General features: G+C 35.6%; 3 protein-coding genes and 7 pseudogenes across 6 annotated transcripts; 1 reads left to right on the top strand and 9 right to left on the bottom strand.

Annotated features, from left to right (window-relative positions):
- Nucleotides 1-4,312: 4,312 nt before the first annotated feature.
- Nucleotides 4,313-8,596, bottom strand: LOC143592813 (cytochrome P450 704C1-like; annotated as a pseudogene). Its single transcript, XR_013145992.1, has 6 exons — nucleotides 8,231-8,596; nucleotides 7,048-7,510; nucleotides 6,697-6,734; nucleotides 6,013-6,342; nucleotides 4,777-4,964; nucleotides 4,313-4,687 (listed from the first exon to the last, which is right to left on the bottom strand). The product of XR_013145992.1 is annotated as a cytochrome P450 704C1-like (transcript).
- A 5,821-nt stretch (nucleotides 8,597-14,417) lies between these two features.
- LOC143591018 (xyloglucan galactosyltransferase XLT2 pseudogene) lies at nucleotides 14,418-16,197 on the bottom strand (annotated as a pseudogene).
- A 7,012-nt stretch (nucleotides 16,198-23,209) lies between these two features.
- On the bottom strand, nucleotides 23,210-24,715 carry LOC143591007 (CDGSH iron-sulfur domain-containing protein NEET-like). The gene is made up of 2 exons (XM_077071337.1): nucleotides 24,482-24,715; nucleotides 23,210-23,412 (listed from the first exon to the last, which is right to left on the bottom strand). Exons 1-2 carry the CDS (start codon nucleotides 24,679-24,681, stop codon nucleotides 23,310-23,312), a joined length of 303 nt encoding a protein of 100 aa, XP_076927452.1. The 5' UTR covers nucleotides 24,682-24,715; the 3' UTR covers nucleotides 23,210-23,309.
- Nucleotides 24,716-26,125: 1,410 nt separating this feature from the next.
- LOC143590996 (protein PSK SIMULATOR 1-like) lies at nucleotides 26,126-28,008 on the bottom strand. The gene has a single exon (XM_077071329.1). It carries the CDS (start codon nucleotides 27,894-27,896, stop codon nucleotides 26,667-26,669), a length of 1,230 nt encoding a protein of 409 aa, XP_076927444.1. The 5' UTR covers nucleotides 27,897-28,008; the 3' UTR covers nucleotides 26,126-26,666.
- A 24,526-nt stretch (nucleotides 28,009-52,534) lies between these two features.
- On the bottom strand, nucleotides 52,535-53,215 carry LOC143592020 (secreted RxLR effector protein 161 pseudogene; annotated as a pseudogene).
- Nucleotides 53,216-71,802: 18,587 nt separating this feature from the next.
- Nucleotides 71,803-84,023, bottom strand: LOC143591998 (pectinesterase 2-like; annotated as a pseudogene).
- A 10,984-nt stretch (nucleotides 84,024-95,007) lies between these two features.
- On the top strand, nucleotides 95,008-100,668 carry LOC143591987 (putative serine/threonine protein kinase IRE). The gene is made up of 16 exons (XM_077072023.1): nucleotides 95,008-95,179; nucleotides 95,370-95,443; nucleotides 96,116-96,247; nucleotides 96,330-97,490; nucleotides 97,559-97,731; nucleotides 97,824-98,046; nucleotides 98,158-98,250; nucleotides 98,336-98,476; nucleotides 98,562-98,654; nucleotides 98,795-99,002; nucleotides 99,094-99,179; nucleotides 99,271-99,411; nucleotides 99,743-99,799; nucleotides 99,872-100,042; nucleotides 100,136-100,216; nucleotides 100,300-100,668. Exons 1-16 carry the CDS (start codon nucleotides 95,008-95,010, stop codon nucleotides 100,417-100,419), a joined length of 3,126 nt encoding a protein of 1,041 aa, XP_076928138.1. The 3' UTR covers nucleotides 100,420-100,668.
- Nucleotides 100,669-101,418: 750 nt separating this feature from the next.
- Nucleotides 101,419-105,259, bottom strand: LOC143590985 (actin-related protein 2/3 complex subunit 5A-like; annotated as a pseudogene). The gene is made up of 5 exons (XR_013145590.1): nucleotides 105,213-105,259; nucleotides 103,598-103,767; nucleotides 103,451-103,523; nucleotides 101,800-101,899; nucleotides 101,419-101,723 (listed from the first exon to the last, which is right to left on the bottom strand). The product of XR_013145590.1 is annotated as an actin-related protein 2/3 complex subunit 5A-like (transcript).
- Nucleotides 105,260-107,518: 2,259 nt separating this feature from the next.
- On the bottom strand, nucleotides 107,519-108,070 carry LOC143591977 (pectinesterase 2 pseudogene; annotated as a pseudogene).
- Nucleotides 108,071-111,100: 3,030 nt separating this feature from the next.
- LOC143592754 (pectinesterase 2-like) lies at nucleotides 111,101-113,665 on the bottom strand (annotated as a pseudogene). Its single transcript, XR_013145979.1, has 2 exons — nucleotides 112,553-113,665; nucleotides 111,101-111,917 (listed from the first exon to the last, which is right to left on the bottom strand). The product of XR_013145979.1 is annotated as a pectinesterase 2-like (transcript).
- Nucleotides 113,666-119,894: the final 6,229 nt, after the last annotated feature.

Below are 119,894 nucleotides of genomic sequence, written 5' to 3'. Positions count from 1 at the left end.
AAAGATTTGGTCATTAAACAATCGTTTACACGCTCACCCAACCCAACCCTCTTTTGTCATTGAATTATCCAATCCATAGTGTTTGAAATATCGGGTGTGTTTGTGTTAGTCGCTTAGGGGTTCCCTTCTCAACACCTAGATTTATGTTTGTCGGTATGTTCTATCAACATTTTGTTAGGGTTTATTCAACACAAATCCCTAAAATTGTGTCTCTGGGTCTTCGATGCTTTTATTCATACAAGTATTTAATGCGGTGGTGAGTTGAGATTGAAGGCGCTCTAACAGTTAATAAACGTAAAGTTATGCTAATATATGTTTTATAGGGTTATTAGTTAAGTTGTTGTTTGCTGGCATTTTAGGATTTCTTAACTTTAAAGGGTTTATAATGCTTAAATGTATGCTAATTGCTTTATTAAAATTATACCCATATAAATATATAAAGTGCATAGATGTTAGAGTTGGAGTAGCAGGGGTGACAGAAATTCCAATTTTACACTCGAAATGATATGAAAACCTTTAAAAAGATGATAATTACTATAACATTATATAATTTAAGAAGCTTGAAAGGCAAAAATAAAAAAAAAATGGTTTTTTAATGTAGAATAGAACATACAAAATTAAAATTTAGATTAGATGGTTTATATATAACTTTGAAATATTTTTTTTTATTCAAAATATTATAGGATTTCTTATTTATTTTACAAGGTTTTTTTTAATAACGCAAAAAAAACTTTATGAACAACAATGTCTTTTTTATGTTCTTGTTTATTTTGTGCTACACAATTTTTGATTAATGTTTTTTTTTCTTTTTATGGTTCCGAATGATGCTGGATATATATTTGGGATGCCCATAAGATTTTTCGGAATACCTTTACTTAGGGCGCTCAAATGTAAGACTATTCATTCCTTTTTATAATTTACATTCCTTTTTATATTTATATCATCGAAAGTTTACTAAAATAAAATGCATTCTGAAGTAAAATGCCACATATGTGGAATTGTTTTAATCTCATTGTTAGTGTTCTTGTTTATTGTTATTAATAGTTTATTTTTAATACCAAAAAATGTTTAAAACTTTATATGAGGTATTTATGAGTTCTAAACTTTGGAATTGAATATAAGAAATGTTCATCCCCATGTAATTTTTATCTTTTTTTTAGTTAACAAATAACTTAGGTAACACAAATAATTTGTAGAGTAACAAATACTGTAAAGTAATAAACTAAAACTTCATTAGATAAAGACAACACATGTTGGTTTTCAAGTTAACATAAGCAAACTAACAAAGTAATAAAGTCTAACATGACAAACCATACTTAAGGCTAAGAAAAAGAAAAAAACAAACTTAGAAGATCTAAGAGGTAACACGAGTAACTCAGTTGCGTTTTGGACAGAGACGCAAGGTATATTGAGGTTAGACTGTAGATTTAAACCCGAGTCAGCTGTATCTTCCACCTCATCATCATGACAATGAACATCAATAACGTCACTCCAACACCATTTTGAAAGGTTTTTCATTCTTTTCGCTTTTTTCTCAAACTCTCGATCCTGCAATTTCAACAACTTTTATAATTAGCAAATGGAGACAGAAATAATATTACATATATAGATACCTCAAGGCTAAATTCTTGTTGCAAATGAAACTTGTAGGGGCTGAAATTAAGGCCAAAGAAATGATTTCAACGTCATCTGAGTTAGACTGCACAAAAATTGGTTATACAAATGTTATATTCAATAATAACAAAAACCTTATAAAACTAAAAGTCTTATGCTTACAGCAGGTGAAACCGGCCTGTTTTGATTTCCTTCTGTAATTTGCTTCGTGTAGTTTTGTTTTTCATACTTTGTAGAAGTGTTAATTGGCTTCCGCTAATATACAACATAAACAAAAAACATTAGTTGACTGCATGTGCAATATGTAAAATTAAGTAAGCAAATCTTAAGTTGGATAGAGTATTACTGTAGGATCTGCTTGTGTGTTTTTTTAGGATAATCTTCATTGTTGTAGATTCCAACATATCATGTATTTGTTTATGACGTATGATAAATTTGAATCATATTTAGGAGTGGTAACGGTTTATTTGCGCCATTTTTATATGGAGGCAAATGAAAATATTTAAAATTTAAAATAGTAATAACTCTTTATATAATTGGTTTTATAAATAATTAAGTCTTTAATTTTTGGCAATTGATTTTCTGGAAAAATAAAAACATGGCCTACATTGCTTTGAATTTTCAGTGTATTTTTAAATTAATTCTCTAAATGATACATTAAAGATATTGATTAAAATGTTATTTGTATGGTGGCTTCCATTGCAGGTGAAGTCTTTTGCTGATATGGTAATTAACTCCACAATTCAATAGTTACAGGTAATAGTTTTTTTTTTTTGGTTATATGATGTAATATTAATTATCAATGTTTTTGTAAGATAATTTGGTATGATACGAAAGTTGATATATATGTTTGTTCGTGGCTTAAAATGCCGATGAATAGGTTGCTAAATATGTGGAGTTGGAAGTTTTATTTGCTGAATTTGTGGAGCTGAAGAGAGATACAATGGAACTTCCCTCAACTGCCCCTTCTAGAAGCTTTTTAGGAGGTTTGAAGGGCTGAGATTTAATCTTGTGAACTTTGATTGGTCAAGATGAAGCTAAAAGTTAGTTTTGAATAGGAGGAACAATATATTATATAATTTATTAAAGACTTTACGGTTAGTAATTTTTTATAACTTTTGTTTCATCATATAAGTTATATTTTGTTATATATATTAACCATCTTAAACCTATCAAGTCTATTGGAGTGGTTATGTGTTAATCATGTTAAACCTATCACGTCTTATGTTTATTAATCATGTTAAACTTGTGTTAAATAAAAGTGCACTATTGTACTCTTCATTACACCAAAACTGCTAGAGGCTCTTGCCATTTCCTATAACCACCACGACCACCACCTCAACTCTAGAAAACCTATATATCGTTATGTCTATCTCCACTTGAAAATCCACCGCCACCGCCTCCCAGTCTTTTACCACTTCTATACTTACAACCGTAGCATTCTCCTAACCTACATATACCATTCACCCGTTTATAAATATATATATCTAACTATCTATATAATTTTCTACAATGAAATCCTATGTGTCACTCTCAGGTTGCTTCCCCCATTCTCTAAAGCCACCATATTGTTTGATTTATAAATAGAGGTTTCTCATGTATTTGACCCAAATTCATGGGTATGGGTCTTACCAAAACCCGGATAGTTTTTAAATGGGTTATAACATCTCATATATTTATGAAATTATTTCATAATCAAACAATAATTTTTGCGGATCATGGGTCTCACCAAACCTGGATAACTCCTAAACGGGTTATAACATCTCATTTATTTGTGAAATAACTCATTAATCATCAAAGAATAATTTACACGGATTATGGGTTTTACCAAACCCTAATAGCCCTCAAATGGGTTATAAGATCTCATTTATTGGTAAACACTATAATTAAACCCTAATTTAGTTTATCTCCTTACATGTTCTCTGCTGCTGGTCTATCATCTTCATCACCGGTTAACTTCCGATATTACCCACCATTGTCAAATACATTAACACCCCCTTTTTCATTAGACAAATATTTGTGTTCATGTTTGTTCATTTAAAAAAAATCAACATGCTCGTGTACGTTTATGTTTGTTCGTTAAAAATCTAAAAAACCTACATATCTCAATTGAAAAAACTCAAACACTAAAAAATATAATAACAAACTAATATATATGTATTAAATTAAAACTAAACTATGCTAAAAAATAAAATAAATCATCATAAAATAGCAAACAATTAAAACAAAAACTTGAATAAACTCCCGTAACACGGGAGGATCAAACTAGTGTGTGTGTGTGTGTATATATATATATAATATAGGGTTTGGATCAAATACAAATGAAATTAACGTGCAAAACGTGAGAAATCAAATAGAGTAATTATGCATACAAGTAGAGTAATTACATAATTACTCTGATAATTACTCTACTTGATTCTCACGTTTAGTACGTTAATTTCATTTGTACGTTAACCGTCCCCATATTATCTTACACGTACCGAGAGCCACCTATCACGCTAGGTGATGGTCACAGAGGGAAAATCTCTCACTGTTGTTTACACTAACGCGATTAGTTTGCAATTAATTGATCGGTTCAAATTACTTGATCAAGCCCCATTTCTTTGAAGTGAAATTTGCTTTTTCACCTAACATCATAAAGGGCTCTCAAAAGCTAGGGAAAAACAAGTCCCAAGTTATTAATCAAGAGACTAGGGAACGTTATAAAATCAAGCTTGCTTTATTACTTTCATTGTTTTGATTATACAAATACAATTGGCATCATATTTTAAAAGTGAGTGCTTGTGTATAACTATTGTCTTATGTGACACACGAAGTATCAATTATAACTAAAGTATTATTTAGATTCAACCAAACAAAAGCTGAAATCAGTAACCTTCCATTGTCGCTTTTAGAAACGAGGAAAAGCATACAAATGAAGTCCTTGATCCATATGAAGAGTGAACATGGTTATATACCTAACTTGTTTACTTTCATCCACTAGTTTGAACTTGAAGAAGTAAACAAGAGATGCAGCTAGTATCTTCATTTGCCTGTAAGCAAACTCCTTCCCTAAGCATATCCTTGGCCCACCCTACTAAACATATACATAAAAAAACAAACATTGTCTCAATATCCCAATATAAACCACAACAATTTTCAAACTGGTCACCAATTACATACCTGAAAAGCAGTGAACTTGAAAGGACTTTGAGATTGAAAAACACCATTGTCGAGCCATCTTTCTGGTCTAAAAACCTCTGCATCTTGTCCCCAAATGTATGTCATCCGTCCCATTGGATATGCCATATCCCTTTCTTGATCTTGAATCCATCAGGAAGAATATCATCTTTTTGTGCACTCTTCCCATCCTGATAGAATGCTTCGTGGTGATTAATAAAAGAAAACTGAAGAAACACTAAGTGACCCCGGCAGATTACGGATAATCTTAGGGTTAAATAGATGTTTCCCACGAGGGTTAGGTCCGGCAAAGATGGTTATTCTTCTGATGACCTGCAAAACAGACACCGTGAGCTCGTCACTGAGAAGGGGGGGTACCTCCTTGTGACCACCCTCCGGCGTGAGAATCAGACTAGATTGCTCTGAATATAAGTGTATATTAAGAGAAATAGCTAGAGAAGGTAAGATATGTGATAATGATACTGTTCCAAGGTGTTGGAGTATTTATAGCCGAAGGTAGGTTTCCAAGCAGGTACAGCCAGCTGTATAATATTCCTTTTCTACCAACTGTGGGCTACGCACGTGCCATGCTGGTGGTTGGTGGGTAGGCAGCGGCTGATAGTGACATGGCCGGCTGTGTACTATTCCTTTTCCACCAACTGCAGGCTATGTACGTGCCACGATGAGGGTTGGTGAGTAGGCAGCGGCTGATAGTGACATTTTGTACTAGAGCGTGCTCATCCTCGTACTGTTGTTAGTGAGCTGTCACCCTGTGATTGGTTCATGGGCTGCTTTGGTCAGATCTTGTCTATTTTGTCCATACCTTGGCAGGTATAGTACAAAAGATCCTCCAGAAGCGTACGGACTGGCTCATTTGGGCGGGAGTATTCCCGCCTTGCTCATTCCTTCTTCAGGTGACATTACTGAATTATTGAGAGTTAGTGCCTTGTGCGTGTAGCCTTACTATTAGTGCGGGTAGCCTTCCCTGATGGCTTGTATCCGCAGCTGCGGGAACAGGAGGGGTACTTCACCATTGGGAGGCTTTTCCTGCGGGAACAGCTGGCGTACTGCGCGTAAGGTCTTCATCTCTCTGAGCATGGTGGGTCCTGCGGAACCAGTTGGTCTTTGCGCAGACGTCCCTCTTCAAGGTGAGTCTTGCGGGTCCAACTGGGCTCTGCTGAGACCTACCTCTTCAAAAACATATGTAAGTTTTTTAATCATGTAAAGAGCAAAACTTACTAAAGGGACTGCAGGATAGAGCCTGAGAGTCTCGGACAGTGATGCATGAAGATAATGCATATTTTGAAGCACGGATTCGGTCAACTTGAGTGCAAGGTCGTCAATAGATGTATCCTTATTAGCTTCAGTGACTGATATAACTTCTTGTGCAATCTTTTCTTGAATTAATGGATGTTTGATGTAAAAGAACCATGCGAGAGTGCTTGCAGATGTATCCTTTCCTACGATCACAAAACTTAGTGATATATCTCTCAAATACTCATCGTTCATATTCTCTCGATTGTTTTCACTTTCCATTAAAAACCTCAACAAAATATCTTCTTTATCTCTCTGTCACCGTAAAAATGAAAAAAAAAAGTCAAACCAACGTAACCAGTAAAAGCCCACTTATAGCATGAACATAGGCAACAAATAACTTTTAACCATTCGAAAAATAAACGTATCAATAGGCAACCAATAAAGGATTGCCTCTTAGGCGAAGCCAACTAAGAAAGTTGCAATTTAGCCGCCAAATTGTTTTGTTAGTTTTGGGTTTTCTAGTAAGCCCATTTTAGAATTGTTAAAAGTCAAAGCTATACTTTTGCAAAATATAATGTCAAAAGGCCTCCTTTGGTGGCCAAATCACCCATGAAAAAAGTCTAAAAACATTAAAATTAAATGATTTAAATGGGAAAAGATACTCACATAAAGATTTTCGTTTTTCATCTGCTCCCTCTTATGTCCCGAGGTTAATTAAATGATTTAAATGGCGGAAGGTTAATCAGGCATCATGTGGTGGCGTTGATAGCCGAAAGACAAGGGCACATGCACCAATCAGCCGGTGTCCCGAGGATTGAGTGTTATGTGTCTTATGTCCAAGGCTTGATTCAAAACTACTATCGAGCCGGGGGTCTCACCGGAAACAGCCTCTCTATCCCTATGGGATAGAGGTAAGGCTGTCTACATCTTACCCTCCTCAGACCCTACCATAGCATTGCTATTGGTGGGATATACTGAGTACGATGATGATGATGATGATCTGCTCCCTCTTACTGTTTATCAACTCATACACAAAATTGTCAATGATCTTGATGTTATCCTTAAGAGCGGCTTCAGAACCAATATTAAGAAACCTTTTCACCTTCCACAAAAGATCTCCAAATCACCAATACACTAAAGCATTTGAATCGTCAAACGCTTTCATAAACCGGTTGCTAACCTCATCTGACCCTGAAAGAGTATCAAGATCAAACCCAAATCCCACCTTAAATATCGAGTCCATAGTCGATTTCATAAGCAAATCCTGCAAATTCATGGCTTTCTTTGCGGCTGCTAGTGACTCAATCTTGTTCACTAGTTTAGCACTGTTTGACTTGAAGATAACAGTACTAAAATCTCATAAAACTTTGGTTGAGAACTCAAAGCTTGCAGGCTTCCGTTGATGGCGCCATTTTGCTCCATCCACCGTGAAAATCCCGTTTCCCAAAAGATCTTTCATTATACCTATATTGTACTCACCCTGTCAACAAAAACCATCAAGTTAAATAGGCAACAAAAAAACCCAAGCCCAATGGGAATACCGAAAACGCAAAACCATATACCTGGCAGGATTACCCGACACCATATTCTATTTACCCGAATCATATATCCGAAATTTTTTCTTTAATATTTCTTTAAGCGTTGTCTATTAATCCTTCATTCTATTCTAGACTTCTGGTTTCATAATGTTGAAAATGAACTTATATTTTGGAAAATGTAATTTGATAATATTGTTTGTATTTGTTTTATATCTGTATGGTACAAAGTGCTCGTAATTATCTTTTGAGATTTGTATCATCTTAAAATTTATGCATTCTAGATATTTCAAACATTTTATAATAATAATGATATATGTTTAAATTTTCATATTTTAGTATTGTAGTTGATAAAAACATAAAATTATGTTAAGGATTCAAGGAAAAGGAGAAGAATTTCCTCCGTATCTCAACTATCATACGGGTTTCATGTTTATAGGAATTGATCGACCCTGCTCGTGCTACGACATTTGCAAATGAAAGGGGAAATAAAAAAATATATATACTTGAAAATCACAACAGGTGTTACTAGCAAACTAGTAGATAACCCACTACTTGTCGAGTAATTACCCATCAAATATGTGACAAGTATTGAACCAGGTATGGGACATAGTTTAATAATCAGATATAATAGTGGATTACCAATGGCTTGATGTTATGAATACCTTGGTGTAATTTGTGAAATTGGTCTTGAGGATGTACTCAACGTTCACAGGATCAGCAGTATAGACTTCACTATGTGTGGGTGTGACGAAACGAAAAGTGGGATACCTTCTAGCAAGAGATGTCATGTGATCGTATAGCGATCGAAAGTGCATGACTTGAGCATGTATTGGCCCGACAGCAGGTGGTCGGTGATCACTAAACATCAGTTCTGTGAAGTAAGGTACAAACACCACGGCCAAGAGTACAAGCACAAGGGAAGTAAGAAGCCCACTCAGTGCAAGCATGAAAGATGGTGAAACACAATATCCAGTAATTAGGAAGATGGTGGTAACAAAGAAGGGAGCCTTCATGATGGTATTTGTGAATGAGCAACTTTTGTTTTTTCATAATGCTGGAGAGTCGACCTTTATATAAGGTAAAGAATAGAGTATATTGTCACTTGTTTGCTCTTTCATTTTTTGTTTGGCTTTGCATAAAAACAAAAGATCATAGATATTTCTATTTGTGGATTAGACTTTTGTTCAGCAGGCGCCTAATCCAATCAATGCAAGAATAATACGTTTAACTAATCTTGCACAGACTTGTACAAATCATGTTAAATGGATATACATGTTAACATGTTGAAGGTTTATAACCTAATTTTTATAAAAGAGGATAAGCATGCTAACAAACACGATTAAACTCCCTCCCCTAACCAACCGGCTAACGTAGCTCATTAATATGACTTAATAACTTTTGATAACTTTTATTTCATCATATCGGTTATGTTTAATTATATATATATTAACCATGTTAAACACTTAAACCTATCACGTACATTGTCCATTGAATTGGTTATGTGTAATCATGTTAAGCAATGCAGTGGTTATGTTTAATTATGTTAATGAACTTGTTATCAATTAATGACTTGTTATAATTATTAATGAGCCATAAAACTCACAAATTATATTTTGTGTCACGAGTCGCCTTTTGTGTGGATTTGTTCGACTTCAAGGATCTGGCTCTCTCTTCTCGTCCTCTCACCCTCAAACAATCATTCACAAACAGGTTAAGGATTTCTCCTCCTCTCTCCTCATCATACAATTTCGCAACAAACGTTTAAAAGTGGTTTTTTAGAGTAAAGTTTGTTGTCTTCTTAAGTTGCAAGATTTTTTTATGGTTTCATTCACTTCGCATGTTTAGTAGGTTTAAGACTGTTTGTATTTTATCCAAACTCAATATATTTTTATGTAAATGAATGTATATATGTAAATAATGATAATTTTAAAAGTTTAGTAGCTCTATTAAATAGATTTATGCTAAAGGATTATCTATGATGTTTTGAAAATAAATAATGTAATTTTTCCAATGAGTCATTTATGGAATTAGATATTAGGACTTGAAAGTTGAAACTAACAAATTGAGTAGGTTCTTTTGTAACAGGATAACTAAGTCCATGATTGCTTAATTATGGGCCTAACAATCATGAGTGAGTTTACATGCACTTGGGACTGGACTGGGAGAAGAATTGATGGGCCAATCGATTTGATGAGTGAAACAAATATAAACATTGTTAACACATACAAAAAAAACAAAAAACAAAAAACAAAAAACAAAACAAAAACAAAACACGCAACTACACAAGTAACGGTAAAAATTAAGGCAAATGAAAGTATGAAACAGTACTAAGGGTTTGGCTATTGTTTGGTTTCACACTCTAGGCTTACGAGACTATGAAAACTACATAAAACACATATAAATAAATAAAAGATAAAAACTGTTAAGAATGTCTATTGTTCATTATTGTTAGGCTAAGGTTAACGTGGCTTGGTTGAGCCCCAAGTGAGCCAAGCAAAATCTTACACATAGGCGTTGATGTGGAACAGGATCAAGCCCCTCAACCAAGCCCCAGAGGGTGTAGTGGTCCAGGTGATCAGGGGCTTGGTCAGGGGCTTGATTGATTTTGTTATTTATTATTTTTTTTTGTTATATACACAAATATAAATTAAAATACTTCATTAAAAAATAAATAAAAATGAAAATAAAAAGGAAAATAAAAAGAAAAATGAAAAGGAAAATAAAAAAATACATATAGATAGCGCTTTTATTTTTGTGTTGCCAATTCCTTCCGAGTACCTTCTTTTTCTTCATCCATTAGCGCTTGGTCGTATGCCGGTAGGTGGCTAAAGTCTTTGGCTAGAAAAGCCAAACTCTTGAAACTGTTTCTTTTGTGTCGAGCTTCACCAATCGAGTGGATGTCACTTGACAATTCCTTAATTTCTTTTTTATAGTTGCCATCAACAACCGTTTTTTCCCCACGATCCCTACCCGGAGGGCGACTACAACCTTGGTCTTTCAAATGACCTTCGGACAAGTTTAGGTCGAAGTCAATATGATTCCCCGACCCGCTCGAAAAGACGTTACGCACTAGTTTTTGTACGTTTTGCCCCATCGCCCATGTCCTCCGCACATAGTTCAATCCATTTCGAGCACTTTCTTAACACCTCTCACAAGTAGCCATCGTCAAACGTCTTCACCACCCCATACCTCCGCAACACCTCTTGTTTCCATTTATCACAAGTGAATTGGTAAACCGCGAGATCATCGGACCCACTCGGCCACATTCGGTTACCATTGCGGTTATGTATGTTGGTAAACAATCCTACATATTTACGAGTATCGGTCCACCGACCCGATATCATATTATCGGTACGAGCCCTACTCCCCACTTGTTCATAAAAACATTCCAGAACCTTGGCCCAAAAAACTCGAGCCTTTTGAAAGTCGGCTACAAAATAAATAACAAAAAAATGTAATAAGTACACATAAAACTTAAAAGATATATTAAACAATAAAATTCACGAAATAATTTACCTGCGTTCCGATCTTGGGATATTTCAGTCCAAGCTTTCGCCAACGCAAGCTTCTCTTCTTTAGACCACAGAGTAGTCTTCACTTTCTCCGGTGCCGAAGGATCATCCGCTTCGCCGGTCTTCTTTCCCTTCTTTTTGTGGGATCGTTTTGCCGGCTCCAGTTGTGTTTCCGGGACCGAAAAATCAGGTTGTGACATCCCAATGAACTCTTGAAACGAATCGTCGTCCATGTAGTTACATTCCTCGGGAAATTGAGTGTCGTTGATGTTGCCCCAACCCGACATGGTTTGTAACTTGATAATTTCTAAAATTATTAGAGAGAAATGTAGTGAGAATGGTGTGTTATTGTTATAAAATGGGGTAATTAGTTATAATGTGTTATTTATTAAAAGGAAAAAGAAAAGAAATTAACTAGCCAACGGCTAGTTTTTTGAAACCCACAACTCAACGGCTAGTTTCTGTCCCGCGACCACAGCCACGCCGCCCAACCGCGCCCGCCTTCACCTGAGGGGTGTAATGGTGTTCGCGAGCCACGTAGGCGGCCGCGCCCACCGCTCACCCCCCACTACCCTCAGTCTAATGCAAAACCCGATCATGTGTATAGTTCATCATAACATCAGTATATTTCCAAGAAAGATACAAGAAGTTATACAACTCAAAATCCTTGTTTTTAGTAAGGTCATTTTCAACCATTTTCTAGATAAGCTGTATATTAAACTGTTTGGTATGGTTTAAAAATTTTGACGGAATAAATTCTAATGCTCAGCATGAAATAAGCACCCCAAACCAAATGTATATATATGTCAATTTTTGTTTCAAAAAGGTAAATCATGGTTATTTTGTTATATTCAAAACCAATATATACATTTACATAAATAATTGGGTAAAAAATATTTCTTAATCTATAAATAATTTGATAGAATTGTTGAATTTATGTAATTTTGTTTTTATGCAGTTTTGTTGGTCGGTGGCTCTCCACCGGGTTGCACTCTTGTGGAAGGAGTTGGTTCGGTGTTTGGCGGTTATTTACAAAAGTATTTTGTTCGAAAAAATGTATAATAATAATAAAAATAATAATAATAAAGTAACGGAGAGGGAATAAAATAAATTAACGCATGAAACAAAATCAATGCAAAACATTCAATTAAATTGTGTAAAATTAAGTAATTGTATAAAATTTTGATCTTGTAAAACCAAAGATAATTTTCATTTGTTTTTTCTTTTCTTTTTTGAACGGCAATTTTTTGTTGTCTTCTGTGAAGTTTTTGATAAAAAATTGATAAAATAAATAATGTTTTTGAAAACACACACACATCATTATTATTTTCATAATAATTTAATAGTTTTGGCCATGAAATAAGAGCATGTGTCCTTCACGTGTCACATAGACCGAGACTGGCGCAGAATATTACTTGGTTACCACTAATTCACAGTTTTCCAGTCTTTCTTCATATTTACGGTCAGGGCCTCGCCCTTCTATCGCCATGAATAACCAATAACATAACAACCAAATCCAAAAACAAAACACAAAAGGTAATGTGTAAATAAAATATATTTTCAAAGAAACTACTAATTCATTATAAAAGATTTGATTTGATATCGTTTAAATTATATACTGCCTTTGCATATACTAGGTAATCTTATTTGTAAATAATCATTTCTTAAATAAATCACAAGTATTTTGTAAACAGAAGAGATCATGAGATTATAAAAATTGCCCAACCTCAAAAGCACCATCACATTTTGGATTTGGACATGTTAACTTTGGAATGAAAACTTATAGCTAAGCATGTTTGATTGGAATCTTAAAATGGATGTCCATCCTTTTGTACGTTTCTTGTTTTTTTTTTCCTTTTGTACGTCTTGGGCTACTAGCTACTTGTTTGGAGTTTCTGGTTTTGTTTTAATATATTCGGCCTTTTAAAAAAATGTGTGTTTGTGTGTATGTGCTCCGCGGGTAAAATGAACAATATTGGTTAGTATGAGAGATCCGATATTTTAAATGATATCAAATCAACTTATGTGACATCCGGGTATTTGAGAATATATTTATCGCTATATTATTCATATTTAAAAGATATGTAATTCCATATTTATAAATATGGAATTACATATCTTTTAACTATGAATAATATAATGATAAACATACTATCTGATACACTAATACCGTGATGGTAGAACAAACTTCATTGAGGGTGATGAGTCCCATGAGTTTTTAGGGCACCTTTACATTAATCTTGTGTCCTTGATTTTTGTGGTGTGGCAAACCTCACTGACAACTATGAGCTCAAAAGAGGGTGATTGTGATGCCTATAAGAAATTGCACACTGGGAACAAACGAGAGAGGTCATAAGTTCATAAACAATCTCAGACCTTAAATACTACCAATTCATTTTGTGCTCACAGAATTCCATAGTTAAATGTGCTTAGGTGATGGTAACATCAATATTGGTGACACGTGAAGTCTTTACCTAGGCACCCTTAGATACTTGAGCTCCTCACGTGTAAACTAAACAATATTTGTTGGTATGATGGATCGAAAGTACATAATAAGATTTATTAAATATTACATTTGACCAATAGCACTTTAGGTTTGGTTCGGTTCAGTTCAATTCAAGGACACGGGTTTGGTAGTTTTGAGCACACCATTTGGTAGCCTTACTTTCAAGTTAGGATGGGCCCTTCATGTTTGAGTATTATCCAAATATCACAAATCGAGCGTCATTTCTGTTTGAGCATATCACAAATCGAATATACATAGTTATTAACGAAATATCGTTAGTCGCAAATCAAATGATAATTATAAGGTATTGCTAAAATTTGATTTCACAAATCAAATGATAATTATAAGGTATTGCTAAAATTTGATTTTTCATGAGACCTGTAAAATATGAATATGTTTTCTCAAAGTCAACAAATTCATAATGATCTAGCAGAACACAAGTATATAAGTATATTGCCTAATACTATAACAACGCAAATATATAATGCACAATTTGTTTTAATTTCAAGGGATCATCACAATTTTCTTTTTCATGAACAACAAAATATCACCTTTACTTTGCCTAACATTATGGGACCCTATAAACTATTTAATGGTGTTTTGTGCCAATTTGCCATAAGTAGGCCACTTGGTTCATCATTATTTATCGCTTTAGACTTTTAAGAAAGAAAAATTTTTTTTACCCATTCACATATATACAAATGTAAACTCGTTAAAACAAATTAAAATCCAAAATTCAACAATACTTACAACTAATAATTTTAGGTTTTAAGGAACACATATGGTATATCCATTGCATTTATTCTGATTTAAACAACATTCAAAATTAAGAAATTGTAAATAAAACAAAATAGAACACATGCATCTTTATGTAGCAGGGTCCACTGCTCTCAATGCGCTATCTACTTGTTGTACCAAATCAATAATATAAATTGTACACATTTTACATCACCAACACTCAAATCTTGTATAAACTATAAACTAATTTAACTATCCCCTCAACATGAACATGTATGATCATGATCACACCCACAAGAAATGTTTCACAAATCATTACAAAATAAATAAAAAAATTGAACCCTTATATATCAAATTTTCACCAAAAATAATTACCATTTAAACCCTTCTTGTTCTTGATCCTTGATTCTATTCAAAACCCCCTCAATAGCCACATCAAATGCATCTTTCACACCTTCAATACCTTCATGTGGTTTTGCATACACAATTCTTGGAATATATTCTATCACTTTGTCCCTCATTCTCCTAACTTCATTTGCCCCAAATTTCTCAAGAACTTGTTTTATTGATTTCCCATTTAAAACCTCCTTTTTATCAATAAAAACAGAATAACTTTCGGGTTGACCCGGCAAGAACCATTCGTACTGCGAATAAGCGGTTCGGTTCCAGAAGAAAACCGGAATCGAACCCGCAATCATGCAATCGAAAATCGACCTCCTAGTGAAACTATCACCTCGAGGTTGTAGACAAAAGTCCGACCCGAGGAAAGACTCGAGTATCAACGACGTCCCGTTCGAGCATTTCGACCCGCCACAGTCCACTACCCGACACGAACCCGACGAGTTATAACATTGGTTTAATAAAATCCCTCGAAAATCATTCTTAATAAGGCCACGTGTCGCACCCGCAAAACAAAACAACGTTTTGCGTGTACGTGTAAGAACGAAATCCTGCCACGTGGTGACATCTGATTTCGAGGTAGGGTGGAACCCTGTAGGATAGGGTACCCCTACATCGAAATAGTCCCACGAGTTTCGTTCGATTAAAAGACGCGTTATGTTTCTCATACCGGGAAAATATATACACCCGGAGCCCCAGTCTTCGGTTTTCGACCGACGAAAATCCCATGTGATGCGGCCCATGGTAAGGAAATGATCCCAACCGTCCGATTTATTCCAATACGGTTGATCATGTACCCACTTTAACATCGTACGACAATGTAGATCACGGTCCTCAGCCGTGTAATTATTACTCCATAAATATTTACCTACTGCCAGCCCGGCGTAGAATGGGATGTAGAACGCTGAAGCGGACTCCGCATCCCGCGTTCTACACCGATAGTTCAGCATCCGGTTACGATAAATAATCTCGGATGCGAACTGATCTGTCCAAAACCACGCGCCGGCTAGACTCGCTGGGACAACTCCAGCGAGTGTAGCCGGTCGTCCAAGTCCGTGGTTTGAATACGTGTCGCAGCGAGAGCCCCATGGGTTTAACTCATGGCAGTTTTCTAACAATTCTGTGTTGAAATATGGCGGGAGGTTGTAGACGTATACCTTGCCGGACGGGCAGTCGGCGTCGGTGTCGCCGGCGTGTACGGCGGAAATAACGGGTGGTTGAGGGAGGGGTTGGTGGGTTGTGAGGACGGTGGATTTTCGGTAGTTTCTGGCGATTAATAAGAGGAAGATCTGGAGGAAGAAAACGGAGAAGATGATGGAAGTGCGAGGGAGATAGCGTTTGAGAGAATGTTTGCTGCGATCTACTTCTGGTTTATTAGGGGAAAGAGAAAGCATGATATTGATGAACCTGGAAGGTTTCATGTGGGATAGATTGGATGGGTTTAGAGGATGACGGCGGTGAGTGGTGGTTGTGGTGGTGGCGGGTTTAGAGAGAATGGGAAAGTTTCGTAATTATTTGTTGAGAAGATATAGGGTACAGTTTTGTTTTGTTTTGTTTTTCTTAAAGTTGAACACGTATACCAATTATTTTGTTTTTTTATGAGCAAAATAAATAAATTATTAAATGTGTAAAAGTATGTCTTTTTTAAAATGCAAATAACATGTTTAATAAGTGAATAAAAGTTTCTAGCCATTTATAAATTAAAAGTGAGGAAATATGTAATTTATTTAAATAAGTGAAAATAAATAAGTTAACTGAAGTACTGAACCCAGTAACAAATTCAAAGCTTATAACATATCAAGGGTATGGAGGTCTTGAGTTCAATCTCTTTTTTTTTTTTGAATGATCAACAAAGTAACGTTGAATATTTTGTATGCGGTCTTCATTGGCTAATGGTAGCCCGAGCCGGCCACGAGTCCGGAAGGACGGAACACCTAGCGGTCCACCTATTGAGAGATTCCCCAGATAAAACCCGACCCTCACACCCGCCAAACGGCACGACAGTAAGGAGCCAATAAAACCCAGTGAGATCAGGACTCGAACCCTGACAAGTCAGGGTCATCCTTCATATCTCTTATGTAAATTGGTGATAGTAAGTTTTGAATTTCTACCTCTCACTGATAAAGTGAATGCTTTACCGTTGAGTCATATCCAATTTATTAAGTTCAATCTCCTAAGTGATAGAAATTTGCCATTCAAGAATAAAGTAAAATAAAGCTATAGATTTTTGGAAAAAAATAATAAGCTGGTTAACTAATTAATAAAATTTTAGTTAAATTTATAAATAAAATTGATAAACAATAATAAAATAAAAGGAAACAATATAAATGAAGAAACTTACCATTTATAGTGTTACGACTTACGAGTCATATCGCCCACAGAATAACAATATAGCTAAGAATTTCATTTTCAGTCGAAATGGTTATGAGATGTAAATCGGAGGGGCAAAATAGCAATTTATGTTTTTTTGTTTCTTTTAGTTGTTATACAATTAACCTCCATATTTTACAAAATGATAAATCTATGCACTATTACTTTTAAAAGTTAATTGCACATTTAAACAGATGTTGTCCATCACTAGAATTTAAACACACGGTCTTCACTGTTCACTGACGGTTAGAATGAATTGCTTTTGAAATTCTTGAATGTTAAGATTTATGTTCGTTTGTAAAAAACGAACAAAATATCCATATGTTAAAATAAAGAAAAAATATATATGTAATGTAAAATCCAATTAATAGAAAGATTAATGATAATAACTAAGCAACTAATACGGTTTTGTTTTTTTAAGTTGAACACGTTAATCATGATTTTTTATATAAAATTACATATTAAGCTCCATCTTCTACAAAGTGACAAAACTATGGTGATAAAATAACATTTGATACCTTATCTTACTTTTTAAAGTTGATTAAATTATATGGATGTTGTATAGTTGTATACTGTCATAAGAAATGGCAAAAATGAATGGTTTCTGAAGAAGGTGTACGTTAATTTCTGTTCAGCTTACTAAAAGGCCATGGTTATTTATGCACCATTTTTTATTATTCACACACCCTTTTAACACACATTTAAACCTTATATACACCCTATTAAGGGTGTATGAATAACACAGTTTGATATTTATTAATTATAAGTTTAAACTCCTTAATTAAATCACCGTTTTGTCGTTTGGAATATGATCATGATACTTATTTAATAACTACAACATTATAAATTTTAGAATCCATTTATATGAAGAACATTTTAATCAAAGTATTAAACTCATGGCTTAATGGGGTTACCTTCAGGTTAGTAGCCGATTGGCAAAGACAAAGTCTATTAAATACCAAATTGAATCCTAGGAAGTACATCAAATTTGCCTTTCAGACAAATGAAGAAAATAAACTCATGGCTTGTTATATGTTTATGGTTTATAATATAGTTGGTATGTTCATACGTTTAAAAAGACTAATTTTAGCAACCTATTGATCTTTCAATTCTTACCATAATAATATAATTTGCATAGTAAAATCTATATATTAGGGATGAGCAAATTTGGTACCGATTTGGTATCGTCGGTTTCGAATCGGTACTAAACTTTCAGTTCGGTATCGGTACGGTACCAGTATTTCCCGATTTTTTACATTCGGTACCGGTACTTTCCCGGTAGCGTACCAGTACCAAGAATTCAAGAATTCGGGATTGGTATTTTTGATACCGGTACCGGTTCTGGTACGGTACCGAGCTCGTCCCTACTATATATATATTTTTATCCTTTACGATCAAAGTAAAAAAATTAAAAACACCACATTAAATAAATATCCTTCACTCAACAATTTCAACTTTCTCTGCTACGAAAACAGTATTGGGTTACAAAATATAACTTAGAAGGAAAACGACAGTAATTAAACAGTAGAGGCTGGTATTGAGTAGTGTTTTAACTTTTAATGTGCTAAACGTATATGGCAGGGGTATGGTTACTAATGTTACTAAAAAATAACCATAAAGAAAGTGAGGGTGTCTACTTGGTTTGAGCCCTTTTTACCTTTTGCAATGAGGGTCATGTTATTAAAACGTAAGAGATTACAGATTATATATCTGTGACGTGAGTATCCAGCTAAGAATAATTTCAATTTTATTTAATAAATGCCATTCGGTTCAATTTTCATTTGTTAAATGAGATTCATCTGTAACTTTTAGAAAAACATTGATTAAGATTAAGTATAAAGCGAATTATCATTAGAATATGGCATCTGCAAACTTTTAGAAAAACACCGCTGCAACCATGCATCTCGTTTTCGGAATTCAGCTTCTGAAACCGGTTTGGTGAAACCAAACTAAATTGGAAGACGTTGGATGATAAGCTTGTTCGGCTTACGCCCCTAGCATATTCGGGGTTCTCGGTGTACGCCCGTAGCACCAAAAGTTTTATGTAAGTCACCAGTTTTATATTAGATACATTACTAAACAAGTAAACGACAATACATAAGATTCTCTTTAATATCATTGTTGATTTATTTCCATTTAACTTGTGAATATTTCAACAAGGGGCAATTAAGTCACTAGCATAAAAGAAGGGCCAACTCTGTAACAAATAGCATCTAAAATTTATGACATGTCGTGTCCAATGGGTTATACCGGTTCCAAAGAGCAACCGACATAGCTACAATCTTTCATTTTTACTGACAGATGTCAGTTTTAGAACGTTCCCAACCGGCAATGTCTTTATGGTGACATTAACGTGACATTAATGAGATGACACGTTGAAAGTGTCATTTACGAGAGCGAAACTACTGATCACGTGACCCTCACGTGGCTATAGGTGATGCAATTCAGCTTTGGTGGCGAACCTCACGGGAATGTGCGAGCCTCTTGGCTCTCATGGGATCGGTGCGTTTCTTTGCCGTCAAATAATCGTTTAATTGAGTTAAAATGAATAAAGCATGTACAAATGACAAGATTTGGCCCGTTTTCAAGATTTCAGATGGCCATAATTTTAATAAGAACTAAGAATGGTATTTATATATAATTTTTATTCTTTAAAGATCAATTATAATTGTAATAGTAATAAACAAAACAAAGTTGAATGGGACCAGGATAATGGTTATATTGAGCTAAAATAAATAAAACATGTACAAATGACGGAATACAATTAATGTTTAATATGAGGAACTTTTTATAATGATCATTTATTACAAAAATGAGCCATGAAACTATGAAAGATACAAGAAAACCAAATCGAATAACTGAACCAAATATTAAAATTGTTGTAACATGTTTTTGAAACGGAAACCGAAATAGTAGAATCAAATAGGCTGCTACGGAAAGCCTGGAATAAAGCAGTTGTTCTCCGACAAAGATATCTCGGCTTTTAAGGTGATAGAGGATATAAAGAGTTGGATTTTCTTTGGATTAAAAATAAATTTAAATTTGAAACTAGATTAGTGTAGCTTTTCATTTTAGCTTGATGTTATTTTTTTTAGTCTAATTCGGCTGCGTTTTTAATGAAAATTTCCGTTTGAATAAAAAGAAAAAAAGAAGAAAAGTATATGCTGCTACAGGTGTCGTTAACTCGTTAGGGCTTAGGCTGTATTGATGGGATGGATGGAGGAACCTGGTCGTAGTCTCATTCACATGCAACTGGACCCTCCCTGGTGGGCCCAATCGGCCCATCACATTCTCATTTTTCACCAAAGAATGCAAAGATGGTCACACCGACAATATAAAGAATGACTCTGGTTATCAAATGATTGAACAACCGGGAGCAATTTACTTTCTGGTGTCTTCCAGTACTACAACTGTCATTCTTTTACATATACAACTAATGAGATTTAGAATTAACCACTAAGGCTAAGGGTAATGGGACTTGGTTGAGCACAAGTAATCCAATCAAAACCTGATACGTAGGCGATCAAGCCTCTAACAAAACAGGCCCGGGTCTGAGAACGGTTAAAATATTTTGGGCCGAAGGCCACAGGGGCCGTCCCCGCCCCTGTTCACTTGGGTGGTGTAGTGGTGTGCGCGAGCCACCTAGGCTGCCACATGTATTGCATGCCCCGTCCACCCCCACTACCCTCAGCCTAACGATAAAGACGTAAAAACAAGTTGATGTTGCGTTATAATATTATATTCAACTTTAGCAACATAAATCATGTAGGTTTCTACACCCATTTTTCAATCATAATTATTTTTTCTGATAAAATAACAAAGTATGTCACATCCAAATTCATAAACCTTGGAATACTTAAAAATAGCAACAACCATTATTCTTTATGATAAAGAATATTTTTGTTAATCTGATTATCAGTTAAACACAGGTCACTTTTTTTCTTTTCTGTAGATTTTCGTTTTCAGATTTTTTTGTTAGTAATTATAAAAATAAATTATTAGAAAATAAGACTAAACAGAAAAAAGGTAAATTGACCAGCAATTTGCGGATTTGATCAAAAATTAAAAAGTACTCATGTTCATCGTGTTACATTTAAAAAATATAAGGGTCGGTATATGAGAACTTGTGGGGGAAGTCCTGAACATATATAAAAACTAAAAAGCATAATGTATAAAGGGGCCTGATCCAATTTATGACACGCTCGAAACCGACATAACAAATATATGAATTAATTTAATTAAGATATGCACTGCTAAATATATTGGTAGATTTATTTTTATTTCTTTTTTTTTGAATTCAATTAAAAGGTTATTTATTTAAGTGTTTGTGCTTCATGGTTAATTAGTTTTATATCCTGTCGCGGTCTGGATTTTTCAAAACGAATGAAACTTAAACTTAACAAAAACGTTGACAATGTTTTACTACCTCCGTCTCATTATAAGTGTCCATGTTTGAAAAACACAAAGTTTAAGGTGGATTGAATAATTATTTTTTTCTTACCAAAAGACAATAATACCCTTGAAAAATGGGTTAATCAATATTGTTTATTAGTGTTAGTTGCGTGTGTATAAGGATAAACTTGGAAATTAATACATTTTAAAAGTGGAAACTTTTAATGGAACAAATAAAAATGAAATGTGGACACGTATAATGTGATGGGGGAGTACTAAATTAGTAGAAATTAACAAACTCAATGTAAACTTTGTAAAATTTATTAAGGCATTTATAACTTGATTAATTAGCGTAATAGTTAATAATTTTATAACAACGTTGTATATTTTAAAAGTAATTTGTGTTTGAATTATAGCAGGCACTCAGTTAAATAAAGTATTTTTCTATTAACATATTTGTAACTCAATTAATTAACGCAATATATAATAATTTTTATTAGAAAAGTTATAATAATACAAAAAAAACATGATTTCATACACCTCGTATAGCATTTCATATTTGCAAAGTCTTGCTAAGGAAAATGTTTAAATGGGTATACGTTGCATGTAGATCTATTTCAGGCGTCCAAGCCATAGAACACAAAAAGACAAGATGCGACTCCTAGATTTGATCTGTATCTCTTATAAGGTAATCTAGGGCGAATAAAATCACCTTTTTTAAGTATCTTTGTGATTTTCTTTAACAAATACTCAAAGGTATCTTAAACGTTTTTGGATTCGTATTTTTCCGTTTTTGAAGATTATCAAACTTAAACTATTTGTTTCATGGTATAAGCAAACAGTCAAACACTCGAAACGTCATTAGAAAAACGCATCATAGAACATAAAAAATAGAGAAAACAAAAGGTGGGCAATAGTTGTGATACATTAAACAACAGTACGATTCTAGTGTTGTAGTTAGAGGCGTTCATTGGATTGGTTAACGAATTAATCGGTTCAAATTATTTTTTTTTTGGATCTTATCCGAAATCAGATCCAATCCGAATTAGGGGTGCTCCTATTTGATTTGAATTGATTTTGGATGCATGAAGGTGAAAGAATCTCTAATTGTGTGCAGTTTGTCAACGGGTTAAGACCGGATGCATGAATGATGAAACCTCCATGCTTGTTGCATGTTGGCACAAATCTACCCACACAAACAGTGTCTAAGCTTGGATGAAATTGTGAGTGGGAGTGGAGGGTTGGTTGACTCAATACGTTAAAAATTTTCAAACGAAAACATGTACATTTACACTGCTGAGCGAAAAAATAGGGTGTTCCCGGGGGAGGGGGGGGGGGTGTTAAAGAAGCTTCGTTCTTGCACACAAACATGTTTCGATGGATACAAACAAGAACAGTTCGGTTGTGGCAAACACGATAACTTTCTTTAAAATTCAATACATAAAACAAACAACACTAGACCTTAATTTATATAGACCAAACATAGCCTGATTCAAATACTATTTCTACCTAGCTATTAGATAAACCAATTATCGTAATAAACTAAAATATGAAAGGGTCCTGTTGGAGTGGTGGGTATTTAGTGTAAAGAGTACTCATAAAACATGTTTGTATGAATCCATCTCACGATACCATTACCTGTGCAGATCTTAAATCCAAAATTTGATATAGTTGATAGACTAATAGATGAAATCAGCAAACTATAATGTCCTTGAAACAGAGTTATGGAATTAAAATATATCCGCTCTATATGAAAAGATCAACATACAAAAGACGAAAACACATTTCATTCGATCATAGGTTCATAAATACCACAATTAGCTTCTATTGCTTTTTCAATAACAAGGGGCCAACATTATCTCCAGTAGCTTTATTGTGCTTCACATGACTACCATCACATAGTGGGAAAGTACCAGACCTCCAACACCTACACAATCATATGTCAAAAATCAAAATAGTCAACTTTCTAAAATTCTATGTTTTTTGCACAATTAGATAATGTGGAGCGGTTACCAGTACCAGGACTCAAATGATATGTTTTTGGTATCGATATCATTCGGGTTCGGTTTTGGTATTTCTTTTTATATTTTAAATACTGAACCGAAATCAGTACGATATTCATAAACTGGTCTGATACTCATCTCATCCCTAAAGAAACTAGGCTGTCAATTCCTGACATGACCCGAAATCCAACATGAAAAAATATAGGTTCTGGGTCGGCTGACAAGACCCGTTTTCTTAAACAGGTCAACCCGAACCCGACCCGTCTAACAATGGGTCAACCCAAACCCAACCTGTTAAAAAGTGAGTTGATCTGTTAACCCATTTAAGTGTTAACATTTAAGAATTTTAGAGAAGTTAATATTTTGATTTAGAAATAAAAAATGTTAAATTTTAAAGGTAAATATTTGATTTATAATTTTTTATATATTTATTAACTTTTAAAATTAATCTAATTACTATTTAAAATATTTTTACCCACTCTTCACTTCCAATATTTTTATTTTATTATTCCTTGCATTTATTTGTTAATCAGGAAGAACACATAAATACACAAAAACAATTAAATCTATCACAAAATTAGTAAAATGTTTTATATAAATAAGATTAATTGATTGTCTAGGTTATTATTAAGTCACTAGATATTATTCACATTGAATGGGTCGACACGACACAAATGGGTTTACCCAAAACACGACCCGAATTTAAATGGGTCTCACGACACAAATAAATATATGGGTTGGGTTAGGGTTAAAGAATCTCAACACGCCAACCCGCCAACGCGAAACCTATTAACCTGCGCACCAACCTGACATGATTGACACCCCTAATTCCCTAAACCAAAGGTACCGTACTGAACACGTACCATCGCGACTCGATTTTCATGTCTTCAGTATCGAAACCATTCGGTTTTCGTATATTTCTTTTACTTTTATTTTAAATGGTACCTATACAGACTGAGGTATTTGTATATGGTTTTACTCTGGGTACGTTACCTGCAATAAGCAGTGAGTGGTTTGGCGAGTTCGGTAACGACGACGGAATCAACGACTTTGTCTTCGGTCTTTCTGATTTCAGGGTTTATAGCACCGGCTTCTGCTCTCACCGTCACCATCCGCCGTGTGTTGGACGGTTTGAGGGACTTGGGTGGTGATGATAAGCCGAAAGGAAGCCCAATTGAAAGCATGCTAGCCATTGATCGACTTGGGTGTTCTGTATCTGCAATTGGTTGGTTTGTTTTATCGGTGAAGTGGATAGTGAACGTGTGGCGAGCACGGTCGGCCTATGTATGGAAGATTTACATGTGGATCTTTCCTCCACCACATGATTTCATATGGGCCTTTGTAATATCATTTATAAAAGGGAGGCTTTAAATATACCAAAAGTTTTTATTTGGTATACCAAGTCAACCCTATTAATCAACTACTAATCATTCAATCAACTAGTAATCATATCAATCATCATTTTTATTCTATTTTATTTAAATATAACTACTAATCATTACATAATAATTATTTAAACTACTAATATCTATTTTTTAATTAGGTTTTTTAAAGACTATTGTAATTAGTTTTTTGCAATACTAGTATTAATAATAGTATATTAAATATTTTATTATACAATTATGAATTATTACTAGTCTTCTATTGAATATTTCCCTTCTAATTCGAATGGGCAGTCAGTTTTTTTTTGTGCCAGAAACTTTACTTGAATCCTTAAATTTATATTTTCCGCCACGATCACACATGATTACAACTTTATACACGAACCCATTAGGATATTTGTTCGATCTTTTAGTGACGACGACAACACCAAGAGAGCGTGCCAAGTTTTGTACCCAATTCATCAATTCTTCATGGGACCCGAACACCTAAAAATTAATAAAAAGTTAATAAAAAAAATAGATAATACACTTAATAATAAAAAGTTAATAAAAAATGTGTATATATAAGTTAATAAAAAAGAATAAATGATACACCTAATAATAAAAAAGTTAATAAAAACATGTATATATAAGTTAATAATAAAAAGTTAATAAAAACATGTGTACATAAGTTAATAATAATAAGAATAAATTATGCACCTAATAATAAAAAGTTAATAAAAAACTTAATAATAAAAAGTTAATAATATATTAGTTAATAAAAAAATAAATAATACACTTAATAATTAAAAGTTGAATTTTTGGGAGATGTGTTCATGATTGGTTCACCAAAGTTATGTCATTGAATTTTGTGAAATTTGGAAATTGAGCAAAAAAGCTTCTTGGAATCAAACATCATTAATGACTTTGGTATACTTTTGGTATATTTAACAGAACCCTTATAAAACTGGAAATAAAAAGTTATTGGGCTTTCGAGTTATAGCAACTGGTTTATGCATTTACATTCTCACTCACAACACCACACGATTTTCATTCTCATTCAAAATTTATGTAAGTAAACACTAAATAGTAGTGACGGATATGTAAGAAAAGTTGAAAACATGACTGATTAAAATGTATTATAAGACATATTGCATGACAAGAAAATTAATATTATTTCTTGGTTAGGTATTTGTGCTTCCGCTTTGGGTCACTTGAGTTCAACCGGCTCCTAACCCAACATACTCGAAGCAATTCCAAGCCAACGGTTCGTCTCCAAATCTTTTGGTTTCAAAAATGGTTTCAGTACGGGTTCAAGACCGGTTTCACTATTTACGTTGCACCTCTACCGATGGTTTGACAATTCATGCTCAAATTTCTCTCTCCATGCATATTCTAGAACGACTGGTGCATTGATGTAAATTCAAGGGCATGACATATATCGGTATTCCAGTTCATTTCTCCCTCTAAGTTAGAATATATATGTTTTCGAAACTTCTCTTCCATATTCATTTTCATACACATGTTCCCTTGGGTCATTTTATCTTTAGTTTCATAAAGATCAACTTTTTGACAAAACACTCAAATAATTAATTTTCTAACTATTATAACTTACTAAGACCAAATTACAGTATCTCTAACTATTCATTAATCACAACTTATTATTTATTTAACATCACAAAATCATCTCCAGAACACACCTGCACACACTTCTTTAAATCTTTCAACCTCAATTAATATACATACCATTTTATATCATCATTCATGAACACCACTCACCTATCCAAGAAGAATAAAACTGAAAATAGGGATACAAATCATTTGGTACAATTTACTAAAGCTTTAGCATTATCAAACCTCCAAATATAATTCAAACCAACTAATAACTCAGTTATAGCATTCTCAGTCTTCTGTTGATCAGCAAAGAACAATGTTTGCAAAAGAAGAACACCCGTTTTCGGCATCAAATTCTGATGTTCATAGCTTCTTTCATTCTGCCATTTCAACATATTATGAGCCAGTGGTGACAGCCACCCCAATATCTTCCCCAAAGCCTCCCTCCACTCACCCGCAAGAACCGGATCACTCGCGCTAAACCCGATCCCTCTCAACCGTCCCCTTAACGAAGCCCGTATGCTATTCGGTAACATGTTATAAACATCATCCCGAGCATCAACTCCGACCAGTTGAGGGGACCGTATCATTTTCTCGGTTACAATAATCAAATTGGCATAATGTAAAGCGAGAGCAGCGGATCCTAAACATGTCGATGACGGTTTTAGTATCTTTGAACTCGTCTCGAAAAACCCGTGTGAAAGATTGTTACTTTCTTCATGTTTTGAGATTCGGGTGGTGCGAGTTAGCTGCCCCGATACAAAGTTTAAAGAACCCGAGTCTTGATCGGATGGATAGACCATCGCGGACGCAGAAAGGCTTCTCGGGAGAGGCGGATAACCATGGTTGATGTTGAAAACAAGTTTGATTCTTGAAAGAATTGTGAACATTGATCTTGCTAGCAATGAAGTTACTGCATCAAAACTTTTGTTCCATAAAGATTTGTTCTTTAGAAACTTAATCTTTTGCTTCTGCCATTGAAGCTTTTGTTGCAAATCATGAATATGATGATCTTTTCTTTGACTATCACATTTTGTATATTTCTTTAAACTTTTTTCTATAGCAGTTAGCTCATCAATCTCTTTATGCAGTGTACCAGTGGCTGCAACATATTGTTCCATCTTTTTATTATTAGCCCCCATTTCTTTCCTGCTCAAAATCCAAGAACACGGATCACGGCTCGTATTCGCAAACCCGTCAAACAACGTCTCGAATCCCCTAAGCTTCGAGTCTTCGCACCTTTTACTCAGTCTCGACACCGATTTGGATATTATCATCACATTCTCAACGATCTCCGCACACGCTAAGCTCAAAAGAAACGCGTCGTTCGTTGAGACAACTTTACAAACTCCTTGTATGCATATTGTCTCATTTCGAAGACGGGTCATGTTTTCGTCTGAGAGAATGTGCCACAAGTGATTGAGTTTCGGCATAATTGTCGCGATCTCAAAGGCCAAAACTCCAACCTTTGATTTCTTGATCACGGGTTTGTTTGGGCGGGTTACATGGACCGAATCGAAGGTGTGTGATATGGATTTGTTAACCTTGATTAGCCATGTTTCAATACCCATAATGATATTTGAATTTAGGCTAGGTGAATACACAAAAAATGATTTATATCAAAGATTTAAGCAGTGTATGGTGAGTTTTTGGTTGAGACGTATTGGATTTACTATTTAGATCAAATATTTGAGTAGTGTAAGGTGGGGTTTATAATTGGTTGAAGAAATTAATGCAATGACAAGTTGAATGTTTTAGATTTTGATGTGAGTGGATGCATTATATATATTTGCTTGTGTTTGTATGTGTTACATAGACCAAAGGGCACATGCAATCTAATTTATTTTCAAGTGGAATCATTTTTTATTTTTTATCTTTATCTTATGCATCAACTCCCTCGTGTCTTCTGGACTCCTGGTTGTCATTTTTTTTGACTTCGACCTAAAAATTAGATTAAGCAAAACTATAATGATAATTTGATACTTAATTTAATAATAATAATAATAACAACAAAGCTTGACGGTGTTTTTATTAATTATGTTCATGCGATTTGTTGTATATTCGGTGTAAAATTTGTTTTAGTATTGTTATCGAATCCGCGAGGGTAGAACAGGGATTGGAGTAATAACAGGATACTTGTGGCTACTTCTAAAATGAAGATGTTCATGCAACACAAAAAATGAAGATGTTTGATGATTTTAAAATAATAATAATAATAATAATAATAATAATAATACTCTATCAGGCCCGGCTCCGAGAAAGCAAAAAAAAGTTTTGGGTTAAAGGCCAAATTTTTTTGGGTCTTAGTTTAAAAGGCGCATTTTGTTGGTTTAAACAATTAATTTTTTTATGGGTTTACTTGGTTATAATTTGGGTTGTGTAAAATTTTTTTATATAAAATAGGATTAAAAATATCTCAAATGAGACTAGAACCCATAACCTTTTGGTAGAAATTAATACCCCTTTACCACTATATCAAGCTAGTTGTCATGTAATTATTTTAAATATTAAATATACATACTGTTTTTAATAAAAACAAATATAATTTTTTTCAAAAATAATTCGGGCCTAACGGGGTGTCGGGTCTGTGGCCGTCGACCACCCCTTCACCCCTATGGGCCGGCCCTGTACTCTATTGCATTTGTATGTAACAAATAGAAAACTTTAGCGCATATAAGTCATTGACAATTTTTCTAATCGTATCAGGTCGATCTATTATTGTTCTTGTTATCACGCTTTGTTTGTAAATTTGTTAAAAAGGTTAAAATGTGGGCATGGGTGATGAGGTAGGGATGGTTGTTGTAACATTCGTCATTTTCGGTCTTTTTTTTGTATTTGTATTTTTATCAAAACCTGACCCGATTTGTAAACAAAATCTTTCACTAATATAAAATATTGGATTTTTATGTTTCATAATTATCTCTTACTTTTTGGATTTGTTACTAGTTTGTATTGTTTGACTTGTTTAAAACTTTTTTTTTTTAAAAAACACATTCAAGTATTGATAACTCCTTCCCTATATAAACAACCACATCCCCTTCATTTCTTCTTGCTCATTCATCTTCTTTCTCTCTCAAACTAAGAACACTATCTCTAACCTTCAAGGTTCATAATTATCAAACAACAACCTTCTTTAATTTTTGTTTTGTTACTTACTAATTCATATCTTGTGGTACAACATATATATAATATGCACCCATTGTTTCCTTCGGCTTTCATCTTCTTCGGGAGGTGATATGCTACAAGGCAAGGCTTCATGGAGGACTCTTTGTAGTTCTTGATTATACCATTTCCCTTTAATGCTTTACTAGTCTTGTTTATATTGTAAGTAGTTTAGTGTTTTCTAATTCATGTTTAAAGAGTTCCATGGTCTTAGGTATGAAGTCACTAGTCTTGGTTTCATCCCGAGATTAGACCCGAATCAAGACCGAACCAAGACCGAACTCTTGTTTACCAGCTTTTGTTATAAATAGTTTTGTTTACTAGTTTTGTTTAAAATAGTTAAATAAACATGTTTATGAAAGATTTGAACCTTGTAACTTCTATAACCATTTTGATAGTTCTATGGTATTTGGGTATGTGGCAACCATCCTCGGTATCATTCCGAGTCAAGGACCGAACCAAAACCGAACTAAACCGAGTTCACTTGCCTAAGACACACAAGTGTGTTTTTGGCCATCGAAACTCATATTTTCTTCAAGAATGTATTTTAAACTAATTTTAAGTATTTTATCAACTTACTTGGTGTGTCGGAATCCAACTTGATCTTATAACAAGCTTGGACCGGTGAAACCAAATACTCACTTAACGGACGTTAAGGTTCTTCATAATAGAACTATATGCTTGGTTAAGTCTTTTTGATTTTATTGAGTTATCTCAAAACATTTTGGAGAGTTAACTTTGAGCTTAGTTAATTATCTAGACCCAAATTAACAAATCCGAACACTCGATTAAAACCTTGTTTTGGTATTTATATAACCAAGGGTCTTGCATTAGTGCATTATAACCCACATAAGTTACTTAACATAGGTTGAGTAATATTTATGAATGAAATACCAAGACCCGGTTTCGAGTAAACTTACTTTTTAGAACATGTCTTTAATTTCCCAAATATTTACATTTTTAAACCATAAACTTCATTTATTTACTTTACTTGTCATATTTTACTTTAAACCCTTTCAAGACTACCTACTAACTCAAGACCCGTTTAATCTAGGTCTTGCTCGTTAACCCGATCTCCGATTATTCACGAATTAATCTTTCAAGTTACTTAGTTAACGTGAGTACATTTCATCCCCCGTTTTCACTTTTATATTTTGGGGGTAACATGCATACTTATTCAAACAAAAATGATTTATTATACTCATTTCTCAAACCACAAACTTTAGGGTGTATGATGCTATAATACTTGCTCTATTGTGTGTTATATGCCTCATATGCTTTATGTGCGCGAGTGTTTATTTTCTTGTGTTGTTGTTGAGCCTCATTAAGTATGATCATACGCTCCCCTAACTACTTAGCCTTGTGCTAGTAGAATAAGGCCTCATTATCCAAGTATGTTGGTTGTTACCGATTAGAAAGGATCCTCATTTACATATGTTTTATATGCCACGATTGATGCTTTTATTTATAGTCTCATATATGTTTGTGGATTTCGCTCATAGTATATATACTCAAAACTATGAAATTGCTCACCAACATACGTGTTGACAAATGTTATTTTATGCATTGTTACAGGTTTGATTATTACTTGAGTTGGAGTTCGAAGACGTCATTCTATTTGATACCCGCTAGGTTATTAGAAGAATGAACAATATCTATCTTTTATATTTTGGTGTTTATTTGTATGAACAATATGTGTTACTTTGATGATTGAATGAAATTAATGAGTTGATTAAATATTGTCAATTTAACAGTGTCTTGTGTTCTTGGTCAATCCGTTTCACCCCTGCATGTTCCGCCGCCTTTGGTCGGGGTGTTACAGTTGTGGCTTGACGAAGGTTATAGAGGTGAAGATTTTTTTTCTAATTAAACATATATTTCTAATCATATAATTAAGCATATTGATTAGAAGATTTTTTTTCTTTGATCTATTATATAACTATAAACATATATTTATAATCATATAATTAAACATATTGATTAGAATGTTTTTCTTTTATCTATATATCAAGTATATATACCAACTTATATCTATGCCTTCTTATTTCCATTCTCTTTCTCAAATATCAACTACATGCCCCCGAAAATATTTACAAAAGAACATTGAGATTCTAAAAATACGCAAAATAAGTTCATCAAGTGATGAAACCTCAAAGATTAGATCTCCCTCGAAATGTGGGAGGGGCTTGCAATTTGATCAACCAATTGGCAACAAAGTTTGACTTTTAACCTATGATCTTCCAAGTAGATCAACTATCATGATTCATCAACATCCGTGGCCTTAAAAACCAACACCTAATTTGTCCGTGTAAAACTTTATTTTTTAAATAAGGATGAGCTCGATGCACTCGTTTAACTTCAACATGGAGAAAGCTTCTAAAATGTTAGGTTACTATGTTTATAGGGCTTTATTGTTTCCATTTTATGGTGTGTTTTCTTGGTTTAATTCATCCACCCAATGGGAGTTCACATTGGGTGGGTAAGTGTTAATTCAATATTTGAATCTCTCTTATACTGATTACGGAATAGTTTAACCTTTATATTATCTTTATATTGTTCTTTGATCTTATGATTTCCCACGCCAGTCTCGATCAATTTTCAAGAGCAAATCCTTTTGTTTGATAGATCCGGTTTTAGGAAACCTACAGTACCGATTTGGTACTGATACCCACTATCATTTATCCATCCCTATTTTATAGTGGTTAATTTCTCTAATGGTCAAAAATCTAGGGTTACATACTAAACGATTGTAAACCTTAACAATAGTAAAGTAATGACCTGAAAGTGTAGTCGACTTCAATTAAAGTGTCCAAGTTACTTAACATGTTAAAGATAATCTATAGGCACTAAGTTTTGTTAGATATTTTAGTTATATAGTTATGTGTATTAAACATTCATTAAAAATGAATTTTCAGATTTTGTCACACATTAAATTCAAAGCGAATATGAGCGCATTTTGATGAAATTGAAATTTCAAAAAATGAACCCTAATATGCGAATACCAATTGCCCATCATTTTGGACATTTCATTTGGTTCTCGAATTCTCATAACCATCATACTAATTTCTTTTTTCGTCTTGATTATATCCGATTATTATTTTGGACTAACTAAATAACTTGTTTTGAAAGTGTATAACATGTCTCTCAAGTTTTCTAAGGTTATTATCATGAATCACGCAAACCCACAACCCCCCCCCCCCCCCACCCACCCCACCTAGGGAACAAGTTTTGAGTAATATATTTGTTTAATGAATCATCAAAAGTGTATAACTAAAATATCAAGGTTACAAAAGTCGTTAGTCTGCCGACTAAAGAGTTGGGTATGCTCAGAGAGTATTCGGACATGGTAAATATAAAGAAAATTAATTTTTGGATGTTATATATGTCAAATATCATAAGTTTATTAATAATTATAACATAATAGACAAATATTAATATAAATAAGAGAAATACACTTTCAAATAATAAATTATTTTAAAAATTGCTACTCATTAATTAAAAAAAAGGATATTTGTTCTTTAATATTATAGAAACATGAATAATGTTTTATTTCGTATGAAGTCAAATCGGCCCAAGTTCATCGACTATATGTAGAGGTGGCAAATGAGTTGGGTTGGGTCGAACGAGTCATGGGTTGAAATGAGTCATGAGTCAAAACGAGTATGAGTCAAAATGAGTTTAGGTCAAAACGAGACAATTAAAAAAAGGGTTGTTTTGGTTTGGGTCAAAATTGTAACACCCCGACCAAAGGCGGATTATACATCGGGGCGCCACATATTGTTTCATTACTCGTGACACTATTGGGTGTCAATATTTAATAAATATATTCATTCGCGCACGCGCAGAGATAACACAAGATAACATAAATTATCATAAATCAATATATTATAAATCATAAAAATAAAACAGCAATAACTTGTCTTGATACATTTTAATCTAGGTCCAAAATAAAGAAAACTTCCTACGTGTCCACAAGCTCCAAAACAGCTACTGCAAACCTGAACATGTGTTAAAATAAACGTCAAACACTTGCGTGTTGGTGAGAAATCAAGTTTAATACAATACATAGATAACAATAAATCTGCGCGCAACACGTGTATGTCTGGTGTTTAACAAGGGTGTAATCAGATTGTGATCAAGCCTAAATAGATCATAGCTCATAGTTCATAGTTCAATCCGTGCTCCCAATTGAGCACAAAAACGAGAAAACATCTGTGCAAGTGTAAACAAAGAAAACCGTAAACGATAGGTCTCCCGTGTTCATCTAATGGATCCATGAAAACTTCGGAATAGGCCGAACAAAGCGGTTAATGATACACACATACAAATAAACAGCCAAGTAAACGTCCTCAACACATGGGATACTGCGCGACTAAAGTTTATAAACAAGTTTAAGACTCTAAGTTTGTATGAACACATGAACATCCCAAAACATTAAAAATAAAAAGGGATTAGGTACGAGATTACTCACTTGATAAACGGTGTGGTGTAAGATAAAGCAAGAACCAACTTTAAACAAGCACAAGTTAACCTATAAATAAGATTATTGTTTTAATGATTTGTTTTAATGTCTTGATTATAAGTTAGCATAAGTAAATTATTATATATATTATATATTATATATATTACCGGAAAAGCAGGGCAGAACAGGGAGGAAGACGGAGGCAGAGAGGAAGACGGCAGAGAGAGCAAAGGGGAGAAAGATAATAAGTGTTTGTGTGTGTAGTGTTAAGAAAATAGCATTATTATTTATAGAAAAACCCTAGGGGACATGAATCCAGAAAAAGGGGAAAAGATTCCAAGACAAACAGAACAAGACAAAACAAAAGATAACAAAAGATATCAAAAGCAAGTTCAGAAAAGTAAAAGATATCAAAAGATATGGCAGCAGGGAAAAAGAGAAAAAGGCTGACAGGGAACAGTAAAAAGGCATGGGCGGTTCAGGTAAAGGTACTGGTCAAGGCATGGAAAAGCAGATCTCAAAAGATAATGTCAGTCACTTTTTCTGCCAACCAATGGGGTTGGTGCGCATGCTGCGCCGAAAGTAACTTTTCAGACATAAGACAGGTTAGGTCAACAGCACGGAGATAAGACATCACAAAAGTAAACAGCAAGATAAAACAGAAAGGACACAAGACAGCGCGAGAAAGCTTCGAGCGCTCGCGCGAGAAGATCCGAGCGCACGCGCGAGGGCGAAGGCAGACACAACCAACCTTTGCGCGCCGCGGAAAGAACTATATTTCTAAGCGCGCCGCGGGAAGAACTTCAATTCTAATCGCGCCGCGGGAAGAACTTCAATTCTAAGCGCGTCGCGAGAACTATATTCCTTAGCGCGTCGCGGGAAGAACGGTATCCATAGCGCGCTGCGGGGACAGTTCGTCTCGCGTATCGCAGCAGCAGGTGGTCTTCACGCAGGCTTCCTTGTAAGGGGTCTGGCGCGTGGAGCTGCGCAGACAACCTTAGGCGGGAAGAAACAAAGGACAGCAAAGAGGGAAACAAGGCTTAAGGCGGGACGGCGGCAAGAGGGAAAAAAAGGCGGAAAGAGAGAAGGAAGAGGGACGGGACGGCGGAAAGAAAGAGAGAGAAGGAGGCGGGAAGGAAAATATATTATTATTATTAAAAGTAAAATATAAGTATAAATAAATATTAAATCATAAAAGAAAGAGATCGAATCAGAGAAACGGGTACCTGGGTCGGGTCGGATCGGGGCAGATGTCACAAAAATAGGTTAGGGTCAAACCGGGTTTTATGTTTTTTTTTGAACGAGAATAACGGCGGAAACATTTTAGTTTTTTTAGATTTTTCGTTTTTTACTTATATTTTAAGTTATATTTTAAGCTTATGGTGACGATTGATTCTTGTTCTTCTAGCCATCTCATAGCGGCTATACCATTCGAGTCTCCATGAAATTCTTTAGGATTGTAAACTTTAAAGTTCTTAAAGTTACATCCTTTTTGAATCTTACGTTTCTTTCGTTTCTTGTTCCTTGGGTTATTATTAGTTGTAGAGCTATCACAAGTTTCTTCCTTTCTTGAAGAAACAGGTTTACTTCGACTCCTCTTGTTAGATTTTAGTCGACTTTGACTCGTAGAAAAGTCTTTCATAGCTTCCATAATCATCTTTTGAATTCCCTCTTTATATTGTGCGGGAATTTCATTATCTTTATTATTAATGTTTTCTTCTTTTCCCGATTTCTTGGGAGGACTGTTGTGAGAGTTTGCACTTTCTTCTCTTAACATACTACAATAAAATTTTAAAAGATAAGTCTAATATTCGAAGAACTCAAAACATATCTTTTATTCATCTTATTATAGTTACAAGAGTGCATATTATTTTTGTTACAATTATACTCTCTACAATTACTAAGGTTCTATTTCTTCCAGCGGATGACAAATTTCTTAATCTTGCTATCTTTCTTGCAAGTCTCATTTTCTTTTTCTTCCACCTCTATTTCCTTCATTGTTTCTTCATTTTGAATGCGAATCTTGAGTTTCCGGAAAATATTCATGCTCTCGAATATATTCTTCCGGATAAGTCATTACTTCTTTTTCCTTTGGCATCATTGGTTTCCTGGATCTACTTGATACGTCTCCATACGTATTTTGATTTTGAATAATCCGAGCTAGTGGAATGTTAGAATCAAATGAATCTGAATCTTCCTCCATTTTTGTTTGGCATGTACTTTCATCACTAGATATAGGAATTGGGAGAAAAGACGTTCCCATAAATCCTTTTCCTTTGCCAAATCGAGGCTGACATGATCCTTGGCTAGATTGACAATCTGACATCTGCGCGAGGTTAGATTTTAGGGATAGGAAGACGCTCCTATCTTATTTGTTATATCTTATCCGTATTAGTTATGAATGATTTCTTGATACTTTTCAACTAAGTATCTTGTTTGCTTGATTCGTATAATAAGTTTTCAAAACTTATCCTTAATCAAAGCCTAGGTATAATTAAATATCTGATTCGCTAAGATTGATGGCTCTGATACCAACCTGTCACACCCCACTTTAGGGCCTAGGCGTGTGACTAGAGGTGCACAAACCGGTTTTTTTAAAAAAACCGGTTCGGTTATTAACCGGACCGGTTTTTTTTGGCCCGGAAAAAAACCGGTTCGGTTAATAACCGGACCGGTTAATAACCGGTTTTTTGCTGTCAAAACCCTAACCGGTCTAACCGGTTAGGACCGGTTTAGAAACCGGTTAGAACCGGTTAATAAACCGGTTTTTTTTATTAACCGGTTTTTTTTTTTTTAAATTTCGCGGTTTCAAATACGAATATTTGTTTTTTATATTTTGTACTTAATGAAGACCATTATTTTTTCACAGTATAAACAAACCGGTAACTACAAGGCAAAACGGACTGACCGAAAACTAATAATAACGAAATAATTAAAACACCAAATCAAGTGTAAAACGAGCACCAACGGCTCAGATACCACTTGTTGGACCCCGTATCAATAATCACGAACAATAACAAATCTCAGATCTATGAATATCCGATTAGTACTATTAAGGATCTCGCTCATAATTAACCGATTCAGTGTTATAAGTACGTGTATATATTATCAATATATTAGATGAATAATGTTAAGGTGAAGCTTCAGAGAGAGCAATTGGTTAATTAACACTCAAAAGCTCTTTTTCAAAGACTTACATTAAAGTGAACAGGTATTCACTCTATATTGAAGGGGATCTGGTTCGCAAACATCCCCTAGCGAACCAGCTTCCCCTTCGTTACATAAATTAACATAACGAACCATCCCCTGATTCGTTAACATCCCCAAACGAATCAGGAGGGAATACATTATAATGTCTTAGTTCGCTAACATCCCTAGCGAACTAGACTTAACCTTAACGAACTAGTTAATGATAAACATTAATTATTACATTAAGTAATAAATAAAACATTAACGATAAATACAAAGACTTTAGACGCAAAACCGTGCACTAACAAATGAGAATATTGAAAGTAGCTCAAACGATCCGATTCTCCTTATTACATACATACTAAGTAAACAATGAAATAACCAACTATATACACCACTAACTTTTTTTTCACTCAATACATAATAATTAGAACATTGAATCTCTAACTTTTTTTTACATTGAAAATAAACATAATACTTAATACTTCCTATTGATTAGTACTAAAACAATTACATGAACAATGCTTAGACACGATTAGTACTAAAACCCTAAACCCTAAACTATATATAGATGTTTGTGGGGGTAAAATGGTAAAAAAAAAAAAAGGTCCAAAAACAAAAAAAACGGGCATATAGCCGTTATACAACGTTCAAAAACCGGTTTTTAACCGGTTAACCGGTTATGGAGAAACCGGTTAACCGGTTTTTTCACAACGGTCAAAAACCGGTTTTTTATAAACCGGTTAACCGGTTTTTCCATAACCGGTTAATAAAAAAAACCGGTTTTTCCATTAACCGGTTCGTTAACCGGTTTTGGATCTAGAACTTGTAACCGAAAGACGAACCGGCGGTTTGTAAACCGGTCAAACCGGTTTTTAAAAAACCGGTTTTCGTAAAAACCGGTTTCCGGTTTAAACCGGTAAACCGGTTCCCCAACCGGTTTTTTTGGCCATCTCTACATGTGACCACAAGTTGGTACTGTTTTGTAAAAACATCAGAGTTGCGGTTTATAGCGGATGTCTTTAAAATATTTATATTGAAAACTTATTAGAATCTCGGGTTTAAATACCCGTTCAATGTTTCAAATACATTTCTTTCAGAAACATAACTCTTTGTAATATTTGAAATAAAATATCTGAGCCATCAGATAGCATCTAATGACTATAACTCCAATATTCTATTCCTCTTTGCTTGTATAGTCTAACCTTTCTTGTTTCCCTGTAACATGGGGGAAAAATACGTCAGCACAAAGCTGGTGAATAACGCTGACTCTAAAATCTCATTTCAATACCTTTGTGAAACCAACATAATACCTTTGTGACTACTCATTAGGCACCCAACTATATTGGGATCAAATTACCGTAAGTACCATGTACAATTAATTATATACACAATATCATTTCTCTGAACAGTCCCGTAGACCTTCAGAGGCATGTTGATGATATGCATGGCCTCGGGGAAATGCCGAGTCACTATGTATGTTTGGATCCAGACACATGTATACTCTTAATCAGAGTGTCCGTTTCTTATTATTGTACACAAAGTTTTAAGGATTCGTAAATCCTATGCAAACATTCTAACTCAGTATAAAAGGTTTAGGGCGTATTCACATGTTCTGTTTATAATCAGTTTCTTTTACTGATTCCTGTTTTCTGATTCTTCTTTCTTGTTTTGTTACTTCGGACCTATAGTACGAGAATAACATTTTGTATAAATAACTAGATCAGCGATCTAGCTTTAGACCTTCAGTCTATTTCGTATAGCTTTAACCTTTATAAAAACATTTGGACCTTTAGTCCTTTTCTTTATTTACCATTTATATGCTACGTTTCTTCTTCAAGAAGAAACGTCTATACTGAGTTTCTTCTTCAAGAAGAAACATTAATTATAATCTCTTGTATTATATTTCTTAATCATAAAGAAATACTATTTTAACTATAACCTTCGTTTAAAAAAAGTTATATAATACTAAATTGTAATCAAGGTTCGGCTATACCTCCGACTATGGTCTAAGCCATTTATAATAATATAATAATAACTTAGACAGAACCCCTTACCTCGCACGGGTATTCGGAGTTAGATATTCCTAAGTTTATACGGGCAACACTTCTACTCTATATGCACGTTTATCGAGACGTTCTTGATCCACCTTTCTTGGCACCCAAATCGAGGCAATGTTCGGTCGTCACCGGGTCGTGCACGTACTTCAAGACGGAATGTCGGGTTTCTTGAGTGGCACATACTTCGAGGAAACACCGGGTATTTGACGGATTACGAGGTGATGATTGTCGGGTCGGTGGCACGCAAAACGGTTTTTGGCACGCAAACCGAGGTAGAGAGAGAAAGTTGTTTTAGAGAGAGAGAGTGGTTGTGATGTGTGTGAAATGAGCCGGATCCCTCCCCTTTTATAGCCATTTTTGTGTCCCATCGCGTACCGCGATGGGCACCTTTTCAACACCGTCGCGTACCGCGACGGGTACCAATCTGACACGTGGTCTGACACATTCTGCCACGTGTCCCGTCGTGTTGCCACGTGTCACCAGAGTGTGACACGTGTTCGTGAGTCATCACAGCCCATCGCATACCGCGATGACCGTCCTATTGGACTCATCGCGTACCGCGATGGGTCCTTAGATATTATTTTTCGTTTTCAGTCATTTATCTTTTGTAGCTTGTCATTTCTGGTCTAGTTCTCGTTGTCCAAAAATACTAAGGCGGCTCTTAAAGCGGCTCGCGGCGATGCGAGCGTGCGAAGTGCACCATCAAAGCGCCACATTGTGCCAACGCCATCGCCATCGCCATCGCCATCGCCCGAGCCCGTGCGCGTGCGCGTCGGGTGCTACGCACCCTCCGCTAGGACCACTTGGTGCATGATATTCATAAAAGAATATTACTATGGAAATTCTATCTCTTATAAAGAGCTTCCATTTTCGTGACCACTTCCAATGTGGGATGAATTCCATTTCCCTTATTTATACCTTGGTGGAATGCTTCCACTTTCTTACATCTTCCAATGTGGGATGAAATTTCTTTCATGTAAATAAACTTAACTTAGAAAACATTTTTATTTTCTTATTTTCCTTAAATTTCCTTATTTAATATTTTCTCATTACTTATCTTGAGATTATTTTAGATCCCTCAACTTTCCTAAGTTGTCAAATTTGGATCGAAATTTTGGGGATGTTACAAAAATGAAACAAAGAAACAAAAAGCCAAAACCGGACCACATCAATCGAAATCAAAAAAATCATCAAAACGAAACTAAAAGAATTCAAACCGAACAAAAACAAAACTGAAAAAAAAAACAAAAACGAGTCCGGAATCGACTAGAAAGAAACAAAAGAAACCAAAACCCAACACGTCACGGGTGAAAACTCGTGTTGACTTGAAACCTGAACCGAACCCGTTCCGATCTGAAACCCGTTTCGTTCCGAAACCTGTTTTGTACGAAAACCCGTTCCGATCCGAAATCTGTCACATTTCCTTGGGACACTAACCCATATCAACCCCTTTCTTTGAACCTTTCGACCCATTTTGACCCGAAAATAAAAGGATGAAGTTTCAAATGACTCATTTTGACCAATTTATTTAAAACCTTTTACCCAAACCAACTCATTTAACTTTTAAAATAACTCAACTTGACTCATTTGAAAGAGTTTGGGTCAAGATTGCCACCCTTAACTATATGCGATTTTGACAGAGGTTGACCGTCTTTGATCAATTCTTAGTAAGTATGCGGAGTTAAAGAAACTCATCTCGGTGACATATATTGTAGCGAGTATTCGGGGTGTATTCGACCTTGTAAACCTACTTTTAAAACATTGATCAAAAAACATTTAATGTTGAAATTTCAAGTGTGATTTGTTGGGTCGTTACTCTTTAACAAAGGATTGTGTTTTACATTTTCTAACGCACGCATAAAAACAATTAGAAAAGTAGAAGGAGGTAAACTGTAATTGTGCTTAGGGATTATCATTTATCAACGGGATCAAAGAGAAAAATAATATAACCTTAAACCTTTGCATTAATCTTTTACCACAATACCACTTGCCAAAATTGCCCCCATAATGCATAGACAACATGTCGATAAATGAAAGGGCAATAGAAGAAGTTTTTGCTGTATCATGATTTAAATATTTGGGTTTTATGTTTGTTGTAACTCGATGTAAAGTTTATCATGACATATGTGCTGTGTAAAAGCTTATTTTTGACTTTCATATAGAAGTTATGGCATATATTTTTGAATTTAAATACAAACCATTGGCAGTGGGATTTTGTAGGATCTCAAATAGAATCAATCCACAAATAGGAGTTTCAAGAACTCTTGGAGACTCAAATTTGCCTCCTTTTCTTGATTTCACAACTACATAAAAAATCATTTAAAATAAAAAGATAGTTGACTTTTACAAAATAAAAAAGGCTCTTATCAAGAATAAGTAATTAAGTAGTGTTTTCAAGATTAAATTTTGGTTTTGCTTATATAAAAGTTGTTTTAAGTAGCTTTAAAAATTAGAACTTTGTGTGTTTTTTAGTAAGCTTTGAAAAGAAAAGAAAAGAAAAAACGGTTTTTCTTGATTTTGTGTCATTCAGAAGATGCAGATGAAAATTATGATTTACAAGAAAAAAATATTTTTTAATGGTATAAAATTTTAAAATATACCGACTATGACACTCTTTTTTCTAAATTACAAAGTTAATCAAACTTAGAGTTGTTTACTTGTACATATAATTCATTTTATCGTAAAAGATATATTAGCTGTATGCGGGTTTTTGAATAGATGGGTTTCTAGACAGACAACTTCTCTTAATTCGGTTGCCCAAGAATAAGTTCTTTATCCATTAATATTAACTTTGTGTCCGCTAGTATTTGCTTTTATATGTGTTAATCATAATTATTGCTATTAACTTAGTTGTTGATTACACAGTTCAAGCTTATAAAGCTTATCTATTAGTTCTACTGATGGATCACTTCTTACAGACGGATCGTCAATCAACCATGCAGATCCATACAGATGGATCACTTCACTAGTTGTGGACGTCACTCCGTTGCTAGGTAGAAGACGCCCTGTCAGGGGCTCGACCATTTGAACCTCGCTAGGGGCACCACATGCTAGACCTCACCAATGTGACGCAACCCGTTGAACCTCATGGTTCCTTGTTACTGGAAATCATAATAGCATTGAATAAACACGCACTATACAACTTCTAATTACTCGTATTAATATTTATTAATGTGCTCCTTTAATCTCAAATCAAATGAAAATATTAAAATATAATCTGATGACACTAAAATCATCGTTCACTTTTAACAAACAAAATAGGTGAAAGATTTTTCAAACTGACTTTTTGTAGATTCAAAAGTTGTTTGGAAACATACTTTTAATTTGTATAAAACTTTTAAAAAGAAGTATATATGGGATGCATAAATATCGTCTATCATTCATGAGCATTCATCATAAATATAACATTATGAGAAACGTCACGATTGCTATCTATTTAGACCAATTGAGCCCACCAATGGACAAAATGGGTGCAACCAAATAAAATCCAATTGCCTGTCTCATACAATACATATATTTACTCATGGTACTGGAATTATGTCATCATCCCATATTCCCATTACCGTAGTGTCATTATCGTAAAAGATATACCCATCATTTTCTAGATTCTTCATTGATAATTTGATATAATTAGTTATGAGTCTTATGACTGCTATGCTGAAAGAAGTTAAAAATAGGTATGCATCATCATTGCTCAATATATGAGACCAAAGTTTTTTAAATCTAAACATTATTTGAAGAAGATATTTTCACGAGTTTAAACTATTTATTAAACACTTATAAATGGTTGGTGAAAAGTTGCATAACATGGACACTGATGTTATAGAACCAAAGAATTGAGTTCGAACATTTTGGTGTTGTAACCTTAGTTGATGGTTGGCATGGATCTAAACATATAAAACAAACATACACCTACATACCCGGCCCAAAGATTGTATTGTCATGTTTATAATGTTCAAGGTAATAAAAAATCTTTTAACGTAGTTTTATGAAGAAATTTTCTGGTAAATACAATAAGAAACTTAGCATTTGTGATGGATCATGATTGAAGAGGTTCATCAAATTTAACCATATGTGACATCAGGCTTAAACTCTTTAAGCTTAACTGCTCAATCATATTAAAGAAAAAAAAAACAAAATATCGAACCAATTGATTGAAGCAAATACCATATCAAAATCAATAGCAAGATGTTAGTTTGTAACGAGTCATAAGACATGTTACAAACAAATAAGACACAAATAAAACAACAAATTCATAGTATAAAGCACTAAAGCATAACATTATTGAAGAAGATATTTTCACAAGTTTAAACTAGTTATTAAACACCCTTAATTGGTGGCTATACCCATATTTAATCCTACTATGACTCAAACCTTTTAAATAATAAAGGCATTCTAATTTAAACTCAAATTAAATAACTAATTAAACTAAACTTGCACTTTATCCATTTAACTTCTCTTTTAAAACCCGTTTGAAGATTCTTTCAACATTGTAACCTTAGTTTGGATGGATCTAGCCTATAGAGTGCATGCGCCTACATACCCTAGCTAGAAGAATATATTGCTGTGTTAAATGTGTTTATAGTGTGTAAGGTAGTTTAAAAATTGATAAATAACTTTATCCAATACTTTTATATGATTAAAACAACAATAAACTTAACATTTACGGTAAATCGTGGTTGAAGACTTTTATCGAATTTAAATATACATGAATTAAACTTGAAATTAGAGTTAAAACTCTATAAGCTTAACCGTTTGATAAATCTATAATAGGTATTAGTAAGGGCGTGGAGTGGTTTAACCACTCACCCAAGTACTCACTCAATAATTAACCAATAGGATAATGCTACTCATCAATCGAGTAAGCGAGCCCGTCCACGCTAAGTAGATGCTAGAACTCTTGTCATATTCATCTTGATTTTGACATTAACCTGTATAAGAGAAAGAAGAAAAGGATAAGATGTAACACCCCAACCCGGAGCAGGCTAACGTGTTACTATTACAGATATCAAATCAACGCCACAATCCAAAATACAACAAAAATTAATGCAACCTACGTCATATTATTAAACAAAATGAATTAACTTTTAGAAGCTTGAACTTCATTTTTTATCTCTCATCACTAAATTCCCAGAATCCCGGATTACCTGAAAAAAAAATAAGAAAAACAAAACAAGAAAACACGGCTGAGCCAAAAATTGCCCAGTAACGGAAAGAACAATAGTATAGGTAAGGACAGACGTAAGAGAATAAATATACGAACTTCAATTCAAACTCGAAACCAACCTTTTTTACCTAAACGTATACTTAATAAAATTCGGATGTATGATCCGACACTTGGCCAGAACATGGTCAAACGCATGCGGAAATATATCAGAACTATAACAAAAACACCCAGAGCCAGATACATATAACTTGTAACATATAATGTGTGACGTGTAACATATAACGTGTAACATTTAACTGAACTATAATTAAATGCGAAACATAATCCGATACACGATCGGGACGAGATCTGAATATACTCAAATTTAATCAAATGCATATACACATATCAAAACGGACCAGAAATATAGCGAAACAAAATATAATTACTAAAGTACACGACGATGATGTTAAAATAAATAGGTCGTGTGATACGGAAGCACCCAGAGCCTAAACAGAGGGGTACACAGCTAGCTAGTCCATGCACCAAGGAGACGGTGTGGGTGGCGTGCACACATTGTTCCATCTCAAACAGAAGTCAGGAGTCAGGAGTCAGGAGTCGGAGCTAAGATCGATCTATACGCCTCTAAGTGGCCAAGGTACTACATGAGTACTTTCAGAGACGCCGTGAACTTTGACTACGCACTGTCACGATAAGTGCCATGTCAGGAGTCAGGAGTCGGAGCTAAGATCGATCTATACGCCTCTAAGTGGCCAAGGTACTACATGAGTACTTTCAGAGACGCCGTGAACTTTGATTACGCACTGTCACGATAAGTGCCATGTCGTTGACGCCCCAACGACAAGTCAGAAATGCGCGGGTAACAGAGTACTGAACTAAAGTCGTATAACTAAAATATATTATATAAAATAACTGAACTCAAAATATAACCGACGCGTAACGAAAATCCGTACTACAAAGTAACGGAATAGAGTCAATACTAAAAGTGAACAAAAACAGAAACCGTACTACAAAGTAACAAAATAAAATTTATACTATGAGTGACAGAAACCAGAATCCGTACTACCAAGTAACAGAATATAATTAATACTAAGAGTAACAAAAACAGAAACCGTACTATGAAGTAACAAGAAACAGAATCCGTACCTTATCAGCGAATAGCAAAAACTGTAAGAAGACTTAAACTTGATTAAATGTCGTGTGATCCTACAATAATGTTATAATTTAGAGTTTGCTTTGGTATTCATGATTATGTTTTGGTATTGATGCACTATTTAAATTAATTATTTTACCAATTATTAACAGCTTATATTATACAATGATTTAATTTATTATTTGAACAACCTTCTGATCAAGTTTCAAAGTTTATGGCTAATAATACCAATATAGAGTTTTATCCAATCTATAAATAAACTGACAACAAAAGCTTATGTTCAGAACGTTGAGAATAATAACATGTTTGATATAAAGTTTAACTATTTAATATAAAACTTTTATTTTCGATGATCAGGCTGTAGGAACAATTTTATAGAAATTAGCTACAGTGGACTAAACTCCATTTGTTTGTTTTGTTTTGAAAACATCACACGAACTCCCTAAAAACATAAACTATTTGTTTCCGTTTATTGGATCAGTTGTTCAAACAGAAACAAAACTTCAAGCATGCATCGATCTTGGGTTACCTTCAATGGTGGCTACGGCGGCGGCGTGACAACAGTTAATGGAATATGAACAAAAGACGGAACGGCGAGGAGTCCTCGATTCCGGCAGCAGTATCGCTTAATCAGAGAGCTTCGGCGGCTAGCTTCGGCTTCGGCGAATAGGGCGGCTTTCTTCAAACAACCATCCGCGCTGGTGGTGGTTTCCGGCAACAAAGATAGCAGTGGCAGCGGTTGTCGGCTACTAGTAGCGTCGGCGCAAACTCGCGTAGCGGTGGCTGCGGTGCCAGCGGTTTCTCCGGCGAGTTGCAGGGCGGCGGCGGTGGTGTATACGGCAGAGAGATACAGAGATTTAAGGTTTTGTTATGTTGGAGTCTTATCGCGTTTGTGTATATATATATTAAACGAGTTATAAGCGTGATCAAATTCCTAAATAAGTTAGTTGTTTGTTGCTCAAGTTTTCGCTGGAATGTTACAAGTTGTAAACTTGCTCAAACTCAAATTCTTAAATTTCATATTTTATTCAAAACACTCATCCGTTGATGTTATTATTATTATTATTATTAATTATACCATTTACAGTTTAAAATAATATTTATATTAAAATTATGGTTATTCGTTTGTTATCTAATACAAAAGTTTGGGTTATTATAATTATACTCCCATAAAAAAAAATTTTCGTCCTCGAAATTGTAAGACGGTGACACGTACTTTCGGATATCACGGAAACGAAACAAACTTAAAACTTTCATAAATTCAGACATGACAATTGCAAAGTCTTGGAAACAAATATTAGGACATATAAAACAGAATTCATATGAAATCAAAACCATCCAAACTGAAATAGCTGACTCGTTGCCATGATGATATTGAACGAAACTATGGGTAACCTAAAACTTGTATCGGATAATACTAGTTCTTATAAACGGAAATCAAAAATTTCATTTGAACACAGAATTACATATAACATAGTGGATAACTAATAACTAAAATAAATAAATTTTGATGAGCTAAAGCCTATGACTAAATTGTGTAACTAATAACCAAAACGAAAGACAGATAACTGAAACATGTGACTTATAAGTGGAAAAAAAAAAGTGATAACTAATGGAATACTAAAAAAAAATCAAGACTTAAAACGTAAATTTTCAAAAACATATTTTGAATATTAACATGCATTTCTACACTGATATAAAAAATAAATAAATATATAATAAAAGACACGTAACACTAGCAGATAATAGCGAAAACTTAAGACAATGTCGTATCTAAATATTAGAGGAACATTAAGCTGCAAAATGGATTTTAGTAGCACACATACATACCTGTAAATTCATGGTTACGTTCGCGACCATAATCATCAATTTACCTTACGAGTGTGTCCTAACGGTCCTTCCATTACACATCTTAAAGACTAAACTTATAATAAAAAAAAAATAAAATGACGTGTTGATATACTAAAAAAATGATGTCAAAGTCTTGACATAAATGATACGAAACACGACCCAAATATGCTAAACTTCAAACATACCAAACATAAGAGTCTTCTAACATGACAGATAAACAGAGTGTGAAACTTAACAAAATCCAAATTCGCACGAAATCAAACCCAAATAAACTGAAATACGGGGTACTAAAACGAAAACAAATATGGATAATCAAAACGGTTCATGGCTTCAATTTCCCCAGAACTAATCTTTTTTTGCGCAGGTCTAGCGTTTTCTCCATTATTAGCTCTAGGGTCCCGCTGAGGGCAGTCTCTGATCATGTGTCCTGCATCTCCGCATCTAAAACAACGACCTTCAGCTCGACGACAAGCACCTCCATGACGTTTCCCACACGTGCCACACAGAGGAGTATTTCGGTTTTGTTGATTAAGTGGTTGAGCTCTGGTGGGGTTATGATGTTGTTGCAAATTATTCTGTGCGGTCCTATGATTCTGATTTTGATTTCCCCCATTTCGTGGCTGATTGTTGAAATTCCCATCAGTACGCTGTCTACGATCTCGGGGTACAAGGGACTGTTCGGTTCCAACCTGAGAAGAAGATTGACCCTGATTATTTTCTCTTGGCCGCTTACGACTTTCATCAAAAGACTTCTGGCGGTGTTTCTTATCATTATCAAGGTTCTTAACCGCATCAACTATCTCATTTATGTCATTAAAACGGAGGTTCAAGATAAACTTCCTATCTCGGTCACAAATGGCCCACTTGAAATGGTTGGTCTGTTGTTCTTGCGTGCCTACAGTTGGGCCAAGAAAACTAACCAATCGACTGAAACGATTTTTAAACTCAACGATGGGCTCATCATTAGCCTGAATAATTGAAGAATATTCTCTCAAATATTCACTGCGATCAGCATCAGTGAAATACTGTTGGTAAAACAAAGTACGGAATTCATTCCAAGGAAGTGTAGCAGCATAATTGTCTCCACCACGTGCAGCTTTCAGTGTCTTCCACCATCTGTGAGCGTCATCTTCGAGCTTGTAAGTAGCTAACCGAACCTTAAACACATCTTCAACACCCAGCACTTCAAACAGTTTCTCGATGTGCGCGATCCAGTTTTCAGCTTCTACTGGAGAACTAGCAGTACTAAAGGATTTTGGCTTTTGCTTTTGAAAACGCTCAAGCCAGACATGAATACCAACAGGGGGATTGTTGCCTCCAGCGTTGTTGCCACCGGCGTTGTTCCCACCGGCATTGTTGCCACCGGCATTATTTTGCTGCAACTGTTGTATGATGTTAGGGACTATTTCCGCAATAGCTGCATTGACGGCGTTAGTAACAAGGGTCGCAAGAGGAGGGTCGTTTCCAGCATCATTCTCGTTTTGGCGATTCACACGTCTTCTAGGAGGCATCTGGAAGTAAGGTAGCGTATGAGCTGAAAGATAAAGATTTACGGAATACGCGGAGAACGAAAAGAGGAATCCTAACCCGACGTCTACCCATTAACTCACATGATTAATTATTTATTGTATAAGTTTTCTACAGGAAAGAGCCTGAGCTCTGATACCATAACTGTAACACCCCAACCCGGAGCAGGCTAACGTGTTACTATTACAGATATCAAATCAACGCCACAATCCAAAATACAACAAAAATTAATGCAACCTACGTCATATTATTAAACAAAATGAATTAACTTTTAGAAGCTTGAACTTCATTTTTTATCTCTCATCACTAAATTCCCAGAATCCCGGATTACCTGAAAACAAAATAAGAAAAACAAAACAAGAAAACACGGCTGAGCCAAAAATTGCCCAGTAACGGAAAGAACAATAGTATAGGTAAGGACAGACGTAAGAGAATAAATATACGAACTTCAATTCAAACTCGAAACCAACCTTTTTTACCTAAACGTATACTTAATAAAATTCGGATGTATGATCCGACACTTGGCCAGAACATGGTCAAACGCATGCGGAAATATATCAGAACTATAACAAAAACACCCAGAGCGAGAAACATATAACTTGTAACATATAATGTGTGACGTGTAACATATAACGTGTAACATTTAACTGAACTATAATTAAATGCGAAACATAATCCGATACACGATCGGGACGAGATCTGAATATACTCAAATTTAATCAAATGCATATACACATATCAAATCGGACCAGAAATATAGCGAAACAAAATATAATTACTAAAGTACACGACGATGATGTTAAAATAAATAGGTCGTGTGATACGGAAGCACCCAGAGCCTAAACAGAGGGGTACACAGCTAGCTAGTCCATGCACCAAGGAGACGGTGTGGGTGGCGTGCACACATTGTTCCATCTCAAACAGAAGTCAGGAGTCAGGAGTCAGGAGTCGGAGCTAAGATCGATCTATACGCCTCTAAGTGGCCAAGGTACTACATGAGTACTTTCAGAGACGCCGTGAACTTTGACTACGCACTGTCACGATAAGTGCCATGTCAGGAGTCAGGAGTCGGAGCTAAGATCGATCTATACGCCTCTAAGTGGCCAAGGTACTACATGAGTACTTTCAGAGACGCCGTAAACTTTGATTACGCACTGTCACGATAAGTGCCATGTCGTTGACGCCCCAACGACAAGTCAGAAATGCGCGGGTAACAGAGTACTGAACTAAAGTCGTATAACTAAAATATATTATATAAAATAACTGAACTCAAAATATAACCGACGCGTAACGAAAATCCGTACTACAAAGTAACGGAATAGAGTCAATACTAAAAGTGAACAAAAACAGAAACCGTACTACAAAGTAACAAAATAAAATTTATACTATGAGTGACAGAAACCAGAATCCGTACTACCAAGTAACAGAATATAATTAATACTAAGAGTAACAAAAACAGAAACCGTACTATGAAGTAACAAGAAACAGAATCCGTACCTTATCAGCGAATAGCAAAAACTGTAAGAAGACTTAAACTTGATTAAAAGTCGTGTGATCTTGGGTTACCTTCAATGGTGGCTACGGCGGCGGCGTGACAACAGTTAATGGAATATGAACAAAAGACGGAACGGCGAGGAGTCCTCGATTCCGGCAGCAGTATCGCTTAATCAGAGAGCTTCGGCGGCTAGCTTCGGCTTCGGCGAATAGGGCGGCTTTCTTCAAACAACCAACCGCGCTGGTGGTGGTTTCCGGCAACAAAGATAGCAGTGGCAGCGGCTGTCGGCTACTAGTAGCGTCGGCGCAAACTCGCGTAGCGGTGGCTGCGGTGCCAGCGGTTTCTCCGGCGAGTTGCAGGGCGGCGGCGGCGGTGTATACGGCACAGAGATACAGAGATTTAAGGTTTTGTTATGTTGGAGTCTTATCGCGTTTGTGTATATATATATTAAACGAGTTATAAGCGTGATCAAATTCCTAAATAAGTTAGTTGTTTGTTGCTCAAGTTTTCGCTGGAATGTTACAAGTTGTAAACTTGCTCAAACTCAAATTCTTAAATTTCATATTTTATTCAAAACACTCATCCGTTGATGTTATTATTATTATTAATTATACCATTTACAGTTTAAAATAATATTTATATTAAAATTATGGTTATTCGTTTGTTATCTAATACAAAAGTTTGGGTTATTATATAAGATGTCTTAAATTTTTGGTGGGGCAATTGATTAGAAGATGAGATGCCAATTAACACCGGTTTGGTCCCATATATGCTTTTAGGTAAACTAAGGTGTCAAATATACGTTTCTTCAATGAATTTAATTTTATTTTTATTATTATTCTTTAACTCCTATATATATATATATATAATTTTGGTATATGAATCACCCAATATATAGAGTTGATTTAATTCAGCGAAATATACTAGTACGGAAACATGTTTTTAGGTGTGATCCACAAAAATACTCAAGTTCTATCGGTAATATCTGAGATAACGATGATAATATAACAATTAATAATATAAACGTTTTCGATCATTTCATCTCCATATTCTGCTTTTCATTTCTCTTTCTTTCACACATTTCTGTAAACTCTTTTTTAATCTTGTTCCCACTCGGTAACTATAAATATCAAGCATTCAAATTTTATCTCGACTTAATTCTAGTTTGACACCTTTTAAAACAGGTTGCACGCGCATGCGTATGTTTCAACAGAAAAATGACGAAGTTAACTATATGCAATGCAAGACGGTAAATAAAACAACTTCAAAAGGTAGTTTATTGGATACCCTCATTTGATCATATTATCCCATAAACAAAAAAGAAACACTTGAATATAAACCATCACTACTTATGAGTTCATGAAGCAAATGAGTCTAGCCATGACTCGGCTATGTTTGGCGGGTTAACTCACTCGTTTAGCTTGAATTATGTTTTTGTTTAGACACACACACACCAATCACATGTTAAACGAGAGAGCGTTTTCACAAGTGACAAACTGATAATCAAACCGAAAAACTAGAACACGCAACCGACTGCAATTGTTCAACTTCTTCAAAACGAACAGGAAGAAAATAAACAAATAAATTGACTGCAAGCTATTGGTTAATGAACCAAATTAATAAACCAACAGATGGCACTTTCTTCTATACGATAAATAAGAATTTAACAAATTGCTTTGGCTGCAAGCAATTATATTTGACACACCAGGTTGCTATTTGACAAACAAATACTTCGAACTATATTTTTATTAAGAAAAGACACACTGAAAAACTTAATAAAACAAACAAATAACCAAGGGTTTATATAACATCCTAGTCCTAGTCCTACTAGTATTCAAATACATAATTTGAACCAAAATCAAATAGAACTATGAAGATAAGACTAACTTATCAGATAAGACTAACTTACCTATAATAATAAACGAATTATTATTATATAAAATCTCCTTCAAGCCACCCCACGAGATTTTACCGAACCGCCCTTAATGAAATAATATCGCAACGTTTAATACTCCCTCTCGATATTAGCTTCCACCATGCCAATATCGCTGCAAAATTTCATAACTTTTTCTTGAGACAAACTCTTCGTGAACATGTCCGCAACTTGTTCCAAAGTATTAACATACTTAAAATCAATTTCTCCTTTCAAAACCTTTTCACGAATGAAGTGGTAATGAACTTCAATATGCTTCGTTCGAGCATGAAAAGTAGGATTTTCAGCTAGCATTATTGAAGATAAATTGTCCCCGAACAACTTTACCTTATTACTCACCTTTTGATTCAACTCCTTCATCAATTGTACCAACCAAGTGCTTTCTTGAGCTGCCATTGCAGCTGCTCGGTACTCGGCTTCGGTGGTAGACAACGAGACGGTTGGTTGCCTCTTGCTACACCAAGCTACCGCTCCTCCACCCATGACGAACACATACCCGGTCGTCGAACGTCGGGTAGACACGCCTCTAGCATAGTCGGCATCACAATAGCCAATTATATCTAAACTTGACTCCCTCTTAAACTTGACACCATAAGTCGGAGTAGATTTAATGTACCTTACTACCCTTTGAATTGCATCCAAATGGGGTTTCAAAGGTTTCTGCATAAACCGACTAAGAACACTTACCGCATAGGTAATATCGGGCCTCGTTAATGTAAGGTAGATAAGACTACCAATAAGTCTTCGGTACATTGTAACATCTTCTAACTCTCTCCCTTTATCAACACATAATTGAAGGTTTACTTCCGTTGGAGTTACTGCGGGTTTCGAACATTCCAACCCATATTTAGTGATAACATCTACTGCATATTTATGTTGATGCAGTATTATCCCATCTGGTTCATACTTCAGTTCTAAACCCAGAAATGACTAAGCCTCCCCAAATCTTTCATACTGAACCGTGTTTTTAAATTTACTTTTAACTGATCCAACACGTGTACCAAATCACCGGTAATAATTAGATCGTCTACGTACACTAATACTACCGCCACTTGATTCCCTTCCGTTCGAACAAACAAACTAGTATCGGCTAAGGTAGGGACAAACCCGTTTGCTTCCAAGAACTCACCGATCTTCCGAACCAAGCACGTGGTGATTGTTTCAAACCATATAAAGCCTTTTTCAATTTGCACACGTGACTCGGAAACTCTTTGTTTACGAACCCATCCGGTTGCTCCATATAAATAACTCAATCAAGGTCACCGTATAAAAACGCATTGCTAACGTCCATTTGCCATAAATCCCATTGCTTACTTGCGGCTATGGCTAGAACAACTCGAACGGACGCGAGCTTCGCTACGGGACTAAACGTCTCCTCATAATCGATTCTGAACTCCTGAGAAAACCCACGAGCTACTAACCGGGCTTTGTACCGCTCTATTGACCCATCTGCTTTTCGCTTAATCTTGAAAACCCACTTGCATGAGATTGGTTTTACACCCTCTGGTTTCTGTATTAGTTCCCATGTCTGGTTTTCGTGTAGTGCTGCCAACTCATTGTCTATTGCATGTACCCAGTTCGGGTCTGCTAATGCTTGTTTAACAGATTCCGGCTCCTTCTCAACATTTTCGATGAGAGCAACATTTGCGTATTTTGGGTTTGGTCGACGAACCCTTTCTGATCGCCGAACCGAGGATTGACTTGGTTCACAACCTTCTGTTTCAGCTGACTCACTTTGCTGATTTTGAGCCACACCGGTTTGCCAGGATGTTCGTCTTGGTGTTTGAGTTGAGTTGATTCGGTTAACTCTTCTTGCGTCTCAGTTCCATATTCTGTTTCATCTAATTTTAATGAAACTCTATCACTCAGATCTTGACTTAATTTTGTTGTATCAGGTAGCTGCTCATACTTTGTTGACCACCACGACGACGCTTCGTCGAAAATCACATTCCGGGATATGTAGCACTTCCCGGTTACCGGTTCACAGCAACGCCAACCTTTCTTTTCGTTGTCATAACCAACAAATATACACCGAACCGCTTTCTTTTCTAGTTTATGCCTGAGGTGACTCAGAATGAATATGTAACAAACGCATCCAAAAACTCTAAAATGACCGACATTCGGTTTACTTTTGAACAATCTTTCGAACGGTGACTCAAACATCAAACCCTGTTGAGGTAAACGGTTACTAACGTACGTAGCTGTCCTCATGCCTTCTGCCCAAAATCTTCCGGGCACGTTCTTGGCGTGTAACATACTTCCACGCAACTCGCTTAAATGTCTATTCTTTCTTTCAGAAACTCTGTTTTGTTGAGGAGTGTTAGAACATGTAAGTTGACGTTTAATTCTATGTTCTTTCAGAAAGTTGGAGAACTCCTTAGACGTGTATTCTCCACCGTTGTCTGATATAAGACAAATGACCGAACACTTTCTCTCCCGCTCCGCCTCTAGTTTGAATTCTTTAAAACATTTAAAGGCTTCCAACTTCTCCTTCATAAAATTAGCCCACAAATATTTTGAATAATCATCAATGAATGTTATCATGTACCGGTTACCTTTGATTGATGGTTGTTTTACAGGTCCGAACACATCAGTGTGGACAAGCTCGAGAGGCGAAGTAGCATGATGTTGCGAGATTTCATACGGCTGCTCATGTGCTTTTCCATATTGGCACCTGCTACACACTACATCCAAATTAACATCGAGATTCGGTAACCCGATCGCTAATTGCTTATTCATCATGAGTTTTATCTTGTCATAGCCCACATGACTTAGCCTTTGATGCCAAAGGTCTGAATTATGATTGTTTTTCGTCTTTTCTACAAAGGCGGTTCCAGCCGACAATATGTATACAGACTAATTATTTTTCCCGCACACCACCGGTTTTGATTTCGTTTCGAACTCATCAAAAATCATCACTTCTTCCGGTCCGAACAGAACGTACCTTCCGGTGTCCGTAATTTGGGGAACTGAAAGCAAATTCTTTTTCATTCCCAGAACATGGAACACATCCTTTACAGGTAACTCTGTAACAACGTGAAAATTTCGAGTTCAAAGTATCAACTTTCCAAAGTCTATGGACTAAAATTGCCAAATTCTAAAGCTGAGGGTTTAAATTAAAAATTCTGATTTCCTGACCAATCGCGCTATGCGATGAGTCAGAGGAGAGCCCCATCGCGTATCGCGATGGGGTACCTGACACAACGTGACACGTGTGCCACGTGGCACACGGTGGCACTAGTTATCGCCACGTGTCACCACGTGGCAACACTGCTGCCATGTGTAGCGGTGCCTGCCACGTGTCAACACGTGGCAGGTCTACGCTGTGAGTCAGCAGACCTATATCGCGATACGCGATAGGTCTGCTGAGGCACCCATCGCATAGCGCGATGGGAGCCAAATTTTCGTCTATAAATAGCAGCCATGGGCTGTTCATTTCCACATCCCAAAACCTGCTCTCACATCTCTCTACTCTCTTTCTAACTATACCTCGATAAGCGTGCCATAATATCTCGTTAAGCGTACCCCGATCCCTCGATTGTGTAACGACGTTTCCTCGAAGTTGTGCCACCCTCCACCCACATACCAAGAAGGTGTTGTTAATGGCAAGGAGTCTTGAAAGTCGTGTCAACGAGTGTTGAAGATTTGGCATTGCTCGATTTGCGTGCCGAGAAGATTAAAGCGGAGTTTGAGTGCTGCTCGTGTCCCTAGGGTTTCTATACGCCATTAAGGTTAGGCGTAATGATGAATTCAATATAATTTAATATTATATTCAAGGCTTAAGCCTTAAGTCGAGGTTATACTCGATACCTCGATAAAAGTAAAGAATGATAACATAACAAAGATATGAATAAAAGAATGAATATTTAATGTTGTGATAACATATATATGTGTGTAAGTATATATGTAAATATTCTTTGTTATGAAATTTTATTTAATGAATAAAGAGTATTCTTAAATAATAAAAGAAAAGATTACGTTTCTTGGAGAAGAAGAAACGTCGGGTTTTTATTATAAACTAAAGGTTTATAAACTTACTTCTAAACTAAAGGTTTTCAAGTAAACAAGAATTGAACTAAAGGTTCAATCGAGGATTGAGATATAAGACTAAAGGTCTTAAGCCAGATCGTGTATCCGACTAACAAATATTTATACTCGTACTATTGGTGCGAGATAAAGAAAGGGAAAGACCCTTGGACGGTGAGTGAAGCCGATCCTAAAGAGACAAGGTGAATACGCCCCCAAACTTTTACTTATTTAAAATGAGTCAAACTTGTTATTTGAAATTGTTTACAAGGAACTATGTGTTCCTAAAACCGTTATGAGTAAGGGTATAAACCAAGCCCTCAGGCTGTGGTATACGTATGTCTGGATCCTTTCATAGGTGGTACTATGCGATGTATGGACATGATCGCACCACCCTTGGTCGTAGGATGCTCTCCTGCAGGGAGTACGACCTTATGTGTATATTTACGGGTACTTAACTAAGTCGAACGCTGTGGAGTTTGCTGAGGTGATCTAGCGTAGAGGCTCATATTTATAATGTGTTATTTGACTTTGTTATTCCTAAGCCACGTTGGGCCGAGGCAGGCGTAGTCTCGAGGGGTAATAAAGTAAAAGAAATATTTTTGCGTCAGCGTGTTCACCAGCATTCGTTGATGACGTATTTTATTACATTTTGCAGGTGAACAAAGTTAGAGCTTGGAAATGACGAAGTACTATGATATCCGATGGCTCGGATTCTTTTTGTCAACTTAATATTTTAAATGGTGGGTTGTAATTATAAACAAATAATCTTTTGATAACTTAAACGGGTGTATATAATCCCGTCTTATGAATATGTATAAATATTACACTTTTGATCCTTAAAGTTTTATAAGTCTTCCGCAAACTAATGCAACTCTGATTTATTTACAAACACGATACCAACTTACGAGTCGCACTCCTAGGCCCTAGAAAGATGTGTGACAAACTCGTTGCCTCCGACTCCCCGGAACAGTTCCGCTTCTCCGATGTGCTCAATTTTGTGTCGAGAGTTGTCGGCTATTACGACAACTTGGTCATGATTGGTGCGTTGACAAGCTTGTCTTTCAGTGTATTGAATGACTCAACACATTCCTCAGAGAAGATGAATGGTGCGTCTTTCTCTAGAAGTTTGGTCATAGGTCTTGAAATTTTTGAAAAGTCTTTTATGAAGCGGCGGTAAAAACCGGCGTGACATAGAAAACTTCTAATTGCTTTGACTGAAGTCGGTGGTGGGAGTTTGGATATGGTTTCTATTTTGGCCCTATCGACTTCTAGTCCGTTTTGAGAAATCTTGTGACCTAGGACAATGCCTTCCTTTACCATAAAGTGGCATTTTTCCTAGTTGAGCACTAGATTTACTTCTTTACACCTAGCTAGCATTTTGTCTAGGTTTTTCAGACAATGATCGAAGGAGTCTCCAAAGACTGAGAAGTCGTCCATGAAAACTTCCATAGAGTTTTTGATCATTTCATGAAAGATGGCCACTATGCAGCGTTGGAAGGTGGCTGGAGCATTACATAATCCAAATGGCATTCTTCGGTAGGTGAAGGTTTCGTATGGACATGTAAAAGTAGTTTTCTCCTGGTCTTCAGGGGAAATGAGAATCTGAAAGTATCCGGAAAATCCATCAAGAAAACAGTAGAACATCTTTTCAGATAATCGTTCGAGCATTTGATCTATGAAAGGAAGTGGAAAATGATCTTTTCTTGTGGCATCATTAAGTTTCCGGTAATCGATGCAAACTCGCCAGCCTGTGATGGTCCTCATTGGTATTAGTTCGTCCTTTTCGTTCATTACGACTGTCATTTCTCCCTTCTTGGGTACTACTTGAACGGGACTTACCCAAGGTGAATCTGAGATCGGGTAGATTAATCCGGCGTCAAGCAGTTTGATTACTTCCTTCTTCACCACATCTTGCATGTTGGGGTTGAGACGTCTTTGATGTTGGACCACGGGTTTGTATTCTTCTTCCTTGAGGATTTTGTGAGTACAAAAGGAGGGACTAATTTTCTTGATATCCATGATCTTCCATGCGATAGCCTTCTTATGGTTTTTGAGAACCTTAAGGAGTTCGTCTTTTTCTTCTTTAGAAATGTGAGATGAAATAATTACTGGGACTTGAGAATCTTTCTCTAGAAAGGCATATTTGAGATGTTTTGGTAGTTCTTTTAATTCCAAGGCTGGTGGATCTTCGATTGATGTTTTTGATTTTTCATCGTTTTCAATGACTTTGTATATCGTTTCTGATTCTTCGTGGTAGTTGTTATTGAAATTTTCATTTTCTAAAATGGGTTTGTTTAGTGTTTTGTCTAAGACTTGTGTTTCTAGGGGAGTATTGATGGAGGAATCTCGCATATAGCAACTTACGATGGAATTTATGATGTCAACACAGTATAAAGTGTCATCGTATTGTTGCGGATATTGCATAGATTTTCCTATATCAAAATTGATTGCCTCGTCATTGACCCTAAGAGTGAGTTTGTCGGTGCAAACATCAATGATAGCCTTTGCAGTGGCTAAAAAGGGTCTTCTTAAAATTAGATGTACGCTTTTGTCTTCCTCCATGTCTAGAATCACAAAATCTACTGGGAAAACGAACTTGTCAATTTTGACAAGCATATTTTCAACAATGCCCCGAGGATATTTAATGGATCGGTCAGCTAACTGAATGCTCATGCGGGTGGGTTTTGGTTCTCCTATCCCTAGTTTTGCAAAAACCGCATAAGACATTAAATTAATACTAGCTCCTAGGTCAGCTAGGGCATTGCTAACAGATAAATTTCCTATGAGACAATGGATAGTAAAGCTCCCTGGATCGGTCATTTTTGTTGGTAGCTTGCTTTGGAGAACAGCTGAACATTCTTCACTCAAGGTGACATGCGAGAGCTCCTCCAGCTTCCTCTTGTTGGTCAGTACTTCTTTGACAAACTTGGCGTATTTAGGCATTTGAGCGATAGCTTCGACAAAAGGGATGTTGATATGGAGTTGCTTAAAGAGTTCTAGAAACTTCCCATACTGGGCTTCCAATCGTTCCTGCTTCAGTCTTCCAGGGTATGGAATAGGTGGAACATAGGTTCGAACTGGCTCCTTAGGCAGTACTGTGCTTGTTGGGGTCAGCCTTTCCTACGTTTCATCAGGAGACTTTTTCTCCAAAGTTGGTGAAACAATAGTGGTTGTACCACTCCTGAGTGTAACGGCGTTAGCTGTTGCATTCGGATTGGTGATTGTATTGCTTGGAAGAGTGCCAGGTGGTCTTTCGGATAGTTGTCGAGCAATTTGCCCGATTTGGGTTTCTAGGTTCTGAAGTGATACTTGTTGACTTTTGAGATCGGCCTCATGCTTCAGTAATACTCTGCTGATATCAACAGCTCTTGAGTCGGCTTTCTTCTCGCCTTCATTTGTTTTGGTCATTAATTGGATTAACATTTCTTCAATCTTCGAGTAGTTTGGGTTTTGATGGCTATTAGAACTTTGATCTTGAAATTGAGGTTTAGGTTGGAAGGGTTGATTCATTGGTCTTTTCTCAAACCCGGATAAAGGTTGAGTGTTACCTCCATCTTTCCAGCTGAAATTCGGGTGGTTTCTCCATCCTGGATTGTAGTTATTGCTGAAAGCGTTGTTCTGTCGAGCGATGAAATCGACTTCTTCCATGGCCATAATGACTTGTTTACAGTCACTCGTCTTGTGACTTCCTCCACAAGTGTCACAGGTAAGTCTGGTTTTTGATAGTTCGGCTTGAAGTTATTCGATTTGTTTAGAAAGGGCTTCCAGCTGGGCTGTGACAAGAGTGCTGGAGTAAACGTGGTGTATTCCCTTATGGGTAGGTGTAGATCTTGGTGGGTTGTAAGCGAAACTCTTCTTTGCGGCCTTCTCCAGGATTTCAAATGCTTCGTTAGGTGATTTGGATCCCAGGTCTCTACCAGCGATCTGGTCGATGGCCTGTTTGTTTTGACTGGATTGTGCATCAAAGAAAGTTTGTACTTGTAACCATACGCTCAGTCCATGATGTGGGCACCTTCTTAGAAGACTTTTGTATCTTTCCCATGCTGCGTGTAACGATTCATCATCTTCGGTCCGGAATCCGGTAATGCTGGCTCGATATTTGGCAGTTTTATCGGGCGGAAAATATTTGAGGAGAAACTGTTCAACCATCTGGTCCCAAGTGGTGATGGAACCAGAGGAAAGAGATTCTATTCATTCTAGGGCTTGGCCCCTTAGAGAGAAAGGAAAGAGTTTAAGCTTGATTTGATCTTCTGAATAGTTTTGAATTTTAAAGGTTCCGCAAATTCGTAGAAATCGAGATATGTGAGAAAGAGGATGAAATTGAACTGAATTTTCTACCATATGAATGGTGCTAGATTTGATTTCGAAATTTTCGGTGATTTCGGGAGGAGCCACTCCATTGCCATAGCCTTCGAGAGTCGGCTTGGCATACTGGCTCATGTTCGGCTCATTGTTCTGGGCCGCCATCATTTATTCGGTTTGATTTTCTCCTGATGTGATGGCGTCTACTGATTCGTCTTTGATTGCTTCTGCGGTTTCTGTAGCCCGTTTACGAGTTCGTCGACGAAAGAGTCGTTCCGGTTCATAAATTGGAGAAACAAGCTCACGCTCAAAAGTAGAGGACATACATGAGGCTAAATCAAAATTACGCTAAAGTAAAAGTCAGTTAAAGTTAGTCTAGGTTGAACTATAAGTTAAGCTATTTTAAACTAAACTAATGTCTAAGTTAGTTAAACTATTTCAAAAGTAAGGTAAAGGTTAAAAATTAGGCTAGCCGTAAAATTATATAGTTTAATATTTAGTAAAAATTAAAGATAAAATAAAATAGAAGTAAAAAAATTTGTACAATTATATACAATGATTAAATTAAAACTTGGATCGTTCTTAGAAACGTACAGTGTATCCCTGGCAACGGCGCCAAAAACTTTGATGCATGCGTGCTAGTGGTATAAAATATGAAATGATGGAATGATTTGCTTTTGCACAAGATCGTGTTTTAAATTTATAAAAATGATTTCTACAAAGACTAAACACACACAAAATAGGCAAGTGTAACTATCGTATATGTAGAATAGTAATGGTAAGAACCAAGTATCGATCCGTGGACACACAGGTTTCTAATAATAAATCGTTGTTTTACTTCAATCGGAGGTTTTAATCATTTTGGGGTTGATTTTTAAACTTTTTATAAAATATAAATACTTATATATATAGTATATAGGTGACCGAGATAAGAGATTCTAAACGAGTTGTTCAATTATGCGAAGGTTATCATCTAAGATCAAGAATCCATTCCATTTTTAGCGTTGATAATTAATATGTAGACATGTGATAGACTTGTCGTAGCAATATATGATAGATGGCTCCTTAAACCTTAAGTGAGCATCTTCGGCACTAAGGAGATGGTATGCGCATTTTAAAGTCCACCCTTTCCTAATGTCATACCATCTCAATGATGTCGATTTGAGTTTACAAGTAGTTTCGTAAAGTAGAAAGATTAGGATTGACTTCGATTTCTCAAATACCAATTCTAACAACTTCGGGTGGTTGTAGTTCATCACACAACCTCCCCTTGGTTGATTTATGTAGGTTATAATTACACATTCCGTTAACATATGGTTTCTTTAACTAATTCGATATCCTAAGCAAAGCCATTTTCGGATTACTAAGGTTTAGAAAAATACACCATAACTTATATCTCATCATTTCTAAGTACAATATAAGGATCCATGTTTCGATAATGTATCAAAGTATTTCTATCTTTCAAGAACATGAATCGATCATGAACGATTGCCAATGATATTGACAACCACCAACTTTGATTTAGTGATTTAAGATGGTGAAACATTTATCATCAAAAGATAATTGTAATATAACCATGTACTTTACTAGACTACATCACATGTCTTGATTAATTATCAAGTAAAACAAAGCTTCTTCATAGATTTTAGATGGTAAAAAGAGTTTAGCTCATAATGAGCATAATGATGAACATTAAGATGATTGATAACAAAAAATACATGATTAAACTTAGAACAATCTAACCAAGTATAGATGAATCCTCCTTCTTAATGATGGTAATGATGATTGATGATGATGATTAGTGGTGATGACCTCCAAGCCTTCAAACTCTTCACTAGATCTTCAAAGTGAGTGTTAGTGTGTGTTTTTATAAGTGAAAACCGGAGATAACTCTTTTCAAGGTACACTTGATGAATGCAACATGAGCCACTATTTATAGGCAATCTGGACAATGAGGCACGGCCCCGTGCATGATGAGCACGGCCCCGTGTATTTTATGACATGTTCTAGATTTGTTTTGTCTTTTGTGTGAAGTGGCAACGGCCCCGTGGTTAGCAGGCACGACCCCGTGTTGTTTAGTGACATGTGCTCAATTCTTCTCTGTCTTTTCTGCATTCCCGTCCACGGCCCCGTGCATGCTGAGCACGGCCCCGTGCTTTTGCTTCCAGATTTTGTCTTTTCTTGTTTCAGAAGCATGGAGGCGTGTTTCTTGAGGCATGGGGGCGTGTTTCTTTGTTTTCTTGTGTTTTCTTCTGTTTTTCTTCGTATTTTTGCTTGTTTCTTCGTTTGAGGCTTGGTTTCTCCTGAAATTATGTTTTATTATGATAAGTAGTCTTTTATGCTATGCTATTAGATAGAAATTGCAGTTTTTAGAGATTATCTGATGCCGAAAAGATGTATATTTCTATGTACATCAAGACACATCACTAGTCATATGATTACTACACCTGGAATCGACAATCCAATCTTGGATTCGATTATTCGTTGTCTCAGTCGTTGCTACCATGGCTTGCACCAGTTCGACACTTTCAGTTTGCACGAAGTTGGCTTCGGCGTCCCAGGTTGGTTCGACCATAGGCTCTACTTTTGCTACGTTACCTTCCTCCGGTGGTTTCGATGTGCATTGTTTTGCAACATGCCCGCGTTCTCCACAATTATAACATTTAAATGTAGGTTTCTTCTTATACCCACCTGCTTGTTTCCGATTAGCATTCCACTGCTTTTGTTCTCGGCTTTTACTTCCACCTGCCCTATGTTCATCTGAGCCTTTCGAACGGTTCCCAAAGTTTTGTTTACCATGGTACTTCGACTTTCCTTTTGCTGCATATAATGCATCAGATTCTTGCTTCACTGACCCCGACCCCGATATCGACACTCCACTCATATGTTTAGCAAGTGCTTCTTGACTCGCAAGAAGATTTTCAAACTCGCCTAAAGTGGGTTGGGTCGGCCACCCTTGAACGACTGCTACAAAGCTGTGAAACTCCGTTTTCAATCCATGCACTATTATTCTTTTCATCCGTGCTTCTCCGATACGATTATGCGGGTCGAGATCACCAATTTCCCGGCATAGACTTGGTGGAAATACTGTGGTATGGCAAGGTCTTTTTGAGTTATTGATAGTAACTCGTTTTCTAATAATTGAAGTTTTGCATCATTCTTCTTGGAGAAAAGAGATGCCAAAGCATCCCAGGCTTGCTTTGGTGTTTCAAGATCTCTTATATGCTCCAGAAGTTCATCTTCAATAGTTGTTTTTAGGATAAACATGGCCTTACCCCTCTTAATTCTCCACTTGTGAATAGCCCCGTTAGTATCAATTCTCGGCTCCACCGTGCTATCTCCGTTAACAACCTCCCACAAATCCGACCCCTGTAGATACGAACTCATACAAGTGGTCCAGGTATTGTAATTCGAATTATTCAACTTCTTCATCGCACCGAGCCCCTGAAACTCAGCCATGACTAACGGGTTTTGCTTCTTCTTTTCTTCGCCGAAAGATTCTGTCACACCCCTTTCTAGGGCCTAGGAGTGCGACTCGTAAGTTGGTATCGTGTTTGTAAATAAATCCGAGTTGCATTAGTTTGCGGAAAACTTATAAAACTTTAAGGATCAAAAGTGTAATATTTATATATATTCATAAGACGGGATTATAAACACCCGTTTAAGTTATCAAAAGATTATTTGTTTATAATTACAAACCACCATTTAAAATATTAAGTTCACAAAAAGAATTCGAGCCATCGGATATCATAGTACTTCGTTATTTCCAAGCTCTAACTTTATCCACCTGCAAAATGTAATAAAATACGTCAGCAACGAATGCTGGTGAACACGCTAACGCAAAAATATTTCTTTTCCTTTATTACCCCTCGAGACTACGCCTGCCTCGGCCCAACGTGGCTTAGGAATAACAAAGTCAAATAACACATTATAAATATGAGCCTCTACGCTAGATCACCTCAGCAAACACCGCAGCGTTCGACTAAGTTAAGTACCCGTAAATATACACATAAGGTCGTACTCCCTGCAGGAGAGTATCCTACGACCAAGGGTGGTGCGATCATGCCCATCCATCGCATAGTACCACCTATGTAAGGATCCAGACATACGTATACCACAGCCTGAGGGCTAGGTTTATACCCTTATTCATAACGGTTTTAAGAACACATAGTTCCTTGTAAACAATTTCAAATAACAAGTTTAACTCATTTTAAATAAGTAAAAGTTTGGGGGCGTATTCACCTTGTCTCTTTAGGATCGGCTTCACTCACCGTCTAAGGCTCTTTCCCTTTCTTTATCTCGCACCTATAGTACGAGTATAAATATTTGTTAGTCGGATACACGATCCGGCTTAAGTCCTTTAGTCTTATATCTCAATCCTCGATTGAACCTTTAGTTCAATTCTTGTTTACTTGAAAACCTTTAGTTTAGAAGTAAGTTTATAAACCTTTAGTTTATAATAAAAACCCGACGTTTCTTCTTCTCCAAGAAACGTAATCTTTTCTTTTATTATTTAAGAATACTCTTTATTCATTAAATAATATTTCATAATAAAGAATATTTACATATATACTTACACACATATATATGTTATCACAACATTAAATATTCATTCTTTTATTCATATATTTGTTATGTTATCATTCTTTTCTTTTATCGAGGTATCGAGTATAACCTCGACTTAAGGCTTAAGCCTTGAATATAATATTAAATTATATTGAATTCATCATTACGCCTAACCTTAATGGCGTATAGAAACCCTAGGGACACGAGCAGCACTCCAACGCCGCTTTAATCTTCTCGACACGCAAATCGAGGAATGCCAAATCTTCAACACTCGTTGACACGACTTTCGAGACTCCTTGCCATTGACAACACCTTCTTGGTATGTGGGTGGAGGGTGGCACAACTTCGAGGAAACGTCGTCACACAATCGAGGGATCGGGGTACGCTTATCGAGGTATTATGGCACGCTTATCGAGGTATAGTTAGAGAGAGAGTAAAGAGATGTGAGAGCAGGTTTTGGGATGTGGAAATGAGCAGCTCATGGCTGCTATTTATAGACGATAATTTGGCTCCCATCGCGCTACGCGATGGGTGCCTCAGCAGACCTATCACGTATCACGATATAGGTCTGCTGACTCACAGCGTAGACCTGCCACGTGTTGACACGTGGCAGGCACCGCTACACGTGGCAACACGTGGCAGCCGTGTTGCCACGTGGTGACACGTGGCGATAACCAGTGCCACCGTATGCCACGTGTCACGTTGTGTCAGGTACCCCTTCGCGATACGTGATGGGGCTCTTCTCTGACTCATCGCGTAGCGCGATGGGTCAGGAAATCAGAATTTTTAATTTAAACCCTCAACTTTAGAATTTGGCAATTTTAATTCGTAGACTTTGGAAAGTGGATACTTTGAACTCGAAATTTTCACGTTATTACATCCTCCCCACCTTGAAACAAATCTCGTCCTCGAGATTGGTTTACTCGAACAAGTGGGGGGTATTTCTTTCTCATTTCCGATTCGAGTTCCCAAGTATATTCGGGCCCTCTACGCGAGTCCCATTTTACTTTCACAATTTTCAACGTTCTTTTCTTTAACTTCTTTGTTTTCTAATCTTCAATTTGAATTGGACGTTCTACGAATTTTAAGTTCTCATTTATTTCAACGTCTTTTAATGGAATAGACAACGATTTATCGGTCAAACATTTACGCAGATTCGAGACATGGAATACATCGTGTATCCCTTGCATTTCCTCAGGCAGTCGCAACCGGTATGCAACAGTGCCGATTCGTTCGAGTACCTCAAAAGGTCCAACAAATCGAGGAGTTAATTTTCCTTTCTTACCGAAGCGAACAACGCCTTTCCAAGGCGAGACTTTCAATAACACTTTGTCACCGACATTGAACTCTAACAGCTTACGACGGACATCGGCGTAACTCTTTTGGTGATCACGTGCCGTCTTAAGTCGTTCTCGGATTTGAATGACTTTGTCGGTTGTTTCTTGGACTATCTCGGGTCCAGATAATTGATTATCTCCGGTTTCAGACCAACACACGGGCGTTCTACACTTTCGACCATATAACGCCTCAAACGGTGCGGTTTGAATACTTGCGTGATAACCATTATTATACGATAATTCCATTAGTGGTAAGTGGTCATCCCAACTTCCACCTAGATCGATCACACAAGCGCGGAGCATGTCTTCCAACGTTTGAATCGTCCTTTCGCTTTGCCCATCGGTTTGTGGATGATAAGCAGTGCTAAGGTTCAACTTTGTACTGAGGGCTTGTTGGAAGCTTTTCCAGAAATGAGACGTAAAACGACTGTCTCGATCAGATATTATAGACAATGGTACTCCATGCAAAGAGACAATGGTGTTTACATAGATACGCTCTAATCTATCCATAGAATACGACTCATTGATGGGTATAAAGTGTGCGGATTTTGTCAATCGATCCACAATTACCCATATCGCATTGTGTTGTCGAGTCGTCTTCGGGATTTTGGTAATGAAATCCATAGTAATCAACTCCCACTTCCATACGGGAAGTTCGGGTTGCTGAAGCAATCCCGAAGGCCTTTGATGTTCAGCCTTGACTTTCAAACAAGTCAAACATTTCGCAACATGCGAAGCGACATCTCTTTTCATCCCATTCCACCAATAGTTCGCTTTTAGGTTGTGGTACATCTTATCACTTCCGGGATGCATCATGTATTTCGAATTTTGAGCTTCATTCAAGATTTTCTCACGCAAACCTCCAACGATTGGTACCCAAATCCTATTACCGAGTCTTAGGATACCATCGTCACCCTTGACTAGCGAGTCAATGGTGCCATTGCGTTTTTCATCAGAGATTTGATTTTCATTGATTGCTTGCGTTTGCGCGGATTTGATTTGCTCAAAGAGATCAATTTGAAGTTCTAGGCGCAAAGCTCGAACCCTTTTGGGTTTTTCATGCTCTTTGCGACTTAAGGCAACGGCCACGACGTTGGCCTTGCCTTCATGATACACAATCTCACAATCATAGTCGTTAAGAGTCTCCATCCATCGCCGCTGGCGCGTGTTGAGCTCTTTTTGATCAAAGATGTGTTTCAAACTCTTATGATCAGTGTACACAGTAAATCGTACTCCATAGAGATAGTGCCTCCAAATCTTAAGTGCAAAGATCATGGCGCCTAACTCTAAATTGTGAGTCGTGTAATTCTTTTCGTGTATTTTCAATTGACGAGAGGCGTAAGCTATTACCTTCTTGCGTTGCATTAGTACGCATCCCAAACCCGAGTGGGATGCATCACTAAATACTACAAAATCTTCAGTACCTTCTGGCAGAGCCAGTATCGGTGCTTGGGTAAGTTTTTTCTTGAGTATGTCGAACGCCTCTTGTTGCTTCGTTCCCCATTCATACTTGATGTTTTTACGAGCTAACGAGGTTAAGGGAACGGCGATTCTTGAGAAATTTTCGATGAACCTACGGTAGTAGCCGGCCAAACCTAAGAAACTTCGGATCTCAGTTGGCGGCTTTGGGACCTCCCACTTAGAGATACCTTCAATCTTAGCGGGGTCCACTTGAATACCATTAACATTGATAATGTGACCAAGAAATTGCACCTCATGCAACCAGAACTCGCATTTTGAGAACTTGGCATACAACTTCTCGGTTCTAAGAATTTCAAGCAAAGTACGAAGGTGAATTTCATGATCGGCCTTAGACTTAGAGTAAATAAGTATGTCGTCGATGAATACGTTAACAAATTTATCTAAGTAAGGCTTGCAAATACGGTTCATCATATCAATGAACGCGGCCGGAGCATTAGTAAGTCCAAACGGCATAACTGTGAACTCATAATGTCCATACCTTGTTCGGAAAGCAGTCTTTGGAATATCTTCAGATTGGACTCTAAGTTGGTGATAGCCAGAACGAAGATCGATTTTTGAAAAGAAGCTAGCACCTTGAAGTTGATGAAAAAGGTCATCAATACGAGGGAGTGGATATTGATTTTTGATTGTAACTTTGTTTAACGCACGATAGTCGATACACATCCTCATGGAACCGTCCTTCTTCTTGATGAATAGAATTGGTGCTCCCCAAGGCGACGAACTCGGTCAAATGAAACCTTTTTCAAGAAGTTCATCGAGTTGTTTCTTTAATTCCTTCATCTCGGTTGGCGCTAAGCGATACGGAGCTTTCGCGATCAGAGCAGTACCGGGAATTAGATCAATCCTAAATTCTACTTCACGATCGGGAGGAATACCAGGGAGTTCATCAGGAAAGACGTCAGAAAATTCGGAAACGATAGGAACGTCTTTAATTTCCTTTGGCTTAGACTCTTCAGTGACGTAGGCCATGAATGCGAGGCATCCTTGATTTAAACATTTGTTAGCCCTAATCACAGAGATTATGCTAACTTGGCCCGCATCTTTGTCCCCTTCAATTCGAATCGTTCGTTTATCGGGGGCTTGAAGTTCAACAGTTTTGTTATTGCAGATAATACGGGCATGGTTATCGGATAACCAATCCATACCAAGTACAATATCAAAACCAGCCAATCTCATGGGTAACAAACAGATAGGTAACAAATAACCAGCTAGAAGGATTTTTCCGTTTTCAAGAGCTTCGGAGATCTTAACGACTTCACCGCTAGCAGTCTCGACGCTTAGAGTTTTATCTAATTTAGTTAATGGTTCGTTTAATAGAATACAGAATCTATAATCTATAAAACTCAAATTCGCGCCCGAATCAAACAAAACTCTAGCATAGGTGTCGTTAACTAGAAACGTACCGGTTATGGTTTCTGGTACGTCAGCGGCCCTTTTTGTGTCGAGTACAAAGACTCGAGCGTTTCCCTTTTTTGTTTTAACCACTTCCACCCGCACCACCAGCAGCGGGCTTGTTCTTCGGGCATTCACAACTCAAATGGCCATCTCCTTGCAGTTAAAGCAAGTCATCCTCTTCTTCCAGCAATCAGCAGCATCGTGACCTGTGCGATTGCATGATTCACACACCTTAGGAGGCGGGGCAAAGTTGCAATGTCCTTTGTGATACCTCCTACAAGTTTTACATTGCGGGGCGTTTGAATTAAATCGACTTTGGTTAACGCCCTTACCCTTGAAGCGATTATTTCCTCCACTTGTTCTTCCTTGAGTTGTTGGTGTCGTAACCTTCTTGTCTTCTTCTCTGTTACGAACCATGCGCCCATTAGGTAACCGGCTAACTCCATTTCCGAGTCAGCGGTTTGTGGTAGGTGAGACCTTACCATATCGCGGATTTCCTGCGGAAGTCCCCAAATATATCTCGTGACCTTGCTGGATTCAGGGTGAACCAGCTGAGGAACAAGGCGACAATACTCATGGAACTTGGTATTGTATTCGCGGAGGTTTGTCCCAATGACCTTGAGATTCAAAAATTTCGTTTGAATCTGATCAGTCTCATGCATGGGACAGAACTTAGCCATCAACAACGCTTTAAAATCTTCTCAACTCAAACCATACATTACATCTCTCCCTTTGCTCATCAATAGAGCATTCCACCACTCCAACACTTCACCCTTAAACATAAGGGTTAAATACTGAATCTTCTCAACCTCGGAACACTTACTTGTGATTACGATTGTTTCCATCTCCTCGAGCCACCTCACGGTTGAAATGGCTCCCTTGTCACCATGGAACTCTTTCGGTCCATAGTACTTGAAATCTTTAAACGAACAACCGCTTATCTTGAGTTTCTTGAACTCATGTCTAACTATGCCGTCGGCGTTAGACTCATGCACACTCTCTTCAACTCGAGAGGGATTAGGTCGGGATATAACAGGTTTATAAGGATTGATAGATTGAGAATTTCGAGATAGCCTAGAATGGGGTCTATCAATAGATTCTTCTCTTACGGCATCTTTTATCATCTTTTGGATTTTATTCATATATTTCTCGGGAATTTCTTCATCTCGTTGGTTTTCGGGGCCTCTCCCCTTGTCTTTCATTTCTTTTTCTTTTCGTGCGTTTTCGTTATTATTGCTTTGTTCATACATCTTTTTCTTTTTATCTTTCTCAATTAAGTCTGAAATTTTAACAACATTTCTTTTTAAACACACATTTTATTTATTATACATTGATATATATATATATATATATATATATATATATATATATATCACAAGGATATATATATCATAATACACTTACATATATATCGTCTCAACGATATATATATCATCCTATCATTACATTAGAACGTTTCAAACGTTCTTTATTCATACATCACAAATACAGTACTATTTTACACATATTTCTTCACATCACACACCACCATCTTCAGTCCTTCAAGAACTTCTTCACAACCTTCGTTAGTTTGTTGCATTTACGAAGGAGTTTCTCTCCCATGCTCATTTTCTTCTTCTTTTCCTCATCCACCTTTCTTCTCCAGTCGTCGGTCTCATGCAAAGCACGATCCAGATGTTCCTCATATGACTGCGGGACTATGTTGGGATAACCGTACTGCGGAGGTGGGTCGCAATAAACCAGTGTTACCATTTCGTAATGGTTTCTCGGCTCGGGATACGGAACATAAGTCTAATCAGATGCAAGGTAGAGGTAGGTCTTGGCAGCTTGGTTCTGTTCGCGAATGGAAGGAATTCTCCCTTGAAATGACGGGACGCTTGACGAAGCTTGGTTCCTTAATTTCTCCAAGTATTGGACATACGGGTCCACAGAACCATAGCTTGCATTATTGGAAGTGAGTGATCCATTCATCGGGCTTGATATTTCGTTCGGGTTTTCTGGATGCTCTTCTTCCATCTCTTCCTCGGACTCCTCCACTGGGTCCTCCTCACTATCTTCTTCGGGATCTTCTTCATTATCAGAATCCTCCTCTTCTATGGGTTCCTCTTCTTCCTCCATAGGTTCCTCCTCTTCTTCTGGTTTGTCTTCCTCCATAGGTTGTGGAGTTTCAATGTTTATGGAGGGCATCTTGAAACTTTCGAAAGGCATCATGATCCTCATCTTGGGCTTTCAGGATGGCCCTTCGTTATTTTTTGGTTGGGAGCTAACTTCATTCATGGTGGAGCTTCCGGTAAACCATCGACATGGGTCGGAATGACACTGCATCCAGTCGGAGGATGGGTTTCGTGGTTCCTCCTTGATAGGTAAGTTTGACAGAAAGGCGTATGACGGATGTGGATTTGGCGGTACATAACCAGTTGGGAAATATTGTGATACCTTCGTGGGTTGATAAGTTCGGACCTCCGTTGGGTGGTATGTTGGTACTTCTGACGGTTGATACATGGGTATAGTTGGTGGATGATAGCTTGAATGCCTCGGTGCCTCAACACTTGGCTTCGGTGGACTATCGGGGATGTCGATCGGGTAGTGCCTACTTCCGGGATAGTATAAGGGTTTGGACAAGTCTCGTTCCACGTCTTGATCAAAGAACGCTTCGTAATATCCATCGCTCATGTTGTCTTCAGGGTAGGGTTCGGCTATACCGGCTTCCTCGGCCTTGCGAACAAAATTTTCTATCATAGCTTTGAATGACATCTATTAATTCGGGTGGTTTAGAATGTAGAGAGGGATAGAAAGGTTACCAGCCTATCTTATCCTTAAAACAAATAATCAAATAATTTCCTATACTTGGATCGAAGCTTGGGTATTGTTTTATGATACCCAATTCGCTAAGATCGATGACTCTGATACCAAGCCTGTCACACCCCTTTCTAGGGCCTCGGAGTGTGACTCGTAAGTTGATATCGTGTTTGTAAATAAATTAGAGTTGCATTAGTTTGCGGAAAACTTATAAAACTTTAAGGATCAAAAGTGTAATATTTATATATATTCATAAGACGGGATTATAAACATCCGTTTAAGTTATCAAAAGATTATTTGTTTATAATTACAAACCACCATTTAAAATGTTAAGTTCACAAAAAGAATCAGAGCCATCGGATATCATAGTACTTCGTCATTTCAAAGCTCTAACTTTGTTCACCTGCAAAATGTAATAAAATACGTCACCAACGAATGCTGGTGAACACGCTGACGGAAAAATATTTCTTTTACTTTATTACCCCTCGAGACTACGCCTGCCTCGGCCCAACCTGGTTTAGGAATAACAAAGTCAAATAACACATTATAAATATGAGCCTCTACGCTAGATCACCTCAGCAAACACCGCAGCGTTCGACTTAGTTAAGTACCCGTAAATATACACATAAGGTCGTACTCCCTGCAGGAGAGCATCCTACGACCAAGGGTGGTGCGATCATGCCCAAACAACGCATAGTACCACCTATGTAAGGATCCAGACATACGTATACCACAGCCTGAGGGCTAGGTTTATACCCTTATTCATAACGGTTTTAGGGACACATAGTTCCTTGTAAACGATTTCAAATAACAAGTTTGACTCATTTTAAATAAGTAAAAGTTTGGGGGCGTAATCACCTTGTCTCTTTAGGATCGGCTTCACTCACCGTTCAAGGGTCTTTCCATTTCTTTATCTCGCACCTATAGTACGAGTATAAATATTTGTTAGTCGGATACACGATCCGGCTTAAGACCTTTAGTCTTATATCTCAATCCTCGATTGAACCTTTAGTTCAATTCTTGTTTACTTGAAACCTTTAGTTTAGAAGTAAGTTTATAAACCTTTAGTTTATAATAAAAACCCGACGTTTCTTCTTCTCCAAGAAACGTAATCTTTTCTTTTATTATTTAAGAATACTCTTTATTCATTAAATAATATTTCATAACAAAGAATATTTACATATATACTTACACACATATATATGTTATCAAAACATTAAATATTCATTCTTTTATTCATATCTTTGTTATGTTATCATTCTTTTCTTTTATCGAGGTATCGAGTATAACCTCGACTTAAGGCTTAAGCCTTGAATATAATATTAAATTATATTGAATTCATCATTACGCCTAACCTTAATGGCGTATAGAAACCCTAGGGACACGAGCAGCACTCCAACGCCGCTTTAATCTTCTCGACACGCAAATCGAGGAATGTCAAATCTTCAACACTCGTTGACACGACTTTCGAGACTCCTTGCCATTAACAACACCTTCTTGGTATGTGGGTGGAGGGTGGCACAACTTCGAGGAAACGTCGTTACACAATCGAGGGATCGGGGTACGCTTAACGAGGTATTATGGCACGCTTATCGAGGTATAGTTAGAGAGAGAGAGTAGAGAGATGTGAGAGCAGGTTTTGGGATGTGGAAATGAGCAGCCCATGGCTGCTATTTATAGATGATAATTTAGCTCCCATCGCGCTACGCGATGGGTGCCTCAGCAGACCTATCGTGTATCGCGATATAGGTCTGCTGACTCACAACGTAGACCTGCCACGTGTTGGCACGTGGCAGGCACCGCTACACGTGACAGCAGTGTTGCCACGTGGTGACACGTGGCGATAACCAGTGCCACTGTGTGCCACGTGGCACACGTGTCACGTTGTGTCAGGTACCCCTTCGCGATACGTGATGGGGCTCTTCTCTGACTCATCGCGTAGCGCGATGGGTCAGGAAATCAGAATTTTTAATTTAAATCCTCAACTTTAGAATTTGACAATTTTAGTCCCTAGACTTTGGAAAGTTGATACTTTGAACTAGAAATTTTTATGTTGTTACAGATTCTTTATCCTACAGCCAAATCAATTGCTTTAAACAAGCAACCGAACGTGGAACTAATCACACGGGCTGGACTTCGATCAAAGAATCGGATACGAATCGGTCGTTGGCTCTGATACCATTTGTTAAACTAGAGAGCGTTTTCACAAGTGACAAACTGATAATCAAACCGAAAACTAGAACACGCAACCGACTGCAATTGTTCAACTTCTTCAAAACGAACAGGAAGAAAATAAACAAATAAATTGACTGCAAGCTATTGGTTAATGAACCAAATTAATAAACCAACAGATGGCACTTTCTTCTATACGATAAAGAAGAATTTAACAAATTGCTTTGGCTGCAAGCAATTATATTTGACACACAAGGTTGCTATTTGACAAACAAATACTATATTTTTATTAAGAAAAGACACACTAAAAAACTTAATAAAACAAACAAATAACCAAGGTTTTATATAACACTCTAGTCCTAGTCCTACTAGTATATAAATACATAATTTGAACCAAAATCAAATAGAACTATCAAGATAAGACTAACTTATCAGATAAGACTAACTTATTTATAATAATAAACGAATTATTATTATATTAAATCTCCTTCAAGCCACCCCACGAGATTTTAACGAATCGCCCTTAATGAAATAATATCGCAACGTTTAATATCACATATCATCCAACTGGCCCACTACTAAATACATCTGCATATAAAATGCAGTTACCAGTTGGCAGTTGCAGGCCAATGTCCAGCTGCCCAATATCTAAGCCCAACGTCCCGCAGTTATTGAAAAAAGCCCATGAAAAAAAAATTCTTTTAATTTTGTGACTATGGGAGAAGCTTTATAACTCTCATAAGTATCCCCTCCCCTCGGTTTCTTTGTGCGCTTTCCTATGAAAATTTTAATTTTTACGCCCACCTGCGCGCGCGGAATAGGGATTCAACCTTCGCCATTGGTTGTGACAAATTCATAAAAAAAAATTAATAACTTTTGTATGCCATTAGCTCCATAGAGTTATAGATATATACTTTGAATATTTATACACGCGACGTTTCACTTGTTGAAAGAGATGAAGATCAGTTTGAAGCGGAAGATTAGCGCTGTTTTCTGTACGTTTTAGTTAGAGTAGGCTCTTTTTATCTTTTGGTAATGAAAAGGGTATTTAGGTAATTTGCATAAGGAGTTTGGAACAGAATTGAGAAAAGTATTCATGCTGTTAGACTACTCGCTATGGGGCTCCGTTGGCTGATGTGGCGGGCGCCGTTGGGCGCCGAACACCGCCGTGGGGCGCGGTCCAACCAAGGGCGCCGAAGGTTGGGTGGTTCCAACGGCCGGCGCGGTTGATGGTGAATGTGGGTCCCCCTCTCACACACACATACATATATATATATATATATATATATATATATATATATATATATATATATATATATATATATGTGGGCGCCTTTGAGGGCATTAAACCATAGCGAGGCGGGCTTCGATGCCTCCTGTTGCTTACGTGGCGGTGACGTGTCACGGTGGAGGGGCTTCGAAGCCCCTCACCATAGTGACCAGTCTTAATGATCAAAGTGTAATACCTTTATCAACGATGAAAAAAGTTGTAGGCTATGTGGATTCGACTCGTTTTTGGCAAGATCGTTAGATTGCTTATGATAATTTGGCTTTGACTTACCCATGGTTGTTTAATCTTGAAAACAATAATAAGAGACATGATCAAAGTTGGGTGTGGGTTTGACAACGCCCAAACAGAGGAGATGCGGAGGACACACAATAAAGGTCGATGCTTGACCTAAACAGGAACCATCCTTGGTCATTGAGTAAGGATTCGTGGAAACAGGAATTTGAAGATCGAAACGAAATTAAAATATAAGAAAGTCGATAGGAAGAAATTGCTCCCGGCAGTTTTGGGGAAAACTAGATGGAATAAAAGTGTTCCATAAAAGGTAAACATCTTCGTTTAGCGGCTTTTTCTTGACAAGTTACCGACTATGGCTAACCTCCACTACTAGAAAATAAGTCATTTTCCTATGAAAATTTCCTATAAATTTCATACGACAAGTATTTCCAACAGATTTCCAACAAAATATATATCATCTAATAAACATTATGTTAAGTCAAAACAGTTTTTCTAAAAAAGTTGTGGAAGTTTACAACCACATGTTTTTATAGTAATTTTGTAAGAAAAGTTGTTGGAAAGCTGTTGAAAATGATTTTAAAGCATGCGTTTTTCCAACGTAACTTTTTGTTGGAAAACTGTTAGAAACTGGATTTTCTAACAAATTTCCTACGATTTCAGTTGTAGAATTAAAAATATCTCTTTTTCTAGTAGTGCTCTCGAATAAAAGGTTAGACGTTCCGTTTATTTTGTGCCAATTCTGTGCAAGGAAATGAAACAACCAATCATCCTTTTACGTTCATTTTGTGGAGTAGCATATGCGGTTTGGAAATCGGTTTTCGCTTGGCTTCGGTTAGTCGAGCCGAATACAATGTAACCAAAAGACATATATACCTGGATGGATCAAAGTCATTTAACTTGTGGAAGGAATTCTTTCTGGCTACAGCTTGGTGGGTCATTTGGATGGCTAGGAACAAAGCAACGTTCAAAGCCAACGACTCGAAGACAGAGCTAATATTTGATTCTATTTTGCAATTCTTGTTTCTTTGAATTGTAACTAGAAATGAAAAGGTTAAAGTATTTTGGATTGAGTGGCTTCAACCACCTCTACTTTTCATGTAACATCATGTCATTTGTTGTTTGGTTAGGTTTTTTCTAACAACTTTTTTTAGTTATACATCTTTGCTATTCAAAAAAATAAATAATAATAAATTAATTAAAAATTTCTAGTCATGCACGGTATCGTATATCTACGTACCACCTTACTTTCGAACATATACTTATCAGCATGGGTACGTTGTATACTTGTATTACATATTAAGATAACACGACACCCTACGGATTATTGTAAAATTATTCATAGTAAACTCTTGTTACATGAATGAAAGAAACTGTATCAAAGAACTTAAGTATATAAATCAACATATATAATTACCCAACAAAAAGTTCTACTAGAACTTAAAACCAGGCATAAAACGGCACATCAGTGCCCGGCAACTAGAGGTGGTCAAAAAAACCGGTCCTCGAACCGGTTTGCCGGTTTAAACCGGAAACCGGTTTTTAAGAAAACCGGTTTTTTGTAAACCGGTTTGACCGGTTTACAAACCGGCGGTTTGTATATCGGTTACACAATTTGGAGCCTAAACCGGTTTTATAACCGGTTTTAAAAAAAACCGGTTTTTTTTAATAACCGGCTTTTAAAAAACCGGTTTTTTTAATAACCGGTTATTAGAAAAACCGGTTAACCGGTTTTTTTATAAACCGGTTTTTGACCGTTATAAAAAAACCGGTTAACCGGTTAAAAACCGGTTTTTTTCCCGTTGAGTAACGGCCATATAGCCGTTTTTTCTTATTTTTGACCGTTTTTTTTTTTTTTTCCCATTTTACCCCCACAAACATCTATATATAGCTTAGGTTGGGTATTGGTTAGATCACACTCGATTATACAACTCCAAACGCTCTAAACGTTTATTACATACGCGATTATTTTGTTATCTCACGCTCAATTATACCACATTACCACTCCATACGCTCTTATTTCGTAGTCGATTATCATGGCCTCCCAAAGTGCTGCTTCATCCGTCAACATGGGTGCCTCGAACACGGGAGAAACGGTCGTTCGGGTCATCCCCACGAAACGAAACCAAGATGTTTGGCAACATTTCGACCTATGCGAAATGTCTAACGGTACCCAAAAAGCTCGATGCAAACATTGTTTGAAGTTTTATGGCAAAGATGCAAACTCCACTTTAAGAGCGCATGTACAAAGGCCCTTTTGCAAGGCCTTGAAGGACGAATCGGGAAGTAGTTCGCAGCCGGAGATGACGAATCAAGGAACGGTGTTTACGTACGACCTTGAAGCGGTACGTCAACAGTTTTCAAACTTTGTGATTCAAAATACACTTCCTTTCAACCACTTCGACAACCCTCAATTCACGTCGATGATGCAAAAGTATGTTCAACCACGCTACCAACACGTAAGTCGTTCGACCCTTAGAAGAGATTGTCTTAAAGCTTGGAAAAACGCTAAATCCGAACTAATTTCATACTTTTCAAACTTACAAACTGGTGTAAACTTAACAACGGATGTGTGGTCGGTACCTAATGGTTCGCCCGACTCATACATTTATGTGACGGCTCATTGGGTTGACCCCGGGTCGTGGCAAATGATGAAACGAACCGTTGCGTTTCAATTGTTTGATTACCCGCACACGGGCAGAAATATTTTTAAACTCTTGGATAAAGTCATTCGACAATACAAGATTGAAGATAAAATCTTTTCAATTTCGTTTGATAACGCGTCCAACAATACGGCCGCGGTTGGCCATTTAAAATTAAAGTATAAACCTATTTGTGATGGAGCGTTTTTTCATAGCCGATGCATTGCACATATTATCAACTTGGCCGTGCAAGATGGGTTAAACGTGATCGAAACGCAAAGAAACAATTTTAAAAGAATGTTACGAGATGTTTTTAGCAACAATAAAACATTTTCAAGATACAAAAAATTTTGTGATGAAGCTAATTGTCAATGGTTGGGGCCCAATTGGGATTGTCCAACAAGATGGAACTCGACTTGTGATATGTTTGAGAAAGCCATCCAACAAAAAGAATCACTAGTTGCGTTTCATCAAATAATGTCAAGTAGGGGTAAATGTGCACCGTACGATCCTAGAAACTGGTTATTGATTGAGATCGTTACGGAGGTACTTCAAATTTTTAAATCTTGCACAACAAGTTTATCCGGGGTTTACTATCCAACAAGCCCCATTGCTTTACCAAAAATTGCTGTCATGTGCACAAAGTTGAGTGAACTTCATTGTAGGGGTGCACCTTATTTTGATATGAGTGTAAAAATGAAAGAAAAATTTAGAAAATATTTTCAACAACTACCCGCTGTTTTGACATGTGCTGCTGCGTTAAACCCTTGCATAAATGTTGGTGGTGTTGAAGCTTTAATAGAAAAAATTTGTGATGAGCTAGAGTTAAACGACGATCAAAACCCCTATTATAACCAAACTTTAAAGAATGCTTTCAACACCACCTTGTCTAACATGTATGATGTTTACCTTACAAAATACGGGTCGTCTTCCCAAATTCATGACTCGTTAAGAGCTGTTGCCCAATCCCAATCCCAAACCGACCTTGAAATGGGGATGTACTACATGATTTGGGAAGACGCCGGTAAACGTCAAAAGGTAAACACCCCAAGCAGTGAACTTGGAAGGTATGGTGGTACCAACTTTGTGAAACACATGACTCCAGATGAATTTAGAAGTCTTGATTTGCTGGCTTGGTGGAGAGGTAAGGAGGATGAGTTTCCGATCCTCGCCGCCATGGCCAAAGATTTACTAACGGTCCAAGCTTCCACGGTAGCTTCGGAGTCTGCTTTTTCTGTTTCTGGCAGGGTTATATCGATTAGGAGGACTCGACTCACTCCACCAGCTGTAGAGATGTCTATTTGCTACAAGGATTACTTGGACGCTTTAGATAGGGCACAACATCAACGCTCACTCGAGGGGGAAATGGACTATGAGGCGGGCTTGTATGAAGACGAGGTCAATCAAGGACACACTCAACCAATGACCGATGAAGAAGCCGCGTACGACGATTACCTAAGGAATAGCTCGGGATCGGGTAGCGATGAAAATAATGAGTAAGAAACAGCAAGTTGTTAATGTAATCGTGTCTAAGCATTCTTTAATGTTTGTATTTTTGAGTTACGAATATGCGATAACGATTTAATGTTTGTATTTTTAATGTAAAAGCTATAAATGAAAGTTATGTATTTTTGAGTTACGAATATGCGATAACGATTTAATGCTTGTAGTTACCGGTTTGCCTTGTAGTTACCGGTTTGTTTATACTGTGAAAAAATAATGGTTATTTAAAAAAAAAATAATAAAAATAAAACCGGTTAACCGGTTAGACCGGTTATTAAAAAACCGGTTAATAAAAAAACCGGTTTATTAACCGGTTCTAACCGGTTCCCAAACCGGTCGTAACCGGTTTGACCGGTTATGGTTTTCATGCACAAAAACCGGTTATTAACCGGTCCGGTTATTAACCGAACCGGTTTTTTTCCAGGACGAAAAAAACCGGTCCGGTTAATAACCGAACCGGTTTTTTTAAAAAAACCGATTTGTGCACCTCTACCGGCAACCACGATTGACTGTCTATAAAATTCGCAACCGTAAACTTAGAAGCCTTGTGCCAGCTTGTGATAACATGGTACCCAGGCCACTTCACTCTTCGGTTAGTCGAAGAACCCGGTCCATAGTTCATATACTCTCCATAATACAAAGTATTAAGAACAAAGTCCCCTTTCCATTCTAACCATCCAGCCGGGTCCACCAAACCATCCATATAATTTTTCAAGTAAACCGTTCGAGAATATTGCTTCCAAGGCCGGCCCAAGAATGTTTTAAACGAGCTCAAGACCGGTTGTAGGTTGGGTGCAGCCATGATTCGAGAGTTTTGGATAACAATCCCGGTGTTTTGGTTTGATTGAAATCGGCCTTGGGCCGTGATGGTGATCTCTTGGGAAGTCATGGGCCGTCTTCCATAAATCATGCAGTTTTGGAGAACTGCGGCTGCGTTGCCAAAAATGAAATCGACAGTGCCGTAAATGTAGCATTCTTTGTAGAATTGCCTTTGGGAGTGGACACAGAGTGTGTCTTGATATCCTTCAAAACCGCAACGGTAAAATACTGATTGGTCTGAGCCAGATAATAGAGCCACTGCTTGGTGGTTCTGAGGGCCGGCTGTGTTGCGGAATGTTATGCCTCTAGCAATGAAACCAGGCCCCATTACAACTGTTGTTACATGCAAATAAAACGTGTGAAAACACTAGAATATATCGAAGAAATGAGTTTTTTTTTTAATTTAAACATTAAATGTGGTAATCCCTCCATTTAAAGGGTGACATCTCTGTTTATTTATTTTCTTTCTTAAGTACGTACTTATTTAGCATTAAATTTAGTTTTTAATGACATTTAACCTGTGATACTTTTTAAAATTTTAATACATAGTTTTGTTTTGTTTTCTTTAATTCGATATAAATATTACTGAAAATAAGTTGTATTTAATGTGAGTTTTTTTTATCAAAATGGGTGGGGAGGAAAAACTATTTACCAAAATGGGTAGATTGAAAAGTATTTACCAAAATAGGTTTTTTTAATTACTTTTATTACTCCTAATCTTATTTATTTTTCATTTTTTGAACAACTCTTGGTGCCTTTTTTTTCAATCAACTTTTTTATTTTTGTGTTTGAAATTTTATTTGTTATTTCTAATTTTAAACAATTTTATTATTTGATTCTTATCTCTAATTATTAGTAGTTGCTTTTTTAATTTGTTTCCCTTCAATCAACTCGTTATGCAGCCATTTTTATCTGTTTTTTTATCTTCTTTTTATTTTGTTATTGTTAATCAACCCATTATTCTTTTTATTTGATGGTTATCTATAATTAGGAATAGTTGATATTTTTTTTCGGTATTTTAAATCTGTATACTTGTGATCCCTTTTTCTTTTTGTTATTTTAACATTTTTAATATCAAGTTCTATTTCTTTATAACATAAAAGATGAAAATAATCAAATCTTGTAAAAAGCTAAATAGATATTTATCTAGTAAATGAAAAAAAAATATATGATGATTTATGTTTTTTAGTTTTACAATGAATGTGTAATTTTTATCTGGTGTCATATGAATAAGAAAAGCGATGATGTTTGAACACACAAGAACACAGTGTTAAAATTTAGAAATTTAATATTTTTAAAAAGATAAAGTTTTTATAAAGAAAAATTAAGTTTTAATTTTGATCAGTTAGCTGTGCCAAAAATCGTTTCTTTTTTGTGTTTAAAAATTAAAACTCCTTTTAGGATCTAAAACATGCTGCATGTGTCAAAAATCGTTTTTTTTGTTGTTTATTTACCTTTTCTTTTTTATTTTCTAACCCTAGAAGTAAAAAAATAAATAACAAGGAGAGGGAAAAGAAAAAATCCCCATTTTGATAAATAGTTTTAAAATAACCTATATTGGTAAATACTTTTTCCTCTCCATCCATTTTGGTAAAAAACTCTATTTAATGTAATGTATTTTTAATGGTGGGCGTAAAAATACGCTATTTTAAACCCAACTTGGATTTTCGTAAAATTTTATTAAAATGTAGAAAATTAACCATATAGTTAGAGTTATAATTACAAATAACAAATAGTAGATAATATATGTAAAACCAAGTTAAATTCTAATTGCAAAATTTGATAGAGAAGAAAAACCTTTTGTGAGTTGGGGCACTTAATTTTTATTAGTGTTTCACAAAATAAGTAGAAGTGTAAAACATGTATTTCAAACATGCCTCATTTCTAGAGAAGGTTTCACCTATATATCAAAAGTCATACATAATTGCCTTTCAAAATATATTATTTATTTGAATACTTTTAACTAACGGGAAATATTACTTAGTTGCGTCAAAGGGTAGTCTGACGTGGGTCAGTTTGCGTGTCCGTAATTACAAGTTTACAGATATAAAAAAATAAAGAACGGCTACTTACTAACGGTGGAGGAATTAAACGTGCTGGAGCCGCCTCTGACACTCCGGCTGCCGGTGATAATGGTGTACTTCATCCCATCACCAACAAGCATTATATTCTTCATATAGCTACCAATCTCAATATTCTCCGTATATACACCTTTCTTTATATAAATAACAAACCTCCCACTTCTGCTACTCTTTGCCGCGGCATCAATAGCAGCCTTAATCGTTTAATGATTCCCCGAACCATCCTGAGCCACCACAATGTTCGCTTGTGGAGTTGTGGACTGCAAATGCTTTCGATCACTGGGTGTAACCCACCTAGGAAACCCATTTTTATAAGTCTCTACGGGTGTCCTTGAACCATTGTTAATAGCCAAAGCATTACTAATAAGCTTTGTCACATTATTATTCACGAATGGCAACATGTAGTCCGAAGCATTAACCTCCACGAACCCTTCCCGACAAGTCTCGAGGTTAGTCAGTGCGGTGCTAAGCCACGTTTGCACATCAAAATCGGTGCACTTGATGGTTGGGTCTAGGGTTTGGTTTAGTTGCAATACTGTGTTTTCGTATAGCTTTAGACAGTCAGTCCATGCAGCCTTTTCTCGCTCGTTGCGGCACTTTGGACCTAGCCATTTGGTGTGAGTCTCGGCATTAAGTGCATGCTCCATGGCTAACTCCAAAGCCATTTTCTTAAAACCAGATTTTCCCAAAACGAGATCGAGTTTGTGTGGTTTGGCACGCATGAAATGCTTGCATGGCTCGGGGTTCGGTGTTTTACCGCACCACCAGTTCACGTCGTTTGGTATGGCTGAGGAAAACCATGGTGAAATGGAAATGGTGAGGAGTACAATGAGAAGGGGGATGCTCATTGCCATTTTTGTGTTTGTAAGATGTATGGTATATTGTGAGACTATTTATAAGGTTTCAATGTATGAATTAATATTTATTGTGACAAAGTTGACGTTTAACAATGTCACCAATTCTAAAACTGGATGTGGATGTTAGAAGAATGATTATCCTATAAACCAAACTATTTCTAGGTGGTGTTTAATTGGATACATGAGTTTTGTACGTGTACTAATGTTACACATATAATGATTAAACTAATATAGTCACTAAACAAGATGAACAAACCTAAATGAATAATTAAAATAGAACCCTAACATAACTTAATACAAGTGCGTATATATTAGAAACCACATGTTTTCTCATTAACGTGCCCGCTAACCCCATGGCTGACTCAATGCAGGTATTCGGCTTTGCTGTCTTCACCGTCCCTCTGATTTCATGCACTCGACATCAAATACACCTGTTGGCTGTTGATCTTCTTTGACTCGGGAATAGGTGGTGGGCCCCTAGATGGTTAGCAACCAGATTGATATCAATCTACTTAACATAACAAAAGTGAACTAAAATCTTACCATTCATTGCTGACATTACAAAGTAAAGTTAAATTATCCAACCATAACATTTGGTTTTCAAAACAGGACTTGTCTATAGCACATTTTAACCACGGGTCTAAATATTGAATGAGGAATCCTTAAAATAGTCATTTCGATCAAGCGATTTCCAACCTTAATTAGCTATGCTTTTAAGAAAATACACAGAATAGCAATCATGGGCATGTAACAAATCGTCACGTGTCAAAAATGATCTGTCGGATCCGACATAAGAGGGGAAGATCCAACGGAACGGTGAAGGTATCCGACGGAGGATTTCTCTGAACTGAACACAAGGGTTGGCCACTTTCTTGTGCGTATTTCTCAACAATAGATGTGATTCGTGATAGGGATGAGATCGGTACCGTACCGGTACTGACCGGTTCCAGTCCTGAAAATCGCTACCGGTATTGAAGGTAGAAAAAATCGGGAAATACTGGTACCGATACCGAAACTCAAAACTTTGGTACCGGTACCAATCGGTACCAGTTCCGAATTTGTTCATCCATAATTCATGAAAAACAAACACTATGGTTGTGTTCTCTTTGAAAAACTAAACGATTTACACTATTGATTTGCTTTATTTTGTAAAGAAATAAGAAAGATAGAGATGAAAATTGGTTATGGAGGTTTAGGGTTTGAAATGTAGAAAATGAAGTATTATGTACGTCGAAAGACGAAACAGTTTCGTTGGACGACGGATTAGCTTCGTGTTTCGTCAGATTACCAAATATCATAACAAGTGGCGAGATTTTATAGGTAGTTGTGTTCCGGCGAAGGGTATTGTTCTTCCGTCGGATCCGACGGATTAAGATAGCTATTTTAGGTATTATGTGAAAACCATAGCTAAACTTGAAAATGAGGCAGTAAAAATAAGTATTTTGGGGATTTTCCCATATTCAATTAGTTTAAACCATTAGAGCATTCCCATTACATCCATCAAAACAACTCTTTATCTTAAAATTTTAAAAAAATATTGTGAATGTATACCCTATCCAATTCCCTATATGTATAACCTAACTTTAAATAATGAAAATATGTTATAGTAACTTTTCATATATGAAAAACTGCCCACACTAAAAATCTTAACATCATCATTCCCTCCCCAATCTCATCTATCTCATCTTCCTTTCCTTTTTATTAAGCTCTCAAGTAGGGTTCACCGAATCACGGGCCCTCCCCGTTACCTTTAAAGCAAATCGTAGGCAAACCAAAATCATAGAATTCTTGTTCATAGACTAAAATTGCAACAAGTACCTTTCTTTATCTTCAAGTTTCAATAATAACTAATGTATTTTAGGAAGCCTATTATATATCTATATCTATAATATATATATATATATATAGGTGGGATCCAAAGAGAACTACTTTTAAAAAAAAGAACTAGAGAATTAGTAAAGGATTATTTTTAACTATTTTAAAAAAAATTATTTCGTGATTTTTTTTCTTTTCTTATTCTAATAAGATGATATTGATACTAAAAAAAAAAACTTTGTCGGTGTAGTACTGTAGTGCATATGTGCACTAATGCCTATTGCATACATACAATAGTGTTTTATTGCATATAATACAACACAATTGCATGATCTAATACACACTATTGAATATATGCAAATACGACACTAATAATTGTATGCAAAACACATTATCGCATATATGTAATACAACACTAATGCACATATGCACTATATCGATTTTTTTCAATTTTTGTATATAATATAACACTATTGCATATAAACAATACAAACAACTATATATAATATGCTATTCAACACTATTTCAAATATCAAAATGCATACTATTGCACATATGCAATATAAACAAAGTCGGTGTATTGAATATATGCATTACTCGTTAATTTTTTTTATTTTTTATTTTTTTTATTTTTATTTTTTTGTGGTGAAGAATAACAACATATAAGAAGAATGAAAGAAAAAAATTAAAAAATATTTTTTTTAATTAAATTAAAAATACTTTATTATTAGTTCTCTAGTTATCTCCATAAAATGGAGTTCTCTCATAATCCTCTCCCTATATATATATATATATATATATATATATATATATATATATATATATATATATATATATATGGGAGATTTCAATTAAGAACCCCTTTGAGTTTTAAGAACTCGAAAGAACTCAGTGTAACGATTTTTTTTCGAATTTTTTTTACACATGCGTAATATATGTAAGCTAGCTACATACACGTAAAAAAATTGCAGAATTTTTTACGCACCGAGTCGACTTTTTACACATGTGTAACGGACGTAAAAGTTAGCGTAACCACTTACATATTTATTCTCTCTCCTACTTTGACTTTTTTGCTAGATTTAATCTCAACCACATATTCTAATCCATTTAATTAAATACGTGGCCTAGAATTGAGTTCTTAAAACTCAACATGGTTCTCAAAATATCCCTCCCCTATATATATATATGTATATATATATGGGTAGGGTTAATGTAAAAAACAATATTTTTGTGAGAATAATAAGAATAGATCTAGGCACTTGGATCTATGATTTAGTGGTTGAGATTAGTAGTTTTAAATAATTGTATTGTTTCATATTTACATTGTATAGTGTTATATTTAGGTGGTTTGTTTTATTTTAAAGTTCTTCTCACACTTCTCACAAAACACTTGTTTTTTATTTGAACTCTTTTCTACTATATATAATTCATCACTTATGGACAAATTAATACACTTTATTTTAAGTAATTTATAACAATCAAAGCATAAGGTACAACATCAACTAAGTACAAAAACGTCACTGTCACATTTAATCTAACATGCTTCTAAAATTTCTTCATAATAAATACAATTTTCATTTCTTAAAGTTATAACATTGATCTTTAATTTTATACTTATATATTATTTTATTTTCATTTTTAACCCAACTACCACCACGATTTTTAAACGATCATAATTTTTTCATACGTTAATATTTTTTTAAAATAAATGGCATCATAAAAACGAACATTTTATTATATTTAATTTGAGTATGATATTGCTATAGTTTTCGAAGTAAAAAAAATTATGCAAAGTGTTTGCGGTTTGATTTTCATGGTTTTAAATTAAACCATGAGCCAACTTTACATGTTTTTTTGTTGTCGAAAACCGAAACTGAACTGTTTAAAATTAAAACCCAACTAAGCCAAACCATTACCAACGATTAGGTTCCGATATAGTTTGTACTTCAATAAAAAATTGTGTTTAAAAGTTAAAATAAGAATTATTAATTTGCATATACACTCACTTCAAGCTAAGCACCAATTAATACATTATTAAGAGAATCATACTATGAACAAAATAACTTTTGTCACATAAATAATAAACGTCATTAGAATAAATAGAAGACGAAATCATAATTAGAACACAAATTATAAAAAAAACATACCGGAAATTATGATAAATTAAAGTTGTAATAGATGAGTTTGTTTGTATGAAATAAAACTTTGTTTAATTATATTATAACTATGTCTAATATACATTATAAAACATGTATAGTACTAAATAAGTAAATAATTAACATTCAATATGTACAGTCAGCTCCAATTTCAACCGGGAAACCAAATTGGTGAATGGTCTCATAATTTTAAACGGAATAATAAACACTCATAAATTTATTACATGATTATCAAAGTACGTGTTTCCCGCTGCATTACGCAGACACTCTTGTAGTTCACTTTTACACATTTTAGAGATTTTTAATATACATATAAATATATAAGATTAAGAATCTTTATATTGATATTTTCACCTCATAAAATACATGGGTTTTAAGCTAATCTATCTATCGTATTAAAGTAAACATATATGGACATATGACATCATTTTAGCATGTTCACTATAATGTTACACAAACAATTCCCATTTATATTATTTCCACCTCATTACTAGTTAATTTAATTAAATATTCCAAAACAAATAATAAATACACATTAATTAAATTCAATTAGTCATAAAAGAGTTTATATGCATTAAATTGTATTTAAAGTTTGATTTTGTTTTAAATAAAAAATATTTTTTATGATGGAGATGGTTGACCATGATTCAATCTAATTTCATTTAATTTCTCCTTTAAATATTTTTGTTTTGAACAACATTTATCTTCATTGGTAAAGCATTCATTTCCGTTTCATAAAGTTGTGCAAGCCATATTTGGCCAATTAATCTTTGAGTCAAACACCTAAACTGACCGCCAATATTATTTTATCACTTGAGTATAAATATAAAAAAGAATTAAGTGTCATTTTATAATACCTGTGGTTTGGTCAACTACGCAACTTTAGTAACTATTATTTATTTTGTGCAGATGGCTACTTCAGGTTCAAAAAACTTGCATTTTTAGTACATTTTTTCTAACCCCGTCTATTTTTCCGTTAAGTCAGGGATAATTTGGTAACTTCGTTATTTTCTTTATTATTTTCTTTTCTTTTAAATGTTTATATCTTGTATACCCTAAATCCCCAAATCATAACATCAAAATTCAAATCCTAAATCCCCAAATGTCGTAAAAATTCAACCCTATGATGATATGGAGAAAGGGTTTGGGGATTTAGGATTTGAATTTTGATGTTATGATTTTAGGATTTAGGGTTTACAAGATATAAGTGTTTAAAAGAAGAAGACAGACGACAAATCATGAGAATGCTACGTTGGATGTGTGGGCACACAAGGCTAGACCGAATAACAAACGTTGTGTTTCGCGAGAGATTAGGGGTGGCGAACATAGCAGACAAGATAAGAGAGTGGAGATTGAGATGGTTTGGACATGTAAAGAGAAGACAGACGACAAATCCTGTTAGATCCGTAGAAAACATTACTATAGAGGGGAGGAGGGGTAGAGGACGACCGAAATTGACTTGGGATGAGAGGATTAGGCATGATTTGATAGACCTAAACCTCTCCGAGGACATGGTTGAGGATAGGAATTCGTGGAGAAGTAGAATTAAAGTTAAGGATTTTTAGAGAGAATTCAATACCTTAGGGCTTAGACTTAACTTATTTAGATCACATACCATAATGGTATTCCCCTTACATATATTATTATTATAATTATTATTATCTTTTATATAGCTGTTAAACTGTGATCTTATTATTAATATTATTATAATTAGTAGTAGTTTTTATATAACTGTTAAACTTTGATTTCCTTTATTTTGCTTCATACACATGTACTTAGATCCGAGGGTCTCTCTGGAAGCCACCTCTTTATTCCTTTGGATAGAGGTACGGTGTGCCTACATCCCACCCTCCCCAGACCCTACTTATAGCTTTGCTGTCGGTGGGATTTTACTGGGCATGATTGATTGATTGAAGTGTTTAAAAGAAAAGAAAAAACAAAGAAAATAACGAAGTGATCAAATTATCCCTGACTTAACGGAAAAAATAGACGGAGTTAGAAAAAAGGTACTAAAAATGCAAGTTTTTTAAAACTGAGGTAGCCATTTATACAAAATAAAAAATAAATACTAAAGTTGCGTAGTTGACCAAACCACAAGTATTATAAAATGACACTTATCTCTATAAAAAAACTGTCTCATATTTTAGACACACACAACCTTTTACCGATATTTTTAACTGCACAATTTATGAAATGTTAAGGTTGCCACGGTATTCGAGAAGCACATTAGATATATACAAGCTAGTTTGAAACTATGTTTTTTAATGTACAGATAGTGTATTAATGTTATTTTTATTATATATATTGCATATATGTTAGTTTTATTCATTGTATAAACGGCCCTTACTATTGCTATATGAACAGACTCGTGATGCTTACGACTGCTGTATACGAAGATTTATTTCTAATGCCATTTTAATATATGTTTAACTACTGTAATTACTACTAACATTTCATTTAAACTGGTTAAATGCGTTGTTGTAATTACTATCATTAGTTTTTTTTTTAATTTTAAAACATACACACATAATACACGAATGTACTGTTGACGCTCATGTTACAAATTTACAAACTACAAATTTTGAAAAGAAAAAAAAATCAAACGCATTAATTCTGATATGATTTTTCAAATAATATATCAATCTTTTTTTTTTAACAGGCAAATATATATATTTATAAACCACCACTATATCAATCTTCTTTCTGAGGCCGTAACATTTGACTTAATTATGAATCCATATTTTATTATTTAAAAACTTCATATGAATATAACAAATGTAACATTAAGGTGTGACTTGAAATTGCAAATATTTAAATATAATATGTATGTATTTATTTATTATAAATGTTTAAATACATGTTTTTGAAACTTGGCCCGGTTGGTCGGACTGGTCCGACCGGGACCCGGTCTCTATACCGGGCTAGGTCAGAGTATTTAGACCATTTTTTAAAAATTCGGCCGGGTTTTACGGGTGACGGTCGGCCTAGACCGGGTGACCGATAAAACTCATTTTTTATTAAACCCCAAATGAAATGTGTGTTAGGATGAGATTACCATTCCATCCCCATAGGGCCATAACAAAATGGCAATAACATGATACAATTATAATATATGATATAGAGCGCTAAGTCTTTAAACATGGTCGGCCCATAACATGTGCGTGGTGTGTGATCCACCCGTTCACCGGAACCCAATATTTATAATTCAAAACCCAATAACCCTTTAATTTAATACCCAATAACCCTTTAATTTAATACCCAATAACTTTCTAAAACACAATAATCTTTCCAAAAATTTAAAATCAAGTAACATACATATTAGCCACTTTAAAGTTCAAGCCCATCAACCCAAGCAAAGCGACACTTTTAAGAGCATACGAGCATTTGCACCTGCGTCGTGTATCGCAATTGCGACGGGTTTGTCTTAGGTCATCGCGTAGCGCGACCGCATGCTTAGAGTATTCCAGATTTTATGGATACATTCTTACCGAGTCAACCCATCTATATTTTATACACACTCAATAGTTTAATTATAAGGTTATGTTAAAATACAAAGAAACACAAAAATGAGAAAAGTGAGAACTGAGAAGTATTTGTGGCTTAAAAACTCTTGAAAAATTCAAAAAAAGAAGAAAATCATAACTTAAAATATAAATTAAAAAAAATAATAAATATTAAAATAAAAACTAAAATGTTTTCCCTCATCGTTCTCGTTAAAAAGAAAAAAAAGACACCATGACTTCATTGTGTTGTGTTTTTTTTTTCTCTACATTGTGTCTTTTTTCTCGATATTGTGTATATTATTCAAGTTTTGTTATATTTTGTGCATTGTGTTTTATTTTGTGATCTAAAGACATAACATATCGCAAATTATAACACAATGCCGAGCAAAATATAACACAGCGTTAAGTCATGTAACACAATACAATGATAAACAAAAAGACACAACACAATGATAAATAAAAAGACACATTTTTCGTTAATTTTTTTAGTTTGAACAAGAACGACGGCTTAAACATTTTAATTTTTTTTAGTTTTTTTATTTATATTTTAAGTTATGATTTTTTACTTATTTTTATACCACAAATCCTTGTTATTTTTGTGTTAGACCCATAAACTATGTCCGGTTTTACCGGCTCCTCGATGTCGTGTCGTTTGGCGGGGGTGGGGTTGGGTTTTATCCGGGGAATCCCTCAATAGGTGGACCGCTAGGGGCTCCGTCTGTCCGTACTCGTGGCAGGCTCGGGCTACCTTTAGTCAATGGGGGCCGCGTACGGATTACCTGGCGTTACTTAGTTGGCCGTTCCAGAAAAATAATAAATAATAATAATAATAATAATAATAATAATCTACCTATATAATATTCACGCAACTGAGTAATATTCCCGGGAGTTTCCACAAAATCTTCAATTTAGTTTTAACTAAAATTTTTCAAATTGCCACATGGCATTTTCTAACTTTTTTTTTTCATTGTTATTTAAAAAAATCATATATTCACCAAAAACATCAATTCTTTTCAACAAACATTCTTAAAAAAACCTAAAGAGCATTTTGGGTAAGTTTTGTTTACAAAACAAAATATTGTTTTAGATACTTAAAGATGATTATTAGACCACTCCCATCGGTGGCTTTTGATAAAGAGTCGGTCGGCTGTTTTCTAAAAAAAAATTTGAAAATTCAATAGCCCGACCAACCAAAGTCAATCTAAGTCATTTCACCAACCTTGGTTGGTCAATTTTTCATTATTTAGTTGTTTTGTCACAATGCACTATATTAGGTTCATTATATATTCGTGTTAAATAAAACTTATGAAATTAAAATTTTCATAATATCTTATTCAAACTTAAAAAATATAGATATTTTATTGTAAATTTTGAATTCACAAGTTTTCCCAAACAAAAAATAGCATATAATATTTACGTAGTTTGATATTTATGATCACTTTTTTATTAATAATGTTTTTAATATATATGAAATAAATAATGAAGATATATGAACACTCAGAATGGGCCGTCTTCAAATAAGTATTAGTTTTTAATTAAAACAATTAATTCTAATTTTTTTATTAACTTTTATAGAATAGAGTACATAATTTTATTTTTTTTTAATTTTCCATTATTTTTTCAATACAATAAAACTTATCACAATATATATTTTATTGAATTTAAAGTTAGATTGGTTGGGTTATGAATGAGAGTGAAAAATTGTGTTTAATTGGGTTGTGTAAGTGGAGGAGAGAGATATTAGTTATTTAATGAAAAGTTGGGTTGGGTTTGGCTGTGAATGTAAATAACCTTAATATTTTTTTATTATATCCCATGGTATTATAACGGCTTAACACTAAACATAACATAACGTACATAATTCCCCTATTTATTTAACATATCCAGATTTATGGTGTCTTATATATATTCAAACATAACTAATGTCATGTGTATTGATTATACCCGTATTAACGGTATTTCAAAATTAAGTCGCTCTAATTTTATTTACTATAACATTACTATAACATAGTTACAACAGGTAAGGATTTAAAATTCAATTTCCATTTTTAAAATCCTTTATATTATATTTGAATATGAATTTATAGCTACATAAATTAAAGATTTAAGCTTTCCTGCATACATATTGTATATTCTGCTGTCATTATTTTTTGTTGTTTATTGTGTGCATACATGCTTCTTAGATTGTTGCAAGGGCAACGGAAATGTAAAAAATTATACATCTTCTACCATCTTTATAATACACGATGAGTTATAATTTGGCATGTGCATTATATTTTGGTTGTCTCTTATTAATTTTGGTTGCATCATGAGTGGTGATATAGGCTATGACAATTTATTTTGCTTAATCATATTGAGATTTAAAGTGGCAGTATGTTTGCTTCTCTTTTCATAATTCTTTGTTCATGTTTTTGTTTTGGTAACCTGGATGTTTGAATGTTAAATATGAGTTGATAGTCAATCATGTCTTTCATTAATAAAGGATGCCATTTAGAAGTTTTATGCAATTTTGATTACTACAATAATTGTTTTATAGTTGTTAAGTATTTTTTTTATAACTATTTCAACTGGCAATTAGCATTTAGACAATTTTTTAGAATGTGTACATTTTGGCAATTAACTTAAAATGTGACGTTTTTTTATATGATCTTTTATTGATTTCGGTTTATTATTATATGATTTTGTTGAACTGGGTCTTTTTTACATGATTTATGTTGGTGTTTTCAAATTAAAAAAAAGTTTTGTAAAAACGTTTGTTAACTACTACAAAATACTGATGTTTAATTTTATAAAACTAATACTAATGTTGAAGTTTATTAAGACACAAGGTTGATTGGTTAAAAGTCAAAATTTAGAATTAAGCAAGTTTTTAACAAAGAACTTTCATAATTTTGACGAAAAAAGAGTCTTTTCTTAATTTAGATTGGTTAAATCCAGGGTTAAATGTATTCAAAATTTCAATTGCAGCAAAAAATAAGAAAAACAAGAAGAGTTTTTTCCAAATTTTGATGACAAAAGTCTTTGTCTCAGTTTAGAATGGTTAAATCAAGGGTTAAAATGCATTCAAAATTTCAATTGCAACAAATAAAAAGAAAAAAAGAAGTTAGGTGACTTGTGAATAGTATTTTTTTCATGTTTCATATTTTATAATTATTTATACTATGCTTTACCGAGTATTTTATATTATTACAAACCCGTGTATTACACATGTTCTAACCTAGTATTAATAATAAAGGTGTTATCAAGTGAAAACTGAAAATGATAATAAAAGCTTGGTATATGACGGACGTGGAGATTTAAATAAACCCCTATTTTACCGCGAAAATCTCATCGACCTTCAAACAAAATTAAATTCCCCAATTTGATATGATCTAAGATCTACATTAATAAAACCTAGAAATCAAATCATCATCTTCATAATAATAATAATAATAATCACTGAACAACACGATCATTTATTTATTTACATCCTTTACGTAACCAATTATATATCCCTAATCCAATCACAATCTTCAACAACGTACATTCTAATAATAATAATTCCGAAACGTCTTTCATTCGTGAAATGAGCGATAACAATGATCGAGACGGAGATAATGATGATGATAACAAAGGTACGGCGGAAAATTGTGATGGTCAAGTCGTCGACGAAGCTCATACCACTGCCACCGCACAGTTACCCGATTCCGATACACACAAAAATATTCAGCAGCCTGCAAAAGCACCTGCTGATTCAGGTTTCATATTGTTTATATACAGGGTTTTTATGATTTACATACACTCCTGTTATGATAACTGATATACCGAACATGTCGGTTTTGTTTAGGTGAAACCTCATTACTGAACCGAACCGTGCTCACCATCTAATTATTCAACTTCTGTAATTAGATGCAGCTTTTGATTTTTATGAATTGTTCTTTTGTCTAGGTAAGAAAGTGTCATGGGGACAGTCTAAGTCCTTAAACGTACAACTATCATATGCATATGATCCTGGAATGGAGGTAATAATTAAAATGATGCTGAAAATTCTTTAAAATAAGCTTGTTAATTAAGACACATTTGGCCAGACACTAAAAGCCTTGATAAGCCATAGAGTAGAAGTGCTTAGGCTCCAGAGGTGCCTAAGTATCAGTGTCTTGGCTCAATCCTAGCCTATAAGTAGAGTCGGCTTCAGCGTAGCTAAGTAGAGTTGGCTTCAGCCTAGCCCAATCATTTCCCTTTCGGCTCCTATGTAGTATGTTCGTGACACATGTAAGAAAAAAGGTTCAAACACGTCAACTTTCCATTGTTTTCAGTGTCGGCCTAATGCTACTTAAGGGGTGTTTGGGATTGCTTATTTTCACCAACTTATAATTTATTAGTTTTTTGAAAAGTAATAAGGTGTTTGGTATTTCTTATACTGTGAGAGTAAAAGTTTCATAAGTTACAATGTTGTAACTTATTAACTTAATAAAAAGTTATAAGGAGGTAAAATAAGGAATCCCAAACACCCCCTTAATGGAGCTTAACCTTCTTATATGTCTTAATATGATTGGCCTATATTCTTCATTGACTAGTTTTGAAAAATGAAATTTTTTAGTCAAAACGCCTGATTTATAAATTTTTCCTTTATATTTTCTGCTTAGTCAAAGGAATATGAGGTTCATACTGATTCTATTGTGTGATGATTTTAGGGCATTAATGCAGCTTTCACCAAGAGCGGTAAGAAGAAAACTCCTGATATTAAAAGCTTCTCTCATGAACTTAATTCCAAAGGCGTACGGCCTTTGCCTATATGGAAACCTCATGCACAAGGACATGTAGAGGTACCTGCTTGTTTATCTTTTCTGATCAACCTTATGATAATGAAATTTCTTTATTCAATCTTACAATGCGTGTCATCTTCAGGAGATCATGGTAATGCTCAGGGGAAAGTTTGAAAAACTGAAGGAAGAAGTCAACTTTGACCTTGGTATATTTGCTGGCGATTTACTTGGGATGTTTGAAGCAACTACAGAATCTCATCCAGAATGGAAAGAGGTGCTGGAGGACCTGTTAATAATGGCTAGTAAGTGTGCAAAAATGACACCTAGTGAATTCTGGTCCAAGTGTGAAAGCATTGTTCAAACTCTAGATGATCACCGCCAGGATTTACCCATGGGTATTCCCAAACAAGTCCATACTCGTCTCTTGTTCATACTCACTCGATGCACACGACTTGTGCAGTTTCACAACGAGTGTGGTCATGAAGATAGCCACCACATTTTGGGTCTTCATCAGCTTAGTGATCTTGGTACATATACAGAACATGTTACAAATATTACACATAAAACTTCATTAGAAAAAACTGAAGTTATTGAGGCAAAAGCCACCAAGGAACATGATGTGGACCAAGAAACTGACAAAGCTGTTGCTTCAACTTCATCCACTGTTAAAATAATATCTTCTTGGAAGAAGCTTCCATCGCCTTCAGTAAGGAGTTTAAAAGAGCATTATGCTCTTGAGGTAAACGTTCCATCAAAGGACTCATCTGACAATCTGAAACTTAAAACCGAGCATTATCATGCAGCTTATGAGAGTTCGTTAATATGCCGAATATGTGAAGTTGAAATACCAACTGTACACATGGAGCAGCATTCTAGAATATGCACTATCGCCGATAGATGTGATTTAAAAGGTTTAAGTGTTAATGAAAGACTTGAAAGAGTTGCACAAACTCTTGAGAGTATCATTGATTCATGGACGCCAAAAGCGGCTGACATGGCAGTTGGAAGTCAAGAAAGTGGGAGAATATCTCCATCTCGTATATCTGAAGATTCGTACCCGTTATCACCTAAGAACCACAATATATCTTCTCATTGCTCTGGGGATCTACTAGAAGATTTTCATGATGCAGAAGACTTCCACAGTTTACCTAACATGACTTGCAATACACGTGGGAGTTTGATACCTTTTGCGGGCAAAGCGTTATCAGCTGGATGTTTAACTCCCAGAACACCAAGAGCGAACCAAATTGAATTATTCATGAGTGGAAGGAAAATGGTATCTGAACATGAGGACTATCAGCAGGTATCTTAATGTTCTAAATTTACTTAAGCTTGTTAATGGTTTCATACAATAATATAATCACATCACAGATACACAAACTGTTGGAAATTACTCGATCTCTGGCCCACATAAACACTAATGACTACAGTGCACTGGATTTCATGCTTGATTGTTTGAATGACCTCAAATATGCGATTCAGGACAGAAAGGTGGATGCCCTAGTTGTTGAAACATTTGGGAAACGTATTGAGAAACTATTACAGTGAGTGGATTTTTGCACACCACATAAAGGTCGAATATGAAATACTATGATCTAAAACTAATGAGCAATTGTTTAATATTTGAATATGACAGGGAGAAATATGTAACACTTTGTGGGCAGATAAATGATGAAAAACTAGCATCATCAAGTAACTTGGTCTATGAAGAGAGTCTGCATGCTAGCCCTGCAAGTTCATACTCTAAAGATCGGACGTCTATTGAAGATTTTGAAATAATAAAACCGATTAGCAGAGGTGCATTTGGGCGAGTTTTCTTGGCTAGAAAAAGGGCAACAGGTGATGTATTTGCAATAAAGGTAAGAACTTTATGTCATTGAAAGTAAGTAAGAAGATTATAATATTGAATTTAGGACAAAAAAAAGGCAATCTTTGACCTAAAATAACTTATTTTGGAATTAGTATTGCAGGTTTTAAAGAAGGCTGATATGATTCGTAAAAATGCAGTTCAAAGCATTTTGGCCGAACGTGATATTTTGATATCGGTTCGCAATCCTTTTGTGGTAAGTTCATACCTTATAAGTTTGTTTTATTAGATCTTTCCAGAACTCTTAACTCACTGAGTTGATTACCGTTTGACATAAACAGGTTCGCTTTTTTTACTCCTTTACATGTAGAGAAAATCTATATCTGGTGATGGAGTATTTGAACGGTGGAGATCTTTTCTCTTTGTTGAAAAATTTAGGTTGTTTGGAAGAAAACATGGCGCGCGTATATATTGCAGAACTCGTGAGTTACTTGCTCTCCTTTTTATCCATCTTTAATTAATTCATTCCAAGCGTTCATGTATTTTGATATTGACTGATGACTTCAGGTTCTTGCATTGGAGTATTTGCATTCTTTGAATATAATTCATAGAGATTTGAAGCCAGACAATCTGTTAATCGGTCCACGTGGCCACATAAAGGTCAACATCTCCTTTTCTTTATGATTGTGATCTTATTATTATTATTATTATTATTATTATTATTATTATTATTATTATTATTATTATCATACAAATTATGTGTTTTACTCATCTTATAATTCTAATTCGCTTTTTTACAGCTGACAGATTTTGGGCTATCAAAGGTTGGTCTGATAAACAGCACGGAAGACTTGTCTAGTTCAACAACCATCAGGACTGCTATATTTCAGGATAATGAGGTCAAAGAAGAGTTAAGATCTGCAGTTAATAACGAGCAGCGCCAAAAGCTTTCAGTTGTTGGCACTCCTGATTATTTGGCACCCGAAATACTTCTGGGCATGGGACATGGTTGGAGATTCTAAATTTGTATCATATATGCTTTAATTATAAATTTCATTTTCATGGTTATATATCTTTCTCTTTATATATATACTTGCAGGCGCAACAGCTGATTGGTGGGCTGTTGGTGTTATTCTTTTTGAGCTACTTGTAGGGATTCCACCATTTAATGCAGAATCTCCACAGGCATGTTATCTCATAACAAAAGCCTTCATATGCTATGTCACAACTTTTTCAAAAGAAGCTTATTGTAATATAGGACTTTGATTTGGTGCAGCAAATATTTGCCAACATTATGAATCGAGAGATACCGTGGCCTCAGGTTCCTGAGGATATGAGCAAGGAGGCGTATGATTTGATAGACAAGTTGCTTATTGATAATCCGATTCAACGCCTAGGTGCAATCGGGGCTGGAGAGGTAAATTAATTAAAACCGTCTTTATATAATATTGTTTAACAAAAACCGTAGAGGATGCAAGAGGTGCACAAAACGGGTTCCGGGCCTAAACTGGTTTGGGTTGGGTCAAGAGAAGTCAAAACCGGGTTCAGCCCGATTTCAACCTTACGGGTCGGGTCAGCTCCAATACAGGGTCTAGTTCCTGAACCAGTTTTTTTGTGCGCCTCCGGATGATACCTCATACTGGGCATGGTTCAGTAAGCTTCGACCCCTTATGTTTGACCCGCTTTCCTTTTATAACATTACAATATAAGCCTATGATTCATGTTGTTACTTACCATAAAATTAACAGGTGAAGAGCCACCATTTCTTCAAGAATATTAACTGGGACACACTCGCAAGGCAGAAGGTGACCAAATCTAATAATTTTTCAGTATAAGTTTTATTTAAAAACAATCTAAAATAGTATTATATATTGCAGGCAACATTTATACCATCTGCTGAACCACTTGACACCAGTTATTTTATGAGCCGCTACATTTGGAATCCAGAAGATGAACACATTGACGGAGCTAGCGACTTTGATGACATGTCGGAATCAGACAGCAGTAGTTGTAGTGACAGCTTTTACAGCAACATGTTAGATGAAGTGGTATATATATATATATTGTCTGTCACATAATTTGTACAATTTATTAATTTAACATATACATTGTTTAATTAACTTGCTTTGTTACTTGATCAGGGTGATGAATGCAATAACCTGGCAGATTTTGGTGGTCCACCTCTTAATGCCAATTATTCGTTCAGCAATTTCTCGTTTAAGGTTAGCTGCGTGTTATCATAATAATAAACATGCACATATGTCGCAAACTAATACAAAATTTTGCTATTTGATTTTGTAATCAGAATTTGTCTCAGTTGGCTTCCATCAACTATGATATGCTTATAAAGAGTGCTCAAGATGAATCCTTAGAAGACACAAAACCAGATGAATCCATAGAAGACACAAAACCAGACGCCCCATGACAACCATATACGATGTAAATATATCGATGATTTTGTTCTTCAAACTCTCGAGTGCATTATAAGATATCTAATAAATGGAATTATGCTATGAACTTTTGATCATGTGTATATTCTTATCAGTTAACTTTTTACAAATTTTCAAACCGGAGTATAAAAGGCACACCAGTTGCAGGAAACAAATTATATATCTATATTAATAGTGCAATTTTAAAGTTTGTCCCGTTATCATCAGCCGTTTTCACACACACACACACATATATATATATGGAAACTGATTTATAAATGAAAAACAAGGTGGCACCGGGTGGGCCAGTGGGATGGGGTCGAATTTTCAGGCCGATTTGGTTATAATTTTTTTTTTCGTTTATTTACAACTTTGATCAATTGGTGATTTTAGTTCCTGGTTTTGGGAGGAGATCCTTTGGGTTGAGTTCTTCTGTTTAGCTTGTAACATTTTTGGTTTTTTTTTTTTTATCAATTTTTAAAGATTTAAACTTTAATTTAACACAGTTGTAAGCTGATTTGTCCAAAACTTGGAACATAAAATTCACGGAGCTTGATGTTTTTTTAATTGTATTTCACGGATATAGCATGAGTGTAACATTGATTGTAGCTAAGCGCATCTTTATAATAATTATTATTATGCCCATATTATAAGTTGCCTATGACCATTAAAAATACAATAGATACATATTAACAGGTGTGTTATAGTTGCTCATTGATGTGTTAACACAATGCATATTTCAAAATAATTGTTACGATTGTTGATTATATATACAACGTGCGAGTATAAACATGTTAAAGGTAACGTGTGCACAACTGTGTTGCACTTCAATTAATCCCGCTGGATTTGTTGGACCCGTGAGTTTTCTCTAACGGATTTTCATGGTCATCGACATAAAACATAACACTTTGTGACATTACAACATTGGCTAAATGCATTATGCATATAGTCAATGCTCTAAATATTGACTATCATAAAGTTTGACATTTGATCTTCTTTTAAACATGTTGATTTTGTCTATAAATTAGAAAATGTCAACAATATGTCTTAAGACTGACCCGTGTGAAAACCGCTAACATAGAATAATGGGCAAAAACATAAAGAAAGACATGTGACTTATTTTGCACATAACATCACGCTTATTAAAAACGGGAATTACATAAACTAAACGGTATTTACAGGATCACTGAGTGCTCGAAGAATGCATCCAAGACCCGCTCTCTGTGTAAGCTTTTCATGAATCCGCAGGCATTGGTCACAGGTGGGGCGATCGCCTGTAGACAACCCTCTATACAAATACCTGTCGAGTTATCAAAACACGAGTTTATTTAAGTTTTAAGTTTTATTTTGTGAACTTTATAAACCGAAGGACTAACTTCATGAGAATGTCATAGTACTCGGGGTCCAAAGACGAGAACATAAGATCCACATCCTTGATCCCATTAATGCTCTGTGCACCACGATCCAATCCGCGGACTACAAACAAACCAATAAGACAAATCACAACTTTATCTAATAAGAATAAAGAAAAAGGTCATTTCATTTACAACATATAATCGCACATAAGACTTTGAAGCTAAAAAGAGTCAAATGTATTTTGACAAAATTACAGGTTTATCAACATGAAACAAGAACAGCTTGTTTGCACTGCACAACCAGGAGAAGTACATTTCATTTATAACATAAATATAAATATTATCGGCCTAGTTGAATGGGTTTTCCTAATCAAACGACAATATCAATTTAGACATTGAAGCAAAAAGGTCAAAATAATTCACATTTAGCCAAAAAGCACAACTTCATCCAACATGAAACAAGAACAGCTTAGTTGAACAATTAATAGAAGTAGTTCATTTCATTCATAACATATGTATTCACTACCCACTTGAATCGGTTATCAAAATCAAATGCCAATATCAATTTTTGACTTTGAAGCAAAAAAGAAAGTCAAATAAACTCACATCTAGCCAAATCACAAAATATCTAATATGAAGCAAGAACAATATGCTTGATCCAAGAGACAGTTCAATCAGTTTTCCCAATCAAATGCCATACCAATGTTGACTTTTAAACAAAAGAAAAAGTCAAAATAACTCACATTTAGCCAAAATCACAAACTTTATCTAAGATGAAACAAGAACAGTTTGCTTGCACAATCATAAGATATTCGTTTCACCACTGAGATGACCCGTTTTCCAAATCAAATCCCCATATCAATTAAATAAAAAGTAAAAAACTCACATTTAGCCAAAATCACAACTTTATCCAACATGAAACAAGAATAGCTTGTTTGAACAACCAAAGCCACAACTTCATTTACTACTCTACAACACATATATTCACTGCCTGGTCAAAGCTGTTTCGCCAGTCTCAATTTCGACTTTCAAACCAAAAAGTCAAAGTAACTCGCATTTTGAGTCCATATTAAAACAAAATTCACCAAACGGGAATCAAACAAACAACACAATGCTAGAATCAAGTAGAGACGAGCATGTGCCGGTTCAGTTTTGGGACAAACGAAACCAAAAACCGAAATGTCAGTTTTTGAGTTTCTGAAAACCGTTGGGTTAGGTTTTTTTATAGTTATTATTAAAAACACTATTATAACTTAGTTAAAATTTAAAAAAAAAACATATCCAAGAACTATAACTTTTAGTAGGATCGGGTTTGCCATTCAAAAGGGGGTGGCGGCGCAACTTGTTGCCCGCTTACCCACGTCTCTATTGTAATTTGATCCTTTTGTTCAACAAAATCCAAAATTCCGGTTTGCTTTGTTTCGGCTTTAGTCACACACAAAACCAAAACCGCACCAAAAATTCAGTTTTTAAGAAAACATAAAAACAACCAAACCGTCTCTCAGCGGTTCAGTATTTTCAGTTTCAGATGGGTTTTTTTGGGTTTCATGGTCACCCCTAAAAGCAGAAACGAAATCCAAGAACCTAATAATAATAATAATAATGTCCCACCGAAATCAGATGTTGTAAATTCAAAATGACTGAATTAGGGTTATGAAAAGAGAAACCTTACCTTGCATCTTTCATCTCTGGTTTTGGGAGGAGATCCTTCGAGTGCAGTCTTGAGGGCTTCAACAGGCTTGTATCTGTTTCATTATATTATTATTATTATAGGGTTTCGATCTAACTGTTGAAGAATAATAGAAACTAACTGACTGACTGTTTGAGTAAAGCCTCGATCTTGCGTGATTTATGTTCGATCCTTGTGATGATTGCTTCTGCGTTGTCTGCTTCCACATGTTCTCCCATGTTTCCCCTCAATTTTCTCTCTCACTTCTAGGCCCAGATAGATAGACAGATTTATAGATTGATAATAAACATGTTTCACAACTTCAGGGGACTATACCAAACTTTTTATAGAAAATTCCCAAAATAGGCGCTTATAAATACGTTTTTCAGGTTTTAGGTGTCATTTTCAACAGATTCCCAAAATATGTATTATAAACTAGTCGTGACGAATAGTTTATGATACCCACGAGTAGTTTGTATAATCAATTAAAACTAGCCACGTGTCTATAAACTATCCGTAACGACCAGTTTCACTAATCATCTACTCGTAAAGATTAAATAAGTTTAAAGCCTCGTAATCAACGCCCACGAGTAAATAAGATATCCTTTAGTCGCGACGAGCAAATTATAAAACCTTAAAAGTGACGAGTAGTTTATCAAACTAACCACGACGATGAGTTTGATTACCAAATGCATCTAACCGGTTTGTTTTACAAAACACTAAACGGAATGGTTAGTTTGTTTGGTCAACTAGTCGTTACGAGTAGATATTGGTCAACGATTACTTTACATTCATTATACGAGTATTTTATTGGTAGTTAACTCGTCTCGATAAGTTTACCTGGTAAACATTACACGTACGAGTAGTTCATATGTAGTTAACTCGTCGTGACTAGTTTACCTTGTTTACATTCTCGATACGAGTATTTTATTAGTAATTAACTCGTTTTGATAAGTTTACCAGATTTACATTACCCATACGAGTAATTTATTGGTAGTTAACTCGTCGTGTCTAGTTTACCTTGTTAACATTCCTATACGAGTAGTTAATTAGTAACTAACTCGTCTTGGCTAGTTTAAGATAACAATCTACTCGTCTCCTTACTTTATAGTCTAAACTAGTCGTTACAATGTTGTCTCGACCAAAAAGGATTCGTTAGAGACCGAAGGAGACGAGTAGTTAAGAAACCCTAGCCAAGACGAGTTAAGAAACCCTAGCCAAGAACAATCATAAGATGTTCATTTCACCACCAATCGTCTGTCTGTTTTTATTTCGATTCGGTTATTCCGGTTTAGTTTTTCCGGTTTCCGTTGGATTTTTTCGGTTTCACGTCCACCCCCAAATCCAAGAACCTAATAATAAAAATATAATAATAATAATAATATCCCTCCCACCCAGATCAAATCTCAACTAATCCAACATCAATTTGGGTTATGAAAAATGAATTAAAACCAACCTTGCATCTTTCATCTCTGGTTTTGGGAGGAGATCCTTCGAGTGCAGTCTTGAGGGCTTCAACAAGCTTGTATCTGTTTCATTATATTATTATTATTATTATTATTAGGGTTTGGATCTAACTGTTAATAATAGAAACTAACTGACTGACTGACTGACTGTTTGAGTAAAGTCTCGATCTTGCGTGATTTGTGCTCGATCCTTGTGATGATCGCTTCTGTGTTGTCTGCTTCTTCATGCTCCCCCATTTTTCCCTCAAACTTTTAGGATCAGATAGATAGATAGATAGATAATAAACATGTTTCACAACTTCAGGGGACTATATCAAACTTTTTATACATACTTTTGTTGGACTCTAACAAAATGACAAACAAAAGTTACATCTACTTATAAGTGTTTGTTAACTATTGATTCAGGCCGGTTTAATTGGTTACCGTATACATCATGATTTAATTAGAATTCTACTAATTCCATAAATCATTGTTGTTGTGATGTTATTTTTTTATTGTACATCATGAATTTATAAAATTGTATTAAATCTAGAAATCATAACTATTAAGTCTTAGGCAATGTTTTGGATTTCTTATTTACATCTCATTTTGACTAAAATAAAGAGTTTTTGATAAGTTATACTTTTCTAACTTATTAAAACTCATTTTTCCTTCTTTAAAAACTTAAAAAAGTCACATTACCCAAACACCTTTTTAACTTACAAAAGTTGATAAGCTATAAGGAGGTAAAAATAAGGAACTCCAAACACCCCCTTAGTTGATGCTTTTACAAGAAGCTTAAAATATGATCATTTTAGTAGCACGGGTCGTCTAACGAACCCTGGTGTAGGATGAGCCTGGTACAGTACTTGTGTCCGTACCTGTATCCGATTTTACGTGTACCGAAAATCAACAAAAAAATGTACCAAGAGTGTTTTAAAAACCGTTTCGTACCGGCCGGTTAAACCGGATTTCGAATAGGTAGCCGGTATTTAAAGCCCGATATTTTTAGACGGTTTCTAGAGCATCGAGCAGCTGGTTTTTAAAAATATCGCTTTAAACCTACATACCGGTTTTAAGCCCAATAGCTTTTTTGATATTTTTTGTGGTCCATATTTATTAAAAATGACTTTTAACTTGACAGATAATATTAAAACGAGTAAACTATGCCATAAACCTATTGCACGCTTTTATTTTTAGAAAACTTTGTTTGAAAATCAAGTATTTTTATATTATTTTTTATTATGAATTAGTTTTTGGGTTATTTTTATTATTGAATCATGTATTTATGGCTATTTTTTGAGTTGAAAGTTATCTTTACATAAAATTATGGGGTAAATTATTCAATCGGTTGAAACTCCCTGTTCAATCGGTTGTACAATTTTTTAACCCAATCCGGTATAAGTAAGATATCGGTTTTTAAAACATTGCGAATAACCGTAACAAATTTTTCGGTATGTTACGGGTACGGGTATTTTGGTACGGTACCCGTTTTTGAACCACTTTGTCTTTTTTATTTTCAAATCTTAACGATTTAGAAACCGGTCGAGTAACAACCAACATGAATTAGTCTGGTACTCGTACAGGTACGTGACATGTACCAATTTAGTACAAGTACCAAATTGGTCGTTGATTTAATGATCAGATGGTATTGAAGAACCAAATCCAGTTGTTGACTTTAAGTGATATGCTTAGAGATGTTCAACGAAACCGGTTCCTGGAACCGAACCGGTGGACCCGAACCGGACCCGAACCGTTTTTTGTAGGAACCGGACCCTATCTGATTCAACCCGATGATCCGTGACCGGTTCTTGCATTTCTGAGTGGGGGCGGGTAGGAACCGGAACCGAACCGGAACCGGTTCTGGAACCGAACCATCCGAAACCGGTTCCTAACCGTTTTTTTTGGCCGTTTTTTGACCGTTGTGGTCAAAAATAGCCGTTTTTTGGCCGTTTTTTGACCGGTTACGGTACTGGAACCGGGTTAGGAACCGGTAAGAACCGGTTAGATAGGTTAGGGGTCCAAGGGTGGGAGAACCGGTTCGGTTCCCTAACCGGTTCGAGCCTGGAACCGGTTTAAAAGGGGGTTTTGAATATAGGAACCGGTTAGGAACAGGTTCCGGTTCCTAGTCCCAAACCGTTTTGAACATGCCTAGATATGCTTGTTTGTTCGAGTATTGGATGCTATATTATCTAATATTGAAGAATCGTTTGGTGCTTGTTTAATAATAACATGGTTAGAGAATTTATTTTATATACCAAATATGAAGAATCCAAATTAAACCCATACATATTCTAAACAGATACAAAATACCAAACGTACACGTGTCGTACCCGTATATGTACCCGATTGTACCTATACCAAAATTCAACAAAAACGAGTACCGATATCCGTACCGAATATGCTAAATATGTATGGGTATGGATACGTTACGGGTACGAGTACGGATAATTGGGACAGAATGCTCATCCCTAACCTGATGTAAAAGGTACGTGAGTTCGAGAAATGAGAATCATAGGATTTAATAATTACACTTTGTATTCCAAATCTGTGATCTTGAAACATTTAAGTGGATGACTTAGTACAAAAGTCTTAGTTTTTTTTTTGAAAGAAACTTGAAATATGATCATTTTAGCAGCGCGGGCCGTTTTACGAACCCTGGTGTAAAAGGTATGTGAGTTCGAGGAAGCCAGTGATTGCCTTCAATGAAATTGCGAACCGTGAAAGACCCTGCGGTCTTTGGATCTTTTATAGCATGATAATGAGACCACGTGACCCTTTTATCGGTAGAAGAACCCGGTCCATAATTCATGTACTCTCCACAATAAGCAGTCTTCCAGAACTCTTTCCAACTATTAAGCCACCCTTTCGGGTCCACCCAGTGATCGAGAAAAGATTGCATATAAATGGTCCTACTGTGTCCAAACCATGGTCTTCCTAGGAAAGCTTTGTTATAGCGACGAAGATCAGCGGCAGAAGTTACCGTACACCCTTGGAACGAATATCCAGTGGGCTCATAAGGGCTGTTTCGTCCGTGAGCCGTCACTACTAACCCTCCTCCCCGTGGCGGTTTTCGAAGAATGATATTACAATCTTGAAACACCGCGAGAGCACCCACAAAAATAAAATCTATAGTTCCATATATTTGACATTCTTTGTAGAACTGTTTAAAAGCCATGGTAAGAAGTGTGTCTTGGTATCCCTCAAAGCTGCAACGGTAAAAGGCTGATCCAGAACTGTTGCCAACTATTAAGCCAACCTTTCGGGTCAATCCATTGATCCAGAAAAGATTGCATATAGACGGTCCTACTATTTCCAAACCATGGTCTTCCTAGGAAAGCTTTTTTATATTTACGAAGATCGGCTGCAGCAGTTACCCTACACCCTTGGAATGAGTATCCAACGGGCTCGAGACGGCTGTTTCGTCCATGAGCCGTCACTACTAACCCTCCTCCCCGTGGCGGTTTTCGAAGAATGATATTACAATCTTGAAACACCGCGAGAGCGCCTCCAAAAATAAAATCTACAGTTCCAGATATTTGGCATTCTTTGTAGAACTGTGTAAAAGCTATAGTAAAAAGTGTCTTGGTATCCCTCGAAGCTGCAACGTTAAAAGACTGATTTGTGGGAGGACGAGAGGAGTGCCAACGCTTGTGCTCCCCCAGGCCCCGCTGTGTTCCGGAATGTAATGTCTCTGGCGATCAACTTATGGCTCCAGACTTCTGCATTAACACAAACACAAAAGGTTAACTTGATCTTGATGTATATAACACTAGCCGTTTATACCAAACAATAATGTCTGTTTCGGTCATAAGATGTTTATACATATTTTTGGGGTCTGAGTGGAGACCTACAAATAGTCACCACTCACACTCGAACACACTTAACTGATCCACAGCTTGTGTGGCAATTTCAACCCCAACCTAAAATGCGAGCCAAACACGACACGAATTAATCAAGTTATGGGTTGAAATATCTAACCCGTGGTAACACGTTTAAAGAATTGTTTGAGTGCGAGCTAAAATGTTTAATTAAACAAGTCATGTGTTTAAGCTGATTTATTTAATCCGTTTAGTTAAACAGGCTGCCCACTAACTTGTTTAACTCATTTTCTACAACCCACCGATTTAATTAACACGTTACAATTTAAGTGTCACCCACCAATCCGTTTGACATGTCTAAATAAATGGCTCATATTCTTGTGACATGATTTTAAATATGTATAGGTTATGGTTGATGTATTTACAACAACTATGGAGTTAAAATAACATTAACATAACCAAGTATATATATGAGTAGAAGTGAACTAACTAAAAGTTGCCGATCCCTGCAAATCACCAGCCTTTGATGTATAGAGCGTGTCACCACCGCAATGCCTATTTCCGGTGATGATCGTCTTACCTATTCCGTCACCATACATAGTGATATACTGAAATGTCACCGGTACATCTACGTAACCATTATAAACACCAACTTTCACGTAAATCACATACCTCCTATTTGGCTTCCGGTTAACTGCGGAATTCACCGCCTCTTGAATCGTTCTAAAATTTTCTGAACCATCACGAGCCACCACCGCGACGGGCCTTTCAGCCGCCAAAACAGCAAACTTATATCCGTCGCTAATATTCAAATCAATGGGTTCATTTACAACATGACTACGTGTGGTATTACCAACGGCAGTACTCATAGATAAAGAGTTGAGTATTAGTTTTGTCAAATTGGCGGATATTGAAGGTAACAAGGGGTTGCTCATATTAATCAACTCGAACCCCTTTTCGCAGACGGTTATGTAGGTTAAACCCGCACTGAGCCATGTTTGGACGTCAAGCGGGGTCGGTTGACCGTCAAGCTCACGGTCATGGGCATTGTCAGGGTATAGGATCATGTTAAGTGTGGACACGATCCCGTCAAAGTAGTTTACACAGCTGCCCCACAAACTTTTTCCTGGGACATTTGCGGTCGCAGGCTCGATGTTTTGGATTTGTTTCAAAGCCGTAAGGGCTTCATTAACGGCGGCTTTTACGGTCATGTCTAGGAATTGGTTTGCGGGTATGGTGGTGGTGGCGGGGTGTAATCCCGCGACGTAGTGGTTGCATGTTTCGTAGTGTGGGGTTTGATGGCACCACCAGTTTATGGTAGGTTCCGATGAGCATGAAATGATGAAGGAAACGAAGCAAAAGAAGAGTGTTGTAAGCTTCTTGGTCAAAGCCATGTCTGGGTTAATTTGGTGATGTGTGAAGTTCTTGAAACATATGGTATTTGTAGTCATGTAATTTAATGGTACTGAATCTTCGACTTTATGATTTATATATCTTCAACTTTATGATTTGTATATTTGGTTTAGTATTAACAATGGTCAAAGATAATGCAATATTAGAAAATTTAGTGTTGCATTATAAGTACTTTATTTATTGTGTTATGAATATTGTGAAATTGAATTTAAAAGGGAAAAAACTTCAAATTTCAAATATATATTACTGTTTAAAAATTAATGACACATCTATAGTAACAATAATACTTAGTAAATTTTATCTATATCAAATTTAATAGTATGAGAGGGTAAGATGTAGACAAACATTACATCTATCTCTGAATACAACACTTAAACGATACATTAAAACTTGTAGGCTGTTGACTAGGAACTTGAGTTTTAAATAAAATGTGTTGCAATTTTAATTCTATATCTATATTATCTAATAAATAAAAAAATCTTGCATGTCATTTGTCGTCTTCATATTTCCCGTTTCTCTGTTTTTTTATTACATACATCTCTCTTTTTATATAATGATATATTATAAAGAAAACGTTAATTGTACAAATAAAACACATTTATTTTAAATTATTTTTTATACTAAAAAACTTTAAAATTTAATTATGTAACTTTTGCTTTCAGTCAAATAGTAAAAAAAAATCATAGGGTTTAGATTATCGATCCAACTTAATTCTTGTGTACACATCCTTTGTCTTATCTTTGAACAAAAGGCAATCTTCACAATTCCAACCCAATAACTTCATGGTTACTTTAAGAGTTTAAGATTCACCTCTAATAAAAAATACTTAAGTTGTGCGGTATACTTCACAGTGAGGATTACGTACCGGTGACGTGAGGCCTTTTCTTTTTTTCTTTTTGTTTTTCTTTATATAAATTGGAGGAGTGGTGGAGAATAACTTATACGGGGTTGAGAGGTGAGGTTGAATGAAAGACGACACCTTATGGATATAACTATTCAGAGTAAACACTTATTACATGAATGAAAGAAATTGTAACAAAGAAAATAAGTATAAACCAACAAATACACAAATTACCCAACAAAAAGTTCAACTAAAACTTAAAGTCCGGCATGAAACGGCACACTAGTGCCCGGCAACCACGACTGCCCAGTGATAAAATTCGCAACTGTAAACCGAGAAGCCTCGTTTGAGTTGGTGATAACCCGGTACCCCACGCCACTTCACTCTTCGGCTAGTCGAAGATCCTGGTCCTGTATTCCTATACTCTCCATAATACAAAGTATTAAGAGCAAAGTTCCCATCCCATTCTAACCATCCAGCCGGGTCCACCAAACTGTCCATATAATTTTTCAAGTAAACCGTTCGAGAATATTGCTTCCATGGTCGGCCCAAGAATGTTTTAAACGAGCTCAAGACCGGTTTAAGGTCGGATGCAGCCATGATTCGGGAATTTTGAATAACAATCCCGGTGTTTTGGTTTGAGTCAGTTCGGCCTTGGGTCGTGATGTTGATCTTTTGGGAAGTCATGGGTCGTCTTCAATAAATCATGCAGTTTTGGAAAACCACGGCCGCGTTGCCGAAAATGAAATCGACGGTGCCGTAAATGTAGCATTCTTTGTAGAATTGTCTTTGGGAGTGGACATAGAGGGTGTCTTGGTATCCTTCAAAACCGCAACGGTAGAAGACCGATAGGTCTGAGCCGGACCGCAGAGCCACTGCTTGGTGGTTCTGAGGGCCGGCAATGTTGCGGAATGTTATGCCTCGGGCGATGAATCCAGACCCGGTTACAACTGTTGTTACATGGAAATAAAAGGTGTGAGAACACTATCAACTTAATTATATATATAGAATATTATACAACATTTACATAACCTTTTTCAATATCTAATATCTTTTAAAATCTTAATACAAGGTTTTGATTTATTGTTTGTGTTACACATCAATATATTTTTACTAAAACGAGTGGTATAGTATTTTATATAACTTAACTTTTATAAGGCGAGAACAAAAATACAGTGTTTTGAATACAACTTTATATCTCATATTAAAATGTAGAAAAAGATGTGTATTTAGAGTTTTAAAATATAGTAGATATTATTTGGTAATGAAAATGTCAAAAACTAATGTAGTATATTTTATTAGAAAAAATAAATTCTTAGGAAGGATACTATATTTCAATTATTTAGTTATGAGATGGGACGGTTACTTTAAATCCAAAGAATATTAATTTGAAGACATTTAACTACTAGGAATTATAACTCAGTTTCGCTTTTTTGATTCTTAAGCAAGAGATGTCATAAATTTTTTTAAAGAACTTTCTGCATTGATTGGAACACAAAACCATGACTTTGTTTTCCCTTTGTCAAAAAGTCGTCTTCTTTATGTTTAGTTTAGAGATATAAAGAAATAGAGAACGGCTACTTACTGACGGTGCCGGAGTTAAACGTGGTGGAGCCGCCTCCGACACTCCGGCTGCCGGTGATGATGGTGTACTTCATCCCATCACCAACAAGCATAATATTCTTCATTTTGTTACCAATCTCAATATTCTCCCTATAAACACCTTTCTTTATATAAATAACAAACCTCCCACTCCCACTCCTCTTTGCCGCGGCATCAATCGCAGCCTTAATCGTCTTATAATTCCCCGAACCATCTTGAGCCACCACAATGTTCATTCGTGGAGCTGTGGTTTGCAAAAGTTTTCGATCCCCGGGCTTAATCCTACTAGGAAACCCATCTTTATAAGTCTCCACGGGCGTCTTTGAACCATTGTTAATAGCCAAAGTATTACTAATAAGCTTTGTTACATTATTATTCATGAGTGGCAACATGTAGTCCGAAGCGTTAACCTCCACGAACCCAGCCCGACAGGTCTCGAGGTTGGTTAGTGCAGTGCTAAGCCATGTTTGCGCATCAAAATCGGTGCACTTGGTGGTTGGGTCTAGTGTTTGATTTAATTGCAATATTGTGTTTTCGTATAGCTTCAAGCAGTCAGCCCAAGCAGCCTTTTCTCGCTCGTTACGACATTTTTGACCTAGCCATTTGGTGTGACTCTCGGCATTAAGTGCTCTTTCCATGGCCAACTCCAAAGTCATTTTCTTAAAGCCAGATTTACCCATAACAAGACCGAGTTTGTGCGGTTTGTTGCGCATGAAATGCTTGCATGGCTCAGGGTTCGGTGTTTTATCGCACCACCAGTTCACGTCGTTCGGTATGGCTAAGGAAAACCATGGAGAAATGGAAATGGTGAGGAGTATGAAAAGGGGGATGTTCATTGCCATTCGTGTGTTGGTGTTGTGTTTGTGAGATGTATGGTATATTGTAAGACTATTTATAAGGTTTCAATGTACGAATTATTTATTGTGACAAAGTTGACATTTGACAATGTCATCAATTCTAAAACTGGATGTGGATGGTAGAAGAATGATTCTCCTATAAACCAAACTGTTTCTAGGTGGTGTGTGATTGGATACATGAGTTTACTACGTGTATTGTTACATATATAATGATTAAACTAATATAGTCAACTAAACAAAGATGAACAAATTAACTAGGGACAATTATATATATAACAAATGTAAAGATTTGTATGCATCATGATTTATACATTTTGCATTAAGGTGTATTTTTTCAATTTTTTCATGACTTGTACATTTTGCATTAAGGTTTTTTTTTTTTCAATTTTTTCTCTTTTATTTTTCATCATATAGTTTTCATAGTTTATTTTTAGTCCCTATACCTTATAGTTTTTACAAGTTTGACACAAAGTATGTTTCATTTTTAATCTCAACAATTTTCTACTTTCAACGTTGTTCTCTAATACTTTTCATCTTTTACAAAATTTGCAATTTAATGTTTTAGTCTAAAATTTGCAAATTTACACGCCGCAACACGCATGTGTGTGTTGTTCAAGGTTCTTACGTCTATCTTCCTCATTCAACTTTTCGGTCATAAGACGACTTTATTATTATTTTTATGTTTTATTTTTCGGTCTATTTTTCATGTGTTAAAAAGCCACCACAAATGGCCGTGATTGAACGTTTTTAGGTCTACTTTTCATTCGGTTTAACAATCCCACCACAAAGCACGTATCCAACGCCCCCGGCCCATCAACACATGGGTTCGAAAAATGTTTCAAGATTACTTTTTTTTAATGGTTTTCACCCCACCTCAACACGGTGGGGCTTAATACTAGTATATTATAAACGTAAACACCTAAATATTAAAATAGAACCCTAATGCAATGTTAATATAAGTGCACATATATTAGAGTTCCCATCACTGATCTCCTTCATCCGAACCTATTCAACGGTTAACGTCCCTGCTAACTCCATGACTGACTCAATGGTATCCGGTTTTGCTGCCATCACGATCCCTGATTTTTTGCGCTAGACCTCGAATATACTTGTTGATCTTTTTTTGTCTCGGGTGTCACGAGATGAGCCCAATAGGTGGCGGGTCCCCAGACGGTTAGCAACCAGATTGATTTCAAAATACTTAACACAACAAAAGTAAATTAACATAAAACAAAATCTGCATTTCCTTTCATTACTAACAATACAAAATAAAGTTAATTATCCAAACGTAACACTTGGTTTCCAAAGCAGAACTTGTCTAAAGCGCATGTTAACCATGGGTCTAAACAAAATTGATTTAAACAAAAGTCTTAATTATTCTTAAACTTTCACCAATCAAAATTCCTAGCTTTCGGTTCATATATATATGACTTCTTAACGACCACCTTAGAGACATGCTTAAAAAGACAACATCGGAAAAAGCTGATGACAACATCTAACGGACATGGTAAACAAGTCAATACATTAGTCAACTTTAAATCTTATATCATATGTTTAATCCCACAATTAACCAACGGATGTTGTGTTTTCACTAGTTCATGTATTGTCCAAAACTATATAATATATGTGCCCACAACAGGGCGCGCACACGATCAATGCTATCCTAAGTGCACAACTAGCTCGAATACTACCTAAGTGCATCAAGTAATCTAGTTCATAGCGTGTTTGAAATTACAACATTCTTTTCAGTTTTTGAAAGTTGTTAACATATATTCACCTATTTCGGTCTTGAGTGTTTTGGTCTTACTTCATCAGGGTCGTCTAGGTTAACAGTCTCGGACTAGAATCAAGCTTCGAGTTTAAGGCATTTGGAAAGTAATCCGGATCATTATTTAAGTTAAGACTTAAGAACCTTTCATTATATGCGGGAAATTGGTTTCGGGGTTCAAAAAAGTTATTTTAGATAAATTTGGTTTTCAAAATTTGTTATTAATGGACTGTGTGAAACTATGGTACTCATCGATTAGATGATTTGTCTAATCAGACTATTATATATAGATTCCTAATTAAACTGAGTTTTAAAGTTATTAAACCTAACAACATTCTATCAAAAGGCATTATCGATGCATATCTTTAAACAAAACATAATAGTGACCAAGGACCAAGGTTTAAAATTACTTTTAAAATAAATTGATTAATCAACCTAATTACAGGATTCAACCTGATTCACAACAACAAACTCATACAAACCGTCACATCATCGTCACATTATATTTCAAACTTCAAAAACCTATTTTTTTTATCACAACAACAAACCTTCACAAACCCCATTAAAAAAATATTAAAGTTGTATATATATGTTATATGTTTGTGTGTATGTGAGAGAAATGACCACATCATTAGGTTTTTCCTATATTGCTTCTACAAACTTCCTACAAACTTTGAAGGCATATTCTACCTCCACAACAAGGAGATTTTGTGACTAAAAAGTTTGTCACTTTTACATACATAGATTCAAACCTTGGATTTTGTAGTCCATTGTGGATACTCTTACATAGATTCAATATTTACACCTACACGACTTGTACTATTCATTTGGCACTAAAACCACATAATTGCGCAGTTTAATTTCAGTAGGCCTCTTTTTAATATATATTTTTTCAATTATTAAACTAAATATTACATCATCCCGTTATTAAAACCGGCCCGGTTGATGAACTGGTTGACTAGTGAACCAATAGATCGGTCGATTTGCTATCCGGTCTAGTTTTAAAAATTCTTGCTCAGAATTTGTATTCTAATTAATCATAAAAAATATGATGGATATATATGTTGCCGTTCACGGACGTTGACTTTCTTATTTATATATAGGTCGATCATCGATATGTTGCTTGTTGCCTTAAAACATGGGAGTGGGCACCACGAACACGCGTTGACCAAGACAACCAACGTGAGCCCAACAAAATCCCATCATGTTATATATCCCAACGTACTTAAGTTTTCATTTAACGGCTGTTGGATGCCTCCCATGATATTATTGTTGCAAAGGATCTAAAATCCTTGTATACAAACACTAAAATCGCAGGTCCACTTTTTTATTTTTTTTCTTTCTTTTTAAAAAAAATATAAACGAATTTTAAAATCAGGTTTCTTTTTCGTTAATTAAAAAGAAAATTGCTTAGTATTATAGCACGTAGAATTTGAGAGATTGAGAGTTGATGTTCACTCATGTATACCACAATACTGAAGAGGTGGATCACCCATGCTTCGATTGTAACCTCTTGGCTGTAATTTGGAGTTGGTTTTGCTCGTGAATATTGTAGTATAGCTCTAAAATAATATATGTTATGGTGGTATTAATTTGAAAAAGATTGTAGGCGTTCTGAAAAAAGTATACCTCCGCGTTAAGTATATGAAATATCAACAAACCAGTTATATGACGATAATATCCAGGAAGCGAGTCAATTAATCATAAATAGACTTATACTATTTTAATAGCCGACTTAGAATTTAGAAAACCCTTGTAATCAACTCATCATTAAAAATTAATAATACTAAAGGGCCCATTGAATTGGCTTAACTTGACATGGTTTTGCAACATGAAACAGAAAGGAAGAAAAAAAAAGAAAAGAAAAGGCGCAAAAAGAGTTGTCATAAGTTATAATCGTAGTAACAACGTTGGAAAAAGGATCCACCATTTAGATACCCTATCTTGTGTCTCACAATCCTCAATCTATATATAATACCGAACAACAACCAAAGAAAACAAATAAAACTTAGATGAAGCTTTCAATCATAAAAAAATTAAAAATCAAACTGTTAGATATATAAATACTATAAACAAACCAAACTAACTTATGCTCACCTTAATCATTACCGACGGTGGTTAACCTTAATTAATTTGCACAAGTTTCATGAATACTCTAATATGTCCAATCAATCATAAGTATATATATTCCATTGTTCATAGTTTGTTCTTTCATATCATCCACTTAATTAACTTTTTTGACACACCCTAACCCTAACACAAGATCGCGAATGTGAATCAAAACATGAATCCAGGACCAAGCTACCGTCACTTATTCAAGTCTGCAAGAGGCGTATATACATATTTGGTTTCTTGTATACATAACCTTAACAAGGTATTACATCATCACGTTGATTGCTTAATTATTCTTGCAACTAATTAAAACAAAACATTCGTGTAATTGGCATGTTTATAGAGCAACAAAAAACAAAAATAAACTAGGATGCAATATTTTAAAACGTTGGTTATAACAAGATAGAAAATACTAAAATAAACACACCATTCAAAACTTAACTCACGAGAGACTTATTAAACTTCTAAGGTAGTTGGATTTGCCAAAGGGAATGATTGGTTGACTTAAATTATATGGTGTTGATTGGAACTGATGGAATAAAATGTTAGAAGTTAAGAACATGCGTATCAAATAATATAAAAAGAAGATTATTCAAAAAAAAAAAAAGAACATGTGAAATAAAAAAAAATATCATGCATGATTAGGTTATGATGAAATGCCATTAGTTGGGCTCGTAGTTTCTTCGACATATTATTTAACAGGTACAAGAGTACGTTGTAGATTATATGCATAACATGATAACAACTCGTAACATGTTAAGTTATTTTAGAATTTTATCAGTTAATGGCACGTGATTTTACTTTGCAGAAATGTGGCTTATTATGCACTAGCGAACTCTCGGTAACATTAGTGTCTTAGCCTCTTAGCAAGCAATCAATTAATCATTAACACTGTCTTCCCGAGTTTCATTTAACTAAGGAAAGAAAAGGAAAATGAGGGATGAAAAAATATGTTGTGTTCCCGAGTAAAATAAGTTGAAAATATTATGAAGGAAAATAAGTTGAAGTAAAAGAGGAGATACCAAAAGAAAAGATAAGAAGAGAAAATTTTCTATTCCTTACCTTTCTTTTCTTAAATGAACTCGGGAACACAACGTAACTGTTGGTGATTTTAGTGTAATTAAGGATTAACTTATTGATCAAGTTAATTGTAATTCTAATTTAAATAAGTCGGGTGCGGGGTACACAATTATTGATCTTATTATAATTTATAATCATATTGGTACTTAAAGGCGAAGCCCCTAAGTCATGGGGGTTCTAAGGGGGCAACGCCCCCTTGACGGGGTCCAAGGGCAGCGTCCTTGGTGGCAGGGTGCGAGGGGCGGCAGCCCCTGACAGGGTCCAATGGGCAGCGCCCCTGGCTGGGGTCGAGCTGTCAGATCAGTTTGGAAAAAAAAAATTGTGACATATATTGTTATATTAAAAAACATATCATAAATTTAATTTAATTACATTTCGTATGCTTTATTGTCACAAAATCCAGGAGCGTATTTTGATATTTTAAATTCAAAATTCAAGATAACTGCAAAGGCAGTTACAACTGTCCAACCCTAATTAAAATTGTTTTTGATCATACGATAATTCTTCTGGTTCAGAAAACTCTCAATCACCATATAGATTCTTGCACTCAATCTAAGTTTTATCCGATCAAAACATTTGGGAACCAACAAATAGCTTTGATCTGAAAGTGTTTCACGACTCTCAGATTTTCCTAAGATATGCGATTGCAGAAATCACCAACATTAACCTCTATTAATCTCATAACATAAATACAAAATCTCTTGTCATAATTCATATATAAACAATGTTAAAACAAAATTTTAACATCAACTTAAATGTAAAAGCATGCATTTCATCCTAAAATTGTAAAAAATATATAAATACAAACAATATAACTCACGTGTACTTGTTTATACTAACAATTCTCAGTAACTAATCATCAGAAAAATAAAACTTGATTGATTTAATATATTAAAGTCATGAGCGAATCCGAAATAATTCAGCCATTTCACCCTTTGTAAATATAATCAAAATTCTGTTTAGTCGCATTGTAATGGCTATAAATTATAATGCTATATTAGTGTTTTACGGCTTTAAGAAAAGTGACGTGGGCTTCCTAGGTGACCCTAGGACCCTTGAGCGGTAGCCCATAATCCATATAGAGCCGACCCATAACAAATAAACATATATCAGCCCATATAAATACCAACACTACATCAGCCCAACAAAAATAACGGTTTGTTTATTCTTGATTTGAGATTAAATAGTGTTGAATAGACTCAAATTTGGTATCCGGTTTCTATGTGAAAATCTCATACCAGTTCCTAACCATGATTGGTCGGCATCGGTTAGCTGGTTTCTGTATAAAAATTCCTAAGCGATTCATAACCATAGATGTAGTAACCGGTTACTCATATACCATTTATTAACCCGCTACAGTTTAGACCTATAATCTCTGACACTAACCTATATCATACTCATTACTTATCACTCACACTTACAAATAAATATCAAAAGAACATACATAAGGCATATACATATTTTATTCTATACATAACACTCTGATAGAAGCCGATTCGAGATTACTA

This window comes from Bidens hawaiensis, unplaced genomic scaffold (genome assembly GCF_021521415.1).
Source record: "Bidens hawaiensis isolate Kalapana, Puna unplaced genomic scaffold, B.hawaiensis_p1.1 tig00001685_1, whole genome shotgun sequence".
In the NCBI taxonomy this organism is placed as follows: Eukaryota; Viridiplantae; Streptophyta; class Magnoliopsida; order Asterales; family Asteraceae; genus Bidens; species Bidens hawaiensis.
This window is presented reverse-complemented; position numbering and strand designations above follow the sequence as displayed.

What these genes read in the sequence shown, in the direction of transcription:
- LOC143591007 (XM_077071337.1), bottom strand. Translation starts at nt 24,681, where the DNA reads ATGGCTAGCATGCTTTCAATTGGGCTTCCTTTCGGCTTATCATCACCA. An exon ending in CCACTCACTGCTTATTGCAG is followed by an intron (nt 23,413 to 24,481) that starts GTAACGTACCCA and finishes ATGATTGTGTAG; the next exon opens with GTGTTGGAGGTCTGGTACTT.
- LOC143590996 (XM_077071329.1), bottom strand. Translation starts at nt 27,896, where the DNA reads ATGCCGAAACTCAATCACTTGTGGCACATTCTCTCAGACGAAAACATG.
- LOC143591987 (XM_077072023.1), top strand. Translation starts at nt 95,008, where the DNA reads ATGAGCGATAACAATGATCGAGACGGAGATAATGATGATGATAACAAA. An exon ending in CGGTTCGCAATCCTTTTGTG is followed by an intron (nt 98,251 to 98,335) that starts GTAAGTTCATAC and finishes TGACATAAACAG; the next exon opens with GTTCGCTTTTTTTACTCCTT. An exon ending in GTCCACGTGGCCACATAAAG is followed by an intron (nt 98,655 to 98,794) that starts GTCAACATCTCC and finishes GCTTTTTTACAG; the next exon opens with CTGACAGATTTTGGGCTATC.